At 39.9% G+C, this 144179-nt stretch overlaps 1 protein-coding gene and 3 long non-coding RNA genes across 6 annotated transcripts; 3 read left to right on the plus strand and 1 right to left on the minus strand.

The window, feature by feature from the left end:
• Positions 1 to 13506: 13506 nt before the first annotated feature.
• On the minus strand, positions 13507 to 65072 carry CDH20 (cadherin 20). The gene is given in 11 exon segments (NM_001286988.1): positions 13507 to 15148; positions 19351 to 19602; positions 23916 to 24033; positions 29282 to 29403; positions 32131 to 32267; positions 38500 to 38753; positions 48026 to 48213; positions 52493 to 52660; positions 55149 to 55268; positions 55799 to 56093; positions 64552 to 65072. Coding segments are annotated over 11 exon segments (2406 nt in total). The 5' UTR covers positions 64798 to 65072; the 3' UTR covers positions 13507 to 14642.
• Positions 14653 to 69160, plus strand: LOC111094796. 3 transcript variants are annotated; one of them, XR_005353426.1, is made up of 6 exons: positions 14653 to 15232; positions 16323 to 16400; positions 34296 to 34508; positions 45799 to 45941; positions 47988 to 48225; positions 68835 to 69160. It is a non-coding gene; the product is annotated as an uncharacterized LOC111094796 (long non-coding RNA). The 3 variants fall into 3 exon arrangements; XR_005353425.1 differs by lacking the exon at positions 68835 to 69160 and having other exon boundaries at positions 34296 to 34598; positions 47988 to 49027; XR_005353427.1 differs by lacking the exons at positions 45799 to 45941; positions 68835 to 69160 and having other exon boundaries at positions 14654 to 15232; positions 47988 to 49026.
• Positions 69161 to 74647: 5487 nt separating this feature from the next.
• Positions 74648 to 86146, plus strand: LOC119870714. Its single transcript, XR_005353429.1, has 3 exons — positions 74648 to 74734; positions 74840 to 74954; positions 85012 to 86146. It is a non-coding gene; the product is annotated as an uncharacterized LOC119870714 (long non-coding RNA).
• A 31685-nt stretch (positions 86147 to 117831) lies between these two features.
• Positions 117832 to 132469, plus strand: LOC119870713. The gene is made up of 3 exons (XR_005353428.1): positions 117832 to 118090; positions 125968 to 126109; positions 131714 to 132469. It is a non-coding gene; the product is annotated as an uncharacterized LOC119870713 (long non-coding RNA).
• The last annotated feature ends 11710 nt before the right edge of the window (positions 132470 to 144179 follow it).

Here is a 144179-nt window from a genome sequence, read left to right on the forward strand (position 1 = left end):
AGTCCTTAATTTAAGGACTGGAATGTCACATGGATCAACAAGAATATAAGACATCTGCCGGGACCTCCCAGGACAGATTTTTCCTGTCTAGTAAGGGGAAGGTACAGAAAAACACCTGACCTAGCCCTGTCCTCAGCTTCCTGCCTTTGAACACAGTGTGAGATTTGCTCCTTGGAGCTTCTGTTGCTGTCTTATGACCTGCGGATTGCAGCAGTGTTGGCCCTGACACCACTGAGTCACCGAGGCAACACGGAGTTCTTGTTGGTGAGAAAAAGAAATTTTTGCTTAGGCCCCCATTAATATGCTTTTCTGCTACTTGGAGACAAATGCTCTGAACTGATCCATAGCTGGTCCACTGTAGTGTGGGTCTGGTGCGGGTATAGTTGTGGGTCTCTGACCTGGAACATTACTCTACAGGTTTTGGAACACTGGATTTTACACAGAAAAGCTTTGGCTTTGCTCATTTCTACCTCACTTTGACTTCTTTCCCCCTGCTACTGGTCAATCTATCCTGAATATAGGAATGAAATCAGGGCTAGCGCCAGCTTCCAAACAATAAAAAAGTGAGTGTCGTCTTTGCTCTCCTTATTTATTTTCTTATTTGAGGGAGAGAGAGAGAGAGAGAGAGAGAAAGAGAAAGAGAGAGCTGGGAGGGGAGGTGAGTGTGGAGTGGGAAGAGCAGAGGGAGAGGGAGACAGAGAATCTTAAGCAGGCTCTATGCCCAGCACAGAGCTGGACTTGGGGCTCAATCTCACAACCCTGAGATCCTGACCTGAGCCGAAATCAAAAGTTGGATGCTTAATGGGCTGTGCCACCCAGGCACCCCTGCTCTCCGCATTTCTCAGCTTCCTCAGCCAGATATCCAGAGCCCCCAATGTCTCTGATATCCCTCTGCTTCTTACCCCCACCACTGTGTCCGTTGTGGTGCCCCTTCCCTGTGTGCAAATTCCCTTCTCTCATGTCCTACTTCTTCAAAGCCACGATTGGTCTTGGTTTCAGGTGTCACCTTCGCAGGTGGCACTGGCATTTTCACATAGTGGGGAAAATTCCAGGCACAGTTATGAAGGAGCCAGCTAGGGGTTGGCATCTTCTCACTGCCCTTTCCTGTTTTCTTCTGTCCTCTACTCATACACAACTTCAAGGGTCTAGTGTCTTCTTGCTGTTCAACAGGGCACCATTCTTAATTCTAAAGGGCTCAGCATCTTATTTCTGAAATGGAGATAGCAATGTCACATCTGATCAGGGATCATGGATTCTATCGTCTCCTCTCTGCATCCTCTCTGGCTCTGTATTCCGTGCCGACCTGGGCACCACCAGAACCCTTTTCCCCCAGCTTTATAGAAATTACATCACCCCAGTGCCCTGATCAATGCTGCAATGGGAAAAGATGTCTTCATGAAGAGAGCTTGTCTCCTTCAGGTGTCTTGCATTTTCCGAGAGGATCTGGGGGTGGAGGGGAATGATGGTGAGTTTGAGACCCATTCTGGAACCCAAACTAGATAGTCAGCTACTTCACCTTGGTGACCAGTCGGGTCCCAAAATGGGTACAGGAACATCCATAGTTTACCTTTCACCTGATTTTCCCGTTTCAGATCTAAGTGTGGATCAGGGCACCAAGAATTTGCTAAGGCCTTTAGCATTTAGTGACTAGCAGTGGAAGGGAAATAAGAAGATGAACTGCTTGTCATAGAACCTCGAAAGTAAATATAGATTTCCTTGCCACCTCTGGGGAAGGGGGCCATTTCCCTGAGACCTGTAGTAAGCCAGCAGATACCTGGAGATGCTTGAGGGAGTGGTAAAGCATCTGAGCTCATTAAAACCTCTCCCAAATGCCACAAACTGGAAAGATTAATGGTGAAAGGGATGCTCTAAAGACCATTTGTTTGCCTGTAAGGGACATGGTTTCAAGTGGTAAAGTTGACTGGAGATTCTCTCAGGCATTAAGTGGTTTGGGGGGAAGACCTTCACTTGGCTTTCTCTGTGTGTGAGACAGAACTCTGTGTGTTGGTGGCATTTTAATACAATGAAACTCAGTCCTCACGAGATTGAAATGTGCTGGTTCTTCAGGTAATTAGGACTCCTTCCCAGCCAGAATGAGAAAATTGGCTTTACCTTAGGCTTGGAAAGAAAGTTGAGTGTATATGGAAGCCAGCAGATATCTTACCTGTGAGCCAACTCATGAACACAAATAACAAATGAATAAACAGAAATTCTGTTGAGGGATGAGGCATGAGTCCACTATCATTGATGAGTTGGCCATATGCACATGGAATCCCATTTTGTTCAGATTAGCTTTTGCTTTTGCCCCTTAAATCTCAGGTTTCTTGTTCTGCCCTTAGTGATTAATGATCTGTTACTTCAAGCACCCTAAGCCTGGCTCTGGTGATTGGCTGATCCTTAGCTTGACTCGGTATAATAATTGATGAAAATGGCATTAATGGACCATGGAATAGTTGGCACTATGTGTGGATGGACTGATTTAGATTGGCTACCAAAGTGATCCAGTTTATTGTTTGGTAATTGGCCATGAAGGGAGCCAACACTAACAGGCAGTAATTCAGTTGTCTTAAATCACTGTTTAGCATGAGATGAGAGGTGCAGTAAGGAGGGATATCCAATATTTGTTCTGTAATTTTCTAAACAAATATTTTGGACAGCCGAGTGCTGTGCTAGGTTCTGAGAAGGTCTTGGAGGAGGAGTAAAGGATGAACAAGACATTGTTTGACAGGGTTTATTTGGTAAAAGAAGGGTCTAGGCCTCATGTCCATTTTTACTCCACTCAGGAAGAGGCCTGAAAAGCATCACAGTTTAAAATACAGGTATGTGCAGAGCCACTGTGTAAAGACTCACCATAAAAATGCCAAGGAGACTGAGGAATGGTAGAAAGTATAGTTAAGGTCACTGTATTCATTTTCTAGTGCTGCCCTGACCAAGTGCCTATTAGTGGGTGGCAGAAAGCGTCCGGAATTTATTCTTTCACAGTTCTGGAGGCTAGAAGTTCTTAATCAAGGTATTGGCAGGATTAGTTCCTTTTTGGGGGTTCAAAAGGAGTATCTGTTCTTGCTTCTCTTCTAGCATCTGGTGGTTGCCAGTAATCCTCGGTATTCCTTGTCTTATGGCTGTATGGTCACATGGTTATATTGCCTTTGTGTCTGTCCATTTCTGGGTGCTGTGCTGTTTTATACCTTTAGTCTTGAAAATGTGTACTGCTCGTTTTGAGGAAAAATGAAAGAAGGTGAAATGAAATGGTTAATGAAATCCATTCTTATTCATGGAAGAAAACAACAGGGAACATGCACTGTATTCTTGATCAGCCCTCATATGTCATCATTCTAGTTGTAGCAGGTATACCAGTTGGTTAGTTTCTCTTCTCAAGAGAAATGAACAACTTTGTGTTTTTTCTTTTTAATATTTTATTTATTTATTCGACAGAGAGAAAAAGAAAGAGCACAAGCAGGGAGAAGGGCAGAGGGACAGGGAGAAGCAGACTGCTGAGTAGGGCAGGAAGCCCAATGCGGGGCTGGATCCCAGGGCCCTGGGATCATGACCTGAGCTGAAGGCAGATGCTTAACCAACTGAGTCACCCAGGTTCCCCAACAATTTTTATTGTTGTAGTAGTCAGGATAGGCTAATTTATACTGTACCGATAAGTAACTCTGAAATCTCAGTGGCTTAATACTACAAAAGTTGATGTCCCTGTCATGGGACAGCTTTCATTTCTGTCTCTGGCTACAAGCCAGCCACCCAGGGACCTAAGCAGACAGAGGCTCCATCTTGACATAGACTTTAAAAATCACTGTAGCAGGGACAAGGAATGCAGCAAATCCTACATCGGCTGTTAAGGCTCCTGCGCGTGTTTCATTAGCTCACTGCAGTCTCATGGCCAGGTCTAACTATGAAAGGTGGAGAAGTGCAGACCTACTGTGTGTCTGCCGGGAGGAGAAGTAGAGTATATGTGAACCTCCTCTCCGACGTGGAGTTGCAGCTTCCTTTCTTTAGCTCTGCACTTACTACATATTGCCATCACCATTCCTTTCACTCTGGAGAGGGAGAACATACTCCCCCATGGTGCGGAACTTGAAACAAAGAACCGAGTATGCTGTTGAGCCAACTCTTAGGACACAGCCCTGGGTAATAATGCCATTTGTAAGCAACGACTTAAAAGCTGAAGGACAAAGGATTTGTAGTCATCCCTCGAATCGTCTTATGATTACTATTTAATAATTTAGGATCCCAAGTATGCTGGTTAATACAGAAGATATAAAAATAACCTATCTTCTCAAGCTTGCTATTTATCTAGTTTATCCATCTAGGCCTTATTGGAAAACTCGGCCAAGGAAGGTCAAGTAATACAATTAATGTGACCCTCATTTAGATGGTCATGTTTCTCCTGTGCTAACGTTTTTGAGCCTAGTCTCTATTTGGTTAGTGGGAGCCTGTAGGGACTTCTTCTATGCTGTGATTTCCTATTTCTACGACCTGAAATTTTTTTGTAGGGGTTTCTTTTTTTCTCTTCGAGATAAAATGTGAGAGCCCCATCATTTTCTTTTCCCTCATAAGAAAAGTGTTTAGACAGGAGGGCAACAGACCAATGAAGGTGATGCTAAAGGATAGTCCCTAATCAAGTTCTTTTTTTTTTTTTTTAAGATTTTATTTATTTATTCATGAGGGACACAGAGAGAAAGGCAGAGACAAAGGCAGAGGGAGAAGCAGGCTCCCCGCAGGGAGCCCTCTGTAGGACTTGATCCCAGGACCCCAGGATCACAACCTGAGCCAAGGGCAGTCGCTCAACTGCTGAGCCACCCAGGTGCCCCACCAAGTTCTTTTTTTAATTGAGCCTCATGTGTACCTGTGAACTCCAACAGTGAGGAGGACATGGAAATGAAAGGAGAAGAAACAAGCATGCAACTTCCCTTTCAAGAAAAAAAACTGTCTTTTGCCCCCCCCGACCCCCAAACAGAGAAATTATACTAGAGCAATTTCCACTTGTGCTGTTGTACGTTTGCAGCAAACAACAGTTTTGAATAATGAACAGCCTCCACAGTAGGAGACTCTGCTACAGAGAGGCTCTCGATAATGGTATACTTAATAATTAGAAATATGAGCAGAACTTGACCTTCCAAGTTGGATGTATTATTATTCACTTTACCTGTTCACTGTCACAGTGGGTGCTGTCACAGAGACTGTGACTCAAAACCCCAATACAGACTTCTCTGCCAAGTCCCATAAATAATCTTTTTGCCCAATGTGCCTGAGGTGTACATGGCATATGCTTAGATCCATGTGGGAGTCTGGATGGGGTAAGTGGCTCTGAGTTTACGGAGAATTTGTACCCAGTTTGTAGGTACGGGACACATGGTAAATACGGCAGTGCGCCAGAGTCCTCCAGAAATAGCCTCCTGCTATTTCTCCTCCTTTGGGAGGAGATTAACCTGGGTTACATAAGGGCCCTGGTAATGAAGTCCTATCCAATGACATCTATTTTTAAAAAATTCTTACATCTGTAGTGAAATCATGCTTTCGGGAAAGAACACAACCCTGGAACTTCGAAAGCTTGATTGCTCAGTACTTCTCAGATGACTCATGTCAGCTGTCCTCACCCGGTTCCGCTGCCCAGGGTGAAGGCCAGCCTTTGGTTCTCCAGGCTCACGGTGTACAGGGATGTCAGTAATCAGCGGCAAAGGATGTGTGCAAAGCTTGTTATGTGTTATAGCTCCCAGAGGAGCCGACGGCATCAGCCTGCAAGGTGAACGTGTCCTACATGGCTTTGTCTCCTTTTCGGATTTGGGGGTCTGTACTTTGCTTATATTTCCACGTGTGAGAAATACTTTGTGTGAAAGCACCTGGCACAGTAGCTCGTCACCGTCAGTACTCAACCCTTGGCGGTTTCCTTCTTCCTCCTTGCTCCTAAACTCTGCAGCTGGGCAGCGGTGATGCCAGGCAGCCTGGAGGATGTTGGTGAGGACCCGTGTCCCTTCCCGGGGAGAATTAATATTCACCTTTGGGCAGTGTCCCTGCCTTAAGAATCTCATCTTGAGGGGCACCTGGGTGGCTTGATTGGTTAAGTGGCTACCTTTGGCTCCGGTCCTGGTCCCCGGGTCCTGGGATCAAGCCCCGTGTCAGGCTCCCTGCTCAGAAGGGAGTCTGCTTCTCCCTCTCTCTCTGCCTGCTGCTCCCCCTGCTTGTGCTCTCTTGATCTCTCTTTTTGTCAAATAAATACACAGAATCTTAAAAAAAAAAAAAAAAAAGAAAAAAAGAATCTCTTCTTGCACTGACTATCCTATAGTCCAATGGTGGAAGTCCCAAGAAGTCACCGGCAAATGTAAACATTTGAGGTTGATGAGGCTACTCATTGGGGGTAAACCCAGGCCAGACTGTCAGTGCTACCAGTCAGGATGCGTGACTGTCACTACCTATGGGCCTGGCAGGGAAACACAGAGGACTGCATCAGTTCCTGGGGCGGCCACGGAACATCCAGTGTGAGGGACAGAAGGAAACCATGTGGCCTCTTTATTTTATTATTTTTTAAAAGGTTTTATTTATTCATGAGAGAGGCAGAGACATAGGTAGAGGAAGAAGCAGGCTCCCTGTGGGGACCCCAATGCAGGACTCAATCCCAGGATCCTGGGATCACAACCCGAACCAAAGGCAGACGCTCAACCACTGAGCCACCCAGGTGTCCCCATGTAGCCTCTTTAAAGGTAATTTTTTTTTTTTTCACTTTCCAGGACAGCTCTTCACCGACAGAGTCAAGCCAAGGGGGAATTCTTTGGTATTACACCACTCAGAACGTTGTCCTTTTACTGCGGTGCATGAGGACCAGTGGGCACTTAGTGCTGTTTCCAGCAAGCAATCTGCCTCTTTCCATTCTTTGCAACCTCTCTGCACCGCCCACATCAGTGGGGTCATATGAATGGAAGTGTCTCTTCTCAGCCATCTGGTGATTCATTCTTCCCTACCCCCTGCCTGGAGCTGTGAGAGCTGCTCACACGCTGCCAAGTCAGCTGAAGAGGGCTTCTGCCGCCTGGGGCCTGCCAGACAACGGGCATCCTCAGAGGCCTTCTCCATTCCCTCAGAACATGTGCAATGGCTCGGTTGAAATAAAAAAATAAAATCCCACAAGACAAACACACAAATCAGTTTGTTAATTAATATGTAAACTGGTGTGTATGTGTCATAGATCCAGACAAAATGATGGGAGCACGTGAAGAATGCATGCTTAGTTATTTTTTATGTTAAAATATATCTTTTAAAATGTACTGCATGAGGTTTGCATTGGTTTTTCAGGGAAGTCATAATGAATTACCACAAAAGGGGCTGCTTAATACAATAGGAGTTAATTCTCTTATCGTTCTGGAGGTTACAAGTATGAAATCTAGGGGTGAGCAGAGTTGGTACCTTCTGGAGGCTCAGAGGGGGAATTTGTGCCATGCTTCTCTCTTAGCTTTTGGTGGTTGCCAGCAATCCTTGATGCTTCTTCTTCTTTTTTTTTTTTTTTTTAAGATTTTATTTATTTATTCGAGAGAGAGAGAGAGAGAGGCGGAGACACAGGAGGAGGGAGAAGCAGGCTCCATGCAGGGAGCCCGACGTGGGACTCGACCCCGGGGTCTCCAGGATCGCGCCCCAGGCCAAAGGCAGGCGCTAAACCGCTGAGCCACCCAGGGATCCCTCCTTGATGCTTCTTGAAGCATCTCTCCAACCTGTGCCTTGGTTGACACATAGTGCTCCCCTCTCTGCGTCTCTGTTTCTTTGTCTGACTTTCTCTTTCCTAAAGACAGTAGTCATTGGACTAGAGCCCACCCTAATCCAGGATAACCTCATCTTAACTTGATTACATCTGTAAACAAAGACCCTATTTCCAAATAAGGCCAGATTCATAAATAATGAGGGTTAGGGCTTGAACATATCTTTTGATAGACACAATTCAACTCATAACAAGAGTTAGAGACAGTGCAGTTAAAAGAAAAAAAAAGATAGCCTTTTAAAAATAGAGCTATTGGGGTGCCTAGGTAGCTTAGTGATTGAGCGTCTGCCTTTGGCTCAGGGCTTGATTCTGGGGTCCTGGGATTGAGTCCCACATCAGGCTCCTTGCAGGGAGCCTGCTTCTCCCTCTGTTTATGTCTCTGCCTCTCTCTCTGTGTCTCTCACGAATAAATAAATCTTTAAAAAAATAAAAATAATAAAAAGAGAGAGCTATTATAATTGGGTAAATGGAGCTGGAGCAATTGGATATCCATATGTGAAAAAAAAAAAAAAAAGAGCCTCAATTCAAACCTGCTAATCTACAAAGATAAACTCAAAACGGATCATAGGCATTAAAACCTAAAACCATAAAACTCCAAAATAAAACATGAAAATCTTTGTGACCTTGGCTAAGCAAAGATTTCTTTTTTTTTTTTTTTTTTTTTAAGCAAAGATTTCTTAGAGATGACACCTAAGGACAATCTATAAGAAAATAAATCGATGAATTGGGTTTTATTAAAATCAAAAACTCCTGCCCTTCAAAAGACATTGTTAAGAGAATTAAAAGACCAGCCAGACTGGGAGAAAATCTTTGCAAAGCATGTACCCGATAAAGGATGTCTATCTAGAAAATATAAGGAAATCTCAAAACTCAACAACGATGAAACAACTCAATCAAAAATGAGCAAATACATCTGGATACTAAAGAGGATATATGGATAGCAAACAGGGCATAAAAGATGTTCAACATTCTGAGTCACTGGAGTATCAGAAACTAGAAGCATGTGGGATACTGTAATACTCCTGCTGTACTGACTAAAATGATGAAGACTGACTATGCCAAGCGGTGGCGAGCATGGGGAGGAAATGGAACTCACACACTGCTCATGGGAACATAAAATGGTAAAAAAACTTTGGAGAACAGTTTGGCAGTTAAACATCGCAAAATGTATACCCACTCTATGATTCTAGCCATTCCATTTCTATGTTTTTATCTACGAGAAGAAAATATATACGTCTGTACAAAGACTTATATGCATATATTCATAGCAGCTTAACTTGTAATGACCAAATCTGCAGACTATCTAAATGTCCATCAATCAACATGTGAATTGCTATGGATTGAACTGCATATCCCCCAAATTTATATGCTGAAAGCCCTAATGCGTAATGTGACTATATTCGGAGTAAAGAGATAATTAAGGTTAAAGGAGGTCATAAGGGTAGGGTGCTAATCTGATAGAATTAGTGTCTAGGAGAAGAGACCCCAGAGAGCTCACTTTCTTCCCTCCATGTGAGGGCACAGTGAGAAAACAGCCATTGGCAAACCAGGAGGAGGGTCCTCATCAGAACCTAGCCACGCTGGCACCCTGATTTTGTACTTCCAGCTTCCAGAACTGTGAACAAATTAATTTCTGTTGTTTAAGCCTCCCAGTTTATGGTATTTTGTTATAGCAGCCTGAGCAGACTGATGGATTATGAATGGATAAACAGGTTGTGGTATATCTATAGAGACTGCTGCTCAGCAACAAAAAGCAATGGACTACCGATACACACAGTGATGTGAATGAATCTTAATGTAATGCTGAGTGAAAGAATCCAGATCTCCCAGACACAAAAAAGTACACACTGTAGGGGCATCTGGATGGCTCAGTGGATGAGCATCTGTCTTCAGCTCAGGGCATGATTTTGGGGTCCTGGGATCAAGTCCCGTATTGGGCTCCCTGCAGGGAGCCTGCTTCTCTCTGTCTCTGCCTCTTTCTCTGTGTCTCTCATGAATAAATAAATTAACTCTTTAAAAAAAGTACACACTGAATGATTTCATTTATATAAACTTCAGAAAATGCAAACTAATTCACAGAAGGCACAACAGTGGTTGATTAGAGTTGGTGGGGGTTTAGAGGCAGGTGTGGGAAGGATGTATTACAAAGGGATGTGAGGAGGTGACAGATATACTCACTTTCTTGATTGTGGTGATGGTTTCATGGGTATACATGTATCTTAGCAGTTATTAAATTATATACCTTAAATATGTGTTTATTGTATGTTAATTATACTTCAATAAAAATATATGCTTGTTATATGTTGGATATTTTGCTAGCTGTTTTCATGGAATATTCACTTACTTCTGAGAGTATTGTGTGGTAGGGATACAAGTGAATTTCAGAGAAGAATAATATATCCATAGAACAAGAATGTAGTCTATAGAGAAGAGAAGAGAGAAAGGGAATGGTGAACGGAACCAAAAAAGATTCCTGGGATGGGGAGAGGTGGCAGGCAGAAAAAGGAGAAAGACAACATGGCTGTTCACATTTTCCAACAGTGAGCACGTTATTTCTTCTTGCAATGTAGCTCTGACACTCTTTCTGTTGAGAGGTGGAGTTTTTGTTTCCTCATTTTCAATATGGGGAGGCTTGTGGCTATTGTGGAGGTTACGTTATGTTACTTCTGGTGATAAAAGATGATTCAGTTTCTGCTTTTTCTTGTGACATTCACTCCTGGAGCTCAGCACCTGTGATGTGGGGAAGCCCAAACAGCCAAGAGGATGTCTTGTTGACAGCTGCCCCAGGTCTGGATAGCCAGCACCAACCCCCAGACATATAGAAAGGATAGATGACTCATCCCCAGCCTTTGGTCACCCCAGGTAAGGTCCTGGCTTCATGGAGCAGAGATGGTATCCTTGATGGATCCTTCCTGAATTCCCACCCACAGAATCTGTGAGCATGATAAAAATCGTTGTCTATTTGCACCACTAAGTTTGGAGGGTCTTTTTATGCAGCAGTAGTCACAAAACAGGTATTGGGGAGGAAGGGGAAGACATGGAAATAAAAAAAAAGAGAAGCTAGGATCTAGCCTTTCTGAAAAATTGGAAAGGATTCATAGATAGTTTTAATGGCTTTTGAGAGTTGATACTCCTGAGAAGTGGTCTAAGGCTTTCTGGGATGGGAAGTAACCCTTGTCATCATAAGTACCAGAAAGGTGGCCACAGTAGCAAATGTACTGGAGTGAAAGCCCCCTGACAATCCTTTCAAAACCCAAAGTGTAGCCAAACACATGGGGTAGGATTTGCAAGTTTCCTGCCTTGGGAATAAAGATTTTAGAAGAATTTTGTTTGGGGTTAATGTCATAGTTAATTTCATATACTATAAATTAGTATTCATAGTTTTTGCCAACATGAATCACAAGAGATAGGTATGTCTCATTAGTAGATCATTTTATTTTTATTTATTATTTTAAAAAAGATTTTATTTGAGAGAGAGAGAGCACAAGCTGAGCAGGGAGCCTGATGCGGGACTTGATCCCAGGACCCTGGGATCACGACCTGAGTTGAAGTTGGACACTTAACCAACTGAGCCACCCAGTTGCCCCCAGTAGATCATTTTAAAAGAGGATTCCTTAATCTAATTTTGCCCATTCCCTATTTCAGAACTTTGACCTTTATATTCAAACAAAAGCCTCTTAAATCCAGGTATTTATTCATAAAAATATTTGAAGTTCTTTAGCTCTATTATGGAGATAATAAATGGATTTGAGACTGAGTCCATCTGCAACAAGAACTACTTGTAAAATGTATCCTACAAGTTAAAAACTACAAGTTAATGTAATCCCACCACTATGAAGACTGTATCACGAATTCTGATGTCAAAGTCTCCATCACTAGTTCTCCATCACTAGTGAATTAGTAACAACCTGTAATCAATGTGCCTGCACTGATTTGGGCTTGTCTGAATTTTGTTTTCAGGATTTACGGATTCTTTCTTGTGTGAACCATCCCATCTTTGTCTTTGCCATCTGCCATGTTGGGATATTCTGCTTTTTTTTTTTTTTTTTCCAGAAAACTCATGGATAATTTTTATCTGCTTGTGTTCTTGTTCCAGAATTGTTTCAGTCTTATTGATTTCTACTGATGTTCCTGTTTCTGCCCAACATGTAAATTATAGGCTAGCTCCTTTACCTGTTAACAAAGCAACGGCTGAATAATTTTACAGCTCTCTTGCCTAACCTGATCACATTCTGCATTCCATCTGGTGGCGATAATGTTTTCTTTTCACAGGGACCAGCATTTCTGGTAAACTGTCAGTGGAAAGGGAATTTTAAAACTCATTTGGAGTGAAGAGTGTCTTTCAGCTTAGAGTGTGAGCTGAAATGGATCTCTTATTCTGTGCTTCTCTCCACACTTCCTGTATCACACCATTAAACATCCTCCCAGAGACCAGAAGCTCTCTGGGAGATACTTTAATCGCTTCATGCCCAGTATCATGGGTACCACATTTGCAGGATGTGGGGCATGATAACCTCCTGTGGTTAGGATAACAGCTGTTCCCAGTTCTTAACACATGCAATACAAAGTGAAATAGTTGCAAAATTATCCTCAGGGCTAGTGACAGAAAGGAAAAATGTTATAGGGGTTAATTTACTCACATCCAATGTGTCGTAGAGGCTGGTTGCTCACATCCAATGTGTCGTAGAGGCTGGTTTGGACTCAAGTTGATGCTTTCTTTCTTTCTTTGCTAAGTTTACTTATTTTTATATCTATCACACCTTGCCCTCACAGAGGAGGTGTGCGAACTGCCTTTCATGGGAAGAAAGGATTGGTCTACTGAAGTTTGAAGATAAGAACTTGCTTGGCTGTTAGTGTATCATGTAATAGACCATAAAATACCACAGAGATTCTCAAAGTGTGACCCCTGGGCCAGCGGCATCAGCCCTAGAAACTTGTTAGAAATGCAAACTGCCGCAGTTCAACTGAATTAGAAACTCCAGGTGGGTAAGGCCCAGCAAGCTATTGTTCAACAAGTGTTCCAGGAGATTCTGACACCCACAAAAACTTGAGAATCATTTTGATAAACAAGACCCACAGAAAACTATTTTGTTCACAATCAATTGTGGGGTGAGGACAGATGAATAAAATTTGGTTCCAGCCTTCTGTGAGCCCATCCAGTGTTGGTGAACTGTATGTATCCGGTATGTATTTGTATATATTTGCTTTGCCAATAGAACAGAGTTAAAAGTAGCATAGTGGCCTGTCTCCTTAGTGGCTACGTGGAGAACTCTCTCCCAAAATGAAAAATATGGGCAAAATTCACCATTATGTCATTGATATTATCAAACCATCCTTTACTCTCTTCGGAGATTGGGGGATGCAGAGTGTTCATGAAATCTTTTTTTTTTTTTTTAGATTTTATTTATTTATTCATGACAGACACAGAGAGAGGCAGAGACACAGGCAGAGGGAGAAGCAGGCTCCATGCAGGGAGCCTGATGTGGGACTTGATCCCGGAACTCCAGGATCACCGCCTGGGCCGAAGGCAGGCGCTAAACCGCTGAGCCACCTGGGGATCCCATGTTCATGAAATCTTAATATTTGGAACCATAACGCTCCTGTGTCCCGTGACTGAAAAAGAGTGCACAGCGTCATACTTCTCTGCTGCTGCCTTGGCCTTATGAATCAGCTCCAGCCCCAGGAACCTGGAGGCTAGGTCAAGATCACAAGGCCATCTCTGCCGTCCGCAATTAAACAAATGTGCAATAGACTTTCCCTTCTATTTAACTTTTATTAAAAGAAGTGCTAGGGTACTGAGATGCAGTACATCATATTTATTACCAAAATTATTAACAAATATACAAAACTTATACATGTAATTTTCTTACATCCATTTATTCTCTATAATACTGATTTTTGTTCAAGTAGGTTATCTACAGTATGTAAACATCCCTTGGATTGACCTCACACAGATTAGGAAAGCCCTCTAACCCATGCTTTTATCAGATACTTCTTTTTATTTGGCTTTCATTTGTAGCATCTAATCTTCACATTTGGCACATGGAAGAGACATGTACAGTGCAAAAGAGGCAGATTCTTCCGGTTTCGTCGTGAACAATCCTGCAGGGGCGCCGTCAAGGAGCCGAGAGAGCGGAGCGCTCTGACCCGAGGGCCTTGGATTCGCTGCAACGCCAACGACTCCTGGTTCAGCCGTGACACTTGAGCACGAAGTCGATGCCTCTTCCTTCTCCCATCCCCCACCCACCCGTCATGCAAGGCCGATCCGCCTTAACCTGGTCTCAAAAGGGTCAAATACGAAATCCCATCCATCACCGGACAAGCAGGTTAATTTCACCAAGTAACAAAAAAAAAAAAAAAAAAAATTTTTTTTCTTCTTCCCAGTGTTCTTTTGTGTGGGTTGGTTTTGTGCGGTCTGATGAGCCAGCAACGCTCTTTAAGTGGAGAATACAGTAAGATTAAAAAAAAAAAAAAAAAAAAAAAAAGGAGGAAAAAAGAAAAAGGATACGAGAGTCAGACTTTCCTTCAGCTGCCGCCTGTGTAAGGCCGGAGACGCTTCAGCGGCAAAGGGTCAGAGCGACAAAGGCCTCGGCGACTGGCAGGGGAAAGCCAAGCTCTCCAACACTGAGCCTTGGACTCCAAGCCCTTGAATACAGCGTCCCAGGGATGAAAAAGGAAAAAAAAAAAAAAAAAAAGAAAGAAAAGAAAAAGTAATTGTGGAGTTTCTGCCCCCCCCTTCCTGCGCTTCCTTTTGATAACTTAATGTGACCGAGTAAAGCTGATCCAGAGAGAGCCCTCTCCGCCGCTCACCCCTTCTCGCCCTCCAGCTCGGGACTGCCCACGGCGAGCGTCCCCGAGAGCGCCTAGGTTTGGACACGCGCCCGCCTCCCGGCTTCCGTCACCACAGGGGCGCCGGCCCCTCCGACGCCCCGTAGAGCTCCGCCAGCTTCCGGAAGCGGGGCCCCCAGTCCGTGAGGAAGTCGAAGCTCTGCTCCGAGTCCGACGTGGCCGACTGCAGGGAGCTCAGCGACCCGGCCACCGAGCCGTCCCCCTCGAACGTGTACGTCTGCAGGGAGTCGAAGGGCGGGGCCCACAGGTCCATGTCGGCCTCGTAGAGCTTGGCCAGCACGTAGCTGTGGACCGTGCTGTTGACGGCGCACGTCTGAGGCACGTAGCGGGAGAGGCTCTCAATCTCCGGCAGCATGTCCTGCCGCGTCTTGGGGGCGCCCCCGCCCTGCGCCTCCCGGGGGTTCCACATGGCCGCGATGTCGAAGGCCTCGGTGTCCTCCTCGCCGCCGCCCTCGTCGTCGTAGCGGACGATGTTCTCGTGGATGTTCTCCTCGTCGTCGATGATGTACGGCTGCTTCCGGTGCCGCCTCAGGGACAGAATGAGCAGCACCAGCACTGCGGGGGACAGAGAGGACGCGGCCTTGAGCCCCGAGCCCCGGCCGCGTGTGCCCTACCGGAAGTGGCCGTGACCAGCCTCAGGTGCGCGGGCAGGGGAGGGGCCGCCGCAGAGACCGCGTTGGGGTAGTTCCGACCGCGGGGCCCACGCCGTTCTCGCGCGCTCTGCCGGGTCAGCCTGAGGGTTGAGGCAGCTGGAGCCCCGTGTGTTTCCCCGGCTGCCTCGGTCGCAAGACGTCGCGGGCAAGGTCTCTCTGCGTCAGCCTGCCCCTCGGAGGTCGTGCGGGGGGGGTGCGGGGGGGTGGGGGGAGCAGCCTCTCCCGGGTGAAATCTCATAATGAAGCCCAGAGCACCACGGCCTGCGCGCAGTGTGCTCTGAGGCGCTCAATGTCCCCTGACCATATTAGGGCAAGATTTCCTCATAACGTGGAAATCTTTTTTTGTTTGTTTGTTTAAAGATTTTATTTATTTATTTGTGAGAGACACAGAGAGAGGCAGAGATACAGGCAGAGGGAGAAGCAGGCTCCCTGCAAGGAGCCCGTGGGACTCGATCCCGGGACCCCTGGGACCTCGGGGTCATGACCTGAACCAAAGGCAGCCGCTTAAGCACTGAGCCACCCGGGTGCCCCTTTAATACGGAAATCTTACTATGTAGGTGGAATCCTGCTTTTTTTACATTGGTATCTCAGCAGGACTCCACTCTGTGCATATATAATCACTTGTTACTACCTATGCATCGAGGCTAAGTGTGAATCAAAGTCTTAGTCTGTTTATACCACCTTCAAAAAATTATCTAAGTGATTGCCGTTTTCCAATAAGCTCAGATTCCTCAGAAAGCCTTCCATTAGAGAGGTGGTTGTGACTCTCTGGACCCAAAGAGGTTTGTGGAAGGGAGGGAGCGAGCAGTGACATTTTATATGATTCATCATGTTATCAAAGAAGCACCACACTGTTAGATGTGCCCTTGCAGGTTTGGATAAAATTTTATCCCAACAAATGTGTGTTTTTTTTTTCCCCCCAGGATGTGTTCACTGGGGTTTAGAGGAGAGATAGAGATAATCCCATTGAACTGTTTATCTCTGTGACTGAAAATGTTTTCCAGGAAGTGTGTTGAGGTTTTAGCTGCAGAACTGCTATTGATTTTTTCCCCCTTCTCTGATGTGCTTTGTTACAGCTGGTGAAGGGTAACAACTTGACAACACAGCAGAATAAAACTGCAGTTTACCAAGGGGGAGAAAAATGGAGTGCAGTGGTAAGCCCAGTAAAATTATGAAGTGACTTAAATAATATGAATGTAGAACGTGCTTTTTGTAAATTGCAGTTAATGAGGTTGACGCCTAATATTTTTCCAAATAGCTTGGATGACAAAAGGCACACACGGGAAACAATTACATACTCTTTGTATATTTTCTGTGTGCCAAAATGTGATTCCTGGACTACAGGATTGTGGGATTTCAGAGAAGTGGACTAATAGGGCCCTAAGGAAGTGGGGGCTTAACCTGGGTGTAGGAGGCTGGGGCGTGATCTGGGTAGATACAGGCTGGATAAATGGGATTCTAAGTGAACGTGCTGTGTTTTTGGGGTTCAGGCAACAGTGACTAAACTCAAATATTTTTTAGGCACTATGCAAAACAACAGAGAAACGGTATTGAATATGACATGATTTTTGGTTCTAGAAACTTGTAATCTAAGGAGTTTATAGACACTGATGATTGATACAAGCCAGGCAGTGATAAGGGCTATCCTAGGGTTATAAGTGTTGCAAAGAGGATAGAGAGGCAGGGCTGGGTGGTTCTTCCTAGGGCACTAGAAGACCTTTACACAGATGGTATTGGAATGGTAGGGTGGTACTTAAGAAAATGCTAGGATGCAAAATTAGAAAAGTCCTTGGTTATCTTCTGGAAAGAATTCTGATGATAGAGAATTGGGCAGTTTATAAGACTGGTCCATCTTACATGTATCTTATAAATATCTTACATGTATCTTATAAGATACAAATACTTTATTTTTTTAGAGAATCTCATGTAAATAACAAGTATTGGATAATGCCCTGAGAATCAGAGTCTGGGAAACGTGGTCCTGTTTAAATGAAAGGCTTCTCTGAGAGAAGAGAATCAATTCTAGGGATGTTTGTTCTTTAGGTATTGCAGCCACAATGCATAGGGCCTATGAGATTTTCTAGGAACTAGATATATACTAGAGACATGAAAAAAACTCTGTAAAGTCAAAATTAGTATGTTTATCTAATTGTCCACAAAATGTAGTATTTTGTTGGGAAATCCACTGCAATTCAATCTGAACTCAGTTTTATGAATTATCTTTTATTTAGGATGTGCATTCTTAGAGATAAGAATGCCTAAAACTATGAAGATTTTATATAAAGTTGCATATAAAGCTCTGCTCAGTTTAGTTTCTGAAAATTGTCTATTCATTCTGTACAATTCAAAAGATAAGACATAATGGGTTTGGGAGGCACCATATAAATTGCCCCTTGCACACCATTTCTAGCTTGAGAGCAGCTCTGAGCCAGTCTTTTTAAATCAATCTTTCTGTAATGATGGCTTTTTCTACTCTCTGTGGGCAAGGGTGAACTTATAATGTAGACATTTTCCAAAGATAGAAGTAGGGACTGCCAGGCTGGAACTTTCTCCTAGGAGCAAATTTCTTCAAAGGTCTCTTGTATTTTATTCTGTTCTGCGCTCAAGGACTCCCAATGCCATCGTATGGACACTCAGGGAATTGCAGGAAGGAGTTCTTTGTCAATGCAGATAGGGACCAGAAACCGGAACAACTCTGATCCAGGGATCTGAGGACTTAGAAAGGTTACTTATTTATATTGCTTCTCTTTCCATATAGCACTGAACTAAAACAGCAAAATCAAACCACATGTGGTATTTGTGAATGTTTTGTGAGAAGCATATTCCACAGACCTATCTAGAAATTCAGTCAAGTGCTGATATTTTGCACTGAGGACCTTTGTTTCTTGGGTCTGACTCAGTCTCTTGGTGTATAGGTAAACCTGGGATCAAGGGGTTTTGTGGATATCTGCATATTTATTCTAATTTTAATCCCCAGGGCTGTATTTTCCCTCATAGAACACTGGGATTTCTTTCCTGTTGAATAATACTACTATCTACTAAGTTTGCTTTTTTCTAAGCAAATTATATGTGCAGTGAATTAATTCAATTAGAAGAGTTGGGATGTATGTGCAGATATTTATGTGGTTTTGTTGTTTTTTTTTAACCGTCGAGTTCAAAACCAATTGCTAGAATAGCCTTATGTACAAGGGAAGTGGGTTGCTGCCTTGCTGTATGATTTGAGAGGAGGAATAAAGGATCCTCTCCCTCACTAGTGCTCTCCCACTAGCCTGTCATTGCATCTTTTAATGTCATCCCAGTGGCACACAACCCCGGGTGCTCACTGCTCCTTGTTGGATGGCCACAGTGCCTCAGAGGGGTGCTCATGCCCCCAGATAACTTATTCCCCCAGATAGCCATGAGGTTCATTCTGTTAACTTCTTTTAGGTCTTTGCTCAAAGGTCTCCTTATCTGGAAGGCCTTCCCTGACCACCTCGTTTATGATGACATCTACCCTTGTCTCCTGTTTCCTCAGAATACGCTGTCTTCCTTCTCTTCTCTGTAACACCATCCACCTCCAGAATTTGGCGGGGGGGAGCATTTAAGAGAAGAGCCTTACCACTCAGGTACAGGGATGTACAATGTAGGGTCTGCCTGCATTTCACTTCTGGCTCTGCCTCTGACATTTGGTCTTGGGCCTGTCGCTGTCTCTTTGTGATTTAACTACTATTTATCTGAAATGAAAGGGTTAAAAGAGGTGTTTATCATATCCTGCCCAAAATTGTCATGTGGATTCTGTGGTGTCAGAATGAACTTGACTTTGCTGTGAAGTAAGCTTTGTGAAGGCTGGGGCATGTCGATCTTATTAATCCCAGCACCTAGAGCAATACCTTGGCCCATAATAGATGCTTGATAAATATATTTGCTTTGATCTGGCCAAAGAGGCCATGAGTTCCTTGATGGAAAGAACTATAACTATTTTCAGTTTCCTTATCCTTTCCTAGCCTTACTCTGTCACTTTTTCAATAAGCATGGTGTAGAAAATGGGTCTGAACAGCTGTGCAGAATGGTAGCTAAGTAAACACTTGCGGGACCCCACAGAATAGAAAGGAGGCAGTTGCTCACCTAAGAGGACAAAGATGCAGGCCAGGATGGCGATGAGGGCACCCCTGCTCAAACTGACGGGGAGCATATAGGCCTCAGGACTGCAGGACAGGACTTGGCCATCGTCGTCACAGCTGCACACCTGGATGGTCAGCGTGCCTGTGCTACTCAGCACAGGCTGCCCGCTGTCTGCTATCAGGATGGGCAGGTAAAAGACGCTCTGCTCCTGCTGCCCGAAGCCAGACCTCCTGGTGAGAATCCGGGCGGTGTTATCTGGAGAAGACAAGGATTCCAGGGTTGAGAAAGGGGAGAGGAAAAGTGGGAGGGAAAAGAACGTGGAAGAATCAGCAAGTGAATTAATTTCTTGGATTGAGGAAAGCCAGAGGCCAGGCATAAGATGTGGGAAGGACAGAGAGGGAGCATCAGGCATTCCCTGGAGGCGGTTGGCTACAGCCGTCTCTGGTTTGTCTGGATCAGCGTTCAAATTCTGAAACCAGGATTTTTGCTGGCTTCTAGGCAAAACCCTGAGGCCTAGGAGAGAAACCCTTTCTGAGAGTGTATTTTACCCTTTGTGACATAAAGTGCCCAGGGCGAGCTGTTAGACTTCAGATCTAACCGAAATGTTCCTGTGAAAGCTTGATAGGAATGAACAATCACTGGCCACTTGTACTTCCCGATTGTTCCCCCTCAGCAGCTTTCCAAGGCCCTGGGGCTGCTTTGTACCTCCAGGAAAAGAATGCTGAGGAGCCCACTTATTGCTTATTTTTGCCACATTGGTTGGAATTCACTTTTTTTGCTCTTTTCTTTCATGCCTCTGAAACGCAGTCACCAACTCCTCCTGTGCTTTCTAAAGGATCTGCTCATTTAGCAGAAGCTTATTTGAAATCCCCTCATCACGTGATACACTGTTATTTCTCCCTACTTGGTGGTCTTAGGTTACACAGTTCATAAGAACTTGGTGAAAACCCATTACTGATCAGCAATACTAGTTTTTTTTCCCCTTCCAGTTTTAAAGGGGAATAGCAAAAATTATTTGATGGGTTTCCACAAAGGTGGTGTGTGTGTGGGTGCATATTTATATTTGCCTAGTGTAATGTTTTGGGATCTTTTATTTTTTTAAATCTGTGTTTTCAAGTTTCTTTGAGTGGGTTTGAATTATAAGTCATATATTTTTTGTGAAGTTCAGATCATTTTCAGGAGAGGGAAAGTTTGAGAGATGTGATAGAACGTGCGCGCAGTGACTCTCAAAGGTAATACCAACACAGAAGTTCCTCTGGATGTGTTTTACATTTCACAAGGAAGATCTAGAACTTGACAAAAACTTCTGACAGCCTACCCAAAATAAATGTTCTTAATTATTAATATTTCTGGTTCTCCTTCCCTTCTTGGACATATTAAAAGATCATTCTTTTGTACCTTCTTGAATTTTGGCATGTCTATATGATTTGCTTTTGATGATGAAAGATGAACAAAAGTGATTTGTGTCACTTCCAGGCAGAAGCATTGTAACAGCTGGTATGTGTTTCTCTGTGTTCTCTGGCCTTGGTGTGATACTGTATAAGAATACTTAAGAGGGAGAGCCAGGCAGCCTTGAACACTGAGCTACATGGACAGCTGTCCCTGTTGCTCACACCCACAGTTAGTTTTATGTGAGCAAGAAATTAATTTTAGTTGTGTTAAGCCACTGGAATTTTGGAGTCATTTGTTCAGCAGCATAGGCTAGTCTATTCTGATGAATACATGATCCCTTCATGAGCTCTTCCCCTTCTTGCCCTGCCTTTTCACAGTAGCAGTGATTGTTTACTGAGTGCTTATGTGCCAAGTACTTAGTCTTTATACCCAATTTAATTTTCACATTTGGTGAGATAGTGATAATCTGACACTATTACATGGGATGAGCTGAGGCCTAGAGAGAGGTTATAATTTGTTCAAAGTTACTAACTTAAAAAAAAAAGAAACAACAACAAAGTTACTAACTTAGCAGAGCTGAGATTTGAACTCTGGGCTGTCTCCAAATATACATTTCTTCCATTGTACTGTGTAACTGCCTATTTGGGTTTTGTGATATTAACTCTTGAAAATTTTCCAGCCAATGAAATCCCTTCCTGCTTTGATATAGGCCCCTTTCATCTTGTATTTGCTTCTCTGTGGAGGAAGATGGCAACTGGTTGTCAGTCTGAGGATTAAATTAATATTTCTACCTACTGTACAACCCACCTGCTTTTCTGTTTTTCCAGATTTAGTAGGTGAGTGCTGTTAATTCTGTTTCACAGTGTTAATTTTATTTTTCCAGAAACCAAGTCTTTCTCAAACACAAATCTGTTTTATTTTTCAGTTTAATCGAGGCTAGGTTTTAAGACTTCTAGAAAGCTTGACCAGAGCTGAATTTCACAAAAGTATTACATCATCATTTAATCAAGTACTAAACATCATGCTTTTTTTTTTTTTTTTTTAAACATCATGCTTGATCTCAGACTTCTTTACTTTAAGGTTAAAGAAAAAGAAAAAATATCAGAGCTTTGCCTTGCTGAGTTTAGTCTTAGAAGGGGTCTGGCCACTTGCAGAGTAACCACTTGCTGAGTTTTTGTTGAATATGATAAATAGGGGTTTAGTAACGATATGTGTTTCCAAGGAGACATAAAACACGTGTGTGTGTGTGTGTGTGTGTGTGGCTAAACAGGCCCCATCTTCCAGTCCTAGTTTTAATGCTTACTCACTTTCTGATCATGGGCCATTTGCTTTCTTATCTATCAAATGAGACCATGAATATCATAGTAATTAGTATTCTCGAAACCTTAGAGGATTCTTATAAATATCAAAGCAAAGTATGGGAAAATGTGTTTGAAATTGCAAAATGCTATATACATACAGTCCTTTTACTAATACTTTGGGGATTAAAAAAATAAAGGCTCTACTTTTTAGATAGTGCCTTGTTCTGTTCATAAAAGGATGTAATGTTTTGGGCACAGGAGTTGGGGTCCTGACAATAGATCCACCAAATCAGATGTTGGTCAGTTTTTTTTTTTTTTTTTTTAATGAGCCTCAGTAAAAGATACTTATGGGATAAATTGTTGTGAGGAGATTAAGAGTTCATTCTTTCTATTGAAGATGTGCTGACTTTCGTTTTGGAAAACCTTCCAAGAAATGAGTCATTTCTTTTTATAGTCCTCATGTTCCAGTGGCCCATCTTTTTAAAGCACTGGCTCCATGAATTGGTGTCCAAAGTCATATTTAAAAAATTTGCAACATCTTGCTACATATTGTTTCTGCGTTGATTCCGACAAATATTGGGGTGAAGGAATAGAGTGACACTTCATTGAAAATTTGAAGAAACAGTATAATGTATGATCCCCGCCTTGGTTTCCATTGTAAAACCAGTCCTGAGGGGGTTGAAACCACTTTTTGTAGGAAGGATTTCCCCTGTGAAGCAGATAAATGAATATTCGACATTTGATCCAATAAAAATATTGGGATGTGTAATTGTACTTCTGTTATGATTTATATTACCTTTCCATCTAGAATTATCAGAATGATTTTATGATAACTTGTAGAAGGTAAAAAGAAAGACTTGGAGGAATGTTTTCCATTTAAGAGAAAACAGGTTTAATAGTCTCAAGTTTTAATGGCAGGATATCGTGTGGGGTGGACTTAATACTTTAATTCTCAAATAATTGATGTTTGAGACTAAGACCAGGCAGGCCTAATCATGACTTTTTGTTACCCTTTTCTTAGGTCATTACACAGTGACAACTAATATTTTAGAATTGGAATAAAAATGTGGCTAGTAGAGTCCAGAGAAGTGATGACCTCTCTCCCCAAGGTCAGACAGCAGTAGCAGAGGTAGCAACAGAAGGGGTTCACTTGACCCATTTAAATGATTTTTTCTGATCTTTCTTTGAAAATCATCTGGTGAGAGAATGGAAGTCCCTCCTCCTCCCATCTGTGCCCAAGGAAGAGTGTGTTTGGTCTATAGATTTCTTAGCTGATCAGAATGCTTACTGGAAAAGAGGGTCTAGAATTCCATTCCAGTTAAGTTATAGTGGGGAGTGCTTTCTGGAATAGGGAATCCTACCTGTCTCTGTCTTTTAAAAATCATTCTAAAGTAATAAAGGTGTTTCAGTGCCAAAGCTACACTTTGTGATCCTGTTTGTTCTTTGCTGTCTTAGCCTTTGTCTCCCTTTTGTTCTGGGAGCTTTTCACTGTTATCCCCTTTGATGCTTGCTCAGAAATGTTCCTTCAGGTTTTTCTCTTTATCTAATTCAATTTCTGTCTCATTTTTCTGATTCTTCTCATAGTTACAGAACATACAGACATGGCTGTTGTCTGTGGGAATGAAGGAAGGCTTTTGCCTGTGTGCCTGGTGCAGTGTCTCACACAGAGCCAACTCTAAAACATTTTTCGGAATCCGAAGGGGACATTCTTTGTCTTTGATCTGTTGAAACAAAACTTGTAAAGATACTACAAATTAGCATTAATGTCTTTACTGCTACTAAAGAGCCTTTGATACAGTTTGCATGGTACAGTAACCAAAAGTATCCAGCTCAGGTGCAATAGGAAAGCATCGGTAGTCCTATCCACCTGATTACCTTGGTTGTCCCTAACAGTGAAGTTGGGGTTGTTAGCAGCCTCAGGAGCCAAGCTGTAGTGGAAGTGCTGACCGTTGTGTGGGTCATCTTGGTCCACTGCACTCACTGTCTGGATCAGCTGTGGGAGTGAAATGAATTCATGTGCATCAGAGTCAAAAGAAAAATCATCAGGGCCCAGTGAGACCCTAAACCCCGGAATCCCACAGTGTATTGTTTTTCCTAATGAGAAGGACATCCTGAGACTTACCTGGAAAGTATCTGTGCCATCACCCAACTCAGGCTTGAATTTGGTCTTCATTGTTGGGCCTGAGTATACTGATAGGTACGTGGTGAATTTTACCTGAGTATGGTCCAGGGCTAAGCATCAACATAACCAATTCTCACACCAATACCATTGTTAAGCAATCTAAATAGAAGACGGGCTAAAAGAACTATGGGATGCCACAGGGTCCTGCTTGTCTCCCAGTATTTCATTCTCCCACTTCACCTACTTAACCTCATCATTTGGGTTAATGTTTCAGGGTCTATTTGTTATCTTTGAGAAACCCCTATTTAAAAATGACCAATACGTAGAAGAGAAGTAGACACATCAATATCTGTGTCAGGTTAATGGAATACAGATGGAAGGGGATAGGTCACAGGGCTGTTGTTTTTTGTTGCCTGGAAGGAGCATTAGGAATGGTGTACAGCCCAAGACCTACAGTGGGAAATATGGAACAAACTAGAGTCAGAAGCAGAGCTTAGGGGGTGGTGAGGAGAACAAAAGAAAGGATGGCTTTCTTTGGAGGTCTTTGGCCCAAGCTTTGCCTTTTCCACAGTGCTGTTCAAAGTAGTAGTTTGCCATGAGGGTTATGAAGGCCACGATATAAAAGCTGTTGAAGGTGGACCTTGGTGGCTCGTGGGTGAAGTATCCCAACTGTTGATTTTGGCTCAGGTCATAGTGTTAGGGTTGTGAGATAGGAGCCCCGTTTTGGGCTCTGTGCTGAGTATGGAGCCTGCTTAAGATTCTCTCTCCTTTTCTGCCCCACCCCTGTGTGCGCATGTGCTATCTCAAAAAAAAAAAAAAAAAACTGCTAAAGAAAGTAGTGCAATATACACAATTGAAAAATTAGCTGGCCAGCTGGGAAGGATATGAAAAGAGTTGAGAGGGTGCTCACCTTCCTCTATATTTCCTCCTCTACCAACCAATAGCACAGACACCTCCTACCCCTCTTGGGCCTGACCCTGTAGACTTGACATTCCTGCTGTTAAAAGCAGGGTAGAACCCAGAACATCAAGGTTCAGTTGGAGGGCGGGTAGGCTAGCTTAGTTTTTATTTTTTCATTTGTAAATTAGGAGAGGTAATGCTACCCCTCAGTATACTGAACATTAAATAACAGAGAGGGAGGCTCTCAGTCAGGGAGTGTCTGGTGGTGGACACTGTTGTTGCTCAGATCCCCCTTCAGTAAAGGGCTTGATGCCTCAGCCTTTACTTGTCTCTTTGAGGACTGCCTCATTTGCTGAGAGTCACCTAGCCACATTTACCACATCCTTCCAGGGCAACCCACATCCAGTGACTGATGAAATAGTAAAAGGCCCAGGCATCCCATCTCAACTTGCAAAAACTCTAATTTGAGAACTCTCTGAAGTCACCCACGGCTTGTTAATGGGTCTGCGTCATAGCTGGACTGCTCATATTGCTTTGTCCTGCAAAAGTCCTCTTCTACAGGCATTGGGTCCCAAGGGCATTCCTCAATAAACATCTTATACCAGAACTCCACTTCTGGGTATGTCTTCTGGTGAGCCTAACTGGCACCTGGCCTCTGTTGAATCTAAAAGTTGGGAAAATGGAGTTGTATAAAGGAGAGGGGTTGATAGAACACTAAACATGAACTTGCCCCACAGCCTGGTGTCAGTACTGCTTACACATGAGGGCCACCTTACCACCCCACTACCCTATCCCTGCTGGGACAGATCTATACTTTCCATCTTGCCTACAGTGCCAGACACATAAAGACAAAACATATTTCTTGATGAATGTTATAAATAGGTGATAATGTATAAGTCGGCAAACATAGCTGGGGAAGTCATTTCGGAATATCTGACCTGTGAAATCATATACATATTGGTGAGGTGGGGGCTTGAGGCATAGGACTGGTCAGTTATAGGGCTTATAAAGAATGAGCACAGACACTGCCTTGCTGCCTTAGTTTCTGGGGTCTGAATTTTTTTGATGGCAAATTTGGTTGTTGGGAATACAGTGGCCTGCTTTCCTGCTGTCCACTCTCCTGGCAAGTCAGATTTTATTCTCAGTCCCATTTGCCATGCAATATTTTGCTCAACTGGTTTCATTGTGCCTTCAGCCATTGCTAGGATATGTCTTTTTTCTTTATGGGCCTCCTTCATGGCTTCTTGCTAGGAGGAGAGCACATATCCTGACTTGACAGACACACAGCTGACAACAGTATCTGACACATCTAACGCAAGGAGGCCTGATGCGTTATAAACCAGGTGTGCCTACTGAGCAGTGTGCTTTTGAAAATGTTTGAAACATGTCCCAGAGCCAAACTCAAGGGGTAGGGTTTTTAGTATCTTGGGCTAAAGATGATAAATATGACAGACTTGTGGCGCATGACCTGAACTTTAAGTCACAAACTGTGCTTCAAAGGACTGTCATTAGAAGATGTATTTAAAAAAAAAAAAAAAAAAGAAGATGTATTTAGAGGGGTGTTTGGGTGGCTCAGTCAGTTGAGCGTTCAATTGGCTCTTGGGTTCCTGAGACTGAGTCCTGTGTTGGGTTCTGTGCTCAGTGCAGTCTGCTTGTCCCTTCCCCAACCAACCCCCCCGCCCACTCTGCTTGTGCCTGTCTCTTTCTCTCAAATGAATAAATAAAAAAGAAAGATGTATTTAGAAATACAGAACAGAAATGTAGAACAGGAGACGTGTGTTTGTGCTCCAAAAATAAGAGAGGTGATTAGGGGCACCTGGGTGGCTCAGTTGGTTGAGTGTCTGACTCTTGGTGTCGGCCCCAGTCATGATCTTGGGGTTGTGAGATTGAGCCCTGAGTTGGGCTTCTGGCTCGGCAGGGAGTCAGCTTGAGATGCTCTCTTTCCCTCTCCCTCTCTTCTCACTCATGCCTGTGTGCGTGCTCTCTCTCTCTAAATAATAAATAAAATCTTTTAAAAACGCAGGGTGCCTGGGTGCCTCAGTCTGTTAAATGTCTGTCTTTGGCTCAGATCATGATCCCCGGGTCCTGGCATATAGCCCTGCATTGGGCTCCCTGCTCAGCGGGGAGCCTGTTTCTCCCTCTCCCTGACCAACTGCCCCCTGCCCCCCACCTCATGTTCTCTCTCATCTCTCTCCTTTTCTCAAATAAAATAAAATAAAATAAAAACTTGAAAAAAATAAAATCTCCAAGAGAGGTAAAGTGCTATTGACCTGTCAGAATGCAACTTCTATTCTGAAGATGTTTAGGAAAGTAAGTGCTTCATTTCCTGGAGGAGAGGAAGTTTGATTAATGTGCTGCTTATCACCTTCTTTATCATGCAGATTAATAATTAGCTCTGTCATATATATTTGTTTTAATGAAGTCTTATAAAACACAATTTTATGTTATTCTTTATATAATAAATATGAAATTTTTTTCTAATATAAAAGAGAAATTATTGAAAGAAAGGTCCAAACACCCTCACTCAGAACTCAGCTACCATTGGGGTGCCTGGGTGGTTCTGTTGGTTAAACATCTGCCTTTGATCCCAGGATCCTGGGATTGAGCCTCACATTGCTCAGCAGGGAGTCTGCTCTCCACCACCCCCTGCTTGTGTTCTCTCTCACTCTCTTCACACTCAAATGAAAAAAAAAAAAAAAAAACCCTCAACTACCATAACACAGTGACTATTGCTGTTTTTATATCCTGCCCCCACCAGTCTTTGTTCACAAGTAGGCATAATTTTATATAACTGCAAGTATGTACATGTAGTTTTTATACCTTCTTTCTTATAATAACACAGATCATTTCTTACACAGTAAAGTCAGCATTGTAACTTTTATTAGCTATATAATGTTTTAGGTCTTCCTAGAAATTCAATAGATGTGGAAGTAGAATTGTCCCAGGCTTGCTGAAAAAATTTTTTAGGAGTGTTATAGACCATTGCACTGAGTTTCAAGAATCAGTAGATGAGATGATTTAGATCAGAATCATTATAGGACTTTTTTTTTTTCTTTCTGTGGCTGATGTGAATCACTACTTCTTTTGACCAAGTTAGCATGGTGAAGATGTGTTAATCTTTGCTGAGTACAGGATGCTAGTATAACGTTTGGTTGTATTAACTAGTCTCTTTGCAGCAAGATGTCATGTTCAGAGAAGTGAAAGCAAAATCTACCTGAATTACCAAAGCACGAGTCCTTGCGTTATAGATATACACTGCATAGACTCATAATTTCCAGATTAAACCTATCCTGACCCATTTGCCTTAGCACCAGAATCAATAGGACCACAGAGTATCCTTTGGGGGAAGAAATTAGGACTGTGAGGGGATCTGTTGGGTCATAGGTAGAGAAGAAAGCATCTTACAAAAGCAGGAGCAGAAACAAGACAAGGCTTATACTCTGATGTGTGGAAGAGTAGATACAGGGTAGGCAGCAGCCCAGAGTATGCATGGCCACTCCAGGCAGAGTTCTGAATGTTTCTCAGTTACACCACTTGGAATTTGATCAACCACATTATTCATTTACATTTAAGAGCATACTTGAAAACATGTACAGATATGTCTCTGCATATTATAGAACTGTGGTTGTTTCAAATTAGTAGAATATTTTTCCTTCAGATTCCTTTTCTATTAAAATTGACCTGATACGAGCAACATTAGGAAATGTGTTTTAATTGAGGAAGGAGTGAGTAAGTATTCTGGGTAACAAAGCATTCTGAGAATAGGATAAGCAGTCCTTAAACAAGTTACCTGTTGTCAGAAGTTAAGAAAAGGAGGTGGGAAGATATAAAAAATAAACATTCCCTACTGCAAGTATTTTTAGGTATTAGTGCTGAACTGAGGAAAAGAGAAGAGTTTTCTGATCTTCATGGTCCCTCACTCCCAGGACCCAGAGCACATATTCCTGCAGTTGGTACTGTAGATGTGTAGATAACTTCAGGTTAGCCTGTGAATGAAGCTACCACCAAAGCATTGTTGAGATTATAAAATGTAATGGGGGCTCCCCATGGTTGTCCTAACAAATAAACTGTTGCAACATGCCACACAAAAATCAGGGAGTCTTTCATGAACTGTTAGTTTCTGAAGTCTAAACTTCTTTGATGGCAAATTTGGTTATCTGTAGCAGTCATTTCTGAATGTTGGAGGTTAACCAATGTGTACACCTCCGGACTGCCTTACCTGCCCGGCTTTGGCATTTTCACACACAAAAGCTTCATAGAATCTGGGGAATTCTGGAGCATTGTCATTCACATCTAAGACTTTGATTGTGACGGAAACACTTCCAACCTGGGAAGGATTGTCTAAAGAGAACACAGAGAAAACCAAAGGTGAGGGTTCAGTGGTACAAGAAAGCGGTTCTTTGCTGGAATAGGTATTTACCTTGTCACTTTGGTTTTTTAAAGGAATGGATAAAGAACACAAAAATGGCAAGAGAAACGGGATGCATGTGCTGCCTGGTAAGAGTGCAGTCAAATAACACAAGGCGCATGTGCAGAATGAGGTGTGTGTCAGGGTGTGATGTCAGGAGGATGAGGCGAGTATGACTTGGGAGGGGGCAGGTATCACAAAATGCATCTTCAAAAGAGGTTTTGAATCTCTCACTTGGCTCACACTTCAGGTTCTGAAATTAAAGATAGGTCAGTTCTGTATTCTGGGCTTGAAAACAGCCCATTTCTAGTTGGATGCATACTGTGTGGCATTGCTTGGCTTTATTCCTGTGGAATAATCAGTTCTTTGAATTATATTTCAGAAGGTTTCAAGTTATTCACAGGAATACAGGTAACACTGCACATTTATTTTTGCCTAGGGACTAAGAAGATATTATGGGATCAGACACACACCCAGTCTTTATCTTTGGCTCAGGCAGAAGTTACTCATAGTCACTCATGGGGAAATGTGTCTTTTGGTCTGTCTTTTGTTTGGCATTGCCATACAAGGACAATTTCACAGCCCCTGGAGGGCCCCTCCTGTCCTTTTTTGTTTTGGCCACATCCCAAGAAGATAAAATAGAAATTGTAAGACACAGAAATTATTCCTAGTAAATAATTTTATAAAATCTCAGAATGCCTTATTCTTCTGATTTATTTTTTCTTTATATATCTTTTCTTTCCCAGAAATATCTATGCTCTCCTATGTTTTCCCCTTAAATATTTCTATTGCCTGGTTACCAAAGTGCTGACCTATTTAATTTTTTTCTGTTATGACTGTGGTACTTGTTTATGGAAGGAATAATGAAAATCCTCCAAAAATGTCAAGGTATATATGATCCCCAAACCTACCACCAGAGATATCAATTATATATGTACTATTTCATATATCCAAAAATATGGGACACACACACACACACACACACACGCATTGCAATTAAGCAAAATTAAAAAGTTGGATTTAAAACTTTAATATTTTAGGGCAGTATCATCCTGTATCATTGAAATACACTTCGAAAACATGTATATTAATATCTGCTTGATAGTCTCATTTTATTGTATGGTTGTAACAATTTACTTAGGCAGATCCCTATTATTAGACATTTAGGTAATTCCCATTTTTCCCCCTATGTAAAAATTGCACTGCAGTAAACATTTTGATACATAGATCTTTGTTGACATCTATGATTATTTCCTTAAGATAGTTATTAGAAGCAGGGTTCTTGAGAAGAAGAGTATGAATAAATATATTGGAGAATCTTAATACAAAAGCTTAATTGCCCAGTTGCCCTCCTGAATGACTGTACATAGTTGTGCCAGTACATTGGGGTCTGCATTTCCCTGAACCCTTACCATCACTGTTATGAAAAACTGAATGTAGTAGTGAGTAATCTAATTTTTGTGCAGTTTATAATAAATATGTTATCTAGTTTTTAGTAGTTTTCCATTCTATTTTTAAGTTTATGTTCATAAATCTTTTTAGTGTAAGATGTCTCAAATTTTTGTATTCATGTTTGTGTGTATGCATGTGTGTGGTGAGGGTGATGTAAGTGCTTTCTTTCATCCAGCAATAATGTCCTATACAGAATGGGTCTCTCCCCCACATTTGACACTTTGGCATGCAGATTATTTAAGCTGAAGGCACTTGAGCCCCTGAGGGTTCAAGAGAAACTTCCGTCATTCCCTTAACCCACACAGAAGAATCTAGATTGTTTTTTTTCCCCTCCCCAAAATAAGAGTTATTAACAGGAAAATTTTATCTGAGTGGACTCATCTGTATGGTAGGGCAAACCTCTGATTTTTTTTTTAAGATTTTATTTATTTATTCATGAGACACAGAGAGAGAGAGAGAGAGAGAGAGAGAGAGAGGCAGAGACACAGGCAGAGACAGAAGCAGGCTCCATGCAGGGAGCCCGACGTGGGACTCGATCCCGGGTCTCTAGGATCATGCCCTGGGCTGAAGGTGGCACCAAGCCGCTGAGCCAACTGGGATGCCCCAAACCTCTGATTATCAAACATCTGCTCTTACTGTCCTGTGAAATGCATTTCTGCCCTTGGAAACTCCCAAACTCCTACCCCCTCCTTCATAGTTCAGCCTGACATGTATATCTCATTTTGCCTATCTTTGGAATTTTTATGTCCGTGTGAATTCCCCATATGTATGCATGTTAGATTTGCTTTTCTTTTGTTAATCTGTCTCATGTCAATTTGATTCTTAGTTCAGCTAGAAGGACCCTTGGAGGGGACAGGAGTTCTTGCTCCTTGACAATACTATTTGTGTATTCCCAATCTTATTAAAGATTGAAAACCTCTTATTTCTCAGGAATTGTCCCTTTCTTCATATAGAAGTCTAGCACCTTGATTTAAAGGTGCTATTTTTTGGTGCTGTTTTTGCAGTGTTTTTTTTTTTTTTTTTTAATCTCTAGCACAGAACTAGGTATATAGGAGTTGGTAAGTATTTGAACTAAATACATTCACTCACTTGCATAAACCATAATCTATGTTTCTTCCCATAAAGAATATAATAGCTCTAGAAACTTCCACAGTCTACAATGCTTATATTTTGTCACATGACAGAGACCAATTTATTGTGTTACTTACTCATTTCCATAGCAAGGACAGTGATATTATGCCAAGAAAACTCCTCCCGATCAAGGGGTCTTGCAGTCATCAGGGCACCTGTTGTAATGTCCACATAGAAGAATCTTCCAGGGTCACTGCTTCTGTCTATGGAATATCTGCAGAAACACAGATTAAGTACACTGTCTTATTTGAATAACTGTACCACGGCATATTACATGAGAGAACTGAGTGCATACTACGTGAAACATGGCTCAGCTTGTTCTGAGTTAAGGACACTTGGAAGACCACATTTGCTGTTTTATCATGTCCAGAAACAGTCCCCCAATAAAAACCCTCTAAAAAACACGAACACAAACTATTACTGCTTGAATTTCCTCATTCATAAAATGAAATAAAACGGTGCCAAATCCTTGGGGAAGTTTTAAACCAATTAAAGATGAATTCCAGCTGTTTACAGCTTAATACTGCCCTGAGGCTTTTGGGATATTCTGAATATCAACCCCTACATGTCTTAGTTCAAAACAACTTGTAGGGCAGCCCAGGTGGCTCAGCGGTTTAGCGCCGCCTTCAGCCCAGGGTGTGATCCTGGAGACCCGGGATCGAGTCCCACATCAGGCTCCCTGCTTGGAGCCTGCTTCTCCCTGTGCTTGTGTCTCTGCCTCTCTCTCTCTGTGTTTCTCTCATGAATAAATAAATAAAATCTTAAAAAAACAAAAACACGTATTTCTTTAAATTTTGAAATGTTAGATTGGAAATGGAAAAGGTATATAGTTCGGTGGTTCCGATCCCTGTAATTCATATCACCTATTGAGAAGGAAAGATTTCCATCGGGTTCTTTGTAAATGTGCTAATGACTGACCTGCTGGCAGACAATAATGGTATTTATTAGCTAAAGAGTCCTTTTATCCATGGAATATTTTTAGCAGGATGAACCAGGTTTGACTAGGTTGCTTAATGTAAATAAACTTGGAATTTATGAATTTATGGGGTACAGCTTGCTGGAAAATACCATGTGAGCCATGTAATTAATGGAGTATAAAAAGCAGATGTTCCATAACCAGAATGGCTCCTTTTTTTTGTTCAGGCGGTGTCCTTCACTGCTTGTATCTTTCATGTTCAGTATGGTCCAACATGCATCCTTACACAGGAAAAGAAGGATATTTACCTGATGGTTTTAGATCTCTCCAGGGACAGAATGCTTGCCTCATACTTTGCTGTTGTCTCTATCCTTTGAGTTATTATTTTTTTGGGCACTGGGTAAGAGCCAGAATTCCTGTTGAATCTAATTTGGCAGTCTAACTCTCTGTGTTCTCTCACCTGGTCCCCATTTTGGGAGATTCAGTAAGTGTGGAGGGAGATTCAGGCATCTGTATGTTTAAAATCCTCCATGGTATGTAGCCATGATTGAGAACCATTCTTGAGAATCTGTGTAGTTCTTAGTTGCCATTTGTGGAATACCAGATGTTTTATAGCTTCTTTTTAAAATTGTTATAAAATCTCTAAGAGGTAGATATTATCTCAGTGAGCAGAAAAGAAAACTAAGAGAAGTCACTTTTGTACAGTTAAACAGCTAATAATTTGCAGGGGTAACATATATGTTTATATACGTGCATATAAAACTACTATAACATATTGGGTTCAAAATTCTATTTAATGTTGTCAGGGATTGCAGCCTATATGTTGTTGAAACTAGGAAACTGCCATTTTGATGGGAGTACGAAGTTTCTTTAGTGCATTTTTTAAATTGCAGGTTATGAAATCAATATGGTAGGTTATGACTAGTGTTGAAAGAAAATGAAATGGAACATATGCATGCCAGACTGTCACATGCAGTAAGGGTAAATATTGATGGTACCACTTTTGTTTCAAATATGAACAAGTGAGACGCCTGGGTGGCTCAGCGGTTGAACATCTGCCTTTGGCCCAGGGAGTAATCCCAGGAACCAGGATCGAGTACCATATCGGGCTCCTTGCAGGGAGCCTGCTTCTCCCTTGGCCTGTGTCTCTGCCTCTCTCTTTCTGTGTCTCTCATGAATAAATAAAATCTTAAAAAAACCCCAAATATGAACAAGTTTGTAGGTATATATACATATATAAACACAGACACTTATGTAGTATATTCTTATGTGTGTATAATTTGGTAAAATGTTTTGTTCCAAATATGTTTTTTTTTTTTTCTGTAGGGATTCGAGTTGGCCTTTCAGAGAGGCGTTAAGGGAAAAGGTGACCAGTAAGGCCTGGAGAAGTGGAATCATCTCAGTTACAATTCTCCACGAGTTGGGAAATTTAAGGAAGAACAGTAGTGCCATTCTCTGCTTGTGACCCATTTTAATAAACACTTACTGTAGCCACACATTGCTCTGAATACTTTACATTATATTGGCTCATGTAACAGGGTAGGTTCCGTTATCTTGGTTTTATAGGTAAAGAGACTGAGTCCTGGATTGGTTATGTCATTTCCCAAGATTGGAATCAAGTCTAGGCAGGTTGGTTTCAAGTTCCTACTCCTAACTGCCACTCCATGCTGTTTTATTGCATATGGAACGAATGCAATTGTTGAAGGAAACAAAGCCTTATCTCTTCTTGAAATTGACTAAGCCATGATGACAAACCATTGACTTCTTAGTAAAGAACAAAATTAATTTAAAATTAATTGGAGCATTCTTTCCTAGGCATAATTAGTGATTTAGTTTTAAAGTTCACTGGCTATTTTAAAAGTTGAATTTATCTTTGGAAAAAAATACGGTCTTTTCTTTCAGCCAGCCATTCAGCCCAAGGAGCTATAATCCTGATGGCAGCTCTCCAAGCTGTAGGCATGGTGTGGAGGGGAGAGGCAGCCCCTAGCCTCTATGATGAAGCAGCTTTCTACACTCAGACATACAGTGCCATAGCACGTGTCGCAGATGGTATGGGAGGTGGGACTAACCAACAGAACCCATGACAGTACTGCCTGCTGACACACCGAGAGGAAACACTGCAAGCTTGCCTTAGAGAAGCCTTCCTGATCTCGTTGGAACCCCCTTCCAATTTCCCACATCAGAAGTTACTGAACTGAGGCAGTAGAGGCATTCGCTACTCTGAGTGGGACGCTGGGCCATTTTCAGGAGGCAGGAGAACAAATTAAAGGTGTAGATGCAGATGGAAAATGAGGAAATTGGGACATACTAGTGAATTATGTAGGTGGTTTTCCTTTCTCTAACCATAATACTCCCACCAATTATGGGCAGAATAGGTATAATATTCACATACAGAACTGCCTTCAGTGAACAAAAGCTAGTGTTTGTTGGGCTCCCTGCTTACTTGCTTGGCTGAGGACATACTCTGAATTTGTGAGCAATTTGAAGGTGGGGCGTCATCGGCAGGCTTTCTAAATCCACACACACATACTCTGGGAGGGCAGGCTGTTTCCATACCAGCAGAAGCCTATTTCAGGTGCCAAATGATTCCATTTCCTGCTTGCCAGAAGTGCCTTGGGCATTTATTAAAAATTTAGGAGATCCTAAATTGTTTAGGAGATACTAAACATGGTATTTTTCAGGTAATATGTAACTAAATCTGGAGATTTGGTTTTGGGATTTACTAGTAAATCATGACCAGTTTATATGCCTGAGCATGCCATAAAGTTTCTACAAAGGAGATTATGAAGGTCCTAATAATTTTTTTAAAAAGTTAAATGGCCTATCCATAACATTTTAACCTAAGGTGATATATTGATTTTAGGGCAGTTTAATATGTGTTTTCTTTTTAGGAATATAAATCTCATTTATTTCTAATAAAAATGCAGAAGATGAATTAGATAGCCAAGCAGCATATAACTTGCAAATTATTTTAAAAGAAAATAACTTTTATAGGAAAAATGAGGATAAAATGAGCAATTTGGGGAAAGATAACAGGACAGTAATTTCCAAATGGATTTATTAAATGATAGCCAGAGATTTGCCTTTTATGTGCTTTTCCCTCTGAGAATCCAGGACTCCTAATATATATCTGAGTCTAGGGACCATTCTTTATTCCTGTCAGACAGTACAGAGTCAGGACCCCTCTATCTTGGCAATATGAATTCTCCTTTGCAACCAAAAGGCAGAAGGAGAATTATCCCCAGTTCTGATAGGAGGGATTCTTTCCCCCTCTGTCTGAATGATTATCTTGTTCTCTCCAGGCCTGTGACTGTCACCCTGTTCTGGCCAGTTTCTCTCTCAGGCCTTAGAGTTCTGCCCCAGAGTAAGCCCAGGAGACCCTGCTCTCTACCTCTGGCCTATTCACTTGTGGATTCCTCCTGACTGGGATATATTGGAATAGAAAACTTCTCGATTGTGTGCCTCCCTGATGCAGGCCAACTGATGATTTTCAAAGGCCAGTCATCTGAAGCAGTATTTTCTGTTAGCCAGACAGGATTCTTTAATTTTGTGTGCCTCATTTTGCTCCATGGCAGGAGTGGATGTAGGCTTGTTGGTGTCTTGCTTTTATTTGTATGTCTGTCATGAGTTGATGACTTCAGTCTTGTATACTGCACATACACACTAGGGGTGTGTGTATGTGTGTATGTGTTTTCTGACTGCATTCAGTCTCTTTTGCTTGTCACTTAGCAGTGTAACTCCTAACAACTGTATTCCCAGTGCTTACCATGTGGTAATCCAGATTCAGAATCGGGAAAGAAGATGTAGAAGTATATACTGGATACTTGATTGACTGTTTTAGAAATGGACTCTAAGTTTTTCGAGCTTATGCCTGTTTTGTTTCTCTCCCTCCATAAAATTTTCCCCACAGTATCTTTTCCAACATGAACAGATGAACTAATTGATCAGAAGATATAAATATATTTTTCTTGGCTTCTGAAAATATGAATTTATAGAATCTGTTTCATTTATGTTACGGTTGTTTTGGGGATAATATGGTTTTACTAACTTCTTCCCTCCTATTATACATTTTAAAAGCTTAAGGTTGAAATATCATTTCTATAAAGTTGATGTAATTCATACTAGAAAGATTAGTTGACTTCTAAAAATCAAATATCAGAATTCAAACAAAATCATTTTAGCCATTTTAATGCCTGCAAATGTAAAATGTTTACTAGTTGGTTAGATGAAGCAGATTTTCCCCAGTAAAGTTATTCTCAGGAGAGAAGCATCCTTGTTAAACTGAAGAAGCATGTATTCATTAAATACAAAGTAGCGCTAGGTAAGGGAAGTATCCAATAGAAAAGGCATTTGATAAATTGGGGTGCATTTAAAATGTGTTATCTGTACTAAAGCCCCAGATCCATTTTTGCCATTTGGCTTTCAACAATTAATATGACAGATGGCCCCCAAACAGCCTTGGAATCCTGATCTTTTGTGTCAAGCTTCAGAGGTTTGGCAGTTGCTCTGGAAGGTTGAGGTGTCAACCTATCAGCGGTTTGCACTTTGGCTCCAGAGTTGATAGAAGGAAATAGCCATGGCTGTAAGAGCAGCTCTCCTCCCTGCCTTGTTGGGGAAGCATCTTGATTGGAATCTTTAACTACAAAACACCATTTGGAGAGATTATTATGTAGGCTTGAAATAGAAAGCTCTATCTAGCCATTCTACAAGGCACTGAAGCCATTGACAGCAGGAATAGTTTCTATGTTCTTTTGTAGTATATGGAAATATATATATATATATAGTAGAGAAATCAAAGGTTCATAGGAATTGAAAAAATGTGCAGTGATCACTTTTGTATTCATTAATAAGATTTGAAGGTGGTTCTGTTTTGTTTTAAGTAGACTTCATGCCCAAGTGTGGAGCCCATTGTGGGGCTTGAACTCACAATCCTGAGCTGAGACCAAGAGTTGGACGCTTAACTGACTGAGCCACCCAGGCGCCCCAGGATTTGACAGTTTTTAACTTTTTTGTGCTATGTGTCTGTATGTGCTTTATCGAATTGGGGATGTTTTGATCCTCCCATCCCTTCCCCCTCCTGGGATATTTGGCAATATGTGGGGACATTTTAAGTTGTTACAACTCAGGGAGTGCTACTGGCATTTAGTGGGTTGAGGCCAGAGATGCTGTTAAACATTGTACGATGCACAGGGCAGCCTGTCCCAACAAAGAATCCATCCTAGAATATCAATAGGGCTATGATTAAACGTAAGGTAGGGGTGTGTGTGTGCATGTGTGTGGTGTGTGTGTGTGTGTGTGTGTGTGTGTGTATGTGAGTATGCATGTGTTTTTTGCTGAACCAATTGGCAGTAAGTTGCAGACATGATACATTACTTCTAAATAACATGAAAAAGCCATAATATTTAAACAAGAAGAACTAAAAAGGAGAGTCTTCAGAGATGGAAGAAGCAAAGGGAAAAAGTGCTAGAAAATTAGATACCAGGGGAGGGAAGATTCTGAGGCATAAGAAAGGTGAAATCTATGGAAAAACCTGATTGAGTTGTTGGTCACATCTGGGTCCTTGGCAGAAATGATCTGTATGGTTGTTCCAATCGCTACATCCTCCGGAACCTCCACAAAATAAAAGCCTGGTTCAAAGATGGGGGGCTCATCCACATCTTCCACGCTGATGTGCACTGTTGTTGTGTCCTGAAATGGTCCTAGGTTCAGGAAACGCATCTCTAGGTGAGGATTGGCTCCTTCCACTTTTAAGGTGTAACTTTTCTTGCTTTCAAAGCTCAGGGGCTGAAAATTATTGTGACAGGAAAATTGATTAGCCATGAGCATATATATCAAGGTTCTAAAGGGTCACCAATATTGATGGCTGGAAGGTAGACTCCCAACTTCACTAAAATGGTGGGAAAGAGGCAAAGGGAAAAACAAGGAACTTTTCCTTTGTTCCATAGTTGGTCTTTTTTTTTTTTTTTTTTTAAGATTTTATGTATTTATTCATGAGAGACACAAAGAGAGAGAGGCAGAGTCATAGGCAGAAGGAAAAGCAGGCTCCCCATGGGTAGCCCGAATCGGGGCTCAATCCCAGGACCTGATCATGACCTGAGGACCAAAGGCAGACGCTCAACCACTGAGCCACCCAGGTGCCCCAATAGTTCTTGGTCTTAAGGTCATTTTCAACAAATGGAGTAAAGAAGGTAAGGAATGTGGCTGGATACTTGAGAGAGGATGAAGGCAGCCAGTGTACTGGTCAGGAAATCCCATTACTCTGGGCAAGCTCTGCTTTACCTACCTGTTCTTTAGTCAGCTTAATCCCCGTATCATTAAACTGCTTGTTTACCTGAAAAGATGTCATGAGTACTAAGAGCTTGAGTTCAGTTTCAGAATACCTATACAACTGAGGCCTAGTCTTTTCCATCTTCTTTAAAAATAATTCTTTGGTACAAAGGCAATAGTGATTTTTTTCAAGAAACTACCACAAGCACCTTAGAAGGGTTCTCAGAATAATGTGCTAGATTAGTGTTTGTGTATTAAGTTTACCAGAGACACTCTCCTTTAAAAACCTCTTAAAGACCTAATCCAGTGCCTCATTTTCAGTGAAGAGATTGAGACAGAAGGCTGAGAATGTTGGGTTAAGCAGACGTGGCTACATAGTGTCAGAGTAGAAATGCTCTAGATTTTTAAATTCCTCACTCAGAGGTCATCCACAAACCTTTAATTTTGTCTATAAAATTCGATGTTACACATACAAATTTTTTGGTTGTCCCCGCCCCCCCTTTTAAAAATTCTATTCCTACCTTAAGAGTGTTTTATGTCAAAGTAAATACATTTTAGGGTAGAAAGTGAACTTCAATGGTATCTCTTAAGACAATCCATTTATTATTTTTTTTAAACTGACAAAATTTCTAAGTGTTTTGAGCAATAATTACCTCAAAGCATCAACAGAAGGATCATAGAAAGTTAGTCCTTTAAGATAATTACAGTGGTTAGTGAAGCAGTTATTAAAGCTTAAAAGTCACACGTCCACTTGGCAGCAACTTAAAGTTTTCTAACTAAATATTCACTGGCGATTTTTTTCATAAAATATGCTGAATGTCAGCAAATTTTATGTTAGAGGCATGTGTCCATTTAATTAACCGCTTTGCTTTTGAGAAACAAGTAGAAGTTGCTTGCTTTTACTTCATTTTCAAATTCTAACAGAGTTTTTTGTGCTGTTGCTGTTTGGTTATTTGTTTGCATTAGGTACACCCTGCATTATATTCCTTGTTTCGTGGAGTCAGCCATTCCCATTGGAACTAAGCAGCCATTTTACCGACTTCCGTGTCTCCCTAGTTTTTAGTCAAAAGGCAAGGTTTTAGGGGCGCCTAGCTGGTTTAGTCTGTAGAGCATGTGACTCTTAATCTCAGGATTGTGAGTTTGAGCCCCACATAGGGTGTAGAGATTACTTACAAAAAATAAATTAAAAATTAATTGAAAAAAAAAAAAAGCAAGATCTTATTAATAGGGAAATCTGCCACCCAGATTATGATATGCTCGAAGTAATAGTTTCACTGATTTATACTTACTCTCTAAATCTAGACATTCATTGTTTCCTGGTAAATTATATTATGTTCTCTTTAAATTCTTTCTTAAATATGGGTAATCCAAAGTGGGCACTGTTGTTTATGTTAGGCTTGAGCTAGATAAAGTTTGGTTTCCCCTTAATTTTAAGTCATTTTTCTACTTTGGTGTAATTTTGTATTTGTTTTCTTTTTAAAATTAAGGTATAATTTACATACATTAAAATTCATCTTTTTTAGTATATATTTTGCAGGTTTTGACAGATTACATAGTCGTGTTTCCATCATGATGAGATATAGAACATTTCTATCACTGCCATTACCCTTTGCCTTGTGCCCCTTTGTGGTAAGGGGTAGCCAATCACTGACCTATGCTCTGTCCCTAGTATAAGAATGTCATTAGGGGGATCCCTGGGTGGCGCAGCAGTTTAGCGCCTGCCTTTGGCCCAGGGCGCGGTCCTGGAGACCCGGGATCGAGTCCCACGTCAGGCTCCTGGTGCATGGAGCCTGCTTCTCCCTCTGCCTGTGTCTCTTCCTCTCTCTCTCTCTCTCTCTCTCTCTCTCTCTCTCTGTGCGACTATCATAAAAACAAAACAAAAAACAAAACAAAACAAAAAGCAAAACAAAACAAAAAACATTAAAAAAAGAATGTCATTAGGGGGCAGCCCCGGTGGCCCAGCAGTTTAGCACTGCCTTAGGCCTGAGATGTGATCCTGGAGACCTAGGATTGAGTCCCACGTTGGGCTCCCTGCATGGAGCCTACTTCTCCCTCTGCCTGTGTCTCTGCCTCTCTCTCTTTCTGTGTCGTCATGAATAAATAAATAAAATCTTAAAAAAAAAAGGCATGTAAATGGAACCATTCAGTATATTTTTCGTATCTGGTTTCTTTCACCTGGCATGATGCATTTGAAATTCATCCATATTGTTTTGTGAATGAATAGTTCATTCCTTTTTATTGCCAAGTTCTGTTTATTTTATGGGTGTACCACAATTTATTTATCTGTTCTCTACTAGAGGTACATTTGAGTTGTTTCCAGTTTCTTATGGTTATGAATAAAGCTGCCATGAACATCTGTATACAGATTTTTGTGTGAACGTAGGTTTTTATTTAATTTGGGCAAAAATCTAGGAATGGGATTGCAGGATTGTATGATTAAGTATATTTTTAACTTTATAAGAAATTTCCAAACCAATTTTTAAAGTGGCTCTACCATGTTGCATTCCCACCAGCAATGTATGAAAGTTCTAGTTGCTCAATATCCTTGTCATTATTTGATTTCATCAGTTTTTCTGATTTTAGCCATCCTCGTGGGTATGAAGTGGTATCTCATTGGAGTTTGATTTGCATTTATGTATCTTCTTTAAGAGTTCATGTATTCTGTATTCAAATCCTTTATCAGACATATGTTTACAAATATTTTTTAACCAATCTGTAATGACTTAGTAGTGCTTTTGAAGAGAAACTCTTAATTTTGATGAAACCTTATCACTTTTTTTTTTTTAGGAAGGAAAGAACATTCCTTCTTTTTTTTTTTTTAAGATTTTATTTATTTATTAGAGACAGAGAGAGAGAAAGAGAGAGAGAGGCAGAGGGAGAAGCAGACTCCATGTAGGGAGCCTGACATGGGACTTGATCCCGGGACTCCAGGATCACGCTCTGGGCTGAAGGCGGTGCTAAACTGCTAAGCCACCAGGGCTGCCCTTATTTATCACTTTTTAAAAAAAAGATTTATTCATTTGAGGGAGAGAGAGTGAGAGTTCATGAGCAGGGAGGGAAGGGCAGAGGGAGAAGCAGACTTCCTGCTGAGCAGGAAGCCCAATGCAGGGCTCAATCCCAGGACACTAGGATCATGACCTGAGCCAAAGGCAGATGCCCAACTGACTGGGTCACCCATGTGCATTATTTATCACTTTCTTACTGGGATTTTGGTGTTGTATCTAAGAAATCTTTGCTTTATAAGGATCACAAAGATTTTCTTCCATGTTTCCTTCTAGGAATTGTATAGTTTTAGTTTATTACATTTAGGTAAGTATGTAATCCATTTTGAATGTGTTTTTGTGAGGTGTGAAATGGGTTTTTTTGCATATGGATATCCAGTTTTTCAACACTATTTGTTGAAGAGATAAAGTGAGTTTTTAATTATTAAACGTTTTTAAAAAATAAGTTACCTAGTGATGATTACTTAAGATTATTGTCTCCCTCACTTACATAATTTTATTATTTAAAATTGAAAGAATACATTGTCCTAAATACTCTAAGTGTTAAGTTGTTCAAATTGAAATTCGAGTTTAACTTTTTTCTCGTGAAATGTTTTTTTGTACTTACTTTTAACATCAAGAAATTGTTTCCATAGTCATAATAGTAAAGCCAAGAATAGTAATCTCAAAACCTAAGTTCCAAATTCCAGAAATTTCCCAAAATTAGAGCACATTATAACATATAACGAATATATTCTTGAAAATTGAGTCACAAAAAACTGTGGCACAAAATAGTAACACAGCTTCTTTAAGCAGAATTAATTATTCCTTCCTCTGTTCCCATAGCACTTTGTCATACTTACATTATGGTTCTTTTTATTCCGTTTTACAGATGTTTCATTGTTGGTCCCTTTCACCAAACTTAAGGGTAAAGGCTATGAATTAGATTTTTATTCCCCAGTGCCTACCAAGGATCTAAAACCCAAAAGGCAGCAAAAAAATGTTATATTGAGTAGTGTAAAAAAGTTTTTCAGTGCAGGTATTAATAGTACTTGTTGGGTGATAATATATACAGATTTTATGTTACAATATTCAGTGATTTTAAGGTGTGCATCTTTTCATATTTTGGAATTTTGGAAATCCGTTGCTTCTCCAATTAATTGATGGCATCTTAAAATTGCTTTAGGCCCACCAGGAAATAGGATGCATGCATTTCAGTTGAGTTCTGCACATTGTGGATACTACATGTGTTGAACTTCATTGCCTTTTAAAATGTCTTCAGAAAGATTGTACTATGATTTGACATTGAAACAAAAATTGTTGTGTGGGTAGAATGGCATGGAAACAACAGCAGGAAGTAAATCTGCTATTAGTGAAGCACATATGTCTGTGTCAACAAGAGCTTTTTCAAAAACTATAAACTAAGGAAGAAGAAGGCATTGTATCATTTAAATTGCAAGATTTTTTCTTCTTCTTTTTAAAAGTAGTATATAAAATAGTGATGTGATTTACATTTCACAGGCATCTTAGATTTGCTCTTTGTGGACTACCTAAGAGGGAAATGGACTCAAAACAATTGCTTGTTGTATCCTGGGAGATGAAAGACATGCTGAAGATTGGAGTATGGTGTAACAGCATGCTCATCTAGAATAAAGAGCAATTTGAAAAATATGTGTTTCAAGTTATCTTTCAAGCATTTAAGTTAAGAGACTGAAAATCAATTGATTGATTACTTAAAAGCCAAAAAGACCCAAGGTACTGGGTAGTAATCAGTGTGGTTTATGAAGACCCAATTCTATCAATTCAACTTAATTTTTCTTTTTGAAAAAGTATGTGCTTTTTAGATGAATAATAGGGCTTAGGGAAATAAATCAAAAGCCGAACTTCTGTTTCAATTTTATATGACATTATTAATGACAAAGTAGAAGATGGGTGTGGATCAGGCATCTGAGTGAATGTTGTTCCAAAAGTATAGACTGAGCAGTCAATAGCCTCTAAAGTATTTATTATATTTGACTTGTCTATCTCCCAACGTATTGACCTCTTTTTTAATTCCATTTTCTGTCACTTCCTAAATTCAGAAGAGAAATCCAAATGACCTTGGCAAAACTGATGTCTGTTTTGATTAAACATGGATATAGTTTTAGTAATAACAATGAAAGACAGCAGTGTATCTTAGGAGCTTAATCTTTCTTCACATAAGGGAGCTGGAGAAACAACACTTTGAGGTTCCTTTCAAATACAAAATTGTAATAGTTAATGTTTTTAAAAATAAATGGCTTGTAATAAGGTCTAAGCTATATTCTAATAATTTGACATAAATTAGTATTATTTAGAATTATGTTATTTTAAGATACAAGATAAAATTGAAAATATATTGAGAATCCCAAAAGCTCTTTTTCTGATTGCTTAATTGTTTTAAAGAAAATTTTTATGTTAAACAATAATTATCCTAAGCTTTGAGCAAATATTTACCTTATTCACAGTTATCAGTCATGATACGCAATGTATTATTAACTGCTTACTTGGGGCATATCATGCATAGGGGAATGTTCTCAATCCTATATACCAAATTGGTATTATTATTTCTAATCATCTTTTATATTTCTTTTTTTTATCTTTTATATTTCTAACATGTTATTAACTCTCAAGGAATGAGAATAAAATAAGAAACTGTAATATTTAAATTATATTCAGATGTACTTGATGATTGTGAAGTTAATATCAGCATTTTACACTGCTTTGAGGTCATTGTGTGCTGGTTATGAAGATTTCTTGTTGGTGAAATGCTGAATATATCTGTTCTTTTGCTGCATTTGTATATTGCTTAAGTGAATATAGGACAAATGTATGTGAACTCTTCCCTTCAAAAGCAGTGTTAATTAAGCTCTGTGGAACAGCATATAGTAGTTATTAAGCACATTAACTTGTGCCCCATTCTAAGTTATGACCGTTGCTTTCATCAAGATCATTGCACATTAACTTGTGCCCCATTCTAAGTTATGACCGTTGCTTTCGTCAAGATCGTTGGTGATCTTCATGTTCCTAAAGTCTGTGTCAGTTTTCAGGGTTCTTACATGAGCTTCAGCAGCATTTGTCTTCCCTTCTCCTGGAGATGGTTTTTCATGCCTTCCAGAACACCATACTCCCTGGATTTTCCTCCTGTTTCCCTGCTCTCCCCTTCTTAGTCTCCTTTCTTATCCTTGCTCTTCTCTCTGACCTCTTCATGTTGGGGTGCTGCAGGGCTCATTTCACTATCTTCTCTATCTACGCCCAGGCCCTTGGAATTTTCATGTATTTTCTTGTATTTGTTTTAAGATACAACTGCAGGGCAGCCCTGGTGGCGCAGTGGTTTAGCGCTGCCTGCAGCCTGGGGTGTGATCCTGGAGACCTGGGATCGAGTCCCACGTCGGGCTTCCTGCATGGAGCCTGCTTCTCTCTCTGCCTCTCTCTCTCTCTCTCTCTCTCTCTCTCTCTCTGCATAAATAAATAAACAAATCTTTAAAAAAAATAGATACAACTGCATCTTAAAGGCTGCATATCATTTATATGCTTACGACTCCCAAATTTTGTATTTCCAGCTTTCTTCCAGAACTCTTCTCCAAACTCCATACTCCTATAGCCAGCAGCGTGACACATCTCCACTTGGGTAACATGTCCAGAACTTAATCCAGGATTTGCCACCACCTGCCACCTTCTCTACCTGCAGACTCTCCCATCTCAGGTACAGGCAGCTCTGTTCTTGTTGCTCAGTTGACTTCTCTCTTTCTTTCACATCCTTATCCAATCTGTTAGGAAATCCTATTGATTCTACTTTCAAAATGTATCTAGATTCTGATCACTTCTCACTATCTCCATTCCTACTACCCTAGACCAAGCCTCTATCATCTACCTAGATTATTGCAGTAGTCTCCCGGCTGGTCTGCATGTTCCCATCCTTGCTCCCCTCTTAACGGGAATTCCTTTCTCAACACAGCCAACACAGTAATTATTTTATAATGAAAGTCCAGTTATGTCATGTATGTTTTATTTTTTTAATTTTTTAAAAAACATTTATTTATTTTATGGAGAGAGAGAGAGTGAGAGCATGAGCAGGGATTGGGAGGGGTATAGGGAAAGGTAGGGAAGCAGACTCCCTGCTGACCATGGAGCCCAATGTGGACTCCATCTCATGACCCTGAGATCATGACCTGAGCCAAAGTCAAGAGTTGGACGCTTAACAGATGGAACCACCCACGTGCTCCCTATTATTTATGTTTTAAAGCCTTCCAGTTCTCCACTTCACTCAGAGGAAGAAGTACTTACAGCAGCCTGAACTTGTTACTTTTCTTCTTTCATCTCCTGCTGGTCTTCCCCTCCACTCAACCTTCTCAGCCTCCATGTTGCTTTTGAAACACACTTGGCAGAGCCCTGTCTTTGGGCCTTGGCACTGGTTGTCCCTTTGCCTGGAACACTTTCCCTCAATATCTCCATGCACATTCCCCTATCTTCTGGGCTGCATGTACAGTTCTCCCTGAAAGTCACTTGTAGGGTACCTCCCAGGGTTGTGCATTGTCAGCCTGCCCAGCTCTGTGCTGTGACTCTATCCACTACATTTTTGTATGAATGTCACTTCTCTGTAAAGCCAACCCCAAGCACCCAGTTTAAATTCAAAGTCATGTTGACTTTTCTAATATCACTTTTGTTCTGTTTTACTCCTCCTCATCCTAGCATGTAACGCTTTCTAGTATATTACTTTGTTGATTTACTTGCTGTTTTTTTTTTTTTTTTTTAAGATTTTATTTACTTATGAGAGATATAGAAAGAGGCAGAGACAGGAGAAGCAGGCTGCATGCAAGGAGCCCAATGTGGGACTTGATCCCGGGACTCTGGGATCATGCCCTGAGGTGAAGGCAGACACTCAACCACTGAGCCACCCAGGCTTCCAGTTTACTTGCTATTTTGATTGTCTTCCTCCCCTTACTAGAATGTAAGCTCCATGAAAGCAGATGTTTTTGGTTATTTTATTTACTCTTTAACATTAAATGCCTAGAATATAATACCTGGCACATAGGTAGATGCTCAACAAATATTTGTTGAATGAATAATTTAAAATATCTTGGGTTTTTAGATGTATTTAAAATAGAGGAGAAAGAAGATTAAATCAAGGAATTTTTTAATTTCTTCACATGTATTTACTAGGATGTTAAAACTTCAGTGTTTCAAGGTTTTATCTTCCACCCTAATATATCCATATGTGCTTTGTGCCACAGAAAATATTGTTAGCTTATATTCAGAAAACTTGGTGATTTATGAAGCAAAGGAGTTTCAAGTGATACTACCACTCAGCAGTTATGTTTGATAAAGCTTTTCCAAGTCTAATTAGCATCTATGGATCTTCCAGTGGCAATTAAAAAAATCTCTGCATGTTATTTATTGATTCATAAATAATATTATAGCTTGTTTTATTGTTATTTATGGCATATTATGGTAAAAATGAGTGTTATTCAACTGCAAATATTGATCAAGTCATTAACATCATTAGTGAATTAAGCTACTATAGTTTTTTAAGTGGTTAAATAGTGAGCTAGGAGAAAGGACATATTTATATTTTTATCGTGATCTGGTACCCTCTCTGTAAAATGATGACACAGCCAAAGTTACATGTAAGCAAAAGGAATAAGAGTTGTTTTTTTCTTTTAAGAAATGGAAAGAATGTTTATCAGAGGATTTGAAGCTGTATGTATTAATAGCACAACAGCCCTTCCTAACATCTCATATATATTCACAGCCTCCATTAACATGATTTGGAAAGAGGAGTTGGATTACCTTCTTCACAGTTATGATGCCAACTTGGAAATTGGGATCTGTGTTAATGTCAAAGGCATCTGCACCATCTCCATCCACAATGGTATATTTCATCTCTGCGTTGATTCCTTCATCCAAGTCCTTGGCAAACACTCTACCCACGGTGGAGCTAACTGGCGCCGATTCCAGCACACTCATCTGATAATGTTCTATGAAGAAAGGTCAGAACAGGCATTCTTGTAATCTGTTACTATAAAAAATACCACAATATCAAATCATATCAGGCATGCCGGTCAAGACATCTTTCTTGTTCAAGAATTAAAACTTGAGTTTTACAGAGAAACTGAGACCCCAAAAGGCTGAGCAAACAGTATGAAGTCTTATCCTATACTGGTTATTTGATAAGGATGGGCCAAGATAGTTTGACCTAATCCTAAGACTAGAACAAGATAAAAACAAAAATATTTCTTATTTCCATGAATCTACCCTCAGTGTGGAAGGAGTTACCTCGCTTTCCAATCTTTCAGTCCCTCCTAATGGACTGTTGCCTCAAATGTTAATTCTTTCTGAGGAAGAAAAAAGCATTGTGATTGCAAAGTACACATTTATTCTGTTCAAACTTGAGATACCGACATTTTCCTTCGTGGCCAGGCCAGTGTGTGGAGTTTCTACCCCAGTGGCCACCTGCCCAAATTTAACAGTGATCAGTGATCTATGAAGGAGGGACAGCTGCAGAGAGCAAGCTCCCACCAGCTCCATGTGTTGTCCATCAGTGGTGTGTCCTTACCCTTGGCTCTGCTTACTGGAAACCTCTGTTGTTTCTTGTTATCTTTTTTCAGAACAGAATACCCAAATGTTCTCACAAATGTAAGAATCTCAGAGTTGGTAATGTTCTCCTTTTCAGATTCACAATTAAATTTAGTTCCTTTTTGTCTCCACAGAGTTATGTCTTCGCTAACCTTCTCTGGGGCTCAGCTTTTTGACATTCTTCTTCATTTTGTCAATCAAAATGTGACTGACTAAATAACGAAGAAAATCACACAATCACATTTTCAATATGTTCATGGTCTCTTTTATTCTAATACGTATTTCAAGCTATAGGGGAGCCTGGGGTGTGAGGGCTTGAGTTACACAAAGATTTGGGGAGGTTGACAGCACCCAACCAGCTCACAGCACCTCCCTTGCACAGGAGAAGAAATAATGCCTGTTCTTTGCCAGTATGAGTCAGGAAATTGCTAATGTCTGTATTAAAGCTGGCAGGCACTTGGATTTCATGATATCCTTCCATTCTCTACCGAAGTTAATGGATTAGACTTTGCTATTGCAGAACTTTTGGGAAAAACCAGGAAAGCTATTTGTTCTGTGTTTAAATAAGCATTTACATAAAATTTCTACACATGATGCATTATATTAGAAAGAAATAGCCTGAGATCTTGATATTCCATTATATTTGGTTTAAAGGTAACTGAACTTGTTCAATAAAAAAAATAATAGGAGTGTCATTTTGCCAACATCCCATAATCAGTTATGGTAATATTTATAGAAAGGAAGGAAAATTGAATTTTTGAAATGAGCAGTCAGAAGATAATAAGGCAGAGAGTTTATCCAAGATAAGTTTATGAAATAGGTCATTGAAACTTTGTTTTAGCAAACAGATGGGAAAACATTTAATGGTGAGGTGAAGACAATTTTTTATTTTTATTTTTTAAAGATTTTATGTATTTATTCATGAGAGACACAGAGAGAGTCAGAGACACAGGCAGAGGGAGAAGCAGGCTCCCTGCAGGAAGCCCGATCCGGGACTCCAGGATCACGCCCTGAGCCAAAGGCAGACACTCAACTGCTGAGCCACTCAGGCATCCCTAAAGACGATTTTTTAAAAGTCCAAAATAGTTAACAACTTTAGAGGAAACAGAGATAATATGCAAAGAATGCTTTCGGGCAGATTATTTTTATCATTTAGATTTTGTCTTCTGTGCAGCATAGTCCATGCTTTTGTGCTATGTCAGATTGTCCATTATTTTGAAAAAGTGGCAACTCAAAGTGTTTGCTTTGGATTGAATGTTAAGATGTTGGTTTGTGGGGGCAAGACAAAAACCCTGGGTATCATTGTGTTGTGTTATGCTGTTGTAAAGTTGTCATGTTGGGGGTGATAGGACTTTAAGGCAGTTTGTCTAAATCCATATACTTATGAGCTATATAATAACTTGCTTCTTTTGCCCTTTCTGTCTTCATCTAAGATACTGTCAGTGTCAAATTTAAAAAGCCAAATGAGGTAGTTCAAGGATCTTCAAGAATCTATAGTCTACAGTGTGTGCAATGTGAGCCATTCATGAAGCAATAAAGATAGAACCCACAGAAAGTAAGAAACCAGTCCACATGGCATTTCCAAACTGTGCCATGATACATTGCCATTCTGTACCGTAGAACCTATTAACTTAGTAGTGTACTTGGTTGTACCACTTGTGAAATACTTATCTAGTATCTGCCTTTTTGTTTCATGAAATATCATGGGGTCTTTGTTTATACCAGTTGTAAGGGAATATTTGAACTTCCTTCCTGTCTTTACATAGATAAAAGAGATGACTCACTTGGTCAGGTATACTCAAAATATAGCTGTTAACCTGATGGTCTGGCTTGACTCTGTTTTTAGTTTCTTTTCTTTTCTTCTTTTTTTTTTTGACCTGATATTCCTGGTCAAGTCTTTCACCTGGAATTGTGTTTGCTATTTTCATTGCTCCCAACTGCTCCCTTGAGACATCTGATTCTCAAACTCACATCTCCATTCCTGGGCTCCATTCCACAGTATAGCTATCTCCACCTTCCTTAAGGATATTCTATCATTGTTCTGCTGTCACTTTGTCTTCAAATCTGAATTTGTCTTTCTCCTTCCCTGCCATGAGTTCCATTATGTATCCTCTATTTCTATCAGTACTACAATTCTTCTCCCTGTCACCCAGACTTAAAACATCATAGTCATCTTTGACTCCACCCTCTGCTTTGGTTTCTTCAGCCAAGAAATCAGGAGGCAGAAATCCATGTTTTCTGATTTGTCCCACTGCACTCCTTCTGCTGCTACTTAAGTCCTTATCAGTTCAAATCTTGACCATTCTGAAAGCCTCCCTGATGGATTCCCCAGCATCTAGTTTCCACTCCTGCCAACCCATCTTGTACATGGCTATCAGGTTAGCCTTCCTTTATGTTTCTGTCTTGCTCAAAAACTTTTAAGGGACTTCCTTTAGAAATAAAACACATTTGGGACACCTGAGTGGCTCAGTGGTTGAGTGGCTGCCAACTCAGGGCATGATCCTGGGGTCCTGGGGTCAAGTCCTACATCGGGCTCCCTGCAAGGAGCCTGCTTCTCCCTCTGCCTGTGTCTCTGCCTCTCTCTCTGTGTCTTTCAGGAATAAATAAATAAAATCTTTACACAAACAAACAAAAAAAGAAAACACATTTAAAACACTGAAGAGAGCAGGTCACCATTTTTAGGGGGTCTTTGAACACAAAGTCGCATTTACTACTTTATTTCCAGTCTTTTATATTGTAGGTAACATATTTTTTCCCTTACATTCAGGTTCTATTTGAATGGGCTCTAGGAGAGGAGAGATTTTGTTTTGTACACTGCTCTCTATGCCATACCAAGATGGTGCCTGAAGCAAACATTTTTTTAATGAATAAATGCCTTCCCCCTTCTGGAATGTTTTCCTTTTTTCCTATTTAAATCTTTTATATTCTTTAGTCCCCATTAGTTAGTGTCCTCCTTTGACACTGTCTTCATTCATCATAGCTTATGGTGGATATTTCATTCTGCACTACTAAAGTGGTCTGCACTACTAAAGTGGTACAGCAAATGCTACTTCTTGGCTAACTTTTGAGGAGTTAGATATGTACTCCCCAGCTGGATTTTAAGCTGCACAGGGACTAGGTTTCAAGCATTTTGTATCCCTCATGCCCAGGGCCATTAGAAAGCAGATGGTTGGTACTCTTGTGAATTCACTGGATAAGGTAGTCAGATGTGGGCCACTCTGTATTCACCTACAGCTTGGTCTCTATGTGTGTTCTCAGCAGGCCAGTATTGTCTCCTAGGGGACAAACATGGGTTTGGGGCAGGGGAGATAGGAACAAAAAGCTTAGATGCTACGGTAGTTTGTGGCTCTCTAAAGTTAAGCCCTACCTAATAAAATCTTACTCCTTAGAATTTAGTTTTATGCGGTGGTGTGCCGGGTATGTCAATCAAGAAAAAAAGAAGTCTGAAAGAGCTCCAGAGAGAGGCGATAATGAAAACAAGTGAGAAACACTGGTCCAGTGCTTTGGGATGTTGGGACCCAGAAGAGAAGTGGTTATGTGAGAATTACGTGATAAATATAGGAAGGAGACCCATGGATAGTTGAACTTAGAGAGTAAGTAACTCAGGCTGGTCTTTTTCTTCCACTTTGGTAATAGGTACATCTGTCTGGCCTTAGATCTGTTCGCTGGTTGGGTACTCACTCTGGGGAAAGCGGGGTGGGTTGTCATTGACATCCGAGAGGGTGATGTTGACTGTGGTGGTCCCAGCTAATCCTCCAAGCTGCCCTCCCATGTCCTTAGCTTGGATAATCACTTCATAGTATTCTTTGGCTTCTCTGTCCATGTTCATGAGTGCTGTCCTAATGACACCTGCAGGATAGAAAAGACTTTTTAAAAACAAAACCACAAATCCAGTGTTTAGGATTGGCTTCTAGGTTTCTCCCTTGTGCATTTGTAAATAGCTAGAGTCGAGATGCAAATCATCTGTATTTTACCAAACTCGAGGTCAGAATTCTAGCTTCAAAACAGCGCTGCGCTTAAACAAATTGTGAGTAAACACTATTCCAGCAGGAGGAGCTGGGGGCCCATTTTCTTTGGCAACATTACTGCCAGAGAACAGGAGGTGGCGGCAGTGGTTCTCAAACAGAGTTAGGGACTTGGAGTCCGGGCCGAATTCAAGGGTCTCTGTTGTACCAAAGAAAACTGGGCCTCCAGATCCTGAAAACAAAGCCTATTGGTCTGCAAATCTGTGATATTAGATAATTCTCTTTCAGCTCGCTCGCTCTTCAGACCCTAGAGCCCTTGTGGTGTGCATGACTTTTCTTTAGGCAGCTCACTTCTAGTCTTGCTTTTTTCCTGCCTCCCCGGTACCTGTAAGCAGGATTAGAATTCTGATTTGATTTTCCTTTTGTTATATATTCATTCCGTTTTGTTATATGCTGCTTACTTCTGTGCTTCACTGATTTCCATGAGCTGGGACATGAAAGCTGCTCTGTTGAGTTGTTCATTTTTGACATGCATAAGGGAGGAACTCCCCCAGACAGTAAGTAGCAGAATCAGTAGTGTGATGATATGGTTGCATTCAAGAAGAGGGGTCTAAATCAAAATCTAGTGAAATGTGTTGTTTTGATCCTGCCAAGGATCTTCTGTAATGTTTTATCTCCCGTTTAGCCCAGCTACGTGGAAAGTTGACTTCTCTGCACTCCAGGCAAAGATTAAAGGCTTGTTTATTTCAAGTTTATAGCATGACCCTTGGCTAAATAGACCTTTTGCATGCAAAGAGAAGAGATTGAGAACCACAAACCTGTCTCCAGTTTACTCTTATGGTGTATATAGTGCATTATAGTAACAACATTCTAAAGTGAAATATGCAGCATTTTCCTTTTTAAAATGCCCTAGAGGCACAGAAATAACTACCTTTTCATGTATTTTTGACCTTAACACTAAAGATGCCCCCTGGGAGCTATCAAAATAATGTAAGGTTCCTCTTAGGATATAAAGGACACATTACCCTCTTCCTGTCTGTGTTTTTCTTTCCTGTGGGCATCTCCCCACCCCCCACCCCCCTTGTGTAGAATTGTTAAAGTTACTGTTTTCTAGAAGTCCCTCACTGCAACCTTTTTTCTTGCCTCTTGCTAATTTACACTCCCTTACTTTCCCGCTTTTATGACATAATTTTCTGAATGGCTGGTTCCCTTAGGACTTTTGGGAGAAAAAAATTCTATCAGGTTGCTAATAGAAATGTATTTTTTCTCTTTTAGATGGAGAGGTGACTTTGAGTTTTAACCCCATTTTAGGTCTTCTGAATGGCTGGTTCCCTTAGGACTTTTGGGAAAAAAAAATTCTATCAGGTTGCTAATAGAAATGTATCTTTTCTCTTTTAGATGGAGAGGTGACTTTGAGTGTTAACCCCATTTTAGGTCTTCAATTTTCCTGTATGTAAAATGGGAATAACAGTAACTCCCATGTATTTCACAGGTACATAAGAATAATGGGAGGCTCCAATATGGTAATGTATATCAAAGTATTTTAAAAGGAAAGAAGATTGGCACAAGTGCAGGATAGTAATGATAAAACATAAATTCTGAAGTCAAAGCTCTCAGGTAAAACTGGAAAGAAACAAAACAAAAAGAGAAAACCAAACTTCTGTCAGTTTGTCCTGTTTGCCACATTCCTCCTTGCCCGTCCAGTTCTTTATACTGTCCTCTCTGTGAGAGCTTCCCACTCAGAACCTGCCTTTTGGGGGGCCACATCGCATGCCCTACACTCTTTCCCTCTTCAGCAAAATATTTGTGTCCCGGCATCCCTTTATTCTGACTGTGTTCTCTACTTAGTATAGGGTGGTTCAGTGGGAAGAACATCAGACCAGAAGTCAGGAACATATCTACAAATAGAAGCACTTTGTTAGGTTGCAATTCCCAATTTCCTTATCTGTTAAGTGACCGGTAATGGACTGAATGATTCCCCTAAGGTTCTTCATAGTTTCAAAATCAATGATCCTAGTCCTCTAGGGAGTCTAGGTTAACATGTCAATCCTCTCAGGTCTTCTTGGAGTGATAAAAGACAGTCCCTGGGAATAAATTCAACTGTAGAAGTGATTGAAGGATCGTGAGGATGCACCTTTGTATAGGCAGGCCTTTTGGCCTCTCCAGACTCCATACACTGTCTCTACATAGTGCTGCTCTTACCCACCAGGGCAGTGCTAGTTTGCCGTCTTAATCCTAAAGCTTGTAACAATCTTCTTGAACTAATACAGTCCCTAGAGAGTCCTTGAAAAGGATAGTTGGGTTTGTCATAAGTAGCAGTTATGAATTAGTAGGGAATAAAGCAACCATCTCTGACGGCATACATAAAATACCTGTTTTGGAGTCCACAGAGAAATACGGCTGGCCCTGGAGAATGCTGTACACTACCCGGGCGCTGTTGCCGTAGGTTGGATCATCAGCATCTGTGGCTGTCACCTGGATAACTGAGGTCCCTGAGGAAGAGAGATGGTGGAAACCTGTTCAAGTTGAACTGCTAAAGGCTGGAAGCAATCCTGAATAGGCAATCTTAAAACATTTCCAATTGTTGTTTTTGCTTCCTTGGGAGAACCCTTTTTGAGGTCAGGCTTCCATAGCTCCTAACTTGTGCCTCTGTAGTGAGATAGGAGTTATTTGTGTTTTAAATTCTTAGTTACCAGTAAGAACAACACAGCCTTTGGGTTCTTCATTGCTCTTTTTGATAATACCAGAATGCTTCTCCCTTATGTGTCAGACATTTATCTATCTGTTATCCTCTGTCTTCTAAGAATCAGAGCTGAATAACAATGCTAGGCTTATTATGACTATTATTTTTTAGTATATCTGATTTCAGTGTCTAAGAAGTTTCCTGCCTAAGGACTTGGTTGTCATTTTTGGTGCAGTTTTAAAATTTGTGAGCGGTTCTGCACATTCTTTCTTTATATATAAGAGGGGAGTGTCTTCTGTAGAACTGCTGTGTGTGAGAATCAGTGACTCTCCTCCTTACCCACTGGTGACATTTCTGGCACAGTGGCAACATAAGGTCCATCCAGGAACTTGGGCTCATTGTCATTGATGTCTTGGATTTTGATGATGAACTCTGACTCCGGCTCCATCGGTCTGCCTGTCCGCCTGTCTAGGGCTTGAGCCCTTAAAGTGTACTGTGCCCTTTCCTCTCGATCAAGCCTCTGAATGGCATGGATGTCTCCAGTGGTGTCGTCGATGGTAAACACGACACCTGCACCTTCTCCTGAGAGGATGTATTTGATGGATCCATCTCCCCTGTCCATGTCTGAATGAAGCTGGGGGAAAAAAAACAAACCCTGAAATCTCATTATGGATATGAACAGGTGTTGGAAATAGATTGATTTTCAGTTTGGTCCAAACTCATGACCTTCTTTCAAACAGGAAGAATTGTTTTTCACTCAAATGTTTAAAATGTTGTTCTACAAAGAACTAACATACATTGAACAGGATTGCATCAAAGACCAAATATAGATTGATGAATAAGTAAAGTTATTCCACATCACATTCAGTATCCTGCACTTACTACTATATTTTTAGGTTCCTTTCCCTGTAAATTATAAAAAACGGGAGTTCTGCAATTGAGAAATAGGAGCAGGTCTAATGAGGAGCCTAGCATTTCCATTTTAAAAATATGGACAAACTTTAACATTTTAAAATAAGTATTTGAGAAAAACTAATGAACTACTTAATAAATAGGTTATGGCCACTGTACTGGGTGTTAAATGACCTCCAAGGACTCCTGCAACTCTGATTCTGTGGTCCCTATTCAGTAATTTCCTTCAGTAGGGCTGTGTATGAGTGCCTATGTTTCGGGTGTCAGAATGCATTTAACGGCTGGTTGTTGGTATTTGCATCAGTGTATCTCTCTTTGGTGGGACCAGTTCCTAGGCTTGTAATTGAAATCACTCAAATATATATGTGGATAGTTGAGTTAGGGACATGCTTTTATCTGCCCATCCAACTATATTTTCTTCCAAATTACTTTGTAATGAATGTTGTACTCTCAAAAGGAGTCCAGGGCACTATTTCCATTTAAGGCCTAGAAATGCATTTCTGCATCTCTAATTACAGATAATGTTCTATGGCAAGAATCCTGAAATTTTTTTTCATCAAATAAGTAACAGTTTCTCTCTAAAGTGGGTTTTAGCGCTTCGCATAGTTCAGAGTTTCATTTATAGAACAGGTAACCAGTGTTAGGCTTAGGCTACTGGGACAGATGTATCTGGCCTAAAACGCAATGTCAGTTATAAATTGAGGGCCTTTGACAAAGTATTGAATGTTTATTACTCTCAAATTTCTGATCTTATAAATGTGGAGAACACCATTAATACTTACTTTGAAGGGTTGTTGGGATCATTAGAAATTAATGTATGTAAAGCACCTAGCACAGCGTCTCTCCCATAATAGGAACAGTATAAATGGGGCCGATTATGATGATGATAATAATGATGATGATATGCATAAAGAAAGGGGTATTAACATGCCCATCTCTTCTCTGCTCCCTTCAAGCCTTCAGGAGTGTAGCAGAGATGGTACAAACAACCTGTTGGGTTTTTTATTATGCCTGGTGTAACGGTGAAAGCTGCAGAAGACTGCCTGAAGCATTGCTAGGACAGTGTTACTCTGAGGATTAAATGGCACAGACTCCGAGAGGACACCTGAAAATGTATTCACAACATCCTCAGACAAGGATGGGTTTTGGAGGTTGTGGCTGGCTTTGAGTTGATCTCACATTGACTCATGGCCAAATCACGCAGGTAGCGATTTTGCTGCCTAGAGGAATTCAGCTGTGTCTTATCTAGAGAGGAGAAATAAGAGAATTAAAACTGACCGAAAAAATAGCTGTGGATTTTTTTTTCTACCTAAAGAATTCTATTTAGAATATGAAATTCTCACATTTCCTCATTCTGTATATAGTAGTATTATTTTTTTGTAATCTAAATCTTCTATTTATGCAGTTAAAAAAACCCAGAGGTGCCCAGCTTTTATTGTGTAGAATAGAAAGCCATTTTATTGAGACCTGGTCACAAAGAAAGGAAAATCCATTCCATTTGGAGCTGTGTTTCCAGACAAAGGAATGGAACTGGGAGGAGGAGGAGAAGCAGCTCAGGATTTTTTGAAGAAAGATTTATGTATTTATTTGAGAGAGAGTGTGTGCAGGGGAAGGAGCAGGGGAGGGAAGACAGAGGGAGAGGATCTCAAGCTGACACCTCACTGAACTTGGAGCTGGCAGGACTCGATCTCATGACCCATGAGATCACGACCTGAGCCGAAAACGTGTCAGATGCTCAACTGCCCGAGCTGCCCTGGGGCTCCAGGATTTTTTTTTTAGTTAAAAAAAATTGCTGTGTATTTATCCGTGTAACACATGTAATCCTAAGGCACATGGCATAGAACTTTTACTTAGAATGAAATAGGTTCATTTAGGGCATGGTAAATTATTTAGGGGGAAGAAAAAGAATAGAAGCTGACGTGAAGAAAGTACTCAGGACCTTTTTTTTTTTTTAAGATTTATTTATTTGTTTATGATAGAGAGAGAGAGAGAGAGAGGCAGAGACACAGGAGGAGGGAGAAGCAGGCTCCATGCCGGGAGCCCGACGCAGGACTCGATCCCGGGACTCCAGGATCGCGCCCTGGGCCAAAGGCAGATGCCAAACCACTGAGCCACCCAGGGATCCCCTCAGGACTGTTTTGAGGTATTCTATTTATTATCTAAAAGATTTTGGCCTGTGGTCCTTAAAAAAACGAAATGTACTTGCTGTCATCATAGGCCAGACTTGGAGAGTGCGTAAGTTAGAAGGCTAATAAAATCGCTGCTGCTATAGAGGTTATGGTTCCTCAGGAGCCATCTGGCTGCCGAAGTCAGTAGAGCCTGGGCTGATCAGATCTCTTGTCTTTGTTTTTGTCTGTATTGGGAGAAGAATTTGAGGAACTTTCTGGATAGTAAGTTCCTTGAAGGCAGGAACCTTGTGGCTTTCATGTTCGTGTGGGTTTTCACATGTAGCAAATGCTCAATAAAATTGTATGGAATGAGTGACAGGTATAGGAATAGGGTTAAAGCTTTTTGTCAAATGTTCCCTTTGTTTTAAAAAAGCTAGCAAGCATCTTGCAGATAGCTTTTGTGTGTGTATTTGTGAGTGTGGGTGTAAGAAGGAGAGAAGGGAAGGAGGAGGGGGCGAGAGGACATCCCCAGAGAAGCATGATGGGCTTCTTACGACCAGAAACAAATGGGAACCAGCTATGGACATGACCGGAATCTGCTTTATGCAGAACTGTTTTCTGAGGAATAGAATTGTATCATTTCAGGATCCAGTCAGGGAACAAAACCTAAACCAGTTATTTCAGCAGAGCGAATTTAATATGGAGAATTAAAAAGGCGAAAAAAGGAACACTGAAATTTTGGAGTGTTAGAAACTCCAGGAAATAGCTAGTATCTCTCTGGCTGGGGCAGAAGGCAACAGTTGGGGCTCCTGGAATCTGGGTGTTTGGAGGAGGCTGGGCCTGAGGCCGTTGAGGAGGGAGTCGTGTCACCTGGGGCTGGAGCTTAAGGAGTTGGGAGAGGTTCCCCCAGCACCTACATCTCTCAGACTTCAGATCTAGGCTGCTGAGAAGGGGCTGTCATCTAGTTGTGTTCATCTTTATGAGGGGGTGTGATGAGGCTGGTGCTCTGAGCATAGGGAGGATCCAGAAACTGGAACCCCTGCGGGCTTGGGAAAAGGGACAAAGTCCCTTCTCCCTCTTCCTGCCTCTGATTCTCCCTCTAGTACATTCTGCTATCAGAACCCGGTGGGGAGCTGTTTGGAAAAGAAGACACCATGGACTGCAGAGTCCCAGTGACTGACATCACTACGGGGAGTGCGGGAAGGTGAACATAGGGCTGAGAGACACGAGCTTAGTAACCAGTAAGTTACTCGTTGATGGTAGTGTGCATCTAATATTAGGGTTTGCCAGCCCAGAACACACATTTAGTTACAACAGTTGCAAACAGGACACAATGGTAGGTTTCCCTAAGTCACCAAGCAAATTGGCAGTGTAATAAAAATGTGTTTTATATCTATGTTTAATTCAACTAACGCTGACTATCAGCTCTTCAGAAGAAGGTAAGGAGCTTCTGGAATGGAGTTGGCAGCACATGGTTATGTCCATCTTGGGAAAATGTTGTTTCCCCCAAAATCTAGTAAGACAGGTGGATATCCTACTTACCCTACTAATGCTTTAGTTAATAAGATCTTCAGCCAGAGGAGTAGTGAATGATGGGAAGTCCAGGTAAATTATGAAAAATCTTAATGATTTAGGATTTTAAAAACAAGAGTGATTTTCACTTTTTTTTTTTTTTTTTTTTTTTTGCCATCTTTCATAATGTGCTATATGATTCCAGAGTGCGGTAGTGCTTAGACTTTGTGGTTAGGAAGCTTCCATGTAGCTGTTCCATGTAGCTGTTAACCTCAGCATGCCTTGGAACCACAGCTTCGTGCCCAAAGCACAAGCTCTCTGCATCCCACTCTTCGCATATGTCAGTATAATCTAGCTTTAACTCGACATGGCTTTGTCCCTGGAAAGCCCAGTGTGGATTTTATAAGGCCATACCAATTACATCTGATAATTGTTGCCATACTCCTTCTGAAATAAGCAAATACATAGGCAGGCTCTCTAAACAGACATTCTCCAGAGCTCAAGGTGAAAAGCTAAATGCCCCTGGGAGAGGGAATGAAAGGTGGATGAATTCTCTTTCAAAACAAAGTAAGGAGGGAAAGTGCCTGGGTCAGTGAATATATGATGTGGAGTAACACCCAACTTCACTGGCTGCACAGTGTTGGCTGAACAAGATGACTGTAGAGATGCAAGAGGTGTTCTCTGTCCTGGGTTGGGGTGATTAGGAAAGGGTGGGCACTAATCACGAGTGTATTCCCAGCATTGGGAAGCAGTCAGGCTTGTTTGGATTCCTGTTGCCCTAATACCATTGACTCTTCCGTGTACTTGGGACTAAGTCTCAGGGCAATGAAAAGGAAAGCCCATGGCTACAGAGTCAGATTTCCTCTTACTTTCTTTGTAACTTTGGGCAATAAGCTTTTTTTTTATTTTTTTATAAATTTTTATTTATTTATGATAGTCACACAGAGAGAGAGAGAGAGGCAGAGACACAGGCAGAGGGAGAAGCAGGCTCCATGCCGGGAGCCCGACGTGGGATTCGATCTCGGGTCTCCAGGATCACACCCTGGGCCAAAGGCAGGCGCCAAACCGCTGCGCCACCCAGGGATCCCAATAAGCTTAACTTCTGTGAGCTGTATCCCATAGGCTAATTATCTACAAGTGGTGAATCACACTTACCTCACATGACTGTTGTGATGATTCTACGATCTGTTCTGTATGACTGTGACTGACACATAGTCCTATAGTAGTAGCCCAGTAAAATGTTAGATACCTTCGCCTTTCTGCAGTGTCGTATATCCAACCCTATGCTGGTACTCAGTGTTGGGGAGGTGTAGGGAAGGCTAAGGATGGCATCTCAACTTCTATCCTTAGGAGAGGGGAAGAGGGCTCTAGATTGTACAAGCCTGCAAAGCAGTTACTGAATTCAAATGTATTTTGTGAAACTTATTTTAGTAGTAGCCATGTATGTCTAGTTGGAAGAAATATTTTACAAATGATGAGTAGCTACAAGTCTTTTGAACTTTGAACAGATAGAAGATGTGTTTCATGATGGAAGTGGCTTTTGAGCTGAGGCCCTGGGAAATTGGAATGTGATTGAACAGAGAGGCAGTGATGGTGTGTCCTGGACAGGGCAGTAGCATGGGTACATGTCTGTGGTAGGGACAAACATGGTATGTGTGTCAGGACCAGTAAGGTTGGGATCAGAATTAGATTTGAGAAATCTGTAGGCGGAGGGCTGGATAAGAGAGGAGGACTCATTTTCTGCAAGCCCTTGAACTATATGCTAAGAGCTCTGATAAGCATTGGAGCTACAATGCTTTCTTAATCAGAGGAGTGACATGATGGAAAGGGTGCTTCAAGGAGATGAAAGTGTTGAGTCCTGGGGGAGGACTGGGAAGATTCTCTACAGGGAGATGAGCAGTGGCTGCTCAGTTAATCTAATCATGAAGAACAGAGGGACCACAGTAATGACAGAGCCTGGAGAGGATAAGGTGAATCTGAGTGAAACTGGCAAGGGGATATTGACAGGTTGTGGTGACTGGTTGTGCGTGAGGGAAGGAGAAAAGGAAAGGAGGAAGTCAAAGAGAAGTCACAGATTTTGAGGCTAAGAGATTTGCAGCCGCATTATGTTATGATAATAACTAAATAGTACTGAGCTGCTGATTTCCCAAACAACAATCCCTATCTACCACTATTACCACTACTATCACTACCACCATCACTACCACTATTACAGAGTAATGATTATTAAAATCTTACTCTGGACCAAGTACTGGGCTAAACACTTTGCATGTATTACCTTATTTAATCCTTACTATGCCATGAGGCATCCACTTATTAAATATCTTTTTTGAGCATCTTCTATGTGACAGGTGCTGGGTTAGGCCTTGGGGATAAAATGGGAGCTCTGTCCATGCCCTCACTGAGCTTATAGTCTAGGCCAAGGCTTCAGACAAGACTCATGTAAATAAATGAATTAGATATTGTAGGTTGTGATTAGAGCTCTGAAAAAAATAATGGTCATGAGAGAGTCTAACAGAGAAGCCTATTTTAGGGAATGGTCAAGGAAGACCTAGATTCAAAGTGAGCCCTGAAGAGTCGGGAGAAGCCAACCATGAGAGAAGCCAGAGGAAGAATATTTTATTATGGGGGAATAATCAGGCAAAGCTTGGTCTGATGTGGGAAATTGTTGTGGGAAATTGCCAGGAGGCTATGTCCCTGAAACACGAGAGAGCAAGGGAAAGAAAGGGTGGGTTGCGATGTGGTGGGAGGCCAGGAGGCAGGCTAGGTCAGCGAGGAAGCCTTGGGAGCTGTGTGAGGAGGAGTCTGGGTGACCCAAGTACAGTGGGAGGACATTGTAGGGTATAAGCAGAGTGACATGGTCTGACTCTCATGTGTGGAGAATGGATTGGAAGAAAGTGTGGGTAGAAGTACAAAAATTGGTCCAGGTGTTTGCCCAGGTGAGAGATAACAGTGGAAGTAGAGGTGGAGAAATGAAGGATTTGGGATGTATTTTGCAAAGGACTAACAATTTGCTGGTGGAGAGAATTTGGGGGAGCGGCCAAGAAAGGGAAGAATGACCACCTTGTCTCTGGTTTTAGAAACTGTGTGGTGGCTATGCTAGTAACATAGGGAAGATGGGGGCAGACTCAGTTTGGGAGGAAAACCAAGAATTCCTTACTGGATATGCTATATTTGGGAGGGCTTTGGGTCATAAGTGTGGAGCGGTCAACCCATATGCAATAGGGTTTCTGAGTCTGGAGCCCAGACAAATGACCTGAGCCAGAGATGGAGGCTTTGGATTCATGGATTTAGAGGTGGCGTTTAAAACTATGAGGATGGCAAATCCATCCAGAGAGAATGAATGTGGGTAGAGAAGAGGCCTGGGGCAAAGTTGACAAACCGGACCACTAACAGATGGGGTCGTGTGGAGGGAGAGGACCAGCAAAAGAGGCTGAGAAGGAAGGAGGGAAAAACAGGATTGTGAAGGTCATGAGGCAGAGAGGAAAGTGAGTCAGGAAGGAGGGACTGGTCAGCAGTGTCTGAGGCTGTGTTGAGAGGTTCCATAAAATGAACCATTAGATTTGGTAGTTGGGAGGCTCTTGGCAGCACTGAAAAAACATGGCTTTAATGCAGTGGGCAAAAGTCAGGTCTGATTCAGAAGTGGGTAGGAGTTGAGGAAGGAGCTTTTGCAGGTAACTCTTGAGAAGTTGTTCTCTTGTTAATCTGGTTTGATGTCTGAGGAAACAGGCTAACGGGGCTTCATGTCCTATCCAGTCATTCTAGAAGCGCTTGGCAAAGCCAGGTTTTGAACCCACATATGTTTGACTCTGAAACCCACATTCTTAGCTGTGCTAAACAAGTGTTTAAGTTATTATTTGAATGAATTATTTATTTTCTAATTAGATCCTTGTTTCCCATTTTCTCTCACTTGGTTGCTTTCACAAAATGGTCTCTGATTAACATCCAAATAAAGTAAACACAGGAGAAAGCCTGGATTAAAAATGAAATGATGATAGATAAATCAAGGGAATTCGAGTGTAAAGTTTATAAATATATTCATTGATTGTCTCCAACTATTCTAAAGCACATGCTAGGATCTTCTGAAATGAAGAATTATATATGTATATATATCATTTTTTCCCATTAAATTTAGGCCCCAGGCAATACCTGTGGAAATGTTTTAAAAAAAAAAACAAAACAAAAGGAAAAACCCTCTACTTCCCCCTTTGCATTTCCCAGTTTCTTTCTTCCCCATCCTGTTATTTTCCAAGCTGCTGCCACTGCCTCTTTTGGGACTCTCTTGGCTGTTGAAAGGTCCCAGGCTTTTCCTCCAAAATCCAATTCCTTGTTTTCTCTCACTTAGAACAGAGATTTGAACAAGGAGAGAAATCTTTCCGTTTCTGACTGGTATCTGACAAAGCCAAAATTAGATTTCAACTAGCTGTCAAGTAACATACCGCTAGTTAAAATTGCTCTCAGGACTCAAATGCAGGCTAGGTGACCTCTTATATTCAGTTCATGTCGTTTTCCCTTTCAATATTCGATATTCTGATAATGTGTCTATGTGGCCATTCTTACCTTGCCGACATACAAAGGGTCAGTTCCAGTGTACTCTTCCAGAACAAAAAACTGGTTCCAAACCCAGCTCCTCTTTATCCGCAAGTGTGACTGTGGCTTGTCTGGCAGGAGCGCTTCTAATTTGCCTGGTGGTGTTGGTGTGCCCGAGAGAACAGTGGTCGTAAGGTCCATCAGTCCCCAGAAGTACAAGGACATGCCAAGTCCCAGCCAGCTCTTTGCATTGCTCATTCTACCAGGAGTCCACATGGGATTGCCAGGTTTTCAGAAAGTAAAGTACAAGATGATAAAGCCACTGAAACTTGAGTGTTTTCCAAGTAAAAAAATACTAATGCGGTTTACCGGACACTTAACGCTTCTCAAATGAGATCTCGATTCAAGTCAATCTGCTTGAAGTTGACTTCCTGTCAAGTTAAGGAGAACACACTGTGATGATGTCAGATTCTCTCCTGTGGGCTTATATAGCAAGTTTTCAAGAAATGTCAGTAAATATCCAGTTCTCTACTCAGCGAATTAAAGAGTCATAACATGTTATTGCTTTAGAAATGTTTGAGTAACAAATAATATTTTAATAAAAAGAAGACAACTTATCTTGCTGTAATCAATCCCAAACCTTTGGATATGGATTTCAGCGGGAATAAAACTGGTGAATAAATTTCTTCTCATTGATAACATAGCTGGAGGGTTTATGCTGTATTATTGATTGGCTTGAATTAATAGTGTGCTCTTTGAAATATTTATGGTCAGACAGCCTCCTAAACTCTTAAAAACAGCCTTCATTTCCAAAATTTATAGCGAATAACTAATATTTTCATTAGCCCAACCGCTTTTCTTGGCTCATTAAAAAAGCCAAAAGCAAATCTAACTATCTTTTTTGCCACCTACAATTATCTTGTGTCTACCCTGTGTTATTGATAATATTAGAAAGCTCGGACTTCATTTATAAGCAGCCACAGATCACTTCGGACTTTAATCATTCTCTGAGCTCCTGGTAGAATTTGAGTTTCACACTCTACTGCTTTGGCTCTGAAGCTCTGAGAGGGGCTGCTAATGTGACCTTTCTAGCATTTGAATGGTCAGTTAATCATTGTATCACTCACAACAGACTTTTAAAGTGCTGTTAGTCACATGCTACTGGGGGCATGTGAAGAGAGGCTAGCCAACACGTTTTTTTTCCTGATCTGAAAGACTCATTTAGACAAAGGGATGTTGACTTCTACCCTGGGACACCTTTTCATCAGTCAAACTTCTTTTGTTGCTATGAAGGCAGATTAGCTGGTGACCTCACTCCTGGGCTGTGACCTCATCCACCTTTTCTTCCTTTACTTTGGCGAGGCATAATGAAACGGCACAGCACTCCCACCACTCTGTCAAAACAACCAAAATGGCTTCTGTGGGCTTAATATTTTCACTGTTAATGTAGAGAACTGCTGTCATCGTCTCAGATCAATGTGTGTTTGGGGATTTCAGACCCATGCAACTAAATAATGCTCCATTTCTACAAGTGGTTTAAAGTGAATGCTTTGATGGCATCTGAATTACCACCTTCTACCTGTCGCCACCAGAACTCGTTTTAGCGTCCTCTCAAATACCCACTATTGAAATGAACAAAAGAATTAAAAAAGAGATCTTATAATCATTTCACACAATATGCCATTTCATTTCTGTGAGAGAAATCCCTTCAGTGAGAACTGATAAAGACGACAAGCTGGGGGAGACTAAAGATTTTCTGTAACTGAATGGGGAGGCTGTACCTCAAGTTCTAGCTCTTAAATGTGGATTGACTGTTAAGTAAAAGGGAGCTAGGTGTGCCTTATTTAGGGTGACGTGTTTGTTAATAAAGAACAATGGTGTGCCAGAGGATCAGGTACCAAGTATTAGTGGTTTTCCTCTTTGGACCAATACCCAGACAAAAACCCAGCTCATGTTTCTCTGATCCCTGTCTAGGAAGAGATGTTCTGGAAGAAGGAGTCTTAACCCAGGGAGATGGATTAATTAAAAAGATTGGTGAGAACAGCTATGCTGTTCTTGGGACTTAGAAGATGGACTGTAAATGGTTGAGGTGCCAGCCACGCAAGGAGAAGTTAGCTGAGTTGTGTGTAAAAATGACAAAGCCGAGCCCACACCATGTTTCGTAGGCACTCTTTGGACCACCATTCTGGAAGGGCCTAATGTATATATATCATTTCACAGATTTCTGCATCTGGGATAAGTACTCTGGAGTATTCGATTCTGGCCTAGCTTAATTTTGTAATAACCACAATTTTTTTTTTTCCTGTAGAAGTGAACTTAATGAAGAACTACTAGTTAGAAAATTCTGTAGAATAGAGAAAAATTCTCTTTTCAGATTGCATTTATCAAAGCTAAAACTCAATATATATACTTTATTTAATATATTTCCTTCCACATCTGTGTTTCACATGCGTGCCTTTTGCCTAAGCATTATTTTTCAACTATGTCATATATTCTCTGGCTACTTTTAGCATCTCACTGTCGGGTTCTGAGTGCTTAGGTGCCCACATGTTTGGGTGTGGGGGTGTGCAGATGTCTCCTTTCCTGCTTGTACTGGCTAAATTTTCTGGACAATTCAAATAAGATTTGAGGCCATTTTGAGGGATTTTAAATACTGTCCCTTATATTCTCTCATCTCTCACAAACTAGACACGCATTCTTGCCAATTAAAACCCCCTGTCTTTACCTCAGTGTGATCTGAAGAGCGCCAGGGGGAAAAAAAAGATGTTCTTTGGAATCTTTGTGATGAATATTTTGTAGGTGGTGCAGCTGCCTGAGCTTTCATCTCTCTCTCCTGCCCACTTTGGCCTCCTACACACAAGTGCAAAGCCCTCACGTTCTTCCCTTTCGCCAAGCACAGACGAGAGTGGCTTTTGGCTGTTTAGGATCTGTGGAGCCCTTGGTGATCCTGTGAAAGCTCAGGTGGTCTGGGTGCCCCTCTCACATTCCCCCCTCACAAACAGCAAATATCAGAGCCCGCAGCACCTGTAAACTCTTACTGTGTTAAATAACCTGATAGCTACAGTTGATGGGGGAAGCACTTTATTCCTGCTTCCTCGGGGCAGAATGCATGAAAAAATCCTCCCTGCCTAACTTTTCAGAAAGTAAACTCTGGGTTATACAAAAGATACATTATTCTTTTCACAATTAGGGCTGTTTATGCAAGTGCGGGGAAGTCAGTTCTATCAGAAATACTAACAGCTTTGATGCGTTATAAAAAATATGGTTCTCGTTTGTGTCTTTCCTACGGGCTAATCGTAGTGATGATGTTTGAAGGTGGGTTCATTTCTGTCGTTCTTGTCAAGGAAGAGACTAATGTATGTGTATTTGTATGTATAGATCTGCTTTGAAAGACCACATATGCCACACAAAGAATACATTAGTGGAAATTGACTTCTGTGTTAAATGAGTCTTTTAAAAGTTTTTCCCCCATCCTGCCTGAAGAAAGCAAACAGCCTGGTAATGAACACAGTAGGAAGAAATTAAAGTTGTAGATAAAGTGTGCTTTTGGTGAATTGTTTATTTCATTACTTAAATTCGTTGTGATATTTAAAATGTAGGGGGAAGGGATGGTTACCACTTTCTCCTTGAAATGAACTGGGCTTTTATGGTCTCCCTCTGATTTCTTTTTCCATTATTCCCATTTTCTTGAGCTTTTCATGGTTAATGGAAGTACTACTCAGTAAAGCTCAAAAGACATTTCTGTAGAAGCAGAAAGTCAGTTGCCTTTGCTGCTGACTCCCTCTCTGGAGGGAAGGTGTTTTAATTTTTTGATTGGCTTTAAGAGGTAAATACAGACAGTGGTGTGGTTTTGGGGAGCTAAACTTCTTAAGCTATCACTTTTACTTTATAGAACCAGGACATTCAGCAACATTAAATTGGAACGCGTCCCAGGGTCACTATGCTATCTTGCCTCTCAATCAAGGGTCTCACTTGAGAAATATGAGCAAACATATTTTATTTAGGAGTCCCAATTCTTCAGTATAGAATATAGAACCCAGAGAGAACAAAAAGCAGGTTGTGGGTATAAATTGGAGTGAAAAATTCATATGATGGTGATGTCTTTGAATATGTACACTTCACAAACAATAAGATTCCCACTGCGGAATCCTATAAAGGAGATATTTTCATTCTGCGTCTCGGTGTGAATGCCTTGGCTGACCCAAGTCCACCCACCACCGTAGATGTGTTTTGGAAAGGGTGTCTACTCTGGTGTTGCAGTCTGAGAAAGATGAGACATTCTCTGACCTGAAGTCTTTTTTTATTTACTACAGATGTGCCTTCCTCTGTTTCCTCCTGTGTGGTCCTTAAGTGAACAGAAGCAATGTACCAGCCTATGCAAAGCTGCCAATCTGTGGAGGAGACTGACCCTCCCCAGAGCCAGAAGAGGTTGTCCAGATACTAGATTTCTTGGATTTGGGTTGTTCTTTCCCTTCCACTCCCCTGCTCCATACCTTACCTGCCTCATGACATGGTCCCCAACCCCAAAGTTAGCATTTCTGAAATGGATACAGTTTAGAGTCAGTGTGTACATTTAATGTGGCCATATTTCCTTCCCCCCCTCCTCAGAGAGGCTATTAATAAATTAATGTGTCTAGAATTGAGGAGTTATGGTATGAACTTTTTTTTTTTTTAATTGAGCAGCAGAAGAAAAACAAAGCATACTAATTTCCACGGGGATTTGTTCAAAAAGATGGTCATCACTCTCACTTATTCTGATTTTCTTATATTTCTATGAACCCCCACTTCTCCTGGTTCCTCAAAAACTGGAAACCCTGAGCCTAAGGCTACAGCTGTTACAATGATCACTCTGCTATTATTATCTCTGAAATCTTCCTTCTCTCACCACTTATTCTTTCTCTCCTTTTCTTTCCCACAACGGAACTAGTTGATGCGCGGGAGTGCTTTTAAGAAGTTCAAATATGGAAGTGTGGGGCTGTGACATAGCTGAGGGGGAGGTGCAGGGTGGCTGAATGGAGTTTAGGAACAGTATCTGATTTAATAGGGGAGAGAGAGAGAGAGAGTGTGTGTGTGTGTGTGTGTCCACATGTGGGTGAAGAGTAAAACAAAAAAAAAAATGGGAGAAAGTATGAATTATATAATTAGGAGCTGGCTTTGAAAAACCTGATCAGGCCCATAATAAAAACTGCCTCGTGCATCCTACATATACGCTGACTCTCTGGCTATAAACTCCCCAGCTCAGGTCCCGAATAGAGGCATTTCCACTTTAGAAATCCTTTCACTAGAGTTCATGCCCAATTCCTCTGTGGTTTCATTCCTATTGTAATTAATTTTTCCATTTGAGGATGCCCTTTCTTTCCTTCCATATCTTCCAAGAATGGCAAATAGATTCTTACGGATCCTTTCACGCATACTTAGTATCTAGTACATGTTTTAATCCTAAAGGAGTCAGGAAGTTTTTGACCTACTTTATGCTTCCTCTGGCTTTCACTTTTAATCAAGCTAATGAAAGTACAGTTCGGTCCATGGGCAATTTCTTTGACTCCAGTTAGACAAGAATGATCAATTTTGATTTTTCAGAGTTATCTCACATGTTCCCTGATTTCTAGTCTTACGTGGCATTTATAATTGCACTAAATTTGCACTTGTTCATTTTTAAAAAGCGTGTGTTTTAAATTAAGTAATTATCTGGCTAAAGTTCTTTGAAGTTGCAAATAATTCCTACTCATTGCTTTTCTTATACCTTTGTCTTTGTACAGAATTTTAGGGAAATAGGAGAAATCTGTAGTCTTTCCTGGACCATAAAGGTTAAACCATAGGAAGAAGAGTTTTTGGCAAAAGTCAGTTTGCTGTCTAAAATTAAGACTTAATGTATTAATTTGATAAATACTTGAGCACCAGATATGCTTAATCAATAGTAGTTTGTGAAACCAAATGAAATAGAGTTCCAGTTTTAGCCCTACCACTTCTTATCTGTGCAATCTTGAGCCAGTGACTTACACTCTTTCAGTCTGTTTGTCATGTGCAAACTAGAGATAATTATAGAGTCTCACAGGGTGATTGTCAGAATTAAGTGGGAAAATATCCATGTAGCTCTTAGCATGGTATTTGGGCAATGGCCTTGTGTTTGAAAAACAGTAGGTGCTTAATCCATGTTAGTTCTCTTTTCCTCTCTCAAGGAGTTTACAGTGTAGTGTGGGAGATACTGCCATTAAAGCTGGTAGTAGAAATAGTAATAGGAGTAGGCATTATGGCATCACTAGTGGCAGTGATGACAGTGTTGTAGCAGCAGGAATAACAAGCAGTGATGGCGGAAGTACTAGCATGGAGTGTTCACTTGATGCCAGCCTTTGTTAAGTCCTGTACCTTTATTATTAAGTCTTTGCAAGAATTCCAGGAAAAGGTATACTTTTCCCCTTTGACACAAAGACAAACCAATAGTGGTGTGTTGGGATGGCTCCTAGGATCCCACCAGCTCTCATCAGAGCTGATTGGCACATCTCTTTGCAGCTCCTTAAATTGAGTGTTGACATTAGGGCTCTTGACAGATGCTATGGGGAGAGTGAACAGGTGAACTTGTATTCTTCCTCAGGAGTAACTATAGCATGTTTCATATGTGACTCACCATGACATGGATCTGATGGTGATGATGCCTGCCAGACCCCTAAAAGCAGTGCGAGGTCAGGTCAGGAGAGGGGGCAATAATTTCTGTCGGGAAGGAAGAGTTTAAGGTAGCATATGAACTAAACCTTGAAAGATGGAAAGGAGGACCTTCCAAGTGAAAGCAAATGCAAGCCCTGTCAGGAGAAAAATACTTGAAATTGAGTGGAGAACGGGGCCCATTCAATAGAGTAGTGAGAGATGGGGCAGGAGAGACAGGCAGAAAACAGTAGCTAGGAGCTGTGAATGTTGCTAGGCCGAAGTATTTTGAATCTAGTTGTTCATAGTGAGCAATGAAAGGTTTTTGAGCATGCAAACGAGCCAGTCCAGTCACTGTTGAGTAACGTTGCTGGACTGTAGCGGAGAGCCAATGGGAGAGTCAGTGGAGAGTCCAGGGGAACCTGGAAGGAGAACTTTGACCAGGACTCCGGGGGTAAAAGAAGGATTGGTGAGGAGTCTGAACCCCTGAGGACACAAGTCTCCATCACTGGGAAACTGAATCGATGTGCAGGCACGTGGGTACGGGGGTTGGGAGGCTAATGAAACAATGACAGGAAGGTTTGTGCTTAGGTTATGGCTGGAATTGGGAGCAGGCATTCATTAGAGGCAAGGTAATAAATTTAGTTTCAGATTTAGGAATAAAAAATTCATCCTTCCATGCCTGATATTTAAAGAGGCAAGAACTTTCCTTCTTTTTTTAGTCCAAAACTTTAAAGCAGCTTTGGACATAAAGAATGTGAGCTGCATCCTCTCCCTGAGAGCGGTTCTGACTGCTTCCAGAGCACACACTGCATCCAGGCCCCCTGCTCCTGACCCAGGGCTGGACCTGCTCCAAGTGGCTTCCTACAGCCAACTTGGTGAAACTGATCTGGACCTTTTGACCTGTCACCTCCCAGATGTTCCCTTTACACAATACCCATTCTCACGTTGGAATCATGCGTATTTTAGCTTTCATTTTTCTAATGTGTAAGGATTGTATACATAGAGGACAACTGGATACTCTGTCCAAGGAAAAGAAAAACTCCTGGTAAAACAAAATAAAAATCAAACAAACAAAAACAAAAGAATACAAAAATCACAGTGATGTTTATTTATTTTTTCTGTTAAAGGAAAAAACTTCTAATATCTGTTTTCAAAAAAAAGCACCCCTCTTTTGGAAAATGATGCAGAATTTGGACTCAGGACATTTTGGCTTAAGACGACTTCTGGCTCTGCCCCTCGATGTGTGATGCTGGGTGTTTGCTTAACCTTGTTGAGGCTCAGATATCTTCTTCAAAGGGCTTAAAGGTTTAACGGTTTAAAGTGTTGTCAAAGATTATCATGACCTAATACTATACATCAAATTCTGTTTTATTTTTTTACTTTCTCTGTATTCCCCTTCTCATCTCTCTTCTCAGAGTACCTCTTGCATTTTCTGTTGGCTCTTAATTATTCGATATTGTAATTATTTACCTCTCTTTTCCCCATATTATAAGCTCCTTGAAGATACAGATAGTGTCTTTTATCCCTATCAACTGGATACTTAGCACAGTATTTGACACATCCCAGGTGTTTAGTAAATAGAGTGCCAATGTGTTTTTAAGCTGTAAAAACGTATTTAACAGTTTGATATTATTATTCTTTCTGCCCTCATTCTTTTAATTTTGTTTAATATTTTCTCATACTTAATATCTGTTCTTACCACTAATGTATTAAGAGGCATGTATAATTAGACAGTATAAAGGCAAAAAATTTCAGAAAAGAATAGATTTTTACACATGATAGTTTTGTTCTTGGACAGCAAATAAAATAAACCCTGATACCCTGATAGGTCACAAGTGCTCTAGACTTTGGCATCATTTGTTGTTAATATGAAGCTAAGGAATCCTTTGTAGAGATGCTAAGAAACCTTATGAGAGAATTGGGGTTTGTAAAATGACAGTGGTCTAGAATTCTGGGACATTTTTTAGTTGTCTAGTTAAAGGGATATGGCCACAAAGTTATCTCTGATGGTTTAGCTTTTTTATCTCTTTAATTCAGGGGGAAAGGGGCTGATATGAGAAGATTTCTATAATTCTTTTCAAGGTCAACAATGCTTTGACAGCCCCCTCCTTCTTGAACCTAGATCCTATCAGTCCAGTCTTCACCATATGACCATATTTACATTTCCTTTTAAAATGTTTTTATTCTATTGAGGGCAGCGCGGGTGGCTCAGCGGTTTAGTGTTGCCTTCAGTCCAGGGCCTGATCCTGGAGACTTGGGATTGAGTCCTACGTCAGGCTCCCTGCATGGAGCCTGCTTTCCCTCTGCCTGTGTCTCTGCCTCTCTCTCTCTCTCTCTGTGTCTCTCATGAGTAAATAAAGAAAATCTTAAAAAAAAAACAAAAACAACAAAACCAAAACCAACAACAACAACAAAATAAAATGTTTTTGTTCTGTTGAGTTTGGCTGTGTATAGAAGTCTCTGATGAAAATTGCTCCACAGTTTTCTAGAACTCGGTATTACCATTGAGAAAGTTCATGTGTTTTAGCAAAATGATAGAGGAGACTGAGAAAAAGATATGGGATCCCAGAGAAAGGAGATCCAACGTAGAGGACCAGCAAGGAGAAGGCGTAGGATAACAGTTATGTACTAGGCCTAGACACAGAAACCAGGCTGGGTGGGGGTGGGAGTGGGGAGGGCCCCAGAAAAAAAATGAAGCTAGTATTAGTGGGTTTGGGAAATTCTTGCAGTATTTGTTAAAATTATTGATAAGCATGAGACAGATCTTTTGAACATTTGAAAAAATAATAGTGACACAGATATAAAGAAGAGGAGAAAAGAATAGGCAGTCGTTAATCCAGAAAAACAAAACTATTCTGGAAAACAAGAATTAGAATCTTGATGTACAACTTTGCTTATGATAGGAAATAACATTCATTCATAATAAGGTATGTGTTGACTATTCTTTTAGTGAAAGTTGAAATAGAACTGTGTTGAGAGGGTGAAGGAGTAGAGAATGGGTGGGGATATTTAGAGATAATTAAATCCTCAACTACTGTACTGGGAAGTCAAGTGCTAATATCTAAAATAGATATTTCATGGGGCGCCTAGGTGGCTCAGTTGGCTAAATGTCTGCCTTCAGCTCAGCTCATGATCCCAGGGGTTTGTGATCGAGCCCCACATGGGGCTCTCCACTCCGTGAGGAGTCTGCCTCTCCCTTTCACTCTTCCTCTGAGCTGTCTCTCAAATAAATAAATAAAATCTTTAAAAAATAGATTTTTGAGGAAATATCTGTGTAAGCGTATTACTTAGAAATATATGAGCAGGTACTTGAAGAAAGAACTTCTGGGGGTGCTTTTGGGTATTGGGTTTTGGGGGGGACAAGGCACTGCTTTTCCATTTATTATAAGCTTTCCAGTACTGTATTGTTTTTTTTTTAATTTATTTTTTATTGGTGTTCAATTTGCCAACATATAGAATAACACCCAGTTCTGGCACCTATATTTCTGATTGTGTTTTCATAGGATCAAGAAAGTGGAAATCCTTTAGTGCAGGATTTTTCAGAACTCTGGTCTTCTGAAGCTTTTTCAAGGTAAAATTGCTAGGCTCTGCCTTCGTCTTATTTCTCCTTTTCTTTATTACTGTATCCTCTTTACTAAGCTCCATCTTAATCTGTATTATATATGTGGCAAGGCAGATGTCTTCAGTAAGTTGGTTAACTGTGGTTGGAAAAGCTGTATCCTGTCCTTCACCATCCACCATCCACTTTCCACTTCATTGGAGAGTCAAATGGGACAAATCAAACTATGCAGGTTAGTAGAATATATTTTAAAAAATACTAAGAGAAGATATAGGTGAATATTGTTTTTATGATACTGGGTTGAAGAAGGCTTCCCAAAGTATCATGATAGGTAATGAAGGATAATGTTAGTAGATTGAACTAAATAATTACTAGACATTGCTATATTTTGAGTATAAAAATCAGCAACATGCATGAGAAAACAGTCTTCTAGAACTCTGTATTACCATTGAGAAAGTTCATGTGTTTTAGCAAAATGATAGAGGATAGATAGAGGTACTACCCTTACCATACTAAAGAGCCTTTATACTCATTATTAAAAATGATGATCAAATGACAGTAAGAGAAATCCATAAAAGAGGAAATAAAATGACCTATAATATATGATAAAATTTTACTTTTGCAATTAGCTGAAGAAAATTAGTTACTTCTATCCTATTAAATTGGAAAACATTATAAAACCTATGTTGAAAAAAAAATAAAAAATAAAAAAAAAACCTATGTTGCTGAGAATGTGGAGAACTAGACATTTTCATATGCTTCAGATAGAAGTGTAGACTGACAAAAGCTTTCTTGAAAGCAGTTTTGCAATATGTGTCATGTCTTGAAAATGAGTATTTAATTGGTCCCAAGGAAATAATTTTTTTTTTTTAAAGTTTTTTTTATTTTTTTTATTTTTTTTATTTATTTATGATAGTCACACAGAGAGAGAGAGAGAGGCAGAGACACAGGCAGAGGGAGAAGCAGGCTCCATGCACCGGGAGCCCGATGTGGGATTCGATCCCGGGTCTCCAGGATCGCGCCCTGGGCCAAAGGCAGGTGCCAAACCGCTGCGCCACCCAGGGATCCCAAGGAAATAATTTTGATAAAGATTTTATTTGAATTTAAATCTATTTGTATTTATTATGCTATTCTTATTATAGCAAAAGAAAGATTAATCCAGATTTCCAGTGATAGATGATTTTAAAAACTATGATATACCTATGTGAAGGAATATCATGCAGCTCTGTTTTTGAGGGAAGATCAACAATTGGTTTGAAAGCTGTTCTAAAAAAAAAGTTTTATCAGAAAATGGGAAATCTACCCCAGAAATACCTCAAAATGAATTAATACTGAGAGTCAAGTTATATTAGAATTAGCTGATCATAGGCTGGTTATTATCCATTATTTATAGACCTCAGTTACCTTTATAGAGTGTAATGGTAGAAGGCATTGTCTTTAAGTTTGAGATTCAATATTCTCTACTCCTCCTTGATACCACCATCTCATGGCTATCCCCACCAGACCACACCCAGCCATGCGCAGATAGCCATGCATATGTAACAAGAATGCTTATTTGATCTGCAATCTCTAGCATTATTTAATTATAACATAGTGATACAATCATGGGGCAGAGATTGGTTTGATATCCTCCTCTTTCTGGGCTATGTTTATTCCTTGATGGTTCTTCAGTAGTGTTCTGTAGCTCAGTAACAGAACCATGTTTCAAGCAAATGTGTGAGGTGGTCTTAATTTGAACTCTGAATGGACTCCCCCTGCTCCCCCAAAATCTAGTCCAGTTAGTTTCTAATAGAATCACTGAATATATACTTAAGCTTGTTGTTCTTCTTAGGGACATTTATCAAGATAACAAGGGGGATATATTAAAAAGAAGATTCCCAAATGGCTCAAGCAAAATACATTGGTCTAAAACTAGCCAAGTGGAGCCCTCATGGGTTCCAGTAGTGACCATTGGGTTCATGAAGAGTGAGAACTGTTTTCAGTATAGGATCTTCTAGTCATTTCGGGGTCATCAGAACCCAATTTAGTGTCAGCATCAAGATCACTGACTAGCTTCAGGCCTGGGTCAAGAGGCACAAATCATAGGAATATGTAGCCTCATACAATGAGGTGTAAGAGGGATCTTGTCTACCAGTCCTCCATTAAAGACCTTGTACTCGATCATTTTGGCACTAATTCCTGTTTTCTGGCTATGCTATGAAACAATCACCTCAAAATGTAGTAGCTTGAAACAGCAATTATTTTACTAATTTTTGTGTTTTCAATGGGTCAGGACTTTGGATGTGTTTTGGCTAGATGATTCTGGCATGGGGTTTCTCAGGCATTTGCAGTCAAATGGTGGCTGGACTGGGACAGCAGGAGTCTGGTGTCACTGGAGTCTGCTGGGCCATCTCTTGTCTCTTCACATAGTCTCATTTAGTATGTTCACATGCGATTTCCATCCACATGGACTAATTTGGGCTTCCTCGTAGTGTGGGGGCTTCCATGAAAGCATTTGGGCTATGTATGTGGTCAGGGCTCCCAGGTGGGTACATTCTCAAAGCATATAATGCATTAGCTTTAATGACCCAACCTTAGAATCCTCTCAAGCTTCACGTCTGCTATATTCTGTTGGTTATGAGCCACTTCCCAGTCCACACACTTAAAAGGGAATTAGGCTCCACCTCTTGAAGGGGAGTGGCAAGGCCCCAGGAGAGCCTATGGGATGGGACATTATTGTGACCATGTGTAGAAAATACACTTACTTGCACTTGGCTCATCAGTCAAGCTATTCAGGGCCACTGAATTCAGTGTGGAAGAACTTTTGCATTTTCAGATGAGCAAAGGCAAGTTTTTGTATTTGGAAAGGGATTTAGGGGGTGGGGGAATAGTCATTCTTTGATTAAAAAAAAAACATATATAGAGAGCAAGTTCTGTTTGAATGGCCTAATTTCCATATCTGTTGTGGTAGAGATGGGTGTATGTAAAGGTTGGGTGTGTCTATATAAGTGATACATGCACAACTTTTGCATAAGACTGCTCAGGCATAAAAAAATAAGAAAATATGGTTCTGACTATTACTGAGTGACTGGAGAATTGTTATCAATGGATCATTTTCAACTTTAGTACAATGACAAGTAGTAAAGTAAGTTCTGTATCAAGTGTTTAATATTCATAGTTTAAGGATATTAAAGTCATGATCACTAAGTATTGGGATTTTAGCAAAGTAGAACAGATTAAAGAGATGGTAGAAAAGGATGTGACTTGGCTATAGACATGTGGCTCTTTGAAGAAGTATTAAAATATAAGCAGAGCAATAATGAATAAAATAAAATTTAGTAATATCTGGAAATAAGAACTCATTGAAGAAATACAAGACTGGTGGGTCATAGTGGATATCATTTCCTCCTAGTTTGACTTCTAAGTGTTTTCTCTTTGGGTCTCTTGCTCTGCTTATGCTAGCCATGGAACAGGTGGCATTTCCAGCCATCAAAGTAGGAACCCAGAAATTAATGTAAGATTCCTTCTGTCTCTAGCTGCCCCAGTAACTTCTATACCTTCACCACTATAGCTACCTCCTCCGTGATGTCTCCGTTCTAATCTGTTCTATCAGCCAGAGAGATCTTTTTTTTTTTTTTTTTTTTTTTTTTTTTTTTTTTTTTTTTAAATTTTTTTTAATTTTATTTATTTATGATAGTCACATAGAGAGAGAGAGAGAGGCAGAGACATAGGCAGAGGGAGAAGCAGGCTCCATGCACCGGGAGCCTGACGTGGGATTCGATCCGGGGTCTCCAGGATCGCACCCTGGGCCAAAGGCAGGCGCCAAACCGCTGCGCCACCCAGGGATCCCAGCCAGAGAGATCTTAACCAGTCACTCACCTGCTAAAAGGTCTCTAATGGCTCCTCCTTTCTTAACTGATAAAACTGAACTCCTTGACAAGGTACTCAAGGACCTACATGATCTGCCTACCATTCTAGCCTCATTTCCCTTCTCTCATATTTTTTCGTTCATTAAAATAAACTACAGACCCTGTATTTTAACACCTTCATGCTTTTATTCAAACAGATGCTTTTTCCAGGCCCTTTACTTGGCAACCTCTCTTCCAGGAAGCATCTGTTAATTACGAGACCTGTCTTCTGTGCCCCCATGCCACTCTGTCCATTATGCCCGATCAGCCCACATGGTCTGCTTTCCCCACTAGCCTGTGAGTTCTCTGAGGGCAATGACTGTCACCCTTGTGTCTTCAGGATTAGCACAGTGTCAGCACCAAGCAGGAATTTAATAAAAATTGGAATAGAATGAAATTAAACAAAAAGTGAACAATGATTTAGCAGTATAACATTCTCATTTCAGTGCAAATCATGGCACTGAATATGGCAATGTTAACAGAGTAGGATCCTGAGGATCTGCCAGGTGAGACTGGGTTCCTCACCAGAGCTTTCTCCATGTCTGAGAGCTGCAACCCAAAGGAGGCTGCGAAGTGAGTGTAGAAGCTTGGATCAGGTTCAGAGGAGTCCTCAAGGCTTTAAAGATGAAACCTAACAGTGTCCAAGGAAAAGAAATTAAAAAAAATATTTTTTTTATTTTTAAGTAATCTCTACACCCAACATGGGGATTGAACTCCTAACCCTGAGTCCATCCCAGAGTCGCATGCTCTGCCAACTGAGCCAGCCAGGCACCCCAGGAAAGGAGGCTGGGGAGGAGAAAGGCTTAGGGGAGAAAAAGTCAAGGTGTAGCTCAATAATGGCATCCAAATTTTAAACATTCATTTTCACTGAAGATAGGCATCTCCTCGGAATCAGGAGCAGGGACCATGTCCTTAATCAGTAGAGGAAGAGATTTAAACAAAGATTTCCTGAACAGTGATGCTAATAAACTGGGACAGGTTGCTTATGGAAATTGAGCAATCTGCCCTTTTTTGGTCAGGGAGAGAGGACGGGCAGGAGACTGCAGAGGGGGATGCTTCCACAGACTCAAGTAGGTCTTCCAAAGGTGGAAATGGAATCCAAGGGCCATAAGGCCTTTTGCAAATTCCATAAATCAGTGATATTTTCAAATGCTGACTTTACATCATGGTAAGCATTTGCAGCATTTCACTCATTCTTGCCTAGAAGAAATGCTGAATTTATGAGCATACAATGCAAAGAACTAGCAGTCCTTCTCTCTAGTCAGTTGGTGATGATATTTGCTACTACCTATTTCTACTTTTACTTGCTGTAAAGGATCTGTTAAAGGAAAAAACTTTCTTTTGTTGTTAATGACTTGCGGATTGATCTCAGGTAACACTTGTGGCAAGATAGGATTGTTAGCTCTGCTGTCTGGAAAAATTGTGTGTCTCCATTGCTTTTATGTTGGCACTTTCCCCCCTTTCTGGTATTTAAATACTATATAGCAGTGCCACAAAGATGTTCAGATGTTACTAGTGGAAACTGCATTAGCAGTTAAAACTCCTGTATATTTCTTTTCTGTGTCAGTAAAGGAATTGGGTTTCTTTGGAATGGAAAATGCTCTTATGTATCTTTTGCAAAATTTATTATTTCTTTCTCTTATAATCCCTTTCATTTTTTCCCCTATGCAGTAAAAAATCATTAAAAGAAATGCGTATAAACTCTACAAGGTTTTGTTCTTATACCGTAAGGCTAAGAATAGTTTAACAGGAACCAATCCACATGCTTTAATCCATACGAGGGAAAAAGATTTTGTAAATGTTTCTCTTCAAAGTGCTAAAAGTAAATGAAGGTTAAAAGGGAAGAGTAGAAAGAAACCTTATTAATGGGAAATACATTCTGATAAATCAAACTGATTCCAATCTTAATAGTCAATTTAAATAATGGAATTGGTTAATAGTATCAAATTAGGATTAAAGAAGGGGATAAAAATCTATTTCCACAAGTTGTTGCAAAACAAGGCATTCACTGGCTGATGCCATATGATATCAGTCTGATTCTACTGTACACAATAAAGCATGTCCTACGATAAAATCCTTCTGGGAGATGTGTTTAATCAGATGCTTTTGATATTATTTGAATAAAAGCTACCGTGGACTCAGAAGAATCAAAGAAAAAATCTTTAGCTCCTGCAGTCAGTCTTCATCCACTATGGATGCTGGTGCTCTGCACATACCCTGTCCTAATCTACTCTCCTAAGCATGAGCTATCTGGTTGGGATTTCACATTTGTCTTCTCAGAAGCCACAAACAAGTTTGTTTGGCTTAATAACCATGTTCTACACTGATTATTCATTCCTAAGCTTCTCACAAATCAAGTCAAGATAAAGATTTTTATGTTGGCAGGAATTTTAATGGACACGGGTAAGTACAATTAACAGCCATCCAATAATAATTTAAAATTACTGTCTTAGCTAGCGTCTTTTGGCTTCCACAGAACTAAATCAACACTTTCACTTCCCAGCACAGTCTTTCTATGCCATTGACCAATTTTACCAGATTTTGTGAAGCTATGTCATGGAAACAACAGACGACATGTAAAGTTTTATAACTTACTTTTCTCCTTCTTCCAGGGAGTGCACTACTTTTGCATTTTCCTGAGCTTGCCACTTTAGTCATGGAGTTCACGTCAGCTCCCACTGTCTGTCAGAACAACTTAAAGTGGTCCTCCCTCTGCCATTCTGAAATTGGTCTTTAAATGATAATCAGCTCTAAAGGAGGCTGTTGGAGGTGGGGATTTAGTCCAGTAACGTGGAGGGGAGAAGGCTGCTCCTGGCTAAAGCCTTTTTACCTCCTCTGTCAGTGCCTTGGGGTCGGAAGGCGTCCCTGGGGGGAGTAAGGCCCAGCTAGCTACCAAGTTGCTGATGCAACCTAAAGCTACTTGGGAAGGGAAGGAGAACAAAAGGCATCACTTATGTTAGGTGATTAGCGGCAAATGATGTATGGGGGTGGGAGGGAGCCTGGCGTACACAGGGAAGGGGGGCTGGCAGTTGCCCTTGTCTAGAAGGGGGAAGGACAAAGAATGCTGTCCCTGAACATTTGAGGCCCTGGGGGATTTCTTAACAGAATCAAACAGCAGAGGACTATTAGCAGCCTTGTACAGTAAGAGCTAAAGTTCTTTGGACATGTTGGCCTCACAGGCAGCTGAAAATACCTAGTGGCAAATACCTATCAGCTACTTATGTATTTCAGAAACGAGAGATAATGGGAAGGCTAACAAATTGCACGTCTTTTCCACTACCATTGCTCAGTGTTTCCAGTAAGTACATGCAGTGTCTCAGCTGAGCTGCTCTTTCAAATTATTGTTAATTAAATAATACTCCCTAAGAAATCTGTCATTACTGGCAGCCAGGAATGGGTTTGTTTAGTTTGCCTGAGGCTATTAATGCTCTAACAAACGGGCTCTTAATTGCCAGAAGAGGTAATTTTGTTGGGGGTTGTAGCTCACTCTTCCCAACAATTTTATAGTATATTTTATTTTATATCTTAAACTTTTCCTTTTTGTTTCTCTGTCTGGAGTTGTGTAAGGCCAGAGGGATCTTTCTCTAATGATTCATCCATTGAATTAGCCATTCTCCGTAATGGAAAAAATGCATGTTATTGAATCTGTAATTTCCCCCCCCTATTTCCATTATGACTAAAGAGAAGCAACTAATAACGGATTTTAAAATTAACTTAATTTTCCCCTGCTCATTTCATTACTTATCCTTTGAAATAAGTGACTTTTGCTGGGAGAAATGATTTCTGGTATGTCACAGACGCAACTCTGACATTACTTCTTGTCATCTGTTTTCCTAGTAGACAGGGGTGTTGGATGGGCAGGACAATTATCATTAGATATAGTTGAAAGGGGGAAGGATGAGGGCATTCAGCTCCAGAGAGGAACATGTGCCATGGCCTAGAATTTAAAGTGACCTTATCGTCGAACATTTTCTTTCTGTTCATAAGCAGAGAATAAGGACAAATATTAAGAAAAAGTCACCTTTTTTTTTTCAGTATTATAAAAACCTCCATATGCCATTTCAAAAAGAAGTGCTATTTCAGCCTTTTCTTAAATGACCTCTTTTTCATCATAATATAATCTGTTTTTTTCACCTTTTGACCGGTACTTTGGTTTTCTAATAAAGCTACATACTTGTTTCAGAGGAATTACACTTTAGAATGCAGCTTGGTGGTATTTCATCCAACAGTTTCATTTGGTTGAATTAATGTGCAGAAGAGAGAGAGAGAGAGAGAGAGAGAGAATAGAAACGAGAGTCACATAATCCAACCTCCAAGTGTAACTTTCTTCAACTTCATATTTCAGTATCATTAGAGTAACCTTTATCTGTGATAAAAGCATAATTTAGCTGGATAGTACTAAAACACCTGCATCCACATTTTATCAGTGATTTACTGTCCTGTGGTCAAAATCGTTTCCTTTCTTCCTCTTCACCAAGTTCACGTTTTGTTGTCTGGTGTCACTTGATAATCTTTCATTCTCCTCCCCTCCCCCCACTGCAGGTTCTTGTCTCTCTCTTTTTCCCATTAAGATGTGAATGGGCAGGCATCTCAGCCAATATGTCTATATATGGCTGAATACACTTGGAGAAAAGCAGGGTCTCCTTTTGTCTGGACCCCGATGGCTGCGTGTCATTCCGCACCAACGGGCAGGGCCTCCCTCACAGTAGGAACTTTGCAATAATTGCCAGAACAAATTGAGCTCAGGCTTATCAGTTCCTTTCCTTTTTCAGTTGGAAAATGGAGGGAATGGGAGAACAAGGCCAGTTTTGACCAGTGACAATACACTGTAGAAATAGATTGGATACAGCTAGTGCCCAGTCGTGTTGCAGGCAACAGTCATGGGATATGTTGTGAGCAGGGATGATAAGATGTGACCCCCACAATCATCAAGCTAACTGAGTCTTGTTTCCCCTATACGCTCTGGGCATTCTGCTATGTATGATCTGCATATACAGCAGCAGGCAGGGGAATGAGTGAGCTTTATACACAGACAGTTGACAGATGTGAGCAAACATAGATGTGGCTGGTTGGTTGGTCCTGTGTTCTTTTTGCACACTGTGTAGACCATCAGAGGCAATATGCAGATTGTTTTACACTAGAGAGCAATGAGAAAAATAGTCTTCAGTAAGAAAATTGAATATATGGGAAAGAAATTCATTTAAAAGTCGATTATATATTTCTTCCCATATAAATTTTTTTTAAGATTTTAAAATGTTTTATTTATTCATGAGAGACACAGAAGCAGAGACATAGGCAGAGGGAGAAGCAGACTTCCAGCAGGGAGCCCAATGCGGGACTTGATCCTGGGTGTCTGGGGATCATGCCCTGAGCCAAAGGCAGATGCTCAACTGCTGAGCCACCCAGGCATCCCTCTCATACAAAATTTTTATCAGAATCTCTATGAACTATGTATGATAAGTGATATTGTCTCTGTATCTAGGTGCACTGATATCTGATATCATATATGATATTTGCAGTGTATCTAGTTCCTTCTCTGTGTTTAGTATATATTTATGTGTCTGTGTTTGTGACATGTTTTTATTCATTCATCAATTCCCCATATATGGTTGTAGCTGGAAACTATAATGTACATATGTAAATGCAAACATGAAATTGCAGAGGTGATTTCCATTTTACACACACTCATACTCCAAAGCTTGATTCTAAATTTACAAAGTGCCACGGGTTCCCTTCTGGAAATCTTTTCTGCCTTAACGAGAGACTACACTGGGCTTGCGGGTATCTTGTGCATCCACGGATGTGTATGGTGTCGTCACTACAGGTCAGTTGGGAAGCAGGGCTTTTGACAAACTGGGCAGCCAGCCTGGTTTAGCAGAACTGCTAACACAGCCAGGCCACCTGTCTGTGTGACAGCCCAGCCTATATTTTTAAAAATATTGCTATTTAAATAAACATTTGTGTGTGTGTATGTGTGTGTATGAGAGAGAGAGAGAGAGAGCAAGAGAGAGGGAGTGAGAGCCCCCATTCAATGGGGTTAAGCTTTGCTCAGCTGCTTCCAAAACAACTGGAAGTAGACAAGACAAGGGGCTACAGCCAACTGAATGGCTTTCCATCTGCCCTCTGCTTTGCTTGGAAATAACTAGCCAGACCAACGGTTTTTGCTTTGTTCGGCAAAACCGTTTTTTTTTTTTTTTTTTTCCTGGTCTGAAGCAGAGGCTGACATGAAACAAACATGGCATTTCCTTTTAAAAATTGGATTCTGAAATTGGCCTTATCCTTCCAGAAGCACAGTGCCATTGCAGTTTCTTCCCAGTTTTGTAAATGTCATAAACAGTTTGCATATAAAGCTCCAGATTTGGAGGCAGTTACCACATTACGTTTTTGTGATTTTTTTTTCAGGGAGGTGTTTGGTTTTTGGTGGTCATGAAGGGATACACTGTGATGCATGGAAGTGGTTTCCCTTGTACAGAGAGATGAAGAAAATGGGGTAACGAATGATAAAGAACATGTTTGCCAGCCTTTTATTAGCAGTTTTAAAGGAGACAAAAATGTGAAGTCATGCAAATGTGACTTCTTGAAGAACTTCATTAGCATCACCCAGAAGCTATAGTTTACAATAAATGGCCACCGGGGGCCCCCACAGGTCATGGCTCATGGCCAGCTCCTTGCAATTGAAGTGATGCTTACTGTAAGGCGAGTCCCCTGGACACGATGTATGAGGTGTGGATGACAGTACATTATCTAAGCCAATTGCGCTGTAGTGATTTGAAATCAGAAGACTTTTAATGGAGCAAGCAGGGGGAAAAGAAGCTACTGGAGGAAAGCAGTCCATTAAGGTCTCCTGGCAGAGACACCGCATACGCTTATCTTTAAAAGGAGAGGTAAGGAAAAGAACATTTTTAGAAGAGAGTCACCAGTATTCTTTACTACTGTGCTCTCCTCCTCCCCAAACACATACCCCCACCCACGTGCACACGCATGTGCATGCACATGCACCCCTACACACAAATGAAGCGATTGCCCTCACCCGTAAAACCTTTAGCATGTCTTGATGTCTTGAATCTTTAGAAGATGTAAGGAAAAAGAGCTGCTTTAGGGTGAAATAAGGATCGGAGAATCCTGCCTACCAAGACGGTCGTTTCCATCCTGCACACATGTGATGAAAAGGTGAGCTATGTAATTTTAACTCTGTTTTACTTTGAACTTCTGATGGAATCATGGCTGTTCTCACAGACACAATTACGGCCTATCAACTTAATAATGAGAGCGATCACTGAGGAGGGCTGTATGCTGTCTACATGATCGGATTCTCCAGAGGAGGCAACTGGATGTGACATGCAACCGGATCGCCTGGGTTCTAATCTCAGCTCCACCGTTTAATTTGGGCAAACACTAAACATCTATGTGTTTCTCTGTCCACGTGTACGAAATGGAGCTGATGGGCGTGGGGGGCACCTGGGTGACTCAGTGGTTGAGCATCTGCCTTTGGCTCAAGTCGTGATCCTGGGGTCCTGGGATCGAGTCCTGTATTGGGCTCCCCGCGGGGAGCCTGCTTCTCCCTCTGCCGGAGTCTCTGCCTCTCTCTGTGTGTTTCTCATGAATAAATAAATAAAATCTAAAAAAGAAATAAAAAGAAATGGAGCTGATGGTAGCTGGTTTGTGTATCTGCTGCCTAAGTCATTGAATGACCTTGGCACAGTGTCTTTAATAAATATTAGCTATTAGTACTACTGGGAGAAACACCACGGCCGTGGGAACAGGCAGATTGGTTTACATTTACCTCTGATATCCCCCCCCCCAAATTATTTCATCTTTCTGAGACTTAGAGGGTTTTTCCAATCTATAGTGTTACAGGGTTGCTGTAAGGATGAAATCATCTCCTGTTTGCAATATGCAAAGCATAGTGTATGAAAAACATAAATAGCTGCTCAGTAAAGTTTAATTCTTTCCAAAAGTAGAAAAGACAATACTCCTATGGTTGGTACAAACTATAAAGCCTTTTCTCATAGTTGTTTGCATCTTTTTTTCTGAGTTTCTTTGGGGTGGAGGAGGGGCAATTAATCTATCCAACTTGGGATTTCATATCCGTTTTTAGTTAGGAGTGGATATTTCCCTAAAGGCATTGAAGTTGCAAGTCCTATATTTGGTAGATAGCAGAAAATGGACACTTGTAGATGAGTTGTAATGTTCTGCCTGTCAAAAGGACACACTATTCTTGACTTTTTTTTTTGAAAAAACAAAAAAGCAAAAACAAAACAGACCAAAACACCATAAACATGCTTCTTCACTGTGTCTGTGTAGAAACTGTCAGGTTCTCAAGAGGAGAGAAAGGAAAATTATGCCACAAAAGTCTCTCCAAATATAGAAAAAATGAGAAGCATATTTTCCAATGAAATAATTCGCACATAATTCTAACAGTAGAATCTGACAAGGAAATGTTAGCAATGTGTCTCCCAAATGGCAGACTCACCATTATGTATGGCACCTCTTATTCAAGACTGCCCCAGATGTCTTTTAGGGTCCCTGTGTAGCATATGTCTGTCTTGTTTAAGAACTGTCCCTGGCTCAAAGCCTGGGACCCTTCTGTGGACTTGTTCATAACAAAAGGCTAAGTCCCTCTCCCAGGCTGAAGCTGTTTGAGTCAAGGTAGGCTAAATACCTTCTGTTTTCTGGGGATGTGGACCTGGGATGTGCAGGGAGGAATAGGATGCTGTATCCCGCAGAGGCTGTGCAAAGGAAGACTGGCAGGGAAGAGAGAGACTCAAGAAAGGCACAGGGCCTTTCTCTTGGGAGGCTGAGCTGTCTCAGCCTCCTGTCTTTGGATATCGTGAAGTGCTACCGTAATCATGCACTCATTTCCCCCTTTTCCTAAAAACTAACTTGAGGAAACCAGTTTTGGTTCTGTCAGACCAAAACTTTACTAGTAGGAGTTATGTCTGTCTCATGGAAAACTGGCCTCAAGTTGTGGGAAAAATAGCTTTGAGATTTTCATAGAGTTAATCCTCTTCCCCACCCCCTCAATTGTTTTGATCACCTTTATTAATATGAGCACCTTTATTAATATGATGACCTGCAGAAGGTAGAGTCATAACAAGATGGCCTTGGGATAATGGCAGTGATGTCATGAGCTACATATTCTGTAACTTTGCATGATTAGAACATTTCATGGAAGGATTTATGAATACTAATTTTTTAAGAAGCATACCATGATACAGCATTTAAATAAAACAAAATTTCTCTTGTAAATGTTGGGAAATAAGTTTGAATGTTTTAAGATAACAAGGATAGAGGTTTTTTTTTTTTAATATGGGTAGACAGTTACTCAGAGTTGTTTACAGATTGTGAATCTTGTATTTGTATTTATTTCAAAAAGTGATTCATTACTCTTCAAATGGTGAAAAGAACTGCTTGCTGCTCCTAGGGAATATGTCTTTATTCAGCTTTGTATTGTGTAAGTGATGAGTACACCTGCTTTTTAGGGCAGATCCTCATGTATGTGGGTGGGTTACTGAGATTTTTCTGTAGAATTAGAATGAGGATAGTTTTTATTGACTTTGCACTCAAACATCACCTTCCATCTGTTTTCTGGGTGCTTTGATCTAATATGCTGTTCAAATTTCTCGTTTTATTTCAATGTTAATTTTTAAAATGAGCCATTAAAATTCACCTGATTTGATAACAAAATTCCAGGCCATTAATTTTTTCTGAACATTAAGTATAATTTTATTTCTAAAATATGAAAATTTAAAGATGTTTTGGAAATCAGATGTCAGTTACTCTTGCAAACCTGGTAACTGAACAATCCAGGTTCTTATAGCCATTTATGTTTTATTTTCTTTACTGTGATGGAAAATATTGTGCATTACTAGCAAAAGGTCCACACAGCCAGAAGATGGGGTTGTGCCATTCTTTGTAGGAAAATGGCAGCTGTAACTATCAGATGCAGATTTATGGTTGAGAGAAGTCAGCAGGCTAAAGGATGAGTACGGTTAATAGATTTGGTGTTCTTTGTTTTTTATGCCTTGTTTATTTAGTAGCTGTAGGAGTACACATGTGGAGAGTAATGAGTGCCAGAGCCTGTTGACAATGACCCGATTTTCAACTTCAGTTTTAAAAAACATCAGGTGATGTTCTTGGGCAACCAGGCCAGGCCAGTGAGCATCATGATGACATCTTCTTTAAGATTTACTTAGGAATTGAAGTTGTCTGCTGTGACAAGGCTTATTTTGAAATGATTGATTCCATTTGTAGATATTATAATTTCCTAAAGTTAGTTACAAATCAGAATTAGTGTCCTACAGTGGTAAATGCCATTGAGGATTTTCTAAATAGGTTCAGTGGTTCCATAGACATTTTAGCAATTCACATCCAGCCCAGGATGGAGGTTCCAGCAGCTTTCATTACAACCTCAACTTCAACTTCAGCTCTGTGCTTGGTTCATGAGTGTCTGCTTTCAAGTAGGAGGGCTCTGGCTCTTTTTCACTCTGGTGCCGATATTTCCTCCTGGTCCCAGATGTCGATAAATGGGTGTGATTGCTTTGAGCTCCCATGTGGTGTCAAGGCACCACCCACATTCCCTTTGTGCCAGCAGGGACCTGAATGAGGATAGTTTTGCCAGGCAACAGTCAGCTCCTGTGTGCTTCATGCCCTGGCTGGTGTTGCCAAACTGCTAGGGTCGAACAGCGTGTGAATCAGAGCATCTATGGTAGGAGATATCCCTGGAGATTGCCTGGTCTTTGCTGCTGTATAAGGAGGACAGAGGGAGGGGTGTTGTGTGGAGCTGGTGGGGAGTATCAGGGTTGAGGGCTGCAACTGCGTTAGCACAAGAAGATCCATGAGGAAGGTGACACTTCACCCTGCAGGAAGATGTTAAACTTGTTTTACCTTGTTAAACCAGTAAACTGTTTTTCGTTCTTCCCTCAGAAAAGTCCTTTGCATTTTTTTTTTTTTTTTGAAAGTTAGGATAGTTGACCATGCTGGCTAAGCAGAAAACTCTGAGCTTATATAAAGCATATAATGATGTTATCAATAAAATTAAAAAACCGAAATTACCGTAGTGGTACATATTTAATTATGCACGCCTCTCACTGTGCTGTATGGTAATAACGGCGAGCAAATCACATAAACCGTGTAGCTGGTGTTACTTTTAATAGGGAAGGGAACTAATATTTATTGAACTCTTAATATCTGCTGGGCTCCATGCTGGGTGCTTTACATATGTTATCTCATTTAATATGTAGCTAAACAAGGCATTTCCAGGGTCCACCGTGGCTGGAGGAAGCAGAGGCTACACATCCAGGTCCTTTGGAAGACCCAGGATTCTTTTCTTTGTCAGAAGCATATATTTTCCCAGTGGTCCAGGATCCTCTGCCTTCTCCCCAGTTTGAGAATTTGGACTTCCTGGGCCCTACAGTCTTAGCTACAGTTGGATGCAATGAAGACATGGCTGCTTCCTTCTGTATCTTGTCTCCCCTTCAGGTTTCACTAAGGGCTGGGAGTTGTGCTCCAGCCTGCAGACTGGAATTCTGTTTGAATATAAGGAAACACAACCCAAAGCAGCTCCTTCTCTGAGTTTGAGGGAGTGTGAATAGGAAACTGCTGTAGTTCTCAGCTCTGCTCTTCCTCTCCCATGAATAGTCTCATGAAGTGAAAGGAAGAAAGCCAGGTGGTGTGCTTGAAGAGGAGGCCCCTCCACACCCCTCCTATGCCCTTCAAAATATGTTTATTGACAGTACCTGATATTTTACTACCTAAAGTAAAGGGAGTAGAGAATTACTTGAAAGTCTGATAACAATCTTGACTCCATGTCCCAGAAAAATGTACCTATGTTGACACTTCAAGTGAAAACTACTTGGTTTGTTTATTTATTTTTTAAAAGATTTTATTCATTTATTCATGAGAGACAGGGAGAGAGGCAGAGACATAGGCAGAGGGAGAAGCAGGCTCCCTATGGGGAGCCTAATGTGGGACTCGATCCCAGGACCCTGGGATCACGACCTGAGCCAAAGGTAGATGCTCAACTATTGAGCCACTCAGGTGCCCTGAAAACTACTTGGTTAAAATATTCATACAAACCACCAAGGAAAATCTCTGGGAGGGGGACGGGGGGAGCAGTAGGGAGAGTGCATCTTATTTCATTCTTCAGTAGGGTTATTTTATCATCTGAGTACCTGAGATGTGCTTGAGGTGACAGGAGCTGATGAGAGGAGGTGGGTGGTAGTGATAAAAAATTATTTTGAAGTATGAGCCCTTGATGAGGAAGGGAAGCTCTGTTGGGGCAGGTGGTAGGGCTTATAGAGAGGGCCTTGGAGGGCCATCCATCAGGGTGGTCCATGGGCCAGTGGTGTGGTCATTGCCCAGGAGTTTGTTAGAAACAGAGGATGGCCCTTCCCCAGATATACTGAATCAGAGGCTGCATTGTAACAAGATCCCACGTTCAAGTTTGAGAAGCATGGATGTGTATCAAAGATACCAGCATAGGAGTAGGGAGTGGGCATTGAGATTAGAGGAAGCCAGAGAGCAGGACTAGGACTGATGCAGAGAGGTGCCTGTGAAGGTACCTATGAGTGCTTACAAGGGAGAGAAAGAGAGCTCGCACAGGGGAAGAGACAATGGAAAGAGACCTTGAAGTGGTACCCCAAGGGGAAGGTGGGCATATCCAAAGTCTGGAGAAGAAAGTCAGGGACAGACTGTAACAACAGTTGTTTACTATAATCTGTTAGGTGCTGAATGGTACATCATAACTTAGCATCGATTATGTTTTCTAAATACTCACTGGTATCAAAGATTTGTCATGCTAAATTATTTATAGAGTAAGTAACTTTAGGACATCTTCTATCTCTTCCCCTTGATGAATCTTTTGAACTTATCATTACCTTGTTTTCTTTGGCACATTACCTGTGCCACCCAGGGAGATGAGTCTCTCGAAAATCTCAGGGGGTCTTAAGTCATCAGCTCCTATCTCTGACATGCTTTGGATGCCCTTTTCTCTTTTCTAAGAGGAACTGTATCAAATACTTTATCAAATACTTGTTGACACATTACATTAGAAACTGTTGCGTGATTTCTGACTGTTCCTTTGTTTTGTGAAGGCACTTGAAAAGAAGTTAGAATTTTTGGAGCAGAAACAGAATGATACTATGATTTTGGTAAAGTTAGAGTCTACATTCCCTCACTGAGAAAATCCTAGCCACATGGTATGGGTTGAATTGTGTCCCCCTCCAAAAAAATCCTAACCCCTGGAACCTGTGAATATGGCCTTATTTGGAAATGAGATCTTTAACAGATATAATCAAGTTAAGATCCGCCCATTAGGGTGGGCCCTTAATCCAATATGACTGATGTCTTTATAAGAAAAGAGAAGACACAGACACAGAGAGAAGGTGGTCATGAGGATGTGGAGGCTGCTATAAAGCCAACAAACTCTTGGGGCTACCAGAAACTGGAAGAGGCAAAGAAGAGTTTTCCTCTAGTGACATGGAAGACTGTGGCTCTGCCAACACCTTGATTTTGGACTTCTAGCTTCCAGAATTGTGAGATAGTAAATTTCTGTTGTTCTCAGGCATCTAGTTTGTTATGGCAGCCTAGGAAGCTAATATACCACGCTTAAATATTTTTCTATAATTAGTAATTTTGATCTAATTTTAAATAGGGTCATTAGTTTCATATACCACTATTTGAGATGGAATAGTCATTAGAGTCATTAAAGAAACTAAAACATTTTCCCAATTAATACTAAATTCAAATCCCCTGCTCGTTCGTATAGGCACTTGCATAATTTTTATATGATCTGTATATGCTGTGGTTCAAATTTACCTTTTCATAAAATGATGAAACTGCTATTTTTCTTTTAGAATTAAAAACCTCATTTGTGTACCTTAGAGAAAACAATGTAAGTTAACGATGTCCTACACCTCGTTAGCACTTACCTGAGATAGTCTAAATAATTTTGATTAAAAAATATCAAAAAGTGTATTTACTCCTAAACCAATGAACTATTTGAGAAAAATGAAAAACAAGTATTTAAATATTGTCTGATGTTAGCGGCTGGTGGTGTCTAAGATATTACTTATTGAAAGAAGTGGCAAAACATGAGAACAACACAAATGGCTAAGGAAAAAGAAAACTCAACAAAATAGCTAATGCAATACTAGACTATATGGTCAAGGGATGCCAAAGTCTCAAACCTATTTTGAGACCAGAGGCAGTCTGCCCTGCAGATTACCTTCAGGGAAGTCTGGTGTTGCTGCCCACGTCACTCCCATGGGTGGCTGCCAGGTGTGAAGGCCAGGTCTGTGTCAGACTCAGAGAGGGAAGCCAGTTCTGAGACACCATTAGCTGGGTAAGCAGAGCCTTTGTGGTGACAGCTCCTTGTTTACCTTATGACCTCCCTGTATGCAGAAGTTTTCTGTGACTGGCTCCTCCTCTTAAATGAGGTGTGTTCAGGATCCTACTACGTTTTGTCTCTTGTCTGAATGAAAGTTAGCATCAGTCTGTTGTTTTGAACTCAGTGCCGGGAAGAGTAGTTACAAAGGTCCCCAGAGTAGTTACAAAGGTCCCCTAAGATGACTGACTCTGAGATGTGAATATCATTGCAGAATTATATCAAGGTTGCTTGTATTTATTCTTTTCCTAAACAGTTTCTTGACTTTAAAATGCCTTTGGAATTTCCAACTCAAAATTCTAATCCCTTTCAGTGAGCTCAGTCTCCATGCAAAACTTGCTTCCCGCTTGCCAAATTGAAAGCATCTGGATGGAATACTGAATTTAGGTCATTTTTTTTTTTTTTTCCCAATTTGTCCTTCTCTAGAAGAAAGGAAATCAAATCCAATAACATCACGCAGAGAGGAGGGTAGAATGGTTCCAACAAGAGCTTTTTCTTTCAATAGTTGGGCTTAAGTGTGTGACACTTCCCTGCTTCCCTGTCTCTATCTCTCCTGCCACCAGATCTCAGTGGCTGATTTGATTTTTAAAGAGTTGCAGCTTTGTACTTTCTATGATCTCTATAGCACCACTGTCTGCTGAGGGGAATGACTGGAGTGTAGCACCATTGTCTGCTGTGGGGAATGACTAGAGTATTCCTGATGTTAATTAGTATGGACTTTCCCATCTTTCCAGTGGAGGCTCTGGGCTGAGTACAAACAAGGCTTCTCAGACTCTCAAGTACATATGATGCATAGGAGTCGTGGAGGGTCTGGTTCAGGTGCAGACACCTGAGACACTACTGAGACAGTAGTCTCAGTAGTGCAGACACTACAGAGACACCCAGTAGCCTGGGGTGGGGCTTGAGCTTTTGCATTGCTGAAAAAGCTTGTAGGTGCTGCAAACAGATGCTAAGTGTTGGACTACAATTAGAGTAACAAGGAGGTTGTCCTCCTTTAGGAATTGTGGCTCTATCTGGCCCTATCTCTCTCAGAACTTAGAAATTTCTGGGCTTGATATGTTAAATGCATTAGGATTTAGCACATGGATGTAATTCCACCATTTCCCCTTTCTCTGCTTTATTTCTTTCCCCCCACTAAGTGCACAAATTAAGTTAAAAAATCAGTGCACACAGAAACTTGCCATTATAGGGGAAACATTTCTAACTGTGTAGGGAGAGGGGAAACAAGGGAAGATGTCTGTCTCCAATGAACTTGCATTCCATCATGAAAGAATTCAGAATATAATTGTATCAGAGGTGATAGAGTTTTATTAGTATTTACTTAGCACTAAGGTAAGTAATAGAATGATAGCAGATTGAGGCATATTTAATTTTTAGCTTTCCAAGTGCTCTAAATAAAAGAGATTATACTAATATGACCGAAGCTATTATATCCACAGCAGCACTTAAGACTGATAGATATAATGTTCCACTTAGGAGCTATCATGGTACAATTAACTGGATGGTATTAAAAAGAAGTTTCTTAAAACACTTAAAGTTGTAAAGCAATTCTGAAATAGATCTGTGCTTCTCAAGTAAATACAAACAAGGACTGGAGTCATTTTAGTGGATAATAAAAGAAATCAACAAGCCCAATTCCAGCTCCCAGTGGATGAGATTTAAAGCAACAAATCTATGCTACTTTATGCAATTAACATAAAATATACTTAAATTTGGAAGATTTGCTCTGCCATCACCTTCCCACACAACAAACACAAATCCCAGGCTAATTTGGCTTCATTAATTCACATACCATTGCAGGGCTGACTTCGGGTCTCAGATGCTTATGCACAGTCTACCTTCAAGTTAAGTTACTGCATATGGGCCCTTTCGCTTCTGTTCGGATCCTGAAGGAATCACAGGTTACAGACATCATGAGCCTCTCAGCCTGATTCTTCAAGCCCGAGGGCGGCTCTATTGATGTATGCAGAATCAAAGAGGTTTGTGGAGAACAATTTTTTGCCTCTCATCTGGCAGAGTTCAGACCCAGATGCTTTGCTCTGAAAGGGAGGGGGCTTTGGTAGGCGTCATGTGGAAAGATAATTTCCAAGATGTCTCTGATGGGCTACTTTCCTGGCCCCCCTCATCCCCAAATATTGTGGGAATGGACCTAATAAATCAGAATTGAGGGCTAAATAAATCATTGACAACCTAAGGTATTTTGGAATTCTTTTTGAAATGGATATTTAGAATATTTCACTATTCTTCTTACCTAAGGAAAAGCCTATTCTGAAATAGAGTAAATAATAGGTAATATGTTGGCTCAATATAATAACAGTAAACTAAGAGCGTGGGGGAGTGTGGATGACAAAGGAAGGAGATTTTAGAGCATGGGAAGGCAGCTAGGTGGAGAGGATCTGATACCAACAACAGGGCTGACAGAGGGAAAGAGAAACAGACACGGAGAGAAGATGCAAAGAGGCAGAGCCGAAAGGCATTCTGTTGTGTTTGTTTAAACACTTGTGTTATGCACTATGTGTGTTTTTTGTACAAGCGTTTGAAGGGAGTCTAGTTTCTTTGCTCACAAAAAGAGTTGACTGAGAACCCAGATTGTTCATTGGAGGATCTGCATTTTAAAATGTTAGAGGAGAGGCAGCAATGTGAGGTTGACCAGGAAACGGCAATAGATTGCCCTGCAGTGGGAGCTCCGCTTCATGTTTTCAGTGTTCATTTAGCTCTAGAAAGAACTCCACTTCCATCCACATTAAGATCTTGCCACATAGGTTATATATTCTGCATTCAGTATTCAGTATTTTTTGTAACAGCCCCAAATAAGAAAAGAAAAACCCAAACACATTGCTTTGCCATCATATTTGATCTTTCCAACTAGTCTGTGAAGTAGATGGTACGGGCATTAATTCTGAGGCCATCTAATGAAAAGGCAGATAAGGAAACAGACTGGAATTTAATTGCCTAGGGAAAGTGACCTCGTGAGGAAGGATATGAGTAGTAATATTCATAGTGGCTGAACGTGGCGTAGCCCTGCCACTATGATATCTTGGGCAAGTAATTTAACCTTTCTGTGCCATAATTTCCTCTTCTGTCAAAATGGGAGGATAATAAGAATACCTGACTTTCAAGATTCTTGTCAAGCTTAAATAGAATAGTACAGCGAACACTTAGACGAGTGTCTGACAAAACTCTTTAAATGCTGGATAAATGCTAGCTATCATTATAATTATTAATGCTAGACTAAGCTATTCAGACCAGGTTTTCTGGATTCACAGCCACTGCTTATTTCAGTAAGCCATGGTTAGGCAACTGCCGAAGCATCAGTGGATAATCAGAGGTCGCCACCTCTTTTTAGATTCTGGGAATGCTTCGCAGACAAGACTGATGTTCTACAGTGGAAGCAAGAACAGAGTTTCAGGGAGAGCAAGGATCTGTTTGGGAGAATCTGTGATTGGAAGATGTTCTGCCAAAAATGGCTTTATTAAGGGGTCTTTTTATTTTTTTTATTTTTTTATTTTTTAAGGGGTCTTTTTAAATTAAAAAAATTTAATAAAAAAATTTAAAAAAGATTTTATTTAGTTAGGCACGCTGGGAGAGGGGCAGAGGGAGAAGGAGACAGAGCAACAGACTCCCCACTGAGCACAGAGTCTGATGTGGGGCTTGATCTCACCACCCTGAGATCATGACCTGAGCTAAAATCAAGAGTGAGATGTTTAACTGACTGAGCCACCCAGGTGCTCCTCAAAGGGCTCTTTTTTTAAAGATAGACTGTTTCCATTGTAAAATGTCTCCTACCCGAAACCTGTGGCTAAAATTGTCTTGCTCTCAAGCCATGTTCTTCTGAACCTGGTTTTTGTTTTTTAAGTGTTATGTAATTACATAATTCTGTTAGACATGAAAAGCTTTTATATTTGAAACATAAAAGCGACTCTATTAAAGTAGATTAGGAGTCTTTTAAGCATTAAAGAGATTTGGTTTGCAGGTCTTACCTACCAAATAGGAAAAGTACATCATCTAGTGGTATTTTTTTTTCTTCATCTAGTGGTATTACCCATGAATAACAAATAAAGACAATACTAGATCTGGGAAAACTTCAGAGAGGTATTCCATAAATCCTATGGAGAACATAGAATACCCAGGCCAACTCATCCTTTACATTTGATGACCTGAAAGAAGGGAAGAAGAAGTTTGAGCCTACTATCATTGAATGCACTAAAATTTATTATTTTACAGCCACTCAGATCCCACACCCACCTTGGAGCAAATGAGAGGAACTACATGAACTATGTATCGCCATACATACATACATACATACATAGAGGATCGAGGTTAGCAACTTAGTGTGGAATGGGGCCAATCCAAGCTGAAAGCTTAATAAATGATAGGGTCGTAGTAGTTCGTTTTTTAGAACTCTGCGGGGTAATTTATAGCAAAGAGGGGTCCAGCATTTAAACTCATGTCAGTCTGTTTAAACATTTTCAGTAATTCATTAAAAACTCTAAGGAATGCTCATCATTGAGATGATATTAACTGCACAAGTTATGTAACAAATGCTAATTTGAGATAAAATTAAGAATAAAATTAAATGGCATCTTTTTGATGCCATTTAGCACAGAAATATGAGTTTTGTTCTTAAAGGTAACATTTTGGGGTTGGTTGATTTGTTTGCTTGTCTAACTCAAGTTCTCATAACCACATTCCCACGTTTGACAACTAATTATATACTTGTAGAATCTCCTAGAAGATGATAATGTGGCCAAAAGAATATTAATAGTATAATGTAACCGTCCATTGATTTTATAATTAAGCATATCGAAGAAACCCAAAACATGGAATAAATTACTCAAAAGCTGTGTCATTATAAGATTATTTAAATATGCATATTCACATTTAAAAAGAAGAGTTGACCTCTTTTCCAAAAAATAATTTCATTAATGCCTCCAGAACCTTTATCTTGCGAACTGTCCTATTAAAACTTTTACCCATCAATCATACTTTTTAATTAACTACAGACTTTATTTAGGTTTCCCCAATTTTTCCACTAATGTCCATTTTCTATTCCAGGATTTAATCCTGGATCCTACATTGCATTTAATTATCATGTCTCTTTAGTCTCCTTCAATCTGTGACAGTTTCCTGAGCTTCCTTTGGTTTTCACGATACTGACACTTTTTGAAGAGTACTGCTTAGGTATTTTGTAGAAGGCCCATCAGTTTGGATTTGCATGATGTTTCTCAGATCATACCTTTTGGTGGAATTCTCATACTTTTCTAATGGAAATAATAGAACTAGGACCTGGAAACAACCTTAGAAGCCATGTTATTTATTTAGTCCATATTCCTGATTTCATTGGCATTGAAAGCAAGTCCTCTGTGGTTTAAATGACTTCCCCCAGTTCAGTTACAGGGCCGGGGTTAGTACTCAGTTCTTTTATCACACACCTGAACCTTTTTCAAGGCACCATGAAAATGATCCCTCTATATTTGCCCAGCCAATGCCTTAACACATAGAGACCCACAAACCCTGATGATGCTGTTTATGCTTCTGGTACAGCGTTCACATAGTATGGAGTTAATACAGTTCTGGTGGGATTGACGTGTCTACCTGGACTGTTTATAAGATGATTTGAGGTGGCTTATAATAAAAGAACAGATAAAATATGAGATTCTACAGGATGGTTATTTGAATATAATGTGATTGGCAAATGGTCCTGGTGTTGTACCCAGGACCATGAATGTTTGTAGTGGCTTTATTCATAATAATTCCTAAATGGAAACAACCTAGATGTCCTTCAGTGGGTGAGTGGTTAAACAAACTGACACATCTATACCATGGCATACCACTCAGCAATAATATATGCAACCATTGATATATGCAGTACTGTGGATGAATCTCCAGAGAATTATGCTGAGTGAAAAAAAGCCAATCCAAAAGGTTATACACTGTATGAGTCAGTTAATACAGCATTCTTGAAATGCCAAAATTATAGACCTGGAGATTGGACTAATGGTTGTCGGGGGTTAAGGAATGGGTAGAGGCAGGAGATTAAGTGGATGTGCTCTAAGTGAGCAACATAAGGAATGGTCTTGATGATGGAAAATGTCTGTACTTTGTATCAATATCAATACCCTGCTTGTGATCTTGTGCTATCATTAAAAGAAGTTACCATGGGGGATGATGGTGGAGATGCTAAGTGGTACACAGGGTCTCTCTGAATTATTTCCTACAACTTTATGTGAGGCTGTATTTATCTCAGAATAAAAAAAATAATTTAAAATTAGACATAGCCAGATATTAAAGAGGGGAAATGTTTCTACCACTTCCTGAAATTTTTTTTTGTTTGAATTTTTAAATCAGTAGATATTCATGTATTATTAGGGCACTATTACCAAAAAGGAGAGGGAAGGAGAATGTAAAATCGGGTGTGCATCTTAACGAAGAAACTGTTAAGACATAAACTTGGCTTTGTGCTGCCTTTTAGTCACAGCCAAGAGGGAAACATGTTAAGTAGAAGAAAAAAATACAAGAAATTCAAGTGCTAGTATGTTTGTAATGCTAATATTATTTTCATATTCTACAGTATAGAAAGGATAATTATTAGAGATGGCATATTTGTACTTGTTTGTATATGGCCATTCCTGGTACTGATAAAACATTTCATGCTTTAATGCTGGCATTCTAGAACTCTCCTTCTAACAACTCATACTTTTCTTTCTCTAGGAAAGGAATTTTAAAGAAAATAACCATAACCAGTTTCTAGGTGGAAAAAATTGAGAATTACCGGGAGGATGGTAAAAACTGAACAAGGACCCAGCCATCGTCCTGTTAGAATTGGTTTGCAGCTATTCTTTTAAACTTGGTTTTTCATGGAAGAGGTTTTTTTTCTTTCTTTTAAGATTTTGAAAATTTATTCATGAGAGACACACAGAGAGAGGCAGAGACATAGGCAGAGGGAGAAGCAGCCTCCCTGTGAGGGGGCCCCATGTGGGACTTGATCCCAGGACCCCAGGATCACGACCTGTGCCAAAGGCAGATGCTCAACCACTGAGCCACCCAGGTGCCCCTTTCAAGAAAGAGTTTTGAAATCATTCTAACTAGTAGTATAACATCTATGATAAATAATTTTTCTCATTTCCATATATATTTTATTTCCATGTATGTATAATTAACATATGGTGTTATATTAGTTTCAAGTGTACAATATAGTGATTCAATAACTCTATACATTACTCAGTGCTCATGTGATAATTTCAAAAATATTAAAAATCCCATGTATGAAGTACATAAACACCAAAGATATAAAATATGTAGAGTTATGAAGACTAGAAATGTATAGGGTATATACGAAGCAAATGATAAGATTCTAACAATGAATATAAAATAAGAGCTGAATGAAAGGAAATGTCACTGGTGTACTGTTGGAAAGAGTTTTTTAAAGTCCATCTGGTATATGGACAGGGGTGGGGAAAGTCATGAGTGTATTTGCCTTTCCAGATACCTAATGCATTTTATATATTTTATAATTTTTTATTGAAGCTTAGTTAACGTACAATACCATATTAGTTTCAGGTATACAACATAGTCTAAATGCATTTTAAAGGTATGATTCAATCATTACCAAGGTCATAAATACAGAAAGATCAATGAAACAACACAAATTTCAGAGATAGCTGACTGCATGTAGAAGGTTAAAATAAAGTACACGTGGTATTTCAGTTTTTATAAAGGGAAAACTTCTCAGTATATGACCCTAAAAGTAATGTGCCATTAAATGTTTAACAACCAACTCTTTGAAAAAAGTATTGTATGTATGTACATGTATTTATTATAGATTTTACTAATATAAAAGATGCATAGCACACAACTTGCAACTTAAAAGTTCACAATTCTTCTTATTGTAAATATAATTTCATGTAGTCAATTGTTTTTCTCATAATGCTTTTCTTGATTTTTTTTTTTAACTTTAAATCTGTAGGCGTATTCAGCTGTGATTTGACATAGGGAGCTGTGTCTCAGTCTGCTCTTTTCCCAGTAGATTTATTGCCATTAAATCTGATATAAGGCTTATTGTTAAACTTCTTCTCACCCTCATATAAATTTTTAATTAAACTAAAAACTCTTCCAGCTTCAACAGTAAATGAAGTCCTGATTTATAGCACCTACTGATTTCCAAGGTAAATACTCCTACCATGACCAATTTCAAGCTACCAACATAAAGTCACTGAACATGGAGTTGGAAAGAGATCGGAGTAGCATATCACTCTATTATTTCCATCCTCCAGATATTGTGAAACATGAAATAAATGAAGTCACTCATGTCAAGGGCTTTTAAAATGGAGCTGAGAGACCTGTAGGAGGTGGGCTTTATGCACGTCCCCATTGAGTGAAATCATGTGAACTGGGCCAAACATCCAAGGACTCTGTAGGAACATCTGCAACTTGTCACAGTAACAGGCTTTTGCTTAGTGATAGTTGTAGCAACCAATTATTTTTAGCCAAGATTAGTTTTCTGCCGCCAACACCAACCAAAGTTCTTTGTAAACAACATGTATAAGCATTCCCTTTTGTTTTAAAAAACCCCCAACTTTTGCTTCCTAGTCTACTTAGTGCTACCTAAATCTATGCTCCCTCAATTATAATTCTGAGACCCTAAATGAATACTTTTGTTTGATTTCAGTTCTGCCTCTTTTCTTGGTTGACAATACGATACTTACTCATAACTGATTTTGAGAGTGTAGATAATAGTAAAACATAGAAAAATAATTAAGAAGTAATGCAGTATTACCTCTGTTTTAAACATAAGTTATTTAATTGTAAGTTAACATTTTAAAATAATGGCTACATTTTATAGCTGGTTCTCAAAATTTCTGAAAATTCACCATTTGGCTTTCACAAGATACTGGAATCTCACTCCCACACATCACTGCCCCTAAGACAGAACCACAAAGTAGAAGATTTGAAAATTCCTTAAATATTTAAACCATAAACAAAGTTAAAACAACAAAATGTAAATAACAGAAGATGGATTCATTGCTTTCTAGAAGGTAATTTAGCCATACATAGCAATAAGATTTACCAATTCTTTGTCCAAGCCATTTTACTGTTCATTCATCCATTAATTCAGCAAATTTATTGAGAACCTATTATGTGCCAGGAACTTCTAAGAATTAATTTTACAAACATAGAAAGATATATAAGATAGGAAATTTGCCACAATGTTTTTATGGTAACAAAACCCTGAAAAAACATAAATATTCATTAACAAAGGATTGGTTAAGTAAATGATGGTTCATTGATATAATAGAACACAATGTAAACATTAAGAATGAAGCTATAGATAAATGTTTATTAAATGGAAATATGTCCATTGTACATTTAAAGAGCAAAATTAGTAGGTTTTAAGAGTACACATAGTATGATTCCATCTTGTAAAAAATAATTATATTTCTATACATGTGTATGTATGAGTAGAGAAAATCTAGAAGGAATTGCACAAGCTATTAGGCAGACCTTTCTATTCTGAATGAATGTTTTTTGTCTTTTTAATCTTTTTTGTTTTACTTATTTCATTGATTCACAATTAACCTACTGTATTATATTACTTTCAGGTGTACAGTATAATGATTCAACAATTCCATACATTATTTAGGGCTCATCATAATAAGTGTACTTTTGATGCTCTTTATCTGTTTCACTCACCCCCACAGACCTCCCCTGTGGCAACCACTAATCTGTTCTCAATATTTAAGAGTCCATTTTTTTTGGTCTCTTTTTTTCTGTTGTTTGATTTGTTTCTTAAATTCTATATATGAGCGAAATCATATGGTATTTGCCTTTCTCTGTCTGACTTACTTCACTTATCATTTTACCCGCCAGATATATCCATGTTATTGCAGATGGCAAGATTTCATTCTTTCTTATGGCTGAGTAATATTCTATTGTGTGCATGTGTATGTATATATAGCTCACATCTTTTGATCCATTCATCTACTGATGGACACTTGGCTATTGTAAAATTGCCAATTTTTGATGGACACTTGGCCATTGTAAAATTGCCAATTTTGGCTATTGGAAATAATGCTGTACTAAACATAGGGGTGCATATATCTTTTTGAATTAGTGTTTTTGTATTCTTTGGGTAAATAGTAGTGGAATTATTGGATCATATGATAACTCTATTTTTAATTTTTTGAGCAACCTCCATACTATTTTCTATGATGTCTGTACCAGTTTGCATTCCACCAACAGTGCACAAGGGTTCCTTTTTCTCCACATCTTCTCCAACAATTGTTATTTCTTGTCTTTTTCAATGAATGGTTTTATACTGAACATGTATTACCTTTAAAATTAAAATAGCATTGAAATTTTTTCTATTAAAAATTTCTGAGATAAATACTTCTATAAATATTTCTATCTCATAGATGAAACATGTTCTAGGAAAACTAGAATTGTAGATTTGGAAATAAAAGTCTTGTTTTTTTTGTTCTGGTTCATAATACCATTTTCTTTAGTTGAGTGTCTATTTCAGTATCCCCATAATAAAATTTTTTTTTTAAAAGAGGGCTTTGGATTTTTGATTTCACTTCTGACTTTGAGATGGTTGTCTATTCTGAGTCTTATTTTCCTTATTGAGAAGCAGAATCAACTGTATTCTAATCCATGCTCTCTACTACTGGTGATTTTGAGCCAATTACTAAGATGTTATGTTGTTTGGTTTCCCAATCTGAAAAAAGATGATGATGATGATGCTAAAATAAATTCCGAAGGTTTGTTGTGGGGATTAAATAAAATAGTTGGCACCTAGTAAGTATTCACCAAATGTAAGTACATCTACACTGGCAGTAATACAACAAAAACACAGCCTGAACTAAGTTTTCTTTGAGAGAATGGCCAATATAATTTATAAATTATAAATAAATTGATATCATAAATTAGTCTCATTTCATATCTAGAAACAAGATAATGGAGGGTTGAATGCAAAATTCTTGATTTTGACTCATTGGAGAAAACACCTCTTCTGTGTTCAATTATCTAACATATTTTCCTGTTTTAAAATCTGAGCTGTCATATTAAACAACACAAATATTTCTACATGATTTTATTTCCAGAAATCTCTATTGGATCATTAGAATTCTTTATTATTCCATTAACTCAAGACAATTTGCACTGCCTTGCTTGATTTTCTCTGTAAATGGAGGTGATACAATTATGCTATTTTAAGTAATTTAAAGACCATGTTCCCTACCACCTATCCATTTGTATGGTATATTATTCGGCATGCCTGGCTATCGGATGCCAACACACTCCCTGGTCTTTTAATAGAGAGCCATTAACCATGTGAGGATCAGAAGCGATGTATATATTAATGATATATTTTAATTTAACACATGACAGCAAGGGAAGGCTGAGTGACAGATCATATTTAGTTACAAATAAGGGAAGAACTCATTGCTTAGGAGTGTTCAAGTCACAGGTGAATAGCAAAAGGTTTTTATTCCATCCCTGACAGAATAAATTTATCTCCTTAAAAGTCACCTTTATGCTTTCTACTTATCATCAGGAAGGCTGCATTCTGTATTTCAATTTTATGTGGACAAGACATTAATTTTAAGTGAAAGACATTGTTCGGTGCTGGAATTAAATGAGGTCGTTATTGGTTTGAGTGGTAAAGGTGGGGGGTTCAGGCTCATGTTTGGCTTTAATGAGAAAAGTGCTATGTGAATATGGTCCTCTTGACTTTTTTGGCACTGAAAGCAAAATATAAATGGGGCAGTGGAATTGAAAGCCATCAGTGGCCTCTCCAAGTACCTGGCATCAGGGTGCACATCTGATACCATCAGAAATGGAATGCGGTGTAAGAATATATTAGTCCTTTCTCAGCGAAGAGATTGGGAGAGCTGCTTAGAATTGATTTTAGATAGAGGAGCTCAAAGAGCGTTGACTTGTGCTGTTGGGAAAGGGACTTCAGAGGTCACCTAGTTTAAACCAAAGTTTAATCCTTTTGGCAACAATGCCTATCCATTTCTTAAACACCTCTAGAAAGGGAGATATTGAGCCACTCCTGATACAGAGATGTCATCACTTGGCAGGACAGAGATGAGAGAGAGCTGGTAACTAGAAGAAGATGAATATTTAAAACAACCTTAACTTGTTCCATATTTGAGAGAAAACAAATGAGATTTTGTTCAAATAAGGCCGAGAAGACCAATTCGTCTCTATTCAGAGAAGGTTCAGGTGATTGTAGAGGAGTACAAGCTGATTAAAATTAAACAGTGCCCAGTTCCCCATGCCTGCTATGGCCCCACTTCCTTGGAAGTTTATATAACTTTCACTTTCTCACTTCTCATTCACTTTGCGATTTAGCAGTATCTGGCTTTACCTTCCCCAATCAATTGAAATGGCTTTTGAAACTCACCCAAGGTGTTCTTGCCCAGTTGGCGGACACTTTTCAAGCTTATATGATTTGACCTCTCTCTCGTATTTGAAAGACAAGGAAGGTTCTCACACCTATTCCAAAATACATGGTCTCCTGTTATTTTCCCTTACATGTCGTGATGGGGGAGGACTGGGCTTTCTGTAATTACCTCTCTAAATCAAGGGAGGTTGGATTATGCTAAGTACATCTTTAGTCTTCTTTTTCCTTTTTTTGTTTTGATATTTAATGAGGATTCAGCCAAGCATTGTGTTCTGTGCTTTACATTATCTGATTTAATGCCCTGTGATCTCAAGAGGAGGAAGTTAGCATCATCTTCAGTTTACAGGTAAGAAAACTGAGGTTCATAGAAGAGGTTAAGTCCTTGCTCAGGGTTATGTAGTTGGTAAACAGTGGAGCCTGGATGTAAACGAGCATGGAGCCCTTGTCAGGTCTAGAGTACCAGAGGACTCCGAGAACGTACTCACACGGGTGGCAATCGGCTGCTCGGGACATATGTTGCGGTGGCATGTATAAGCTGAGGTGGCACAATGTTACTGGGATGAACAGGGAGGCTCATGTACCTGTGAGGGTTGGTAAGGTGCCTTCAGACTGGCTGTGTAGGGAAACAGAACAGGAACTAGAGTCACGACGTGAACTTACATTTAAATATCTCTTCCCAAAAGAGAACTGTTGGTTTAGTTCATCACACTTATAATGACTAATTAAATGTCTGTTCACCCCATAGGTTGTGGACTTTGCTCAACTTTTTTATTGCTGCATCTTCAACCCATAAGACAAAGGCAGTTAATGAATATTTACTGAATATTACAAACCCATTTCCTTTTGAAATTCTCTGACATCTGTGAAACCACTCTCTGTAGATTTTTCCCTCAACTTACTGGCTGCTCCTCACCAGTCTCTTCCGTGTTCCACTTTCTCCTGACCCTCTATTGTTTCCCAGGTGTCTACCCTTAACATACATGTCAATCTACTGTATTTATGTTCTAGGGGTTAGAAACTGCACCCAGTAGCATTAACTAGCCTGTAATTATTGTCTCTAAAATCTCTAGTTTAGTTTGAATTTCTTTCCTGAGCATGTAACTCTATGTCCAACTTTTTCCTAGTATAACTCCACTTTGGAGTCCCATGGGTACCTCAAAATCAATAAATCTTATATGCTCCATATGAACACACTAAGCCTCCTTATTGAAACATTTGTGTGTCTCTGTAGATTTTTTTTTCTGCAGATATTTTTATTCTAAAGGTAACATTTAAAGCTTTCAATAGATAATTTAAAAGGTCCATGGCTCAAGAAAAGCTTAGAGCTACTGTGCATTCTTCCTGAAGATGGAACTCTTCCCTGATCATGATCACAATGGTTGGGGCAGATACTCTGTGCAGACTTGCAAATCCTGGCTATTGTAGTACTTCTTAACCTCAGTCTCATGCCTCTTGTGAGGATAACACAATCCCTTGGTTTACACATATGGCAGCCTGCTTTGCTGTGCTATCATTCATCATATGCTTACCCTTCATTCTGCTTTTAGGACTGGCCTTCCTGTTAGTTTTGGGCTCCTCTGTTAAACTGAAATGAATTGAGGCAAGGACAAACATAGCCCAGGACATGAAAAAGGGAAAAACTTAAAGACAGTGTAGACAGCCATGTCTGGTGATGCAGAAATAGGAAGGAAAATGAGAGAAGGGAGAAAGTAATTAGAAGAATTAGGAGAATCGGTAACTTCTGAGAAAATAACTTGAGAGGAATTGTGGGAAAGGAAGACAGATGACAAGGTGATGGAAAGGATATAGATAATGAAGGGGATGTGAAAAATTCTAAAATGCTAGAAGGGGCAGCAGTGAAATTCCTGACTATGGAGCCCAAGCTGAGAGATGAAGGACTTGAAAAATGTGGAGAAAGGGGTTAGAGTTCTGGTGAAGTTCAGGAGCAGTAACTTAGTAAGAGAGAGAGAGAGGAGAGAGCAGGAGACACTTGAAGAAGGTGAGCCCTATGGTCAAAGTCTTGTGTTTGATGCTTTCCTCAGTGATGCTGAGGTGGTTCAAGTGCATTATTTTCGTGGCTGGGTTAGCAGAACAGAGATTAAATTGGGTAAGAGAGTATGGGGCAGTGTGTATGGTGGTTTTAAAATGTGTGCATATTCTCTGATATTCTTCTCATAAGAGGTGTGATTGAATACACTTCCCTTAAAATATGGGCTGGTCTCAGTGACTGGCTTCTAACGATGCAGTGGAAGTGATGCTGTGTAGCCTGTGAAGCCAGGTCATAAAAGGCAGTGTAACTTCCATCTGGCTCTCTTGAGAGATGCTTGCTTTTGGAACCCATTTACTATGCTCTGAGGACCCAGGTCACATAGAAGGATCTACAGGGAGAGGCACTTATATTGTGAACCAACTCTCAGCCTGGGCTGAGCTCCCAGCTAAATCCAGCTGTACTCTGGCAGTCCTGGAAGGAACCCTCCCAGAAGCCAATCCTCAAGCCTTTGGTTGAACCATCCAGGCTGATGCCATGTGGCACAGAGAGGAGCCTCATCCTGTTGATACCTGTCCAGATTGTGGATTTGTGAGGAAAATGTATGATTATTATGTTTTAAGTCACTAAAGCTGGTGGTTTGTATGCAGCTACAGAAAAGAGGAGTAGGGTTTTAGCAAGGTCATCAACAGAGATGTTTCTGTATATCAGTGTGGTCTATGCAAAGAGCAAAGTTGTTGGACATGGGATGATCTGAGTTCAGATCTTTGATTACCATTTCTGAGCTCCATTTGTCCTATCTTTAAAGTGGAGATGATTTGGACCTCAGGGATTACTGTGCGATTTAGGAACAATTGGTATAAAGTCAGTAGCTGTTACGCGATTGCCATTGACAAATGGCAGCTCTGTTTATTGTTAGGGAAGCCTGGGAGGAGCTTGGGCTGTGGCATCAGTTATATTTGTGTTTATCTTCTGGTTCCATTGCTAACTAAATGTGTGGGCTTTTGGGCAAGTTATGGAAGTTCTCTGAATCATGCATTCTTCTTGTGTAAGAGGAGGATGAAGCCTGCCTTCCAGGGTTGATGGAAATTAGAATCTGTGTACAACAGATTAGCAATTGCATAGTAACTGACTGGCACCTGGTAGGTACTCAACAAGTAGTAATATACTAATTATAAATGTGATAATTAGTATGCTATCCCTGAATTTATGACTACTGGCCAGAGTAGGGCAGACTAGAAAATTCTGACACAAGCACTGAAGCCTTGCATGCAGTTGAAGGAAGGTTCTAGTAGAGACAGTAATGAAATTTCGGGAAGGATGATATTAATAAGTAGTATAAGTTTCAATAGAAGAAACTTTTGAATGATGAGAGTAAGATAAAGACTTCAAAAAAGCATTTAGAACATCCTCTTTCTTCTAGTACTGAGAATAGGAGGAAATAGGCTTAGAAGATTAGAAAAAAATAATGAGTTTCTAAATACTAGAAAAGGCCACAAAACTCCACCACAATGGATCTGAAGTTCTGAGGGGACAAGTAAGATGGAGAGACTGAAAGGAAAGTAATATGGTTGATAAGCAGGATTAGTTTTTAAGAATTTCAGTAAAAAAGGGGGAGATTTAAGTCTCTCCATCATTCAACAGACAACTCATGGCCATAGCTCTGTGTTCTTGTCTCTCGTATTAGCCACACACTTCAGCTTGCATAGGACTTGAGATCCTCCACCTTTGGGCTGAATCTCTCTCAAACTTTCTTAAATGGGAAGTTATTCTTTCCTCAAAAGATTATCAATCAGTAATTTACTAACTCAATATCTGGGAACCTGCATCCCAAAGTCTTCCCATGTCTATTGACTTAAGTCTTTTCAGGAATCTTGCCCTTTGAACATGTCCCATTCCATAGTTAATGGCTATTGAACATCTCTTTTGGCCTGGACATAGTAACAAGGTATACTTAACAGCTCCTGAGAAAGGTATATGTCAGCCTCTGGAAACATTTTTTAAAAATTATTTTACCTATCTAATTAGCATGATGTATTCATCTGTCTTCTATACCTTTGCTATAATATCATTTATTCGTTTGGTATTTACTGAGTATCTACTATGTACTAGCCACTGGTCTAGACCCCCTATATTCCTGGAACTTGTAATCTGTGGTGGAGTGGCAGTGGTGAGAAGATAGACAACAAACAAATAGACCTGTCCTAGTAGAAAGAACATCCATGACATACAATATATCTTAATTAGCTACCTGCACAGAACTCTTATGTGCCTAAGTAAGTGCAGGTGTTGGGTATATTAATGGGAAGGGGAGCCTGGGTCCCTGAGTTGGTTAAGCATCCAGCTCTTGGTTTCAGCTCAGGTCATGATCTCAGGGTCATGAGATTGAGCCTTGTGTCGGGCTCCACACTCAGTGTAGCATTGGCTTGAGATGCTTTCCCTCTGCCCCTCCCCCCACTGGCATACAACCTCTCTTTCTCTCAAATACAATCTCAAAGAGAGAGAGAGAGAGAGAAAGGAAAGCCTAAGTGGCCTGGAATGCTGACTGCCATCCTGCCTGTCCATACTGTACACTCAGATCCATTGGAGTACAAGCCGGTCTTACTTCCCTGACTTAATCTTGGACCATCCACAAGCAACTTCCCAGACCCTACTAGAATTCTTCTCTCTTCTTTCTCCTTTCTATCCCATACATGGTACTGGGTTTCAAGGAGCCAAGGTATGGGTCTGTTCAAGTCTCTGAGACAGCACCGTAATGAAGGTCCCTGAAAGTTTCTCCAGAGAGTAATGATACCCAAAATGCCACCTGCAATGAGATAAGAAGCTTGTTGTGCCAGAATAGAGATCAGTGCTTTGTGTCCCCTATAAAGAAAAATCTCAGCTGAACTATATGGTTTTCTAAGTGATTTACTGGATTTGCATTCTAATGTTGGATTCCTATCTTGTCACAGATTGGGAACAAATAATTTGTAGACAGGTCTGTGGGCCACACTTTGAGTAGCTTGCTCTTAAGCGTAAATTGCAAATTAGGGAACCATGTTCCTGTACCTGGTCTGCACACTGTTGTCAACATTTTTTGTTGTTATTGTTGTCAACATTTTAAGTGGAAAGATTCTGCATAAAATTCTACATTTCCAACACCTCTTAGTCACACCTTTGTTTTGCATTCCTTCGACATCTGAAGCCTCATGGTCCCATATTCCTACACAGCAACATTTGATGGAACTGAGAAGTGACTATCCCTTTTATACTAGGCATGTACATTCAGGGAACCCAAGGGACCCATTTTGCCCACTTTGTTTATTTATGTTGCCTATTGGCCCTTAGAGGCATTTGATTCGACACCCTATAAGAATCGTGGGGGGTCACTGAACAAGCATGATTGTAACTCGGCCCCAGGAGGGAGAAGGACTGGATTGGGTTGTGATTAAGAATGCTCCTCCTTTTCTTTCCTTTATTCTTCCATCCATTCATGGAGTCTTGTATCCTCTTCATCATAAAATCACTCAAACTTTGTGTTGAACCTGCTGAGTGATGAGATTGGGAGAGGAAGAATTGAGGGAAAGTGAATATGTGTAAATTTTTTCATGCACAGCAAAGCCCCAGTGCCAATCTGTCAGGCACTGTTTTTTTTAGGAACCTGGGGAGCTATTAAATCTATAGACCTGAGAGCAAACCAGCGAGGGGTAAGAGGGTGTCTCAGAGGCCCAGCCCTGTGTACCACTGCTAACTGCTCAGAGATGAATTACCATTAACCTTCCCGAGAGAGGAGGTTATATCAAAGTCCTGCTTTAGAAACTGCCTTTTGGTTTTCTAATGGTTCAATGATCTTCTTGTTACAAAGATTCTCATTTCACTGCTCCCTCTAATCCTTACAAATTTTACAAAATGGTTTTTGATCTGACTTCTCTGAAAGCACACACTAGTCTCCAGTTCTAGTCAGATTTCTTGATGCCAGGTTTTCATTGATTTAAAGCCTTGAATATATTTTCTTGTGCCATATGAAATACACTAATTGAAATTGAGAATTATAAGAGAGTATTTGTGATGCATAATACTTGGTTTTGAGTAAGTCTTCAGTTAGCCAGACTTGGGTAAAGTTCTGGAAACCACTGTGATGTTCTAAAACAGAAACCCTGCCTGGCAAATTCCCATGACCACATGACCAGCCCTTTGCTCAGTGCTGAGTTTTGTTTGCATTTTGTTTTGTTTTTATTTATTTACTTAGTATAAAATAGCGTAAAATTTTATGGCTCCTGAGCTGAGAAAGATAGGATGCTGGGGTCATCACTTCTTCAGTCTAAAGCCAGTTGAACTTAAAATTTTAAGCAAGGCAGGTGAGAGAATATGAAAAGAACATAAATGTAGAAGTGAAAAATAAGGCATTTTCACTAAATGTAAAATATTCTTTGATAGAAACAGAATACAGGAATGTCAAAGAGACACAAAATAAAGGTGGAATCAAAGTTGGGTGCAATTAACTACCTAAAAGAAGGTGGCTTTACAGAAGGTACTATGTCCCATTGCTGTCAGCATGACCATTCAGTGTTTCTTTGTCTCACGGACTTCAGTGTAATTTCTTGAACACTGTGTACAAAGTTTATATTTATTGCTTACTTGGTTCACCTAATAAAAATGACAGATTGTACCTGAATGAGCCTCAGCCCTTAATTTGGTTCTTTCTTAAGTTCCATCCTTCCCTGCATCCATAATTTCTGTAATGTGACTGTAGCTCTGCCCATTAAGAGGTTTAGGGCAACCAGGGGTGGCTCAGCGGTTTAGCGCCGCATTCAGCCCAGGGCCTGATCCTGGAGACTTGAGATGGAGTCCCATGTCAGGCTCCCTGCATGGAGCCTGCTTCTCCCTCTGCCCTCCCCCCCCTTCTCTCTCTTTCTGTGCCTCTCATGAATAAATAAATAAATAAAATCTTAAAAAAAAAAAAGAGGTGTAGTTGTCTCCCTCTACTTGGAATTGGGTGACCTTATGTTCTGCTTTGTTCAGTAGAAAGCAGAGAAGTGACAGTGGCCTCACGCAGAAGTTCAAAGGCTAGGCCTTATAAGCTTTCTCTCTCTCCCCAAACTCAACTGTACTATGAGAACAAGCCTGGTCTGTTGGAGGGTGAGAGGCCTTGTGGGGCAGAGCTGAGTAAAGCCTATCTGTGCAGCCAAGCTCCCAGATATGCCGAAGAGTCTAGCCAAGATCAGAAAAGGTTCTTAGCTGGCTTGAAGCTGACTACAGATTACAGATGCATGAGTAAATTTCATTGAACCAGCCGAGGCTGGAGCCACGCAGCTGATGTTAGTCTTAGGAATGACAATAAGTGGGTTTTGTTTTATGTGTTTGTGTTGTTTTCTTATAGGGTATGATTGTGGCAATGGAAGAGTGACCCAGAGGGTATGCATAGTCAGCTTTGGCCATAGTAAAGCTGTATAACAAACAACTCCCAATTCTTAATGGTTTACAATATTTCTTTTTTGTTTTTATTTCCCCTCACAGATTTGAGTTTGGCTCCTTCAGGCTGAGGGTAGGATTCAGGACTGTTCCATGTGTCCCTCATTCTAGGGTCAAGGGCTGGCCTGAATATGGTTTTCTCATGACAGATGGCAGAAACACAAGAGTTGAGCTAAAACATGCGACGAATGTAAAGTCTTTGTTCACATCATGCCCTCTAATATTCTACTGGGTAAAGGAAGTCACATGGCCAAGCCAGAAGTCAGTGGAGCAGTGTGGAGTTTACCTAGGTTGCTAGAGGCCCAGCAAAGTCAGATGTCAAGAGAATGATGTGTAATCATATTCCAGGAAAGAAATGAAGAGCCAGGGAGCATATTTGACCACAGGGAGAACTATTGAGAAGGCAAAATGAGGGAAACTGTTTTCTGAAATACTTGATGAAACTCATTAGTGCAATAAAGAGTTTGTTGCAGAAAAAGCCAAAATAGCTTATGAAAGACTTGTGGCAGTGAATATGCTGGGATGAATATGGAATTACTGTCTTCTTCTTGAAACATCCATTATTTGGAAAAGGCATATGCCAAAAATGTTCTTATATTTTTGTTCAGCTCACCTATCAGCTCCTCTTTATGCTCACTGCATTTGGGGGTTCTGTGATATTTCTTCACTTGGTTTTATAACTTTGTCTACTTCCCTTTTAGTAAGGTTCCCTTGGGTTTACAGTGTTGGAGAAATAGGAAAGAGCAGTATAAAAATGGTGTTTAGTTTGAGCTGTAAAATGAGTTGAAACAACTAAACGAGAGAATAATTTTATTTTATTATAGAAATGTAGTACTCTACCTTGTACATAATAGGCCATGCAGAAAAGTGTCTAAATGCCCTATTATATATGGTATGTCACCTGTATTATATAAAGTATGTCACACTCTTCTCTGAAAGCTTTAGAATCTAGATATTGTTTTTTTGTGTTGATTGTTAACATTGCTTCTTTCTTTGATAGGTCTTCCCTTGAACACTGCCACTTTATTATTTAGGAAGTGTGACAGTCACAAAAAGTCACACCTTTTCTTTGTTAAAAATGAATATATACCAGTACCTCAGTATCTACAAGTGTTTATCAGAAAAATTGATTTGAAATAACATACTGCAAGAAAAACTTGAAGCACAGTACATATTTTTGGTTGGTTTGCCCTGTGGATATGTCTTTTAAAGATGACCTCTCCCTGTATCAAATGTATTGAAGTCCCTCTCTCAGGAGCACGTTTGCTTGGCCCTCTGCAGAATTCTTCTCCACCTCACCTGTCTTTGTTGAAACAGCTCCTCTCTCTTTCCTGTCTCCATCCTCATATCTGAGCACATACGATGCCAGGGAAGAAATGTGTTGTTCCCTTGGGAGCAATCTGTGTTGACAGAGTCCAGGGGAAAGAAAGCAAGAGATACAGGCAAAAGGGCACTCGGGGTGGAGTGGTAGTGCAGAGACCAGCACACTGGGAAGATGAAAGAGGCATAAGCAGGTTTGAATGTTTCAGAAAGCTGAAATGCTCCTGTTGAGATGCCACTGATGTGACTGTCCAGCTTCAGAATATTCATTCTCAGTTCTCCACCGCTCTTCACCCTACTGCTTAGGTCTCCTGGGCTCGGTTGGAGCGTGTGTGCCAAGTGGAAGCAGTTTAGACAGTTCTAACCTGAGGCTCTCTGTGTTTAATGTTTCATCAACCCTGCCCCAAAACCTAGTGTGGGTGAAATGAGTAGAGAATTTGCTGAAGGGAGAAGAGAGTAGTAAAAGTGAGTTCTACACTGAATATTTCTGAGGAGTTCAGGAATGCCAGAGCTAAAAGGAATCTAGAAACTGTACTGTCCAGCATCTCATTTTATAGAGGAGATGGAGGTCTAGAGAAGTAAAGTAGTTTGCCCTAGGTAATGTGAATGCCAGAGCCGGGAGTGACCCCAGGCTCCTGACCCCAGGGCCAGTGCTCCTGGCCCAGAACTTCCTTTCTGCATGGCCACTTTGAACCAGCTAACGATGATTTCTGTGCAAGGAGATATCAGAGAAATATTGCAGATACTGTCTGTGGCATCAGCGGGGTTAACGAATCTTTCCAACATGCATTTTACTGTGCCTATTCAGCTCTTCATTTAACAATATTTAATAATGTCTATTGTAAGTTCCGTATATTATACAGTAAGCACACAGGGCCAATAATATTTTACGCATTCTCATCAAGAGTGAAATTGTAAGGGCCATAAATGGCCTGATGGAAGAGGATGATGAGCATGGCGGCTCACAAATCACGTTTACTCGGCTGAAAGAGCTGAGTGACTGTGGACATGAATTCTTCCTGTCTGACAGGCCCACAGGGAGCCACCTGCCAGCTGGGCCGAACATATAAAGACATCTACCATTCATGTTTTGTTCTGGTCAGAGGATAATGGTAGCAAAGGAATGTTTGCCCTTGCTGCGCATTAATCTTTATTGCTTGCTTGTATGGAGTTATAAGAGTAACTGTTGAACATTTACTAAGTGCAGGATCCTGTGCTGAGTACTTTTCATTAATTAATTTATTCCATTTTATTCACTGATTCATTCTTGCATGCATGCATTCAATCATTGTTTGGATGCCTACTATGTGCTAGGTCCTTTTTATTTTTAATAAAGATTTTATTTATTTATTTAAGAGAGAAAGAGATCACAAGCAGGGGAGAAGTGTAGAGGAAAAACAGGCTCTGCGCTGAGCAGGGAGTCCAATACGGGGCTCAATCCCAGGACCCTGGTATCATGACCCGAGCTAAAGGCAGACACTTAACTAGCTGAGCCCCCCAGGTGCTCCATGCCACTGTTCCATTTTTTTTTTTTTTTTAATTCCTCACAGTGGCCTTAGGATGTAGGTACAGATGTGTATTCCTCAGTTACAGCAAAGGAAACAGTCTTAGGGAGGTGAAGTAAAATGTCTCTCAGTCATGCAGCTATGTGATGTGTAAGTCTGGATTTAGATCCCATAAGCTGAGCTTTTAACCCCTAGGCATGCAGCCTGCCCCCACCATCAGAAAGCCTCTAAACCTAACACAAAACAGGAAAAGCCTAGTTTGTTTAGCCAAGACTAGTCTTGGGTGTGAGTAGAGTAAGTAGTTACCCATTGTGGTACCATTTGTAAGTCTTGGGAAAATCCCATATCCCAGATAGTTTCCACCTAATACTACAGTGCCTGAATCCCACAAATAAAAATGCTTTCTTTTACATTATTGCACTGATGACTTCCAAGAGTAAATACAACATCTCTCCTCAATTTAGACTTTCTACCAAACTTAAAGCTGCATTCCCGGAAGTTTTCTAGATGTCTTACATTCAAAGTGTCTAAAATTAAACTTCATCACTCATTTGTAAATGCAAATCAAAACAATGAGATAGATAGCACTTGAGACCTACCAGAAAGTCTAGAATAAAAAAGACAGGCAATAACAAGCATTGGTGAGGATATGGAGAGATTAGAACTCCCCATACATTGCTGAGGGTGGGGGGGGGGGGTGGGGAGGAGGATGGGAAATGGCACAACTGCTTTGGAAATGAACATGTATTTCTTCAAAAGGTTAAACATAGAATTGTCAGATACCCCCAAAATTCTACTCCTAGGCATATTTTCAGAATTTAAAACCTGTGTCCACCCAAAAACCTGTACATGAATGTTCATAATAGCCAAAAGGTGGAAACCTACTCAACTGTTGGTCAGCTGATGATGGGAAAAACAAAATGTTATATATCCATACAATGGAATGTTATTCAGCAATAAGACGGCGTGAAGTGCTGATACATGCTACGACACAGGTGAACCTTGAAAACATTATGTTAAGTGAAAGATGCCACACAAAAGACCACATATTATATGATTCTATCTATGTAAGTGTCCAGAATAGGCCAGTCTATGGATACAGAAGGTAGAGCAGTGGTTGCTTAGGGCTGGTGTAGGAGGTGTGTGTGAATGGGGACATTGACTAGCATGTATGGGATTTCTTGTCCTACCTATCCCTCATCCTACGATAATAACATCCCTGCTGCTTTCCCCAGCGGGACTGTGTATTCTTTGCAAGGGCCAGCTTCCTATTCATGTTTGTCCACCTGCATCCAGCATCATGCCTAGGCCCTATGTGACCCATTTTATGAGGTGAGTTATCCGGGGAGGGCAGTAGCATTTTCCTGCCTTCTAAGGAGAACCCGGATAGGAGGAGACCCCTGAGAACCTGGGAGAAATGGGGGCATTGAAAGAAGGGAAAAGAGCCAGGTTTGGACTAACAGGAGGTATTGAAGGCATCCTACCCACATCTCGGTTTCCCTCGTTATCAGCCTGGGTGTGCTAGGTAGTAGTAGCACCGCGAGAGGCAGTTCGATATATAGGGCAGAATGACAGTTTTCCTCAAGGTCCCAGAGACAGTAAATAATGAGGCCAGGCTGTGAACCCAGCTGGGTGATTTGAATAATTATCTGTCCTCTGTGAGTCTCTCTGTTTCTCTCCGATCTATAGAAAAAAGATAGGAACACTTCCTTCTAAGGATTGTGAAGATACAATGAGACTGTATATAAAATTGTCTGAAATATGGTGAGAGTGCTTTGTTGCTGTTCTTATATTGTTATTTGGACTTTTAGTCCTGTCCTCAGACCCTATCTCAGTAAAGGGGTAAGCACAGGAACTCGGTTGTGTTTTCTTTCCAATCCTCATTGTGGACACCTAAGAGGAAGCATGAGTGGAAGAACTGTGGAATTATACAAACATTGGCATGAATTCAATAACTGTTTATTTTATGGGTCAAAATGTCCTCATATGTCATGATTTTTATGGGTGTTATAGTAATCTTTTTCATCAGTCTTAGCTCAGTAATTAGTGAGCTACAGGAGGACACCCCGTGACACCCAGAGACTTAGGAGGCAGGGTCTGATCCTGGTGCTTGGGCTGCCCAGTGATTGTCCAAGACAGCACCAGGCCAAGTCCCACGGCACAGACAGGTGGCTGAGGGTGGGCTTCTGGTGCCAGGCTGCCACCTGCTAGCTGTGCAGGCCCTGGGTCTGTGATGTAACTTCTATAGGCCTCAGTTTCCCTGTGTGCGAGACTCAGGCCATCATAATAGCTCCCTTACAGGTGTCCAAGGAGATAAAGTGAAGCCAGGATGTGAAACGTTCAAACAGTGTCAGGGACTTAATGAGCCCTCAGTAGATGTGCTTCAGGCCGAGGGATCCTTTGAAGACCCTTTCTCCACATAACTTGTAAGCAAATACAGAGTTTCATACCACATTTTATAGCAGTTTACCTTCAAATCAATCAATAGGGCTTTATCATTGCCTAGTATGCCAGGCACTGTGGTTCCTGTCCCTGTTGGGGACTTCTTCTAAGTCCCCAGATGAAATGGACCAGTTAACTGATGGGAAGATTTATATCATCAAGGCTCCTTTAATTGGTTAATACACATTTTTTTTAACATACAGAATGTAATATGAAAATATATTCAGAAGTGTACAGACTACTTATGAAATATATTGTATATCATAATGCAAAAGGCTGTTACTATTATGTTGGAACCCTGCAAGAGTACACATACATATGAGTGTCTCCAAATAATCAGCCTGCCCAGACTTTTCTCTAGGGAAAATCTAGTCAAATACCGAGGAACTCAATACCTTCTCTTTGTGTTGCATTGATTCTACTCCTGAATTTGTTTCCAGGGTTCCATTTTCTGAGAGTATACAGAAATTACATTTCTCTCCTGTTTTCTGGTTTCTTATTCCTCAATTATGAAAGCCAACACAGGCCAAACCTCTGGCTCTTGGATAACACAAACAACCACAGCAATGGCCGCGAAGAAACCACACTCCCCCCAGATAAACAGCACAAGGCAGAAGAGGTGATTGTTCAAATCACATTACAAGAAGACCACCATTAGTACTAGCTTAGGTTGTTCTTTGGAGCTCCTTAGGCTTCTGGCTCAGTACTGGCCCCAAAGATTCATCCGGTTTGAGGGCCTGCTGCTCATGAGAGCAAGGGGCTACTGAGGACTCCACTGGCCCAGCCTTTCTGCTATGTGAAGTCGCTCTATTTTCCTGTGAGACTGAGGTAAAAGAATAGTGATCATTCGTGGGGAAAGGAGAATCCTCAGGGAGTTTCTAAAGTAGTGGGAATACATCATGCCCAATAGTTATTTTTTAACATATACTTTTCCTCATTGTATTTTTTTTTAACTTATTTATTCATGAGAGACATGGAGAGAGAGAGAGAGAGACAGAGATATAGGTAGAGGGAGAAGCAGGCTCCATGGTGGGAGCCCAAAATGGGACTCAATCTTGGTACTCTGGGATCATGCCCTGGGCTGAAGGCAGGTGCTCAACCGCTGAGCCACTGAGTCGTCCCTTCTCACTGTATTTCATTTGCTTATTTGTTTGAGAGAGAGGGGGAGCATGTGTGTGAGCATGAGTGGGGGGAGGGGCAGAGGGAGCTGGAGAATCTCAAGCAGACTGCATTGAGCTGAGCTTAGAGCCCAATGCAGGGCTCGATCTCTCAACCCTGGGAAGATGGCTGGAGCTGAAACCAAGAGTTGGATGCTCAACTGACTGAGCCACCCAGGAGCCTCCCTCATTGTATTTCTTTTTTTTTTAAATTTTTTATTTATTTATGATAGTCATACAGAGAGAGAGAGAGAGAGGCAGAGACACAGGCAGAGGGAGAAGCAGGCTCCATGCACCGGGAGCCCGACGTGGGATTCGATCCCGGGTCTCCAGGATCGCGCCCTGGGCCAAGGCAGGCGCCAAACTGCTGCGCCACCCAGGGATCCCCCCTCATTGTATTTCAAAATAAAAATGCAGCACAGAAATACATAGCAAAAATGAGAATGCAGACCTATATTTAGTCATATATTAGTTCTGTATTTTGTTGAGTGAAACACCAGGGTACCAAATTTGAAATGTTGTTCTGATCTCATGTTTGACAAAACATGTATTATTAGTAAAAGCTACCATTTATTTAGCACCTGTTCTGTTTTGGGCACTGTGCTAAGTGATTTACATATATTGTCTTGTTTTATCTGGACATAAATAATAATATGTATTTTAATAAATAATACACCATTTATCCTCATTTTATAGATGTGAAAACTGAGGCTTAGGTTAAGTAAGTTATTCAAGGTCACATGGCCAAAATGTGAGAGAGCTGGGAAGCTGTTGATTCCAACAGTACTATGCATATTGATCTACTGCTCCTAAAAGACAGAGGCCAAGATATATAAAAATGTTAGTAATTGGGGTGTCTGGGTGGTTCAGTGGGTTAAGCATCTGCCTTTGGCTCAGGTCATGATCTTAGGGTCCTGGCATTGAGTCTGCATCAGGCTCCTTGCTCAGCAGGGGGTCTGCTTCTCCCTCTCTCTCTCTGTCCCTCCCCCTGCTTGTGTGCTTGCTCTCTCTCTGTCTCTCTCAAACAAATAAATAAAATCTTTCTAAAAAATGGTAGTAATTGTTATCCATGGGTGTGGAATTTTTTTTTTCTTTTAGCTTATTCGTATTTTCTAATTTTCTTCAGTGAGCTTATTTGCATCATAAATGAAGGGGGAGAAAGAAATTGAACCATAAACAACTTCCTCTTTGCCAAAACAAAAGGAGATAGGGCAGAAAGGAAAGAAGGGAAGGTAAGAAGAAAGTAAGATAAAAGAGAGGAAGAGAAAGGGGAGGGAAAGGAAGGTGGGAGAGGGAGTGAAGGAAGGAAGGAAAGAGGAGGGATGAGAGGGAAGGATGTCTTCCTAAGGTGGCTGTGAGGGGACGCGTGTCCACAGCTCTGTACCGCCTCATTTTGGGTTGGGCCTGGCATTGAATGCAGTCCAGCAGAGAGGGCAGGAGCAGAGGAAACTGTCCTTCAGAACACAAGAGTTGGGCAGGGGACCCGCAGGCGTTTAGAACACCGTGGAAGGTGGAAGGTTGGGTATTGCAGTATGAAGTGAATTGTAATTGATATTGAGATTCTATCTTCTGAAAAGTGTAGTTGTAGCAGAAGACTACTAGCTCCCCAACACTCGCCCCGTTCAAGTGTCAAGGTGTATCTTGGGCGCCGGCAGTGGAAAGGGACAGTGCGGATTAGCAGCTGGAGTGGCAGTTATGTGGGAGAACACAAACAACGTGAGGGCAGCAATGGGACATGGGAGGGTGACCATACAATTTACTTTCTCAATTAAAAGTGTTCTTATTAATCATTAGCTGGGACAGGGCACATAAATTAGACCTGTCCCTGACAAACTGGGAAGTTTGATCATCTTAGAGAGGCCAGATAAATCAGAAGAATCCAGAAACTACAAAAACCAGATAAAGGACATGAATATGAAAAGCAAAGACAAACGTTTTTGCAAGGCCAGCCTCATTAGTAACCAAAGAGATTAAAATTACAACAACAAGAATGTTTCCTTTCACTTTTCAAAATGGCAAAAATCATTTTAAAAAATAACAGAGCTACTATTTATTGAACTCCTGTATATGCAGGTACTTTCTATACCTTCTTCCTAATTTAATAAAGTTTTTTATTTTAAAATAAGTTTATGTTTATTGAAAAGTTGCAAGACTATTACAGAGAGTTCTTATATACCCTATATACTCTGTTTCCTTTTACATTACTGTGGAACATTTGTCACAACTAATGAACCCATAACATTATTTTTAACTGAAGTCCATACTTTATTTGGGTTTCCTTAATTTTTATCTAATGTTCTTTTCCCATTCATGCTGTCACATTACATTTAGTCGTCATGTCTCCTTAGTGTCTCACACTTCATTGTTTTTGATGACCTTGACAATTTTGAGTACTGATCAGTATTTTGTAGACTGTTCTTCAATTTGGGTTTGTCTAATGTTTTTCCTTATGGTTAGCTATGGGTTTTGTGAAGAAGACCACAGAAGTAAAGTACTATTCTCATCACCTCATATCCAGGATACGTACTATCAACATGGCTCATCACTGTTGATGTCAGCTCTGGTCAGCTGGTAGTATTGTCAGATTTCTCCACTGTAAATAACTCTTTTCCTCCCCTTCCCATACTATACTATTTGGAAGGAAGTTACTATGTAGCCCACACTGAAGGAGTGGGGAGTTATGTTCCACCTCCTTGAGGGTGGTGTATCTACATAATTCTTTCAAATTCTGCACAGAGAGGTGTCTCTTCTTCCTCATTTAATTATTTATATTAGCATGGATTTATGGATGTTTATGTTATACTTTGGGTTGTAATCCAATATTATGTCATTTATTTTGTCAGTCAAATTGTCCTAACTTCCTTTCAGGTTGGCCCCTGTGAGTTCCCAGGCAGGCCCCCAGCATTTGTTTTTTGAGCACTTCCCTACTTTCTGGGACTGTTAAAATGCTCCATGCCCATCTTTTTTTTTTTTTTTCTTAAGATGTTATTTATTTATTCATGAGAGACACACAGAGAGAGGCAGAGACACAGGCAGAGGGAGAAGCAGGCTCCCCAGAGGGAGCCTGATGCAGAACTCGATCCCAGGACCCTGGGATCATGCCCTGAGCCAAAGGCAGACACTCAACCACTGAGCTACCCAGGCATCCCGCTCCATGCCCATCTTATATATTTAATGCCCCAGTCCCAGAATTAGCCATTTTCTCAAGAAGCTCTGGTTCCTTTTCCTAGAGAATGGTTTTAGATACCAAGATCTGGGCCCTAGCTGTGCTTATTGCTACTGGGTGTTGTTACTTCTAGGCACTCTTAGGGTATAGTGCTGTGAACTAGTATGTGTTTATACTACCACACATGTACCTGTATATCGATATTATTTCTCTGTCTGTATCCATCTGTGTCTATATTAAGCTAAACATGGGCTCATACTTCTGGCTGATTCTCATCCAGTACTGCATGGTTCATTCTAGCTTCTCACTTTGCTTAGCTGAAACCTGTCGTTCCAACAGTGAGAGACTTCCACCACCCACCATACATTTCCTCATGCTCAGTTTTGGTGAGAGTGCTAGAAAATTGACACTGTTGGTGCTATTGGTGTGAGTGTTGGTACAGCCTTTGTGGAAGGCACTTAGGTAGACTATGTCAAAAACCTTAAAGGTATCAGCTGGTCAAAGGTTGGAGCATCAGTTTAGTCTCCAAGGCAGGGAAGGTAGGAGCAGAGTCCCCAGGTGAGAGGAGGGTAGCAGCACTGAGAGGCAGAACACAGACTCAAATTAGCAGCCCTCATTACCCCCTGCAGACGATTGAGAGCCAACGTTTCCCATCAACCCTCACCTGCAGACCTGTAGCTGATGGTAATAGGGAAGCAAAACATTTGATGGGTGAGTGCTGCAAATTCAATTCTTCATTAGACATGTTTTCTTGATGTTTTTAAAAGGGATTTGTTCATGGTTTACCTCTGAGAACAGATGACTGATAATCGTTGGGAATCCATTATTATTTGAAATTTAAAAACCAAAGATATACTCCTATTCATGGAGAGTTTACAATCTAAATTGTGAGGTTTTTATTTATTTATTTATTTTAAGAGGGAGAGAGAGGGAAGGGTGGGACAGAGGGAGAGGGAAAGAGAGAATCTTAAGCAGGCTCTATGCCCAATGCAGACCCCGACATGGGGCTCGATCTCACCACCCTGAGATCAGGACCTGAGCATTGGATATAAAGAGTTGGATGCTTAACCAACTGAGCCACCCGGGCACCTTGATATTGTGAGATTTATGCCCGTAAATGATCAACCTGAAAAACAACTCAGGCATTTTTTGTTAAAAACAAACAAACAAACAAAATACCTGGGACAAACAGCCAAATATTCCACTCTGGTTACTGAGCCCTTCCAGGTGCCGTGTGTTGTCACAGCATCTGCACTGGTCACCTCTGAAGCTGCTGCTTCCTCACAGTACACGTGTGGTATGTGACACAAACATAGGAGCTGGAGTAGAGAATTCCATAGACTTTTTTCAAAGTATCAACTACAAAGGGACAGAAGTCTGTTGAAGTAAGAGAGAGAAGAGTACCTAATTCCTAACAAGAAATAATAATTGTAAACTATCATTGTTTATCTGAGAAGGGATTAGTGAGGATTCACGTATCAAAATGAACTCCCCCAAGTTTCTCTCTGCTCTTAATTTGATAGGTATGTTGCTAAGACTTTGAAGGAATTGCTGTGATAGTTCAATTCTTTGGTGCTAGGGAGAATCTGGGGGAGGAGAGGCCATCCAGGTGAGCTGGAGGGAAGAGGAGGAAAGAGTATTTACTACTTCTTCCAGGTGGTTTGGGGAAGATAAGTCAAATTTGGAGAAAACTATAAAAAAATTTAATTAAGTTGTGGCTACATCTGAAGAACAGGATTTCCCTTCAAAGCAGGAATTGTGGGAGATGTTCAAGTTGGCTGGCTGTGTATTCTAACAACAATCATACTAATTGTAATTATTTGTAGGTTATAAACAACTGAAAGGGCGTCTGAAAGCCAAGTTTTAGATAAAGTAGAACAATTGAGAGAGGAAATAGAACTCTGAGGTGTAGAAGGCATTCTGCAAAATCCCCAGGTGTAGTCAAAGTGTCACCATCCAGTCATGGTTTGTGTTTGGAAGGAGAACAATAGGGCAACAAAAGTCAAAAGATATTGAATTGGCATTTAAAAAAATGAAGTGCATTGTTTTCCAAAAAGTTCCCTTGTTTGCCTGTGTGTTGCAAAGAAGTTACCATTCATTCATGATTCTCTGCACGCCTCCATACCTCCCAGAGATTTGGTTAAAACCCCCATCACTCCCTGGATTCCCATATAACACTCTCCACTGATGCCTGCACCAAGGTATATTACTAGGAGTGGTGTTGTGCAGGCTAACTGAAGTTGGGAAGCCCTCTGGCACAGACAAGGCTAATCATTTAAAGAAAAGGGCAAGCGGGGGCAGCCTGGGTGGCTCAGCGGTTTGGTGCCTGCCTTGGGCCCAGGGCGTGATCCTGGAGTCCCAGGATCGAGTCCCACGTCGGGCTCCCTGCATGGAGCCTGCTTCTCCCTCTGCCTGTGTCTCTGCCTCTCTCTGTGTCTATCATAAATAGATAAATTAAAAAAAAAAAAGAAAAGAAAAGGGCAAGGGGCTTGTTGTTGAGCCACGGGCATCTTGAACAGTTATTCTAGCTTAAACCTGTATCAGTCATGTATGACAACAGGTGGGTGGTCCCTTTATGGGTCCATGTTACTGGAAAGAACTAAGGGAACTGTGATGATTTCATCCTGCAGGGAAGGTGAAATGGGCATCTTAGAGAGCCTTGGACTAGTGTCTGAGAGGGTTGGTGATTCTCTGTAGAGTTCATCAGTGTCCTCCCAACCACGGCCCTTTGAACTAAGGCTTGGGTTGTCTGTACAAGGGAAATGAGGCAAGCACAAGGAAAGAACAGCAGAAGTTAGGAGATTTGAGATATAAGATGACAAGCATCAGCCTTGATGGTGCTCATTTTTGGTGATGGGAAATGGAACTCTAGACCCTATAGCAGGGACCTCAATATTGAGGGTAGGAGACTAGTGGCCATTGGTTGTTGAACTATCACTTATATGCAATGCACAAGACATCATCACACAGAACTAGATCAGGGTAGGACAAAGAAGGACCATGATGTGCCATGGTGTCAAGAAGATTGGTTATAGGGCACACATAGATCCTTGGGGCCACACAGACCTTGTTGGTAGTAATGTAAAGGAGAGAGAGCCAGAGTTGCATGGATAAGGCTAGAGCCCAATTGATGCTCTTACTTGATTAGAAATTCCATTTTTATACCACCCTGACACTCTCCATCCTGTAATCAGCTGGTAAAAAGGATGACTTGAGAAACAGATTTCATTCTTTTTATTCTTTGAAAAGGGTAGAAGGGAGAGAGGAAAGCTCCTACAGCTTTAAATGTCTTCAGCACTCGTGGCAATCTTATATCACCTGGGATGTATTTTTTTGTCCTCCCTTCTAGAGTCGAAGTTCATGGAGGGGACTATATTTTTATCTTTATATCCTCCACATGTGCTAAAACAGCAGAAACAAAGCACGTGCTCAGCAAGTGCTTGTGAATGAATGGAAGATATATAACCTAAAGCAGGCACTGTGTTAGGTGCTTTATTCAGGTTGAATTTTAATCTCTAGTGAAATTGTTTTTGTACAGAAGGGGGGGATACCTGGACAGCTTTTCAAAATTTGCCCTTCACAACCACAGAGCTGGAGTTTAGAGACCCATCAGCCTAGGACTGCACACAGTGTGATCGGCGGATCGATCCTGGGATGATGTGGTCGGTCATCGGTTTGTGGTAAGTACAGAGACGGAAAGTATTTAGAACCTTTTATGGTATTTGACATTGCAGAAACATCTAGTCCTGTGATCATTTTTCTAGTACTTCATATTTGTGACAGTATTACAATAGTGGTTTACGAGGGATTGGGAATGAAAGAGACAAAAAGGTCTGTCTTCTTTCCCACCTCAAAGTACACATTTATAGTTTGGTTCTCCACCTTTTCAGAGAGGCATCGTGGCATAAAGACAGGCCCATCATGGCATAAAGAAGGCTACCGAAGTGGGAATCTGGTTCTTCTGTGTTCTAGATGTTACTTAATCTCTGTTTCTTGGTTTCCTCTGCTGTAAAAATGGGTTACGATGAAGACACAGTTTTTTTTGTACCTACCTCCTGAGGTGGTTGTGATGATCGAGTCCACATACATAAAGCCATTAGAACAGGGCCTGCCATGTAGTGAATGTGGCACAATTACTGGCCTCTGTTATTTTTATGGATGAAAAGCAGGCCCAGAGAAGTAGTGAGAGTTGCTTGTGGTTACACAGCTACTCAGAGAAAGACCTGGGTCCCTGGACATCTCAGCAGACTCTGTGTTCTCATGGTTTCTTCTCTTTAGTTCAAATCTTCCCCTACAAACAATGATCATATTCTCTGAATTCTCTCACACTCTTTCCTCACCCTGTGCTGACTCCCTAATTGCTCTGTGCCCTCCCCACACTGTTTACTGTAGAACACATCTGTGTCATGGTGTTGCTTCCCCCCTGACCACAGTGGAATTACTGCTCTGTCCTGTGTTCTGGGGCTTTCATTTCTTTACTAGAGTCATCACAGAGATTACCTGGGCTGGCCGATCTCCTGACGGAGCACCAACTCTGCTGTTTAACAAAACAATGAGGACGTGTCACAAGAACACTGCAGCAAAGATGAGCGGTGACTGCAAATGTTTATGAAAATGATGACTGATTTTCCCGCAAAGAAAATGAATCACACAATATGCTGCTGATGCAGGCCATTAAGTCAGTCCTTGTGGGACAAGCAATATTGACCTGTCATGGAAAGAACAGTGGGCAAGAATGGACAACATGTTTTAATTTCCATCAGACTCTGCCCATATGAGGGAACTGATTTTAGAGAGTCTTACTTATGTTTTGTCAAAAAACAAAACAACCAATTTAAAAAAATCTGCTCCCTGGACCATTTGCTAGGCCTCCTAAAAATTGTAGATTTTGAGAAGATAAAGAACACCGTTCTCCTCATAAAACGCCTCTCCTCCCACAAGGCTTTACAAAACCATTTTCAAACCCTTTCTAAGTTTTATGTCCTTGGACCTCTTGTATGCATACTGTATTTCTTAAAAAATAATTTATTGAGGATTCACAGTATGCTGGGCTCTTTTCTAAGAGTTTTATGTATGTTAACTCATTTGATCTTCACAACCACCCTAGGAAATACCTTATCCCCATTTTAAGTTGGGGCACAGAGTGATTCAGGAACTTGCAGGGTGAATGTGCTCCTGGCAGGTGTCCGCTGGGGTCACCTACTCAACACCGCATGAGGAGCAAGGAAGGGAATGCCACTTAGGTCTCTGCCCCTCAGCCGCCCCTTACGCCCCTTCTCCCTTATTCTCTGACAGCATAGCATTCTACTTTTTGTTCTGTGGGGCAATGGCAGGGTCATCATTAGAAGTTCCTACTACTTCCTGTCCATCTTACTCTGCTTGAGAACAAATCTGAATAACGAAGTCAGGGAAATGTAAATACCGGCCCCACAGTCTGAAGTAAGTGCATCCCCAGGACTTTGGCTTTCTCCTCAGAATGACACTCCTCAGATTTGTCTTGCATTTACAGTAAGATGTTTTTAGCAGGGAGGGAGGGAGAGAGAGAAAGAGAAAGGGACTGTGGAATAATAGGAGATATTTTAGAAGCTCTGGGATTTAACTGTTAACCCTGTCATTGATGAACTTTTCATTGCTTGGGTAGAAATTGGGGTGAGAATATTGAGGAATTTCCCTAAATGGTTTGTGGCCAATGGCCAGATTTTTGTACCTTTTTTTTTTTTTTTTTTTACTGTTAGAAAGCAAAAATACTGAAGGAAGAAGAAGAAATAATATGATTTAAAATTACATAAGCAGCAAGTAGGTTCTTATAACAGTTTGGATTCCAGTATTATTCCAGTGATCTTAAGAAGGCTACCTCAAAGCAAATATCAAACAAACAAACAAACAACAACAACAACAACAACAAAAAACACTGAAAGACTAGATTGACTAATTTTAAACTGGTTCTATTTGACATTAAATAATATTAGTATATACAAAAGTCTAGATGGATGAGATGTCACTAATCTCTCTATATTTTATAAGCTTCCATAGTATGACAGATACTGTACTGATTGGGAAAGGCATATTCTCTAGCCTAGAGCAAATTAAATCTAATCCAGACACAAATAATAATCAGTGTAATACTGCCATGCTGCCCAATGCCCAGAGAAAAAAAGATTTTTATGGTTTCAGTTAGCCTTTCATTTAGTAAATGTTGTATAAGGTGACCAGTAAGACTTCAGTGTCTCCAGCACACTGCTTGTAAACGTGAGTTGAAAGACCTGGGCATATAACTCAAGTTTGCATTGGAGATAGTTCTGGAACTTGTCTTGCCCACCCTTTTTTGATGAGTATAGGAAGACTAGGCAAGGGTATACTTGCCAGAAAATAAGAGAAAGATAGATAGGAAAAAATTACAAACTTTTAGACATGATTAAAATCTTTGAATGTGAGATCATTATCTCTGTACATGTTATGTTCTTTAATTAATTTTGGTACTTTAGGAAACAATAAAGCACTGTCAGCTTGAAAAAATTTAATGTAGCATTTAGAAAATGAAACACAGACAACCCATTTTCTAGCTTTGGAAGTGAAATATAGACAATTTATGTTAAGTAAAAGAATTTTACAGAACTCCAGATTTATAGAACCAGATCGCAGAGCCTTGAATTTAAGGATTTTTGTGGGGAGAAAGGTAGGAAGTCTAAACCGCATCACAATCATACAGTGGCTCCTACTGGCTGGGTGTTAGAATGTGGCACAGATCTATCAAATTAGAAAGAAAAAGAAGCTTCCAGAGAGAATCACTGTGGATTTAGTGGATCCTCAAATTTATGGTACATGATATTCAGGGGAGTCAGTGTATAGGTAAGACAGGGCCTTGGCCATGGTGGGTAAAGCAGAGATCGCTGACATAGATTATCGCTGGTGGGATTGTATTGTCCGAGTATTCATAGCACAGTGAATTCTCCACACCAAGGAGTGAGTCCTCAGACACACTTAGAGAAGCTCAAGATGGAAGATTTGGGTTGTGTTACACAACAGCGAGTGCAGGGCTGACAAGAGGAACATTGAGGACGCAGGGGACCTCCCCAAACCAGTCTCCCTGTGCTCCAAATACCTCCGTCCTCTGTTGTTCTGATGCTGACCTGAGCCTGTTGACCACATCTTTCATGGTCCACTCTTCATCTGATGCTTGGTCTGCTCAGTATTTGTCCCTGTACCAACTTCTCCCGCTGGACAAAGTCATTGCATATCCTCTGTGCTTGCTGATTCAGTTTGAACAGCTGCCTGACTTGCCAAACATTGGTTTACACATTTTCCAAAGTTAAAACATGATTGTCAGTTTCATAATTTTGCTTAAGATTGATGCTGTGGGTAACCATTGTGTGTAGTAGCTAATGCTGATTGTGATGTTGGTTAAAAGGAAAGAGCAAGAAGCAATAAAACCAATTGATGATTATATAGTTGTGTTTTTAGTTAGTAAGCCCATCATCTATCCATAAGACTTAAGTTACAAAATTACCCGTTGTATTTTTCCCTCTCATTTCTCCTGCTACTTCAGGAAAGTTAACTTGCCTAGAAAAAAGTAAAGAAGAGTTTTGAATGTTTAAAATTCACAGAAAATGTTTCCTCCTTTGCTAATTGTTATAATGTTTAAAGACCCAGGACAATAAATAAGCAAAAGTAATAAAAAAACACATTGTTCTCTGTGTAATAGAATTCACATTTGAATATAGTCAAAGGCAAAATACTATAATTGTTTGAACATATTTTCCCTACTGTTTCATAGAGTTACATTAATGTTAAATAGATGAATCATGGGCAATTTTATTTATGGGTTATATGCTCTTTCACATTTACTAGTTATATCTATAAAATATGGACTTTATATAAATTTTAGAAACATTTGATATATAAGTTTATAAGTATGTATATTTACTAATATAAATATGCCGTTTAACAAATAATGTATTTTTGTTCTCATTTATGACATATGCTATGAATAATTTCTATTAAATCTCATGTAATCAGAAACTCACAGTGTGATGATCTTTTTTCAGAATCTTGGCTCCCATGCTGGGTAATAATATTTCTCTGAGATGTACAAATAGTTTCAATTTTTTAAAAATGTAATTTGCAGCTATGTAGTTTTCTTCTAATACAGAGCAGGGGTCAACAAAAAATCCTGGCTAACTGTAAAGCAATTAGGAAAATCCTCATTAATTTGAGTATTTAATTTTTGCTTTTACTTGTAGCAACATTATTTTCTCTGGTAAAACACTAATTTCTAATTCAACAAATAACATTAACACAGAGGAAGATGAGATGGAGAGACAAAAAGAGAATTTGAAAAGCCGTAAAGTAGCTTATAAAAAACCAATAGTTTTTCTTTTTGACTGGCAGCTGCCAACTTCTTTCCCTGCAGCTGTATCAGACATGGTCAAAAGAATCTTCTTGAAAGAGAAATGAAATATATGTTTAATTATGTCTTTAAGCTTATGTAGGAAATCACTTTTCTATCCTACAGAACTAAAGAACTACTCATGTTAATTTAACATTGTGCTTCCTGAATTATTTTTATATTACCATGCTGACTAAGGTCATGAATGCATGGGCCTAAACCATGTTAATCCCAAATCAATATGCCTCTTTTGTTATTTTAGATATTAAGCACAGTAAGCGTGGTAGTGTATAGATTTTTGACAAGTGGCTTGGAAAATGAGCTCATTTTATGATATGAACTATTGAAAATGGAATTTGTGACTATTCAGATGAAAACTACTTTTTTCTTTTTTTAAACTCATTGAAACTAAGCAAACCAAACTCAATTTTTCCAGTGCAATTGTCAGTTCTATGTTACCATGTGCCCTTTTGATGGACTACGTGATTAAACAGTGGCAAACATTTCAGGCTGATTGCCAGAGACTCATATTTAGATCCTGGGCTTCCCTTTTGGAATATGCAAATGGAATTTATGCCTCTGGTGATAATAGTGAATTTGCAAAGATAATAAGAGAATAATATGAATTTCATTAAGTAAAATTTATCTTCATGTTCAATAGATTAGATTACACTACTTTTTAATGTTCCGAATTTCTACAATCTTCTTGATGGCCTCTGTTTTTCTGCTCTGCTTCATTTACTAACAAAAAAAATTCTTGAATGTTTTCTTAGGTAGTATTTTGGTAGTCTCACCACTGTTACTGTTGATCAGATAATGCCAAACAATTGCTAGATAGCTATTTAAGTTTGGAAAGAGCAAGTAATACCCCTCACCCTTTGTTTTTTTTTTTTTATAGTCGGCACAGTACTCATGGATTATCCAATGGAATACGTTTTTGAATACTCAGCAAGGGGTGTGATGATGACATGGAGTCAGCATGAGCAAAGCAGTCCCTCACCGGACTGCAGGCTCTGTACAGGGAAGCATCATTTTGTTGTATGCACCATTGTAGTTCCAGCCCCAGGAAAGCACTTCTCACTTGAATACATTCATCAAATCTTTTGAAAGAATGAATAAAACAAATTAGGGCAATGCAAACTAATATCAATTCCTGTTTTGATGTTTATGTTACCAATTAGGGAGACTACTGGAATCCACCCATAAAGTATACCTGGATTTCAGCAAGATATTAATCATTTTGTACATGATATCTTTTAGGGGAAGATGAGTATGTGTTAGGTCACAGCTTAGTTACTTTAGAACCTGACCAGTGGTCACTCCAAAAATACCTGTTGAAAAAAAAAAAAGAAGCCTCTGGAGAGTAGCTGCATGGCATGTTGTGGTGCTTCTACTTAAATCTTCTTCATTAAGATGAATGAAGACATTCATAAATTAGGTGACAGCAGACTTACAGTTCATACAGAACACAAGGGGCTGATGGAGTAGATAGATTATAAAAGGATGAAATATTGAAAGAATAATGCAAATGCTTATTAGCATCTAGATTCAAAAAGAATGGATTATTTTAAGATTTGCGTGGAATCAGAAAAGACCCCGAATAGCCAGGGGAATTTTAAAAAAGAAAACCATATCTGGGGGCATCACAATGCCAGATTTCAGGTTGTGCTACAAAGCTGTGGTCATCAAGACAGTGTGGTACTGGCACAAAAACAGACACATAGATCAATGGAACAGAATAGAGAACCCAGAAGTGGACCCTGAACTTTATGGTCAACTAATATTCAATAAAGGAGGAAAGACTATCCATTGGAAGAAAAACAGTCTCTTCAATAAATGGTGCTGGGACAATTGGACATCCACATGCAGAAGAATGAAACTAGACCACTCTCTTTCACCATACACAAAGATAAACTCAAAATGGATGAAAGATCTAAATGTGAGACAAGATTCCATCAAAATCCTAGAGGACAACACAGGCAACACCCTTTTTGAACTTGGCCACAGTAACTTCTTGCAAGATACATCCACGAAGGCAAAAGAAACAAAAGCAAAAATGAACTATTGGGACTTCATCAAGATAAGAAGGTTTTGCACAGCAAAGGATACAGTCAACAAAACTAAAAGACAACCTACAGAATGGGAGAAGATATTTGCAAATGACGTATCAGATAAAGGGCTAGTTTCCAAGATCTATAAAGAACTTCTTAAACTCAACACCAAAGAAACAAACAAACACCAAAGAATCATGGTTGGATTCAATCATGAAATGGGCAAAAGACATGAAGAGAAATCTCACAGAGGAAGACGTAGACATGGCCAACATGCACATGAGAAAATGCTCTGCATCACTTGCCATCAGGGAAATACAAATCAAAACCACAATGAGATACCACCTCACACCAGTGAGAATGGGGAAAATTAACAAGGCAGGAAACCACAAATGTTGGAGAGGATGTGGAGAAAAGGGAACCCTCTTACACTGTTGGTGGGAATGTGAACTGGTGCAGCCACTCTGGAAAACTGTGTGGAGGTTCCTCAAAGAGTTAAAAATAGACCTGCCCTAAGACCCAGCAATTGCACTGCTGGGGATTTACCCCAAAGATACAGATGCAATGAAACGCTGGGACACCTACACCCCGATGTTTCTAGCAGCAATGTCCACAATAGCCAAACTGTGGAAGGAGCCTTGGTGTCCATCGAAAGATGAATGGATAAAGAAGATGTGGTTTATGTATACAATGGAATATTCCTCAGCTATTAGAAATGACAAATACCCACCATTTGCTTCAATGTGGATGGAACTGGAGGGTATTATGCTGAGTGAAGTAAGTCAGTCGGAGAAGGACAAACATTATATGTTCTCATTCATTTGGGGAATATAAATAATAGTGAAAGGGAATATAAGGGAAGGGAGAAGAAATGTGTGGGAAATATCAGAAAGGGAGACAGAACGTAAAGACTGCTAACTCTGGGAAACGAACTAGGGGTGGTGGAAGGGGAGGAGGGCGGGGGGTGGGAGTGAATGGGTGATGGGCACTGGGGGTTATTCTGTATGTTGGTAAATTGAACACCAATAAAAAATAAATTAAAAAAAAACAAAAAGTATAAAAACTATAGGTTGACAAAAATGGAATTTTCCGGTAATTAAATATATAATATAAATTACACTTGCAATGTAGTTTGATTGCAAGCCCAGTGTGAACCAACAATAACCTGATATGATCACTAAAATGTAAATATGATTTGGGGCTGCATTAATACATACTTAATTAACCTTGGGTCTGTGATTCATGAAACCTCTGATACTGTATGCATCACCTATGTGTATTTATTTTTTTTAGGAGAAAGTTTTCTTACCTTTTATTAAATTCTTTTTTTTTTTTTTAAAGATTTTATTTATTTATTCATGAGGGACACAGAGAGAGGCAGAGACACAGGCAGAGGTAGAAGCAGGCTCCATGCAAGGAGCCTGATGTGGGACTTGATCCCGGGACTCCAGGATCACACCCTGGGCCGAAGGCAGGCTCCAAACCGCTGAGCCGCCCGGGGATCCCCCTTTTATTAAATTCTTAATGAGAACAGTGATTCACATAATATTAGGATCTACCAGTTCAGAAGATCAGTAACAGTCCTATTTGTATACAGATCAGGTCAAAGTATAGTTGCACCATTGTAATCAATTCTTGGAAATACATTTTAAGAGTAACAGTGATAAACTGAAGCATCTCTGGGAGGTAAGCTGCCATTGTGAAAGATCTGAAAAACATGACCTATGAAAGTAGGACTGAAGGAACTGGAGGGCTGGGCTTGGAAAGGAAAGATTGTAGAGATATTGCATGACTCAAAAAAATGGTTGTTTCGATTGGGAAAAGCTATAAATACTGACAGTATCTAGTACTGCTGAGAATTTGAGGAAATGGAGAGTCTCATAATCTGTTAGTGGGTGTGAAATGCTATGGTTGTGTTGCGAGGCAATTTGGCACAATTGATTAAATCAATGTTTATTTATAGGTAATTTAGAGAAATTTTGTGCACAAGTGCATATGTGCAAAAGTACAAATACAAAGAAATTTACAAGAGTATTTAGCAGTTTTATTAATTTCCCCAACTTGGAAATATCCTAAGGGTTTATCATAGTTAGGTTGTATCCTTGATATTACTGTGGGATACTATGCAGCAGTGAAAATGAAAGAGGCAGATCTCTAGGTTTTGATAGACAAAATATCATCAAGATTTATTAAGTGGAAAAAAATAGCATGCTGAGTATAATAGGTATGTATGGAAAAGCCCTAAAAAAAAGATACATTCCCTTATATGTATAAAGAGATATGCAGATATGCATATGGAATAATTTATAACAAGCTGACAATAATGGTCCCCTCTTTGGGATTCAGGGAGGGTCAAGGGGCTCCTTATTTGCATAAATTGTAATTTTTACATAAAAATGTATTGAAGTGGTTTAAAAAATAGGAACAAATAATAAGTGGAAGTTATAAATGAATAAATGTGAATAACTAAAATTTTAGAGGATTTATACATGGAAAAACGGTTAAAGTCCCTTTTCTATGTAGATCCCCAAACAGGGCCAGTTGTATTAGGCTTATTTTAATTCTGTATAAGGAAGCATTTTCTAGGATTAGAAATGTTTTAAAATGGAATTGGTTGTCAATTATTAGCTCCATTCTCATTGGAAGGGTTGAAACAGAGCTTAGTTAATTATTAACTATTCCCAAGATGTTCTAAAAAGAATCATGCTAGTCAATGGGAAAGACTAGTAAAATAAATTTCAATTTTGTGAGTTTATGATTCTGGGGCTAGCTAACGTCTAAGTGCCCTTTTGATTATATATTCCACCATTCTCATTTAGAGTTCCTTGACTTAGTAACCAGTCTTTTGTTTCCCCATATCCTCAGTTTACCTCTATAATTTTATTTCCTTTCATGATTTCTTCCATGCCCAATGTTTCCCAAAGTGTGGGAGGCATACCAGTGGTTCTAGAGGTGACTTTGAGTGCTTACATAAATAAGGCATTAAAGAATATTGAATCACTGAATTATCAAATCAGTGGGGAAAATAGTTTTCGACCTTTTCAGTACTTTTGGCTGGAGTCAGGAAGAAAATTGTTAATGTTTTTCTAGTACTTGATAGTACTTGATACTTCCCTTTTTAAAAGCAAGTGCAAGAAGCTTTTGAGCTTTGAACTTATCAACAAATACATATACATAGGTAAATAATATATATATATATATATTTTGGTAAATAATATTATTTTGTTTTTCTTGAATGTGTTATGGTTACTATTTGTTTCTGGTGGCTGCAGTATGAACTGCTGGTTACCTATTCAATATACATTACTCCCTCTTCTTTACTAAAGGAATCTCTTTGTTATTGATAGTGGCAGTGTGCCAGCTAAAGAACTAAAATCCCTTTTCTTACAGCTAGGTGTGGTCATGTGTCTTGGTTTTTGGCCAGTGGAATAAGCAGAAATGCCATGTATGATATCCAGGAAGGATGCTTAAATAGTGCTTGTTTATCCTCAGATACAATTGCACACTATCTGCCCTAGCCCCATTCTTCCTTCCTGCTTCTCAGATAGATGAGATGGCTAGAGAAGCAGCCGCTGAACTGGAACATTAAGCAATCTTGAGAACAAAGGACTCATACTAAGAAAGGCAAAGCAGAAAAATAGGATACTGGTCCCTAGTTACTATGATGCTGCCATAGCTAAGATTGGATTTCCTATGTCTTGACTACTTTTGAATGAGAGATTTATCTGTTTTAGCTGTTATTATTTTAGGTGGGTATATAAAGGAGCACAATCCAAACTGATACAGCAAATATTATTGGTTTTTCTAATTATGTCAGTGAATCAAAATTTACTTCTACAACAAACTTGTTTCACTGGTATGTATTGGATCCAATCTAATTTTGGAGTTTATTTTTTGAGTAGATTTAACTGTTTATAAGGACTGATACTTCATGACTTTTATTCTTTCTTCAAAGTCTTCCAAAGAACAAAGAAAAATTTGCTGTTTCTCTCTCTCCTTTAAAAGATTTATTATCTATTTTATTGAGCGTGTGCAAGGATGGAGAGAATCTTTAAACAGGCTCCCCACTGTGTGTGGAGCTCAACCTGGGGCTCCATCTCACAACCCATGAGATCATGAACTGAGGCAAAACCAAGAGTCAACTGACTGAGCCACCTAGGGGCACCTGCTAGTTCCCTTTAATGGAAAAAATACATTCAATCTTGTAGTTACTATGTGAGTCCATTAAACCCTTTTGTAAATCTACAATATATTATGAGATCTTAGTGACCTTGTTATTATCACTGTTTTTTAGATCTTAGAACATGGTGCTAATTCATCATATGAGGAATTATTTAATCATTATCAGTTATTAACTGGACCAAACTAGGCCAGTTAGGCCAAACAAGACTGAAATTAAAAAAAAAAAAAAGAATGATAGAATACCCTAAATTTGAGGCCCTCAAAAGAATGATATAATAAATAAAATCACCATTCTTCAGCTTTCTTATTATGTTGTCCAAAGCATTGCATCATATTTCTTTCAAAAAATTAAAAAAATGTTTATTAAAACATTGTTTTGTTGAAGTATAAGTGACATATGATATTGTATTAATTTCAGATACATAGTGTAATGATTTTATATATTTATATCTATATCTATATCTATCTATCTATCTATCTATATATAGTAGAAATAATCACAATAGATCTGAAAATACAGATTTTTACATTTTCTTTCCAAAATGATGAAGGGATGAAATAGAGGAAGCTGGTTCAAAATATAAGATGAATCCAAAGATAAATGCAAAAAGGCAGAGAGTAGCATTTTAGTCTTGAGTGATGATGGGGAAATTAATCATATAAGCCAAATTTGAGATTATGAGTTTTCAGATGGAGATGTCCATCTTGAATTTTTTTTCTAACTTGAAAAGCTAGTTTGATGAAAGACAATATATTTCTAAGGATACATTAAAAAATAAGATGTTCTTATTCAGTTTGTCATTAAACCAGGAAGGACTTCAATATACCAATATTTTGTGATGAGACTCACAAAAAAGGTGTATTATGGTACTATCTCAACTTCTGTGATGCTTGAGCACCAAAATTTACTTGTTTGAGACTTTGTGTGTTTAAATTTTTATGAAATTTTAAATAAAGTTTTTATTATCTCAATTCTGTAAATTTTTTGTAAAATGACTTAAAATATAAAATATTAAAAGGCCTATTTGACTCAGATGGTAAATGATGCTATTTTTCCTGGTATGCCAAGGGTTAAGTAGAAACAGCTAACTAGTTAGATGATAAACATTAAGTTCATAAAAATACTAGTTACTAAAAGTACTTGAATATAACAAAAAAAAAAAAGTCACAAAAGAGACTATTACCTGTATGGTTTGGGAAACATCACATCAAAGCCTATATTCTTTATTTGGTCTTTGACTTGTTAAATGATGTTTTTGTCATTTATCAACACTTGTTGATATTTTTCCTCTATTAACATTTTTTTTTACTCTGAGAATTTACTGTTTAATGAACATGGCATTTCATTTTGAGAAGATGAAAAAGTTCTGGAGATGGATAGTGGTGATGTTTGCCTCAACAATGTGAATATACTTAATGCTGCTGAAGTGTGCATATACAGATGGTTAAAATGGTCAGTTTTTTTGTTATTTATATTTTACTGCAAATTTAAAAAACTAAAAGTTAAAAAATTTAGTTAAATTAAAACACAAATTGCCTTCCACAGAATGCTTTCCTTAATGACTGCTTTTATTCTTACCCATGCCTTTATTTGGGGTGTTCTACATGTTTTGGACAGAATTGCTTTTATATGGATATTGTACTATGAGGGGATATGCTCACAGAAGTAAGCAGATAGAGGATATAGAATCCCAAATCACTCATTTTGACACTTTTATACAATGGATCCCATATCAATTTGAGCACACTATATTATTTATAATTAATACCAATCTATAATTAATATCTAACTAAGCTAGCAAATGACTAAGTACTCTGATTCCCACAGTTCTTTTGGAGCTACTGTTTTGTATAATGTGAGGGTCGTAGGCTTACAATGTGAGGGTCATATATAGGGCTGGGAAGAATTATCTTGCTGAGATCTTCCTTTGTATTTCTCCAGTTTCTGAGTCAAGCTGCATGTAACAAGATTCTGAATTCTTACATTTGAATGTTCGTATCCTAGACCCACTGGGGTTCAAGCTTTGCATCTGTTCCTTACTTGTCTGGTTTCCCACTGGTTTAATTGCATTCCACACTATCCATATTACCATCCACACCTACATGTGATGTTTTATTTTTTGGTTTCTAGAATTTGATGGAGGGACCGTGAAGTCCACAAGAAGGCTCATTTATAAGAATTCAAATAAAGACAGATATTATTGTCTCATGTCAGGAGGCATGAGAACCACAGAGCACAGGGAGAGATAAAACCATGTCTACATGAAAACTAAGTTTCTCTTGATCTGCTGAGGTTTATTATGAACAAGTTTCCTGATAAACTGATTTTCTTAAATATCCTGCATTATACTAAGATGTATGGAGTTTGCATAATGAACTGTGACACAGGAAAAGTGTTTTATATGTTCGCTTTGAAATTTCTTTCTATTTGTATGCTTTATGTTACTGTCACATTTCTAAGTAGACTCTAGTTTTTCCTAGGAAATTGAGATGCTTTTGTACTCTATTCATTGCAGGGATTTTCCTGCAATTTTTAAAAAAAACATTTCCACCAATGGGGTCCTTTCAGAACACCTACAGAGGATATAAAAAATATATTGTAGTGCATTGTATTGATGTCAACAGAACTGTGTGTTTTCACCCTGGTGTGATGTCAGAACAATGCAGTGCATCTTTCACTGTGCCAACTCACTGGAATAAAAGACCCATTCAGAGAGAAACCCTTGGATGGTCACAGTTTTTAGGAGTTTTTATGCATGGCCACACAAGCTTATAACTTTAAATTTTTCTTACAATGCATTATATTCTCTTCCCATTGCAGCTGAGCTTTCATACTGAAAAGTGAATATTTTTATATATAGCAGCTGAAACATGTATTCATTCTTTGGTTAAAAAAAATAAAAAATAAACACTTTTGTGGAATGCTTCTATCCCAAGGCCAGCGTTAGCACATTTTATTCATGCTACTTTCTAAAACCCCTGGTGTTAACCCTGACAGCAGAACGTGGAGTTCATAGATCTCACCGTCCAAATTCCCAACCCCCTTGTATAAAGGATTGACAGCTGTGAGTGTGGATGGTACTATGAATGTTTCAGAGATGAAATTAAAACATTTTGTATTTAGATGTGTAAAGTAAGCACAAAGCATTTCCTTTTAGGTATTTAGGGTTTGGATGGAAAGAAATAGAAAATAAAGCACTCTGCCTTCGTTCTGGAATTCTCCTAACACTTCATTTTGTTGTTCTTGTTAAACTTTTATTCCCCCAATCACAAAATTCAGTTGTGAATAGTGACAAAATTGGAAAGTATAGATAAAAAGAATAGATTAAGCTACCTTGGAATGCCCTTTCCTACCCCACTCAGAAATGTCCATTGTTGTTGATATGTTGGTGTGTGTCCTTCCTCTGGGGTGTATATGTCACAAGAATGGGTCATAGTGAACTTGTGGTATTGTAACCTCATTCTAATCAGCCGATGATGAGCCCTTTTCTATGTTGCCTAAGTAAATATTCTAAAGCATCATTTTTAATGACTACAAAGCATTTCATTATAGAGGAGACATTTGTTTTAAAGCAATAGCTTGATTACGACATGTTATATTTAGTTTTTTGTTTATTGCTATTTAAAATTTTCTTTTGATTGTACAGCTGAGTCACTATGTGCCCTTTTTCGCCAACTGATGGACTCTTGGGCTATCTCTGTTTGTTTGTTTTCCTGTTATAAACAAAATACCTGTAATCATCTTGGACACATATCTTTGTGCATATGTAGAGTATGTTATGTAGTATAGCTTTCTGTAAGAGAAATGTTCCAGCAATAGGATGTGTGGCTTTTAAAATTTTAGCATATATTGCCAAAGTATTATATTAAAAGTTGTACCAGTTTATACCCCCAACAACAATGTCAATTTCCATTTTCCCACATCTTCTTGAGCATTATAAAAAAATGTTGCCAGCCTTATTGGGCAAAAATTCACATATAACTTAATTTTTATGGCCTTAATAATTTAAAAAATCTTTTCAATGTGTGTCAACTGTCTTTCCATTTCAGTGAATTATTTTCTGTTTGAATCATTTGTGTATATTTCTATTAAATTATGTCTTTTCATTGATTTATAGAAACTTTTAACCCTTTTTAAAATATGTCTGGCACATGTGTTCTTTCAATCTTCATCTTTTTATTTATTTATTTGAGAAAGAGAGATCAAGCAGAGGGAAGGAGCAGAGGGAGGAGGTAAGAGAAACTCAAGCAGACTCCACGCTGAGCACAGAACCCAATATGGGGCTTGATCTCATGACCCTGAGATCACGACCTGGGCTGAAACCAAGAGTCAGATGTTTGGCTGTACCACCCAGGTGCCCCATCTTCATTTATCTTTAATTTTACTTGTGGCTGTTTTTTTTTTTTTTTTTTTTTTTTGCTGTACAAATATTTTTAATTGTCCAAATTTTAGCCATTTTATGTGTGGCTTCTAGGTTTTATGCCTTTGCTAGGAAAGGCCTTCTCCTCTCAAGGGCTATAAAAAAGTTCATGTTTATTTTTTATGTTTAGATATTGAACCCATTTGAAATTTGTTTTTTGCTTAATGGTATGAGGAGGAAATCTTTTTGCTTCTTCCTCAAAATATCCAATTGTTTCTAAACCATTCCTTTTCTGTACCATCTCTTGTCACTCATTTCAAGTGCCAGCTTAATATAAATTGTCATATTTATTTGAATCTCTTTCTCTATTCCTTGCTCAAATAATATATGTTTTTCATTATTATAGCCTCATAATGTGTTTTGCATCTGAAAGGAAGAAAAAAACTTTACTTACTTCCTCAAAGGAAATTGTTTTGTATAATTTTTACTCATGGTTTGGGAGAGTCCAGAAAAGCTGTACCAGTTTACACTCTCAGAGGCAGTATATGCAAGTGCTTATTTCACTTCACCTTACTAATACTTGTACATATGTATTGTATATAGTTTACATATATTTTATAAGTTGCCAATTTGGTAGATGAAATATAGTATCTGAAACCTTTATTGTACTATCCTTGATTAGTAGTAAGGCTGAACTCTTTTCCTACGGTTATTCAGTTTTGCAATTATTTTTCAGTATTTTCAGGTTAGTTCAATGTGCTCATGTTTCACTAACAGCTTGCCTTAACTATGGACAGCAGTGGTTGATCCAGGACCAGGACAATTCTGAAACCAAAAGCTCAGGAGACTTGTCCCATTAGGGGACCAGGATAGTAGCCAACCTTTATTCAGCTCTATTCTGAAAACTTTATATCCTGTGGCTTATTAAATCCCCTTAGCATCGCTTGCATCACTAGTGAGGGAGGCATTATGGCATTATGTCAACTCCCACTTTCTAGTGAAAGATGGGGGCTCAGGTTGATACACAACTTGTCAAGGCCATATAACTGATAAGTGGCCGGGCCACCATGTGAACCCAGGCAGTGTGACTTTGGAGTCCAGATGTTCCCACTGAAGGTTCTCCTCAGTTTGCTGCAATTTCCCCAGGACAGCTGTGGGCACTTGCTGAAGGAGTGTGCCCCAGAGGCAGGACAGTAAAGGTAGAAACAGTTGCCTGTCCCTTTAAAAGTCAGGGTCTTAAAGTCTTTGGAAAAGTGGAGGTGGGGAGGCTGGCCTCAGAAGCACTGTTGGAGACTCACTTTTCCATGGTAGGAACTCTGAGGTACACTCGAATTATTTTTGGTGGCAAAAACCATGTATATTGAAACCATTTCTAAGTAACCATTTTAAAATGCTCAAAATGCTGTGGTGGCCTAGCCTCTAAGTTCCTTGTGAAAAGTGGTAACATTCTCTGTCTCTGTGAAAAGGCATCCTCATCTGGAAGGGAAGATTGTAATTACTTATTTATTAAAAAAAAAATGCAGAGGAGGCTGTTACTGCTTTATCTGATTTAATTGCCTTGACTTTTAAGCTTGTAATGTGGTAGATGGCGAGCAGATACTAGAATTAGAAATGTTAGTTCTGGCATTTTCTTACTAATAGTATCTTTATCCACTTTTACTGATTTTGTGAAGTTTAGTTAAAACTAGTTAAATTTTACCTGATGCAATATGACTATTTAAATAAAAAAAATAGGCAGGTGGCAGTTTTCTTTTGGCTTCCACAGTTGGCTAAATTAAGAGGAAGAAAGGGTTCATTTGGGTTCTGGTTACCTCTGTTTTCTTACTAGATTGCTGTCTAAGGTTTAGGGATAATCTGAGGGGAGTGGAGGGAAAGAAAAGAAATATGAAATCAAATATTGGTAAGAAACAAGTCTTATGCATGCAGGTTGTGCTTTGTCCATAGGTCTAAACTAGGGTTGGAAGTATATGTGGCCACCTGTCTGAGCAGTAATATTAGAATCATATATTGATCACTATAGCATTGATGAATGTCCTCCTCTCCTCATTTGCAGGGAGCTGGATTTATAAGGTGACATTTTAGAGGAGAGGTTCGAACCATAGATCATCTTGCCAAAACCCTGGGTCTCCCTTAGTTCTATCTGAGCAAATGGCGTTCTCCAATAGTTACTTGCACCAAACTCCTAGAAACAAGCCCTTTCACTTCTCACACTCAGTAGATTTTCAATACTGTCAGTTTTGTCTTAAAAATACACTTTCATTCCTATTTTTCTCCTTCTTTTCTGGCATCATCTTTAAACTATGATCTCTTACCTGGACTTTTTTTCATCAGCTTCCTTTTTTTTTTTTTTTTTTAATTTTATTTATTTATGATAGTCACACACAGAGAGAGAGAGAGGCAGAGACATAGGCAGAGGGAGAAGCAGGCTCCATGCACCGGGAGCCCGACGTGGGATTCGATCCCGGGTCTCCAGGATCGCGCCCTGGGCCGAAGGCAGGCGCTAAACCGCTGCGCCACCCAGGGATCCCTTCATCAGCTTCCTAACTGGGCTCACTACTTCTATCACCAGCCCCTTCCCCATCAATTTTTCAGTAGCCTAAATTATCTATTAAATTTCTAAAAAAAATTTTTAATTTTGAAATAATTTTATACCTATAGAAAAGGTGCAAAAAAGTGCAGGACGTTCCTCTATATCCTTTACCCAGCTTGGAAAGCCAGGAGATTAACACTGATGCGGTACGATAAACTAAGCTAACAAACCTTATTCAGA

Source organism: Canis lupus, chromosome 1 (genome assembly GCF_011100685.1).
Source record: "Canis lupus familiaris isolate Mischka breed German Shepherd chromosome 1, alternate assembly UU_Cfam_GSD_1.0, whole genome shotgun sequence".
Lineage (NCBI taxonomy): Eukaryota > Metazoa > Chordata > Mammalia > Carnivora > Canidae > Canis > Canis lupus.